At 37.0% G+C, this 144,179-nt stretch overlaps 2 protein-coding genes across 8 annotated transcripts in view; both read left to right on the top strand.

The window, feature by feature from the left end:
* The window catches only part of NDNF (neuron derived neurotrophic factor), an 18,756-nt gene extending 12,861 nt beyond the window's left edge, over window positions 1-5,895 (top strand). For all 6 annotated transcript variants that reach the window (XM_072335218.1, XM_072335216.1, XM_072335215.1 and 3 more), the window contains 3 exons: window positions 1,827-2,015; window positions 2,925-3,049; window positions 3,833-5,895. In XM_072335218.1, the coding sequence (XP_072191319.1) occupies window positions 1,828-2,015; window positions 2,925-3,049; window positions 3,833-5,226 (1,707 nt within the window). In that variant the 5' untranslated portion in view covers window position 1,827 and the 3' untranslated portion in view covers window positions 5,227-5,895. The remainder of the gene's footprint in view (window positions 1-1,826; window positions 2,016-2,924; window positions 3,050-3,832) is intronic.
* A 20,777-nt stretch (window positions 5,896-26,672) lies between these two features.
* On the top strand, window positions 26,673-105,696 carry PRDM5 (PR/SET domain 5). 2 transcript variants are annotated; one of them, XM_072335635.1, is made up of 16 exons: window positions 26,673-26,831; window positions 32,101-32,184; window positions 42,232-42,354; window positions 51,111-51,294; window positions 53,929-54,103; window positions 55,243-55,335; window positions 55,592-55,713; window positions 59,390-59,469; window positions 64,523-64,607; window positions 71,041-71,132; window positions 72,582-72,675; window positions 75,936-76,096; window positions 76,406-76,499; window positions 87,891-87,976; window positions 99,051-99,155; window positions 104,275-105,696. In XM_072335635.1, the coding sequence occupies exons 1-16, from the start codon at window positions 26,739-26,741 to the stop codon at window positions 104,437-104,439; spliced, it is 1,836 nt and encodes a 611-aa protein (XP_072191736.1). In that variant the 5' UTR covers window positions 26,673-26,738; the 3' UTR covers window positions 104,440-105,696. The 2 variants fall into 2 exon arrangements, with proteins under 2 accessions (XP_072191736.1, XP_072191735.1); XM_072335634.1 differs by lacking the exon at window positions 71,041-71,132 and adding an exon at window positions 65,877-66,034.
* The last annotated feature ends 38,483 nt before the right edge of the window (window positions 105,697-144,179 follow it).

Raw genomic sequence — 144,179 nt, 5'->3', positions numbered from 1 at the left:
ATTAGCTGTGATGATAAGCATCAACACTTTGGTCTGGATTCAAGAAAACGTGTCTGCTGTTGTCAAAACTTAGGTAAGGATCTGGTCGGGATGAACTTTGACAAGCCCTGGGAGAACCAGTTCACAACTGGACCGCACGTTGCAGCTCCATATCCTAGGTAAAGGCAGGTACACTGAAGTAAGCTCTCAAATAGTAACAAAACAGCAATTTAAAACCTGAGAGCGATGGAGATGAAGCATTACACACCCTGCAAATGGGGAGTTGCTTTCACAGAGCTTCCCTGCCCTGGGGCCCTACATTGCTGTTGTGAGGTTATCACTGAATAAATAAGGGGGCTGCTGCTCTTTTTGGGTTTTCAGAAGGTAACTGTGGGAGGGGGAAGGAGGCGGACACTGATGCTTCCCTTGGGGACATGTGCTTGTATTTTTGTTAAGAGCTTGAAAGGGAAGAGTGATTTTATTATGGCTTAAACTACTTCATGCCACTTCTCAGCGAGGCCTGTATTTACTGTTTTTATGTAAAAGCCTGGAGAAAGGTCATGGCGAGGGAAAGAAAAATCAACAGCCTGACAGATTTAATGTTGAACGTAAAAAGACAGAGTTTGATACGAAAGAGCAATCAGCTTATCCTGCAGTGTAAGGACCAGAGCATGCCCTCACATTCGGACAAGTAACAAGAAGGAAAGTACAATTAAACTGTTCCCTCCACTTTAGTGTTTTCATTGTGCTTTTCCCCAAAGCTGGTGGTTAACACAGCTTAGGTAATGGCCTAACACTCTTTTTCCTAATTTTAGGAATGTAATCATCTAGTGGTTTAAACTCACTGTACTCATGCCAGAAATGGGCTGCATTTCCCCCCACCCCATACCAGAGCCATTATATGTGAGATCATCTGCTGTACTGAGAGGAGATTTGCAGTCCATCCCGCTGTATATGTTAGCATAGTCATTACTGACCTAGTTGTAGACATAATAATGAAAGGCTGAGATTATGAATTATTATGCCTAATTTGTAAGGGATTCACTGCTTTTGTGTTTTGCAATTCCCATCAGGCTTGAGGATTAAGCCCTGCTGAATTGCATGTTAATACCAATGTGCTTCAAATATATGTGGGTTTATATCACATATTTTCCTAATTCACTATTTTTATAAACAGTAATTTCACTGGAAATATTTACTTTTCAGAGACTTGTTGGAAGTCCAATCAAACTCTGCTGAGCAAAGTTAACTTGCTGTACCCCCCATCCGCTCTGAGCCCACATCCAGCAAACTCTCCCATGGCAAAACACCAAACTGTAGCTCTACCAAAGGATGTGCAAGGCTTTTGCTCTTTGTTAAAGGGAGGAAGATATACCAATTTCAAACCACTGTGTGGGTTTGCTTTCAATTACAGCTCGAGATGAAAACATCTTATTTACATTCTTCATCCAAATGCTCTGACAGTGCAAGCTTGGTCCTAACAGCACGTATACCCAGTACTCGCATGGTGATACTGTGAAGGTTCCTTTAAAATGTAAAGGGCTTGCAACATCACTGTGTGTATATGTGAGCTTCAGTGGCAGAATAAGCCTTTCAAAATCATATCTCTTTTCTGCCCTGTGCTCTACATCTTTGAAATGCATCTAAGTGTTTGCAGAAGGCTGTACTAAGCTCCTTGGCAGCCCTAAATCAATGTGTAGGATCTACATGAGTTGGCAGCTTGCTGAGTTTGTGAACAAATAGTTCACTATTAGACCCCTTCTGTGCCTTGCTGCAGTCTCTTGAGCAGCTCCTGTTGTGTGCATGGCTCAGCCCTTGCCAATCTGGAATCCCTGTTATTGCTGCAGAATGCTCCTGCTCCACTGCCCGCTGCTCTTGCTGTTGCTGCCGCTCAGCTCCAGGATGCAGAAGCTTCCTACCAGAGATGAGGAGCTCTTCCAGATGCAGATCCGGGACAAAGCATTTTTTCATGATTCATCAGTCATCCCAGATGGAGCCGAAATTAGCAGCTACCTCTTCCGAGACACACCTAAAAGGTATTTCTGCCCAGATTAAGTGAGGACATTGCTCTTAGAAAACAGCAGCTTTATTTGTTGTGTGTTTTGAATCAAAGCTGGATCTGAGTAAAAGAAATGCAAATGCCAGCACTCTGTCTGGTGAAGTAAGTATGAGAGCTCCATCCCAGTCTGGCCTCCAAGCTGAAGGTCTGTGCAGTTTTGTGTGATTTCTGCTACAATCCCAGAGCCCTTGCAGACCACAGAAGTTCCCCAAAGCAGGGCTACTAACCATGTCTGCAGGAAAAGGGAGGGGAAGGAAAATCTACGGGCTGACACCACCATATTTGTTTTTCTTTCTTATTTTATAATGTGCTTTAAAGAAGCAGCTCAAGCCAGTCCGACCTGATCACCCACTTCCCAGCCTCAATCCTAGGGTCAGAAAATACTGAGGTTAGGCAGGAGAAGGATCTGAGTCAAAGATTTTAGGGAAGAGCAGCACTGCCACCATTCTCCATGAGTATGTGTATGTATGTGCTCCTAGGGCCTTCGTCTGGACATTTGTTGAAAAGCATGTCCTGCTTTGAAGAGCATAAACCTAAATTCCAGGAAAGGCCCCGTTTCCCTCATTTGTACCTCTGTGACCATTTTGTGACCATTTATACTGTCTGTGGTTAGTGTAGGGGCAAAAGGTGAAGCTGATGGAGGGGAGGCAGGTGGCCAAAAACTCCTGTGCCGTGATGTCTTGGCAGCACTGTGCAGCTGGGGCCTTAGCACCTCACCTCTTTAGTTCATGCCAACTAGCCCTCCATCATTTCCTCTTATTGCCTGTAAGTTACATTTTTGTCTCTGTTGCCCCAACACAGTCAACCTTAATAACGTAAAATCAGTCCCTGATGGTTGGTACCAATAGAATTTATTAATGCTGAGGGTCTGTTAACCTTCCCCTAGGTACTTTTTTGTGGTGGAAGAGGACAACACACCCCTAGCAGTAACAGTGACACCCTGTGATGCTCCCCTGGAGTGGAAACTGAGTGTGCAAGAGCTCCCAGAGGAAGCCAGTGGAGAAGGTTCAGGTAACAACCCATCCAGGGCTCTCCTTATCCCTTCAGATTTTGCTTTTCTCCTGGATTCAGAGCTCCTCAAGCCAATGTCAGCACAGTGCTGAGTCTCGCAGCAGGCCCATTACTATGACCTTTGAATCTTCAGCCCTCAGTGCACAAAAGTGGCAGTAGGTAGCAACATGAGAAGGAAAAGAGCTGTAAAAAGTGAAAACAAAACCTGAAGTGAATAGGAGAGGTATGATTTGCCTTCCTGTAGAGCTCTGTTGGCCCCTTTGTGAGCCCATCTATTGACAAGGAGCTTATTTGGAGACAGCAATATAATTCCTGCTCAGGAAGAGGAACAGTCTCTGACTTCCAGAGATTCTCACAAGTGCCAGATGTCATCTACGCTGGTTTGCATGGGGGATGGTCACCTTTGACCCTCATTGTATTTAGGCAGGCAGCTTTAGAGTGACTCATAGGGCCAAGTGTGAGGACCCAAAAACAGGGAGCAGAGTCAGCTTCTCTGGGAGCGGTATTCACATCCAATCTATGTGTTTGGCGTAGTCTGGTGGAGAGTATAGCTGCCATCTACAACACTGTGGTAACACTGGTCAGGTGTGGTTCCTATTGCCTTGGTTAACCTGAATACCAAACCCTGCTTTATTTGACAGAACTTCTGGTAATACCTTCCTAAGAAGGTAAAACCTTTCTTTTGTCATCTCACATTTGCATTTTATGTAGAAGTGCCCCGTGTAGTTTTCTCATATTCTTGGATCGCATGTTTACAGATGTTTTTCTTTGCTTATAATTTAGGTGAACCTGAACCTCTTGAGCAGCAGAAACAACAGATTACTAATGAAGAAGGCACTGAGCTGTTCTCTTACAAAGGCAACGATGTTGAGTACTTTGTGTCCTCTAGTTCTCCTTCTGGTTTGTACCAACTAGATTTGTTGTCGACAGAGAAGGATACACATTTTAAAGTGTATGCAACTACTACTCCAGAATCTGACCAACCTTACCCCGAATTACCTTATGATCCAAGAATTGATGTTACTTCTCTGGGACGTACAACAGTAACGCTGGCATGGAAGCCGAGTCCCACAGCCTCATTGCTGAAACAGCCAATTCAGTATTGCATAGTCATCAATAAAGAGCACAATTTCAAAAGCCTCTGTGCTGTTGAAGCCAAGCTTAGTTCTGATGATGCCTTCATGATGGCTCCAAAACCAGGTCTGGATTTCAGTCCATTTGACTTTGCCCATTTTGGCTTCCCCTCAGAGAACAATGCTGGCAAAGAACGTGGTTTCCTAAAATCACCATCAAAATTTGGGCGCCAAATATCCTCAAAGCCAAGAGTTGACCTGCATAAAGTTTGTATTGGGAACAAGAACATCTTCACGGTGTCTGACCTGAAGCCCGACACACAGTACTACTTTGACATGTTTGCAGTAAACACTAACACGAACCTGAGCACCGCGTATGTTGGCACCTTTGCCAGAACGAAGGAGGAGGCCAAGCAGAAAACAGTCGAGCTGAAGGATGGCAAAGTTACAGACGTGTTCATCAAGAGGAAGGGAGCCAAATTTCTGCGGTTTGCTCCTGTGTCATCTCACCAGAAGGTCACCTTTTCTGTTCATTCGTGCCTAGATGCTGTTCAGATCCAAGTTAGAAGAGATGGCAAACTACTCTTGTCTCAAAATGTGGAAGGAGTACGGCAGTTCCAGCTGCGAGGGAAAGCAAAAGCTAAGTATTTAATCAGGCTTAAAGGGAACAAAAAAGGTGCTTCTATGCTGAAGATCCTGGCAACGACGAGGCCTAACAAGCAGTTATTTCCTTCTCTTCCTGAAGATACAAGAATCAAAGCCTTTGACAAACTTCGCACGTGTTCTTCAGTCACAGTGGCATGGCTTGGCACGCAGGAGAGAAACAAATTCTGCATCTACAAAAAGGAGGTGGATGACAACTACAATGAGGAGCAGAAGAAAAGAGAACAGAACCAGTGCTTGGGTCCAGATACAAGGAAGAAATCAGAAAAGGTTCTCTGTAAATACTTTCACAGCCAGAACATACAGAAAGCAGTTACCACAGAGACAATTCGGGGCCTGCAGTCTGGCAAGTCCTACTTGCTGGATGTGTACGTCATTGGGCATGGAGGGCACTCTGTCAAATACCAGAGCAAATTGGTGAAAACGAGGAAGTTCTGTTAGTGCACCTGTAAATAGAGTTATATGGAACTCCACTCTGAGCGTTATCCTACTTCCCAGTATACAGATTGACTACTTGCACAGCTGAGAAGTTGTGGCCTGTATTTGTACTGTGTAGAAAAGATATCAACTTGTATATTTATGTTTACATAAGTGATTGTTTGGAGGAACTGAGGCTAATGCCCTCTGGCAGCATCTGACAGCTGTACTATCATGTGTCTGGTGACCCACATTCGATGCTCAGTAGATGTCTGAGGTAGCAGGAGACCTTGCAGGAACTGACACTCCTTTGCTTCCACATTGCATGAACTGCTTCTAAATTATTTTATACTTAAAAGGCTGAGATAAATCATTCATCCACCTTGTTACTCACACACAAAACAAACAGGAATACACCCTTTCTCTGAGTGTAGATGGTAGAGTTTCTGTAAATTATTTTATAGAGTCTTGTTTTAAATGTTTATGTTTCTATGATTGTAAACTATTAAAATCTTTCCCCATTAAAATACAGATCTAAACTAAATATTAACTGAGCTGCACATGAATCAGTTTCATTGCTAATGTAAATTCTTACCTAGCTGATTTTCGCATTTAAATACTGTATGTATTTCATGTACAAAGTTGCCATAACATTATATTCCTGTACAGAAAATTAAAAAAATATTAGATTATATATTGTTTCCTTTTTCTTGACGTTTTAAGGGAGAAAACAGAGTTAGACACAGAAGAGGCAGGCCATAACTTAAATTGAATTCAGTTAGCACACACTTATTTTTTATTGTTTTTCATCTTTTGGAGCAAGGTGGCCAAAGTCCAGGAGAAGGAATTATTACTGATGTTACAGAGAGAGAAGTTAAAGTCTGTGAGGGAGCCATTGGAAGAGGGGCATTTGTGACATGCTCTGTGTCTGCTCTGATAGGATCACTAGAGGAACAGGACAGCATGGAAGAACTTTGTCCCAGATAAAAAAGGGTCCCGCTTTGTCATGGTTGCAAGTACTTGTGATGTATAGCATTCCTTAGAGGTTCACAGCCTGAGTTGGAGCAAGCATGCCATTCAAACAAACAACTCACCAGAGAGCCAGACATTATTTTTGTTAGATTATCATTGAAAACATTTGCTTTCTGAATGCTGCTGATCTTGACCACAGCAATAATAAATGGAGAAGATTTTTTTCCATTGACAAGAAAGGTAGTGCTAAGAAAAGAAATAAAAAGAGTAATTTAAAATGCAGTTTTTTCATTGTGTAGATGTCTTTAACTGTCTGGATCTCATCTTTTCTACATTTTCTTATTTGTTTTTTCACGTGTCGCCTTCACTGAGTCAGATACTTGTATAGAGCTGCTTAATGGGAAACACACTTCTCAGAAGCAGCTAGAGCAACCCTGCTTCAAGTGGCTAAGAGCAGGATATACACTACATCACTCCTGATACTATAGTGTGGTTCAGGGCATCAGGACAGGTAACAGAGACTCTTTTTCTTGACTCATGGTACACATCAGCTCAAACTGCAGGGTGCAGTACTTAGGCAGTGAATGTTGGCTCTCTTCCTTAGGTGTCTTGTCAGACTTTCCTGACTATGAAGTCCCCTTGGGAATCTGATAATACACTTAAAGAAACTAGAGGATGGGAAGGGGGAATTAAAGTGAGAGACCAGAACCTGCAGAAAGCAGATCTCAGGCTTCTCACAGGAGAGACAAAAGCTCGATCCCTGTGGAGGTGCTCTCCCTTTTCCTTGGCTTCTTAGTGCTGAACTCTTCAAGGTTTCCCTTCTGCAGCCCCCAGAAATTTCAGTCTGCACACTGAGAGGCAGCAGCAAGGTTTCATGGCTGCACAAGCTCCTGCCTCATTCCATATGCAGAGTTTGTTGTTGCAATTCTTGAAGGTGCAAATGCTCTATTATAAAGTCTGACAAGAAAAAAAGCTGTTGTGTTTGATTATGCAATAAATGTAATAATTGAAATTTAGATTTCCCTAGAGACAATCCCTCCTCCTCATTCAAAAACATCTGTGATCTCTTAAGATGGATTATGGTAACAGGATGCAGGTGAGCAATCACTATAGGTAAGAATCCCTCAAGGACCAGTCTGATACCAGTACTGACTCAGTAGTTGCAAAGGATATACTTTGCCCACCTTTCACTATCCAAAAAGCCACTGAGTCCATCACATAAAGGCAACACTTGTGCTTCTGTAAGCTTGACATTAGTGCCATTATTTCTTTATTTGTTTATATATTTATTTATGTCAGGGAATGGTACTCCTTACATTGATATATCACAGTATTCACTTCAAAATGTGCGTTTTGCAGCCATTCTAGCTCCATTTGTTCCATTTTCCCATCTTTCTCTGTTGCTTATTCCCCCAGTTCACTTGGCTTTTCTGCCTTTCTTGTCACTTCTGTTCACAGAATGAACAAAATGAAAAATTTCCCCCAAATGCATTCGTTTTCTATATCTGAGTGTTACATTTTCAAAGAAAAATGTCACCATATTTAGCTTTTCTCCCTCTGGAATTCTTCTTTTTCCCAAACTAGCTTTATTTTTTTCTGGGTGAAACTGAGATCGTACTATTATCACATTCACTGATCATCCTGTTGTTATTCAGGTCTTAATGGAGTCAATTGGATCTGAAAGAGTCCTGAGGGATGAGGTTCTCCTTTTAAAGGATGGAATGGAAGGGCACCAGAATCTGTATGGAAAAAACAACCACCACCCTTAAGTGGGAGGTGTGCAAGGTGAATTTTAAAGTTAAACAGGTTCCTGATGGGTAAGTTTTAGGATGAGTATTTGTGTTTTCTTTTTTAAGCACCAGGTTTGAGTGGTGATAAAATTGAAACATGAGCTTGGAAACAGGGGGTTAAGTGGAGTTTGGTGTGTACATCTCACTGAGAATAAATGCTGTACTGGGGTCTGTAGCTGAGGAATATGCAGGACTATGGGGAAGCAATACATGGTGGCCCACACTGATGGCAGCTCCTCATAAAGGCGTATCGGATTACTGTGACTTCAGAGTTAAGAACTAAAGACACATTTCAATAAAGCAAATTGCTTTCACTTGCTTGTGTTGAGTAGAACACTTGAGGCTTAAAGCTGGCCTACACTATAAAAAACTTGTACCATAGGTTAAAGGATCCGCACTGTCAAATATTACACCCTTATTAGCACACCATTGATCTTTGACAGAGTCTTAGGCACAGTCACTTCCCACCTGCCATCGCCTGCCCCATGTGGCAGTGTTACAGACACCACCTTCTCTGTTTTCCACAAGTGGTACTCATTTTTATCTTATCTTGTAAAAAAAATACTGCTACTAATAAAATCAGCAGCAGACCTTGTACTTGTGAGTGCAGCATTTAGTTCCAAATTCAGACTGTCACAGAGTGATGCTAATCTGGCCAACAGTCCTGCTCAGGTTTTAAAGCCACTTTCAACAACCATTTCAGGTTACAGAGTTACTTCAGGGGGAGCTGCCTTTTACATCTCAGATAACAGAATTCAAACCCCCAGTTTAGATGCAGGTGCGTATATCATCATCCTGCTTGTCCAGCACCAGTAACATAATGGTTGAAAAGTCAGAAGCGCAAGCTCATTTCCCAGAGAAATAAACAAACTCACTCTTGGCACAGTGAATGAAATTAGTAAACATAGAAACTTTGCTGAGCTGCTGGGTTTTGGTCCAGAGGACTATTCTCAGAGCAGTATGGTAGTTTCCCCTGGTGTTTGCATTGACTTTATTAGTAGCTACCTGGTGCAATTTGTGTCAGCTGGGTCTCTTTCTATAACACAGTGCTCTGTGTCTGTAGTGGGACCTGCTATGGCTAGAAGTTAGCAGAGGGTTCTTCTAAGCAGATCCCATATCAAGACTTGGGCTTTAAAATATGAGGGTCTCTAGAGAGTACAAGGACATTGTGGACTGACAGCATTTGATAGATAATGTGTGTAGTAAATGGAAGTTATTTCTTTGGCCAAGAATTTATTTTAATATTTGAGAAAGGGAGGGTGTTTGGCTTTTTTCTTCCCAGTTGTAATCTGCGTTCTTCTTAACCACAAACTAATTGCTTGCAATGGAGTAAAGCAAACCATGTAACTCTATTTCCACTAATTTCCCTTTTCCAATTTCAACATACAAGCATTCTTGTGGGTCCAAGCTAAAATGTACAGATAAAGTCTCAGCATATGCAAAGAAAATATTTGGTAAGATTCTGGTTGCCAATGTGCGCATAAGTTCTTTCCCTGGTGCAGAAAGTTAGGAAGGATGGGAGTATTTCAGAGATACTAACATTTTCTTTTATGTCCTCTTCCATCTCATAATGTTTGGTATCAATAAAAAGGCCTCCTGGCATTCCAGTGATTACAGGAGTTTAGAGGAATGTGAAAGATTTTTTCTTGTGTATTATTATATGCCTTTTATTTTATTTTTTTTTACCCTTAACTTCTTGCCTCTTGTTTTCACTCAAACAGTCCTGCTTAATGCAACAGAATAAAATGTACAGTTTTGGCCAATGAACCAACTGAGAACAATTTAACTTCCTTTTCTGGGAAGCAAGTCCTGATATTACTAAAATACACAGGACTATGACACGTCAACAGTCACTGACTGAGGCTATGGAAACCTGAGGAATACCCATAAGAACTCCTTTCTCTGCCAGTCTTCCCTCTTACACAGGTGTTTTATTGTGGTGTGGGTACATAATAAAACTACACTGAAGAAGATGGTTTGTTCCCATCTGCTTCTACTTCACTGAATTTCACTGATTTGTGCACCTGCATCCAGGACAAGCCCGTAGGGAAAAGTCAACCTCTTCCTCAGTGTGTGTAGCTCCACCTCAGCTCCAGGAGCAGGTAGCTGGGCTCCATTACCAACCCACTGTTACAGCCAAGTGACCCAGCTTCCTTTAAGAAGCCTTCTAACATGAGCTGTAAAGGAGCCTTGGAGGTAAGGTAAGAGTAAGTTTGTAGAGGTACTCTTCATTGGTTGTGTCTGACATGAAAGTTTTTCAGTTTATGAAAATTAAACTTTCATGTCTGCTTAATACTTGTCAGGGGGAGAAAGGAAGTCTTCCTCTGCTCTCTGAGGAAGCAGTGAATAAACCATTAATAGAAGCATGCCTTGATAATGTGATAGCAAAGCTGTTAAATAAAAATGCACTTCATTACTGGCTTTTGGGGTATTAATGCAGCGTTGGTACATGTGTTGATCTTATTACCTGCTTTGTTCATTTCTGCTATGCCTGTATTTTAAGACTGGTTTCATGTGGCAGTTCATACTATTCTTATGCGGTAGTGTGGATTGACTGTAGGCTGCTTCAAGCTATTGGTATTCAGAGGCTTGAATGTTCTGATCTTAATAGACACTGTATAACCTGTGTGCTAGTATTCATGTTACTAGCTTAATTACAACGCTAGCTATATACTCAGTGCTTGAGATGTGATAGAAAAACCCAAAGTAAATTTTCATAAATGTAAAATTAGTTTTAGCTTTTGCTGTATCATCAGAGAAGACATTTACACCTGTATGTGGTAGAGCCTGCAAGCATCCCTGGGAAACAATCCCAAACAGCTGAAGTGAAATCTTACTCCTTCTGAAGTTGACAGATTTCTGTTTTGACTGTCAGTACTTGTATAAATGGGTTAAATGCAGGCAATTTAAGAAAAGGCTACATTCTAAATTTTGCTGGTGCTAATTTGTCTTTCAATTACAATGAATGAAGCTTGGTATATGTAGATAAGCTTCAGGTGACCATTTTCCAGAAGGCAAGTAATTCTCATCAAACTTTCTCCTTCTAATTTAAGGGACAGGAGTTTCTGGCTATCCCTGAACACTCTTGAAAAACCTGTCCTAGGAACTATGGTTGCCAGGCAAGTGATGCAGGCACAGAATTTGGCAGAGTGATTCTCATGTTGCATGAGAAGCTCTTAGCTTTTAGTGTAACACCAACTGGAAATAACTAGAAGTGCTTAGTTGTCTTACTTTACCAAGAGAAGTGTATGTAGCAACGGGCAGATGAAATAACTGTACCTTTCTGTTCCAAGGGCTTACTTTTAATAAACTATTTTCTATTAATCTTATAATGCATACCTTTCCAACAGACCTGAATTCTCATTTTAATTGTCGAAACTTCTCAGTCTTGTAAGTCTGTCAATGAAGAGTCTGATAGACTGTAAGGTAAGAGTAGGACTGCCTGACATTTAATCACAAATCAGAAATACTGTATTACCTTACTTTGCTTCTAGACTGAGAAACAAGAAATGTTCTTCTTTTCCTTTAAGAAAAATTATGGGCATTTTGGATGAGGAGGTCAGGGTCCAGGGTTGAAAGTGATTTGATGTTTAGTTATCAGTGCTTTAACTTAGTTGCTGACCTGTTTATGTCTATTTAATACCTGTACTGTTCTAAACCTGGGATTATCCTCTTTTTATTTTTTTTTAATTTTTTTTAATTTTTGTTTGTTTTTTTTGTTTTTTTGTTTTTCCTTTCCCCATACTTTGTTGATGCTTACAGTACTCTAATCTCTACTTGATTTCCCTATCTCCCTGCTTTCAAGATGCTCTCTGACAAAATTTGCATTCTCTTGTTGAGCTACTGCAGCTGTTTCTGGCTATATAGGTTCTACCTATACCTATATGTGTAGAGGAGAAGCTAGACTTTTCGTGTCACTTTCATACTACAGTTTTTCCCCAGTAGTGTTTTTGAAGAGAGCCTTTTGTTTGTTGTCTTTGAGTATGATATGGGTTTTGGATACTGAGCCTGTTTAGAGTTTCAGTGAAGCTGTGTAAATTTAAGATAGCAACTGGTACGATTCGGAGTTGGTCTAGTCTCCTAAACAAGTGTCTAGACTGGTTTATAAGCATGTGTTATTAACTGGGTTGGAGATGCAGATTCTTCATTTCAGCTGTTCAGTGGTTCCAAATCCTTCGTTTTAGAAGAATTCTTTTAAGGCTTGTCGGAGGTCTGTGTAATTGGTTAGCTTGCATGAGCTGACATCATGGTGTGCAGGACCCCTATCTCAGTACAGTACGTCTTTAAAACCATTTGTTTTAAAGGAAAAATGTTTTTAAGTGCAGGTTCAAGTGAACAGACAACTGGCTGTATTTGAAAACCTATTTGTGATATTTTTTTCCAGTACAACTTGCTCTTTAATGATAAATCTCTGCCGATTTAACAAGAAAAAAGACAACAATTTATCTCATATTACAACTGTGATTGAATAACGAATATACAGCTGGCATTCTGTTCAATCAATGTGTATCTTGAAAGTCTACTGAATTATTATATATTTCTGCCTGCTGAAAATTGTAGAGCTAAGATACTTTTTGAGGTAGATAAATGTTTATCATGCACTTCAAAAAGGGACCCTCTCCTCCTCTGAAAGCTTCTTACTGAGCACATATACAATGAAAAACTGAACAAGAACAGGTGTGAATCTTGTGTGAAATTGTCACTTTTTATAGGCAAGCAGTATTGCTATTAAAGAAGGAGATTTTGTCTGAAAGCCAAACTGAAACTTACTGTCAGGGTGAGGTGATGTTGGTGGGTGTTTGAGTAGTTGAGTGTGGACCTTGCTTTTGTTCTTTCTTGGAATTAGGTCCTGTTCCCCAGGATAGAGAAGATGAGTTGGTTAATGTTCTGAGGACTCAAGGAAGAAAACTTTGCCGAGTGTAAGCAGGACTTGCAAATAGGCTGTGGGCACTCTGGCAACTTTTTCCTCTCACGCATCCACGCATATGCCAGCTGCAGTCTGTCCCCTTTATTATTACTGTGTTCATTCTCCTCAATTGCCTATTGAACATCAGGGGAGCTGAATGGGAAATAAATACGAAAACATTACTTTAAGGTGTTTTTTTTTTTTTTGTTTTTGTTTTTTTTTTGGTTTTTTTTGGTTTTTTTTTTTTTTGCATAGCATTGTAATTAGAAGCCGGAGGCATACATTTCTCTCCATAGTTTAGCAGTGAGGCATTGTTCCTCATTTTCTATTTTCGCGAGTCTTATATCTTTCTGTAACAGAACAAAAGATTGCTTTAATGTGTGACATATTTAAAACTAATGGGTAGGTACACTGAGCTAGCATATATATTGTGCTGTTCTAAAGAGCTAGTATAGCCTGCCTTGAGAGCAGGAGAGGCTGCAGGCTGCCTGCAGATGTTGACCGGACAGACAAGTTGCTCATGAGTGATTCCATTATGTTTCCTCAGATCCCTTTCTGAGTAATGTTGGGCAACTGCTCTTAACCTCTAATGGCTTCCTTATGTTCTTTCACCCTCCTTTGTTCAAATGGTGTAGCTGGCTGCTGAGGAGGACAACACATGACAATGGGCAGTGCAATACAGTTAGCAGGCAGATGATGCGTGACAGTGTATAGACAATGCACTGGTTCTGTTTCTCTGTAATTGGTGACTGAGTGCTGGGTAATTTGGCTCATGCCCTCATCAGAGAGGGTGGAACAGGCCCAAATGACATGAAGAAATTACAATGCCTGCTGCTTTGGTTTGAGCAGTAGATTGAAGTGAGTTACAAGTTTCCGGATTCCATTCAGTTGCAGGTTACTTGTTATTATCGACTGTCAAAGCTCCTTCTCTCATTGTGCTTGGGGTGTTAGATCATTTTCCTCCAGCCTTGTGTACTCAGTGTTATAGCTGATTGTGTAATTACACAGTCTAGCAGTCACGTGTTTTGTAGGGCACTGTGCCTGGAGGTTTTGATCAGCCGCTCCTACTTTGGGTGAAGGATGAGAGAAGTAGGAAAGACTGGAAAGTTATGACATGCTTTTTACCAGATCCTCAGACTGATTTTATATCGAAGTGTGAGGGAAGTGCTTCTGAGATCATTGCTGTTTCTGGTATAAGTACGTGTATGTAGCACGAGAAATTGTCACTCGATCTCCCTTCTCCAAGAAGTACAGCATGACAAATGAACTACTAATATGCTGCATGTAGTAGATGATTATTGTCATGATTAAGTGAAACACTAAAATACCTTAATTTGTGGAAAAAATAGTAAGTCCTGACCGGGGCTCTGAGGTAAGTCTGTCAGGACATCTTCCCTCAGTTGATATGCCCTGGCAGCCAAAATGGCTGACAGTACCCTGGGATGCATCAGGCAAATCTGGGTGCCACTGTGTAAGAAGGACCTGAAGCTATTAGAGAGCGTCCAAAGGAGGGCTATGAATATGGGGAACGGTCTGGAGGGCAAAGTGGTTGAGGTCCCTTGGTTTATTCAGCCCAAAGCAGGGGAGGCTGAGAAGAGGTATCATATTAGCCTACAGCTACTCACAAGGAACAGAAGGGCAGTGCTGAGCTCTGCACTCTCATGACAGTGACAGGACCCAAGGGAATGGCATGGAGCTGTGTCGAGGAAAAGAGGTTGGGTGTTAGGCAAAGGTTCTTCCCCAGAAGGCAGTGGGCACAGCTCTGAGCCGCCAGAGTTCAAGCAGTGATTGGGTAGTGCTCTCAAACATTGGATTTGAGTTTTGGGTGGTCCTGTGTAGGTAGGAGTTGATGATCCTTGTAGACCATATCCACTTCGGATATTCTGTGATTCTCTGAAACCTCAGGATTTCATCAGACAAACCTTTTACAGCAGAGACAAGAAAGAAAAGACAAACAAGACATGGGGAAGGGCTTTTAAACCAGTCTCCTGCTGCTACTTTTGTCTTTGCTTCAAGCTTTGGTTTCAGTCAGCTCTGTGGCTTTTGCAATTGAAGCAGACTGTTTCCTTCAGTCCCTATCATATTTTTTCCTTTGCTACTGGGGCTTGTTTCTAAATTCTCACACAGCTCTCAGCCATCTTGAGAGCCTGCATTGCAACCTCCTGTCTCTTTGCTGTTTGCTTCTGAGGCATACCCAGTAGTTTTCAAATGTAGGTGCCATGCTCCTTCATCTGCAAAGAGACCCACTTGACTTAGCTGACTTCTTTAAAGGAAAATAGTATACATTTAAAAAGTAAGTTGGATGACATCTATCTCAGCCCCTAACTGACTTATTTTGTTTTCCTGAAAAAAAAATAAGAAAAATATGCTTTGACAAATATGAAAACATGCAGTATGAATAATTAGCTACTGTTATCTTGTCTTTTGAGGTAGAAAAGAGTATTAGAATATCATGAGGGGAAGACAACATCCTCCCATCCCCACTCTCTGGAAGCTCTCTTGTTTCCAGTCTCTTCAATGACTGCCTTATTTTTTGTTGTTGTTTTTGTCCAAGCTGCAGGTCTTTCCTATTTAGAAGGCATGTACATGATAAAGAGTGAACGTTCAATACCTTTTGCATGTTGCAAAATTCTGTTCAAATTTGGTGCTGTTGTAGTAGACCTCCTATGCAAATACAGCCCTGCTCAATGTCAGTGCTTAGATCTGGTGGTTAGTCATATGATGAGAGTCTGCTAAGAACTATAACATCTTTCTCTGCTGAAGTAATGTAGTTCCTACAACACTGAACATGGTTTTCATCTTATTTCTGTCCAAATCTTCCTAATGATTTCAGAGACGTTTTTACGGTGAAATGGATGCGTCTGTAAATTAACCACTAGTGTAACAAGAAGTTGTACAAATCTATAAAACCAAACTTTCTTGTCAGCCAGATGAACCAGTTACTTCTCAATGTGATGATAGACAATAGTGCAGAGGAGGAACATACGTGAAAGAACCAGCCAAACAACAGTAAAAAGAATAGAGATGTGTTTTCTTTAAATGAAAACATCTTAAACAATGACCTTTCTGATGAACCACAGAAACACCAAACATGCAGCCTTTTTAATAATTCCATGCTGAATTTTTCCACACTCCCCCTGGAAGATTAATACAGTACAAATGTCTGCTCCTTGGACAAGGCCAGTGAGTATACGCTGAACAAGCAAGTAAACACTTGCAGGTTACTCAGGCTAGTCACAATATCTGGAGATGATTTATATTCCTTCTCTCCATTTGAATGTGAGTCTTACTTGCTTGATATTTTCTATATCCCTGTCTTTATTTTTGTGGGAAGAAGTGGGGAAGAAATATTTTTAGTATGTGATCTGTGTCATAGAAGGTATACTTAGAGTTGGCTGAGAATGTGTTGCCTTTGAATTTTGTTTGAGCTACCTCTAGTCCTACTGACCCTGGGCTGCTGTAGCACTCATTATCATATTGTGTTTGAAAAACAGAAATGCCATGATCTATGATGCTTAGAATTCTGTTTATTTTGTGCGGTTAGTGTGACCTGAGGGAATAGTGTGACCTGGTGGGGGGCAATATTGTGAGGTGATACCACAAATGCCATAATCAGTAGCTTCTGGTTCTTACATTTCTCAAAGTAGTACATTTCTTATGCAGAAAGAACTTCAGGTTTACTTTTATTAGTTTATTGAAACCTTTTTAATTATCACTTCTTCCTAATAGCTTTCATCAGAGGGATATATTGGATCAAATAGCCATCTGGTTATTGCATGAGGGAGTTGTTATGTGACTTTAATCTGATATAACAATAACTATTAATAACAAATTTTCAAAAGCCAACCCAAGAGTATTAGTTAGATTAATTGCATTCAACCAAGCGTAGGCTATTAAGAGTTGAAATCCTTGCAATGAACAAATGTATCATCTACGTCTGCTTAATGTTTTGCTCCCGGTCTTTTAGATTTTCCATTTTTTTTTCTTATAGCTTGTATCATTGTTCAAGGTTAGTTATTATACACATCTATGCAGTAACTTTTGTAAACTATCTGGAAGCAAAGCTCTGTGAAATACTGTCTCACAAATGATAGAACAGAATGACTCCACATTGAGAAATTATAGTTTCTAAAAAAGCATGAGAAGGGATATGGAGACTGTGCTTGTGCTATTGTTTGCTGAGAGCTCCGTGAATAAATATGTGCCTATGCCTATGTGAGGAGTGGGATGGATGGGTTCCAAAAGCCACTGGTTAGACGGGCAGGACCTCAGGAGCTGCATACTGAGTGCTCTGCATAGAGTGCCTACTCTCTCCTGCTCCTTGTTTAGAGTATCTTCATGCTGTAAGTATAGTCTTAGAGAGACACAGGTCAGGTCAGACCATGTTAGTCACTCTGTAGCCTGTGACTGCAGGTTGTTTTGTCCGAATGAAGTGTATTTAGCATGCAGGTTGACCACAGTCATATTGTATGACAACAGCTAACTGGCGACAGCATTTCATTCAACTTTTCTGTGATAAATAATTATAGCTTGAACAGACTTCAATATAATATTGGAAAGGGCATGTTAATGTCTTGTACCTCTTGAAAGACACGCTTTTTAAATAAGATGCAGCTGCATAGTATTTTCAGTCTGTTCTCTTGCTGCTTTATGACAAAAGATGACTAACTCATTTACGGCAATACTGAGCAGTAATAACCTTGAATTTATAGGGCATCCAATGTCTAGATGCCTTAGGGTGCCTGACAGGCTATAACTTAAAGCATAGCTTCTAAAAAAGCAGTATGATTTAACACAATAGAACTGATGGAGAAACAGAAACCCTATTGTGTGATAAACAGAATGGTGTCCCACAAACAATATCAAATCCAAACTCTCTGCAGTCTGACCCAGGGGGGTGCCATTGTTTCCTCTGAAATGTCAGAGGAATGCACACTTGAGCTTAGAGAAAGCATTTTCATAGCTTCACACATGGCAAAACAGAACCAGCTACGGCTTTAGCCTGAGCTGTAGGATTTGTTGGTCTTGTTAACCCAAGATGAATATTTGGATAAGGAAGCAACATTGTGGCTGACATACTTTCAAAGTAAGCTTGTCTTATGTCTGTATGTCTGTACATGTACAAATTATTCTAACAAGTTTTCAATTTGTTTCTCTTTACCAATTTAATGTAGTTACTTCTTTAAAAATCAGTAAGCAGTTCTTAATCCACTCTTGAAATTGACAAATGTCCCAATGTGTGGGTTTGCAGGGCTGCATCAAGCTTTGCCAGGTTCTTGGTGAAGAGCAAAAGTAGTTCCTGAAAGTGTGTTGCATGAAATTATTTTCCCCAGTTATTCCAGACATCTCTGCATTGTGAAGCCAAGTAGACTCATGAAGTTTAGACAGAAGGCTTTGTTTAAGTGTTGTTTGGCTCATTTTACCATTGCTTGTGGGGAACACAGAAGGATTTATTTATTTCCCAGTTTTGGGAGTAAAAAATGATATTATTATCTTAAATCCTTCCAGTCTTTTCAAGATTGAGTAACTTCACTAAGCAACGTTGAGCCACATACAATATTTGTAACTGTATAACTTAATCTTTGAGAAAACCATGGGTTTTCTTCATTTTTCTTATTTGCTTATTTTCTATTGTACATTAGTTATTCTACAGTTGATCCTTATAGACCTTGGAAACAATATCTTAAAATTGTGTGCTTGATTATTAAATCTTGTTACATCTTTTGTAGTTGAAAAGGATTGAACACAATGTCTAGCCTTCCATCTTGTGTAATGAAGTCTTGGAAATAAGACTCCTAAGGTTAAACAATTTATCCTATAAGTATGGTGAAAGACCATTTTGTGTACCTTTTCTTTCTGATATAAATAGGATGGCTGTGTTCATAGTTCTCTTATTTAATATTGTGACTGTATTGAAAAGGGAAGAAATGGGCAGTTAAGGGAGTCTCTTGAGACGGGCATACAGTTTCCAAAACAGCACATTTCCAACTTGTATCTGTCATTTCATCCTAGTTAAATAATACAAGAAAACAGTGTCCCTGGAAGCATGATAGCCAGGAATTTACACATCAGAGCATCTAAAAATGTGTTTGTCTAAAGTGCTGTGAATTTTTTTAGATTGTGGCTATTTAAAAATGAGCATTTCTCACAAAGTTCAGTAGAAGATATGAGAAAGCACAACTTAATTTTATGGAAATTGATGCTATTCAGTAGGTGTTCATAAATCAGAATAATAGTTATTGAAATGCAATGCTGAGAATGTTGTTGACAATGCAATCTAGTTTTTAAAATGCACAAAGAGAAATTGAAACATTGTTAATTCCAGTGAGCACTGGGATGGTGCAAAGCCTCTAGATTTTGTTCTGTTTGTTTGTTTTTTAAACTTACTTATTTCAACAGATACCTTGCAGCTCTTTTTTTCTCTGCTTGTATGTTTTTAACAGACTTTGATTTCTGAACATTCGAGAGAGAATTATTAAGTACCTGTGGTGTCAGATGGAAAATAATGGAGGATTACAGTTTTCAAATGGAAACACTCAAATGAAAAACTATTTACAAACATTCATCCTGTCTAATATGATGAAAAACTAATTCCTGACATTTGCTGATGTGTGTGGTAGCTTAAGTCTGAATATCCTGCACCACATGGCAGACCTCAAAGGTAGAGGTTTGTAATGAAAGTTGTCATCCATCTGCTATAAAAATATTAACAAGTCACTACAAGTTCATAGTACAGTATGGTCAGCTGTCTTCTGGCTACAGGAAAACCCAGCACAGTGTTCCATGGGAATGATGAAAAAATACCTTCCAACATCTGAGATTTAGGTAAGAATTTATGACAGGTTTGAACTGCCACATACGATATGTTAAATGATAAGGCATAATGAAGGTATGAAAAGAGAGCCCCAACTTCCGGTAGGGTTTATTTGTTTGTTTGTTTTTCAACAAATAAACATAATTGTACAGAGTAGGAATTGGCTTGGCGACAAAATCTGTATTATTTTGAGATCCCTCAATATTAGTTTGCAAGTAGGAGATGAAGTATGCAAATTTAAGACTTAATGCTTCCAGAAAGAGCATACGATCAGGTCAGTGCAAGGCCTAATGGAAAATAGGGTCTGAGAAAGTCTGGCCTCTAAGCTGTAGGGCATGTGTGTGAATGGTTAGCACTGAAAGAAGTAGCTTACTAGAGAGAAGCTGGGTCTGGAATGTGATTTACCATTTATGAAGAGGGAAAAGCAGATCAGATCCTGAAGGGTCTGAAGGGGAAATAACAGGGTGGGTGAGATCAGTTTAGGTAGTCACACTTAAACTGAAAAAGTATGCTAATTAGCCGAGGAAGACACTTTTAAGATGCTTAAGATTGTGGCCCAGAAGTTCATTTACTACTAGAAAAAAAGATTCCAACAGTTCTTATTACTAAAGAAAATGGTGACTTACACTAAATGTGTTGTTGTTGTTGTTTTCCCAACTGGAAGAAGGATTTGACAGGGAAGTAATTTCGAGATTGAAATGTTTACTGAATTCAAAAAATATTGAATCCTAAAAGCTCTAGAAGAATTAGTGTAGAAAACATAAGCCAAAAAGTAAAGCAGTCCCTAAAATTGTCTCTGAAAGGAATCTTCCTCAGCAAATCAAAATATGTTAGGGAAAGAATAACTTGGGTTTTTCAGAGACAGACAGACAAAACACAGTCAGAACTGGAGAGAAAAACTGAGATGCTGAGTAATGGGGCTTGTCCTACTCTCAAGAACCAAGTTTAATTTCTTAGGAAAGTAGATTCTTCAATCTAAGAGACTGAGGTTTTAAGTGGTAGTATAATATATGCCTTAAGCTGACCCTGTGTCAACACAATTTGTTCTAGGTATTTTCAGTGGCTGCACCTGATGATTACTCACAGAAAGGCTGCCATCACCCCCAGAGCAGTGGGAGCTGTAAAGGCATACACAACTCTTGCTAAGCTTGGCTGCTTAATTCTAAAGATTTAACTTGATGGTACTACACTTCTCATGCCTGTATACGCTGGTATGTTGTGTGGACTAAAGCAATATGGCTTCACATTTAACTTCTTAGTATTGCACACCAAAATCACTCGTTTTGGTTTTAAATTGCCTTATGTATTTGGTTTCTTTGGGAAAGGGACCAGTGGAGGAAAAAATAGCAAGTTTTTTTGTCTGTTTGTTTTTTTTACCCTGAACTCTGTAGAACTCAGAAAAAAGAATAAGAAGCCTGAGTAGTCTGTATGCTATTCCTCTTGCCATTTTCTCAAGTAATGTGATGTATGGGAAATTGGTAATCACAGCCTGAGCCTCTGATTAATCAGCTGAGGCAAGTTTTGAGTCAGCTGTGGGAGCACAGGTGAGGGTAATTCAGCTGTGCTCCCGGAAGGGGTGGAGCTTGACTCCACCTCCTCTAGACCTCATTTAAGGGCTGACCACCACTGAAGCAGCATCTCTTGGAGATTGCTCCTTGGTGGAGACTGCTTCAGAGTTTTCCAGTAGACTGAAGGCCTCTATTGGGTGAGTCTTTCCTTTAAATCACCTTTTGGATATTTATCACCACCTCTCTTGTACTGTCTTTGCATTATTGTCACTATACATCACTGTACGTGTGATTACACAGGCTGACAGCTTCCTGAGAATTCCAATGCAAAATATGAATAGGCAAAGATCTTTTCTAACCTGGTTTGGATACTGCAGTGTAGAAAGGTTGGGAAATCATTTGCAATGAACCCATGCAAGCTTAATGACATCATACCTAGTCAGAGAAACTCACTTGGCAAATTCTGGGAATATTTAACTAAAATTCTTGGTTTCTGGTTAAGGCTAAACACTACTTGCATGCTGGAAACGTGCAGACATACGCGGACAAAGATGAGAGAGGCTGACAATGTTGCAAGCATCCTGCAAATGGACTACTATCTACACTAGTCAAAGACTGCTCTTAAAATACTGACTCTGTTCTAACCATGTTGGAGGAAAATAGGTGAGGAGGCAAGTTTTCAAAACAGTTGCTGCTAACTAGATTAAACTTCACTGAAGAAAATTTTTGTGGAATAGTGAGTGTACAAACTGGGAATGAAGAATCATTATCATGAGCAGCAAGCCTTCTAGCATCTCTATCAGTTACCAGAACCAAATTCTGATATTGCTATGGGTGCTGCAACAAGCTAATGTTCTAATACTTAGGGTGCTCAGGACTACTAAAAGGAGAAAATAGCATTTGCCTTTCTGATTTCAGTTGGCTGTGAGAGGGGCAGGAGAAGGAGGAAAGAAATGTCCAGTAAACTTTTAAGGATAATAGCATCCCATCTAAACCATGCGTGTCCAACCTGATAGTTTTATGATTTTATTGTCCTCATTTTTGTTTTAATAAAAAAGTATTTAAATTAAAAAAAAAAAAAAAAGTTTTGTTACTTAAAGGCATTAACTATAGTATGTATTTTATTTATGACCCAAGACAATACCTCTTCACACAATATGGCCCAGCCTGGCCAAAATAGTGGATGCCCATAATTCTAAACAAAGGATTACTAATTAAAAACCATTATTTCTTCTGGAGAACAGATTTTTGTTTTTTTTCCTCTAAGCTGTGGCATGCTTCAGGGGCTGGCATGCATACTTCAGGAATCTTGAAGATCATTTTGTCCTTAAATCTTTCCATTTTTTTCTTAGAATATGACATGTTAACTTATTAAGTCTGACCCTTAATTAACTGTTCCTTGGGTGGACAGAGCATCTTAACATGCTTCTGGTGCGATGTTGCAACAAGTATTAGAACTCCAGACAAGTAGCTTGTAATTGTTTTGTTTGTCACAACACATGGATTTCTTCCATGGAATTCCATTTGGGGCGCACCAGCCTCCATGACTGTGTTAAAGTTTTCTCCTGAAAATACCTCATGCCTTTCATAAGGACATTATGTAAGCAGTTCCTGACACTGTCAGACTTCATATCTGAGGGCTGTTAGATCCCTAGTGTTTTCCCGTAATGCTTCATGCAATTCTAGACATGTAACTACAGTCTAATGTAGAAACATATTATTTTCTCTCTGTGCTAGATTGCCTATGAGTAATCACCCACTATTTGCATTTTGGGGTTGGGGTAAGAGTGAAGTAGTGAAGTGTGTTTTTGTTTTGTTTTTGTTTTCTTTTTTTTTTTTTTTTTTTTAATTGCTCAGCATTGCATAGACTATGGGTATGGCATAGGAAGCACATTAGGAAGAAAGCACCTAACTATATCTACCTTGATGTATGCACAAGCAATTCAGAAAGTAAAAAAACAGAATACAAAATACTTGAAAGGCATCCCCTGTTCAGTTAGTCTCTAGTAGTTTGACTATAGAAGAACATCTGTTTAGCTATTATATAAAAAGTGCAGGTACCTTTATGTAAAAGTAAGACAATGAAAGATATAATTAAGAATAGAAAACTTAAAAGAATTAGCATTTGTGTTATGAAAGTCCAAATTTGAATGTTATGTCTTTTATATATCTTAATAGCTTACCTGTCCTTTGTTATTCACTGTGGTATGTGGTGCAGGTTGAAACTAAGAATGTGGTTTTGGTTTATTTTATTTTTAATATATTACTTCAGAATGAATTGTTATACTTTGAGATATATTCCTCAGACGTTTTTGGTCCCCAACAATTCATTTAAGTTACTTGGTAGAAATTAACACCAAAAGTTTCAAAGCATTCTTAAAAGTATTAGGCCAATAAAAATGGAACACAGCTGTCCCTTTGTATTTCTTTCCATATTTTTTTGCAAGTACATTTTGTTAATAGCAACTGAAGTATTCATAGCTATGTAAAACAAAATTGATGAAGTTATGCTATTAATACTAGAAAACAAAACATAAAGTAATGGTAGGTTTGTTAATTAAAACTGTAATGAACCAGATAAAGCAGAAACATTGCAAATTATAATAGCAACCGAGAAAGAACAATGGAACTTATCTCAGAGTCCTTTCCACAAATCCTATCCCAGTGTGACGCAAATGTGTGTGTGGGGAGGGGGGAATAAAGCATAACCCTCAGTGCTCAAAGCTCGTTTATGTGGTGGCGCTTTGATATGTCCATTTTCTATTTTTTACCCCTATCTTTAAACTTCCTAGTTGGGTTAATTTAAATGTGGTTTATGTATCTAAAATAAAAATTACGCTCACGTATATGCTAGTGTAGTCTTATGGTTGCAATCAATTATATACCATGCAGTGGAACAGAAAATAAGAAACTTGTTTACATTTCCTTATAAACTCAGTGCTCCTTCAGGAAAAGGAAGGGACTGACTGAGTTTTCCTACACCTGGATGGTTGTAGGATTTCACATTGAAAGAAAGTAAAGTTTTTAATTATTTGTATGTAGTTATATACTGCCATTTCAACAGCACTAATGTTTTTCTTCAATGCTCTGGATTAACTCAAGTTCTCAACTTTAGGTAAAACCAATGTGTTTCATGGGCAGACTTCACTCTACTCTTTAACCTCTCTATAGTCCTTTTTCTAGGACTTTGCTTAAAGAGAACTGTTATTTGAAATCTCTGGGGATCCTATTGATACTCCTTTTCTTAATTATATGAGCAAATAATTTCATCTTGTGTACAAAGCTTAACTGCTTTCTTTCTATTCTTGGAACATCATCCACTGTTGTTTAGCCCAGCTGTGGCAGATCAACCTTCTTGAGTAATAACAGTATTGTCATTAATCTGGGCTAAGAACTTTCATACAAGTCTCTTATATTTTCTCTGGATGACTGTGGTTTCTGCATGTGATCTTTGTCCAAGTTGTGCACACAAATCAGTTTCTCAGGCATTGTTTTAGAACACGAGTGCCACTCACCAGTGCAGCTAAGCCACCTAGGCAATGCTGAATAGTTCTTGGCAATGGAGTCAGTTGTTTCTGTGAATGCAAACATTCCTGGACTGGTTGTCACCCTGCCCTCAATTGCACCTGTCTTAGTGCAAGTGCCAAGAAAAACTATCTGAATACAAAGCAAAGAGAGAAACACCTTGGCAGGTGTTTCTGAGGGAGTGGAGAACTTGAAGATAGCAAGTCATTATGTGTGGTGATTTAACTATGTAAAGTACAGATAACACTTTGAAATATCAAGTACAGGGAATGTTTGGCAATGACTTTCTGAGAAGAAATCAGTAGATCAGTGCAGATCACAGTACATAGGCTTTTGGTAAGAGGCTTTGGGAAATGAACACAAAGGCATACCTCCCAGTCTCAGAAAATGGCCTTTACAGTAGGCTGACACAAATGTTTCCATGCTTGTTTGTTCAAGCCTTTACTGAGAAAGATATCCATCTGTTCTGTACTTTCTCTTATTTGATAGTTGTTTGTATACGTGGAGAGAGCCTCAGAGGCAACCTTGCCTAGCTACTACAGACTGATGGTTCATTAGACAGCAAAGTCACTTCTGTCAGTGTAGCTATATAATGTGGTATGAGTTCTTCAATATGCCTTCAAACTGCTGCCAGCTATGCCAGCAAAACCTGCTGTACACATACCTTTTGCAGAACTGTGCTTTTATTTTTTCATTGGGTCATTTCAGAGATGACTTTGGTGTGCCAGAAAGAAAATTCCTTTTTCTGGTGTATCTTTCATTCTCAGATAATAATGTTCATGACAGAGGACAACAGCGAGCTATATGCTCCAAATACAAAACAGTAATTCAGAAGCATTATTCTCCACTCTTGCTATTGATTAACGATGAACATACACACATAATGATACGAGCCTTTCAACATTTCTGTCTAATCTGGGTCATCTGGAGTTTTGAGATCTCACCCTCCATGCAGTTGCATATAGGACAAAATAGAGGAGCTGTATCTCTGCATGAACAACAGTGTCACCTTTATGTTCAACAAGGCTGACTTTATCCTTTGCAGTGTCCTTTGTATGAATCAGAAAGGGTAATACCAATAGCACATGAAGCTTATATGTATGGATGACTAATTAAACTCAGAAAAAAACAATCTGTAAGGGTGCCAGGGCAGTTGTGGATATCCAGTTCGCATGATAACATCCATAGTGCCACAAAAGGAGAGGTTGTTTTGGTATCTCTTCTGCCCAGTGCTAAAGCTTCTTTCCTATTTTTCTTAAGCTGAAGGAGGTGCAACTAGCTGCATTTCATGTTGGGATAATAATGGATGGAGTTTATAAATGAAAACAACTACTCATGCCTACTTTGGGAACATAAAAGCAAAAGGCATAAGTACATAGCAAGTTACACTGCAGTATTTCCATAAAGTCATATTAAGGTGAAATATGCAGTACCACTAAGTTCTCTCTATTTTGGTTTGGGTGGGGTGTGGAGGGGAGAAATGCTGAGGGCTTCATAAAGTGAAAATTACTTCTAAAATATTCACAGTCCTTGGAAAATGGCAGAGAATTGTGCTAATATTTTTAATTTTATATGAACTAAGACAGATTGGCCTCAGTTCAAGAAAGTATCCTAGTGTGGAAAAATATTAAGTTCAGCTGTGCATATGGAAGCTTTGGCACTGGATCTTCATTAAAAGATTAGTTAAGTTTTGCTGTTATTCATAAAACTGGAACTACAGGCCTGGACAAATTGTTTCCTCTCTGTTCAATGTAACAGTGTATCTGGAAATGGATCCAGCCCTTCAGCGAAGCAAAACGCTCAACTGATTCTCGACGGTCGCTGCCCCGCCGGGCTCGCGCGCCCCCTGCCGGCGCCCCGCCGCCTCTGCCCGGCCGCGGCGGGCAGGCTCCTCCCTCCTCCTCCTTAGGAGCGGGACGAGCCCCGCACCCAGCCCCTCTTCCTGCCCCCTCCCCCGGTGCAATGGAAGTCCCCGGGAATCCTCCTCCCCGCTAGCAGGCGGCGGCCCGGCCCGGTACAAAATGCTGGGCATGTACGTGCCGGACAGGTTTGCCCTGAAGTCGTCCAAAGTGCAGGACGGGATGGGGCTCTACACGGCCCGCAGAGTGAAGAAGGTGGGTGACGGCCTGGGAGCGGCGGCGCGGCCCGGCGGGGAGCCGCTGCCACGTATCCCGGCAGAGCTGGACGGCTCAGCCCCGTTCTCTCGGCGCTCGCCCCACTTCCGCCCGGCCGAGCTCCTTCTGCCCGGGGCCGGCCGGTGCCCGGCGGGGCGGCGTGCCTGGGTGAGCACGGGGAGCGGGACGGCCGGGCCGGCTACCTGCGGCGCTGTGCTCAGCGGGCTGCTGCTTTCCCAGCTTGTCCCGACTTCATTTCGTGCTTCTGGGTTCGTTTAGTCCTCCCGGGGGCGGAGGTGCCCGTCTGTCGTGCGCAGGCTCCTGCCTCTTCCCAGCCGCTGCAGCCCGGCAGGCGAAGGGTTAATTCCTCGCTTTCGGAGCCGCATCCCCGGGACTGGGGAGGTTGTGATCCGCAGCTGCCCCCATATCCCATCTATCCCAAACAGTCCGTGGCCCTTGGTGCTCGATGGCTGAAGGGAAAACCTTTTAATTGTTTGGAGTCCCTGTTAAAACTGCTCGGTTAACACTTTTAAACAACTTGTTTTAACCGCTAGAGGCATACCTGAAGTTGCGAACCCTGCATTTCTCTGCGCTTCTACTTACATTAAATGATTTGCTTTACATCTTTGGCCAGGTTTGGGCTCTGACTTGGTTGGGAGGGCTGCCAGGTCTTTGCAGTTGTCCACCAGGCTTAAACACTGTAGAGAAAGTGTGCCTCATGGTGGTTCAGTCACTGTCCCTGGATGTGATTAAGATCTGTTTGGATGTGGTGCTCAGAGATATAGTTTAGCAGAGGGTTGTTAGAGTTAGGGTACTATGGTTAGGCTGTGGTTGGACTTGATGACCTTTGAGGTCTTTTCCAACCTGAGTAATTCTATGATTCTCATATCTAAGGCCTCCTTTAGGGATAGGAGGAGGCAATCAAGGTTTTTATCAGTTGGCTTAATGTTTTCTTTTCCGCTGAGGGTCTGAACTCTGATATTAAACCTTTGGGAATTCACACACGAAGGAGAATTGTAGACTGCTATCACACATGCATCCCTGGACTCTGAAACAGAATGAACTTGAGAGTGAAAGTGATCGAAATTGATGTCTGCGTGTCAATATCAGTTGGAGGTCTGAATCCCCTTCCTTCATACTGTTTGAAATTGAACCCTTAGATGTGCATGCTGGGAAGAATAGCTCTTTATTCTTGCTAGAAGTGCTCTGTATCGCTTTTGAAGTTCCTGTTATGGACTTGGTTTTTGTTTGGCATTGAATCTGCTGTGCTTTTTTATTTTTACCAACAGCTATGGTATGCAAAGCCCTTCAGAAGCACGTGCCTGACTTTGCTCCCCAGTAGGATGAGGAGTCAGCTTCTGAGTTGCCCTATGGAAACTGGACATTGCTTAGTACAAGCATTCCTAAAAGTGGTTAAAGACTTAAGCACAATGTGTTACCTCAGCTGCTCAGAGAACAGTAGATGTGTAAAAAGCACAAATAATACACTGGATATCCCCATGGAAAAAAAATCACATCTGAGACACTTTCAACTTTCTTCCTGCCTGGTAGTGAGTGAGGCAGCAATACTATGCTTCATGGCTTTGATATGGAATAGTTAACAGCTGTCAAATAATTAATTAATTGTTAATTAATTCCTTGGAACTCTGAGAGTAGTTGCTGAATATGACACTTTAAAATAAAATTTGTGTTCTTGAGTAGATAATACTGCACCTCAGCCTGGAGAAAAGAAAGCTGCAGTGTGACCTCATTGCAGCCTTTCAGTACCTGAGGGGAGCCTATAAGAAAGAAGGGAGTCAGCTCTTTACAAGGGTAGATAATGGCATGACAAGGGGAAATGGTTTTAAGTTGAAGGAGGGAAGATTTAGGTTGGATGTCAGGGGGAAGTTCTTCACTATGAGATTGATGAGGTGCTGGAACAGGCTGCCCAGAGAGGCTGTGGATGCCCCATCCCTGGAGCTGTTCAAGTCCAGGTTGGATGGGACACTGGGCAGCCTGGTCTAATATTAAGTGTGAAGGTTGATGGCCCTGCTTGTGGCGGAGGGATTGGAGATTCATGATCCTTGAGGTCTCTTCTAACCTGGGCCATTCTGTGATTCTTTTATTTCCTATTGTATTTGCACAGCTGTAATTGGAAGTCAAGCACACTTCAGATGATCTTATATCAAAAATTGCAGTAACAACTGTCCAGGTGTCAAATACTCATGAAGTAGGCCTCAGAAAATTATAGTATTTGCAACATTTTGGACATGGTGTGTTTTGAGCTGCTGTTACCTGCCATCTGCCTTTGTGCCTTCAGGCATTATGCCACATTTCCAGTTTTTAATATTTTTTTTAGTCTGAAGGTGTAAGAAGTGAAATCTTTTTGGTTTGTTTTGTGACCTTTACAAAAGCTGTCATTCTCTTGTAATTTTTTTTTTTTATTTTATTTTTTTCTCCAGCGTCTGGGCTTTGGCTGCAGCACCAGTATGATAAGACCCCTGGTATAATCATGAGAGAGAGCTACTGCACTTCTCAGTGTTCTGCTCAGATCAGAACAAGATTAGCCGTGTTCTGAAAAGCAGCTTTTTTGAATGATGTGCCTTTCATAACCTCAATTTTTTGACTGTCTTAAGACTGCTTCATTGATCTGGGAGGAAGTCTTACTATGTTTTTGACTTATATATTCACTATGACAGTGTACTTATTGGCTAGGACTAATAGAACTATTGGGAAAGGAAATAATGTTTAAGGCTGAATAGATAATGGTGCTTATCCCCTGGTTTTGTGTCTCTAATTTCTGCTTTCTGTCCAAGTTTGAGGAGCCTTAAAAAGTGCTTAGAAGTTTGAATGATCTCCAGTTCATGTTATGTTCTCTTTACATTAGAGGTGGGCATCTTGCCTTTTGCTTTCTCTATTGTTTTGAGCTTCCAGAAGGGCTTAAACATATTGCAGTAGAGGTTTATTAGCCTGGAGTAGTTGAGCTAGGAATGACATATGGTGTTTCATGTTTTCAGTTGGTATGCACTACTAAGCTGTTGCTGTGTTTCATCCCAGAGGCGATGTGAGGTTCAGTGATGGGTAAAATTAATCCTGTAGGTGCTTTATCTGGTAGCTAGGCATCTTTTGGCTTGTGAGGATGAAAGTATTACTGAGGTGAGTGTTGTTAGAAACCTCTAAAGTAGTAAAGGAATTAATTCATCACTTTCTGTTCACTGGAGTGTTATTCTGCTGCTGAAGTGAGTGTGTGAGACTAGCTATCAAAGGTTCCATATTCATTACGTCCTTACATTATTTCTGTATTAAATTTATGAAGAATTTATCTTCTTCTTTGCATAGAACAGAACTAATCCAGGTTATAGTCAAACAAGCTTCTTTTCATCTTGATAATTGTTACAAGTAACTGGAGATTCTGCAGATACATTTATGCTTTTATCCAGAGCTCAGCAGTTGTAGTGAGCTATTTTCCTTTCTGCACTAAAACTACTTGGTGCTTTGTAAGGAAATGGGAAAAGCAAGTTCAGCTTGTCATGAGGTATCTCCTCCAGAAGGGGCCTACCTTATCTTTACTGAGCCTAGAAAGGGCCATATGCCTCTAGAACAGAATTACTTTGCTCTCATGTTGACTTCTTCCTTAACCTAGCGAACAGCACAGCAAGTTGTCTCCCTTGTAACATCTGCGTGGCCCCTATTAGACAGTGCTGTGCTGCTAGAGTGGCACTCAGGTGAAGCTGAGGACATTAGTGGCTTTGCACAGGTAATTGTACTGATCAAATTTCACCTTCATTGCAGATGGAGGGAAAGAAGAAGGGAATATCAGTTTGAGTGTTAAATCCTAGGATTTGTAAGCTGGCAAGAGATGACCAGTGACCTCATATCATTAGCTGGAATGGAAAATAGAGGGAAGTGAAGGAGGGGAAGCCCCATATTGCCAATATTTGCTGTCCCTGCCAATATTTGCTATCCCTGCCCATATTTGCATCCCCATATGTGATTTGGGCTCCTATTGTTCTCTAGTGTTCTTGTCTTTTTAGCTCCTTTTTTTTACTGGTCTTTCTAATGATATCTATGTTGAGCATAGTTTCTAAACTATTGCTTCTCAATTCTGTGTTGTTATTATGCAATTCCTATTTTGTTTTTCTTTGTTACCCCCTCAGATTTAATTATATATATATATATGTATGTATGTATTTCTTTTACACACACATTTTAAATTAGGAGGAGTCATCATGTAGGTATTCTGTGCCATTTCTTCATTGACACTATACATGCAGGCATGGAAGGAAAAGGGGGAAATATGTAGCAGACTGTTCCTAGGATTGTGGAATGTGCCTGTGGGGGGGTATTTTCAGAGAAGATCGATCCTTTTATTAACTAAAACATTGTAAAGTTGAAACAAAGTTGTTTCTTATTGTGTAGTTTTAACCTGTAATGCCTTAAAGTATATTAAAGCCTTTCTATTTCAATACTGCCTAAAGGAAAGTAGCATTCTGCATTCCATTTCGTATGGTTTGTCATTGCAAATAAGGAGAGGTGGGACCTATATAAGCCCTGGTTATAGAATTTTCCCTGGTTGTAGAATTCACCCTGTTGCTGGCATGACATCTGGAAAAGAAAAAAGAAAGAAAAACACTGAGCACCAAACCCCAAGATGTTTGGAAGGACATATCAATGGATGCTTTCACAGTATGTGTTAGGGCGAGCAGGTGTTAGAACGTTTTAATTCTGTTTTTGAAGGCTTAAATTAATTCAGAGGCACGTGCATACTCCTACTTTTTAAAATAAATCCCTCTGTATGTTCGAAACCTCGAAACTACTCAGTGATTTGATTTGGAGCACTTCAAAAAGTAGTGTTGCAAATAATCCCGCAAATAAATCTAATGAAAACTTTGTGCTTGCCAGATGTCAGATACTTTACATTTAGTAGGATGTCTACTGCAAAGTGACTCCTGAGAATCCTAGAAGAAATGCGACTTGTGAATATAACCGTTATTTAAAATCTGGAAAAAATGGTATTTGCTAAATTGGAAATTAAGTGTGAAGAGGAAATATCATTATTTAGAGATTCTCCAAGCCATAAAAAGAGTGGGAATGAGATTGAACTCACAATGTTGTGAATGTTTCTGCCAGATAGTGGATTTCTGAAGGAAAACTGCCCTTTACCATTTGAAGCTAAAATTGAGATCTCTGCTGGACACTGGAAATTCACTGGCTTTTTTCTTTTTCTCTTCCTTTTCTTTTTTTTCCTTGAATCCTCACTGATTCGTTTTCATTTATAATCATTTCTTAGGGTGAAAAATTTGGCCCCTTTGCAGGGGAGAAGCGAATGCCTCAGGAACTGGATGAGAACACAGACTGCAGGCTCATGTGGGAAGTGAGTAGTCCACAGCAACATGATCACACCTAGTGAAAACAGCTCCCAGAATTAAGTTTTACTGTAGCCCTTTGCCCATTCCCGCTCCCTTTCCCATTCCCATTCCATTGCATTCAGGCTTAAAGATACCATGAGTAGTCTTTGTACTTACTGACAATGTTTAAGGACATTTTTGTTTTTGAGATAGAGAAATTGCTTCTTTTAAAGGATAAAGGAATAGCAAATGATAATTTCTTATCAATGAAATGTGAAGATATGAAAGCATAACAGCACAGTGAAAAATTGTTGAATAATGTGAAAATAAATGAAAGTCATTAACGTCATTTGAAAATACGAAGGTGGTTGTCAGTTACAAGATACTGATTTATGGTTACCAACAGGTGTAAGCTCATATAGAGCATTCTCTACTGTGATGCTTGTAGCATTGGTAATTCTATGATAATTGTATAATAAATAGTATGATGAAAGTTTCTGTATTTACCAGAATTTGTAATTCTTTGTATAGATACAAGAACTTTAGTAAGAAAAAACCTGGTGCTATAGGCAAATGAAGGTAAAAAAGGTACATGAAGGGGGTTTTCAGGGCTCTTCTAAACTTGTTTGAAACACCTGCTTTTGTGCTTCTGTTCCATCCTTGTAGTCTTTTCTGCTACTGGAAAAGATACTCATTTTCGAGCTTCTTGGTTTTCAGTGGTTAGGCATGGAAGGGTGCTGGTTATTTTGATGTTGTATGGCACAGTGCAGAAACTTAGGCTTGACATCTGCCTTAAAGGATTATCCATGCATTTATTCGGGGAGGGGGGAGCCAACCCATAATACAGCAAACCAAACTTATTTAAAACAAACAAACAAAAAAACAACGAACACTTCTGGCATAAATGTCACTGAGATCGTTATAAAGATAGCACAGTGTTATTGTGGTCTTAGTGGAGCTGTAAATAGATTCAATAGAATGATGTGTGAAGGAATACTAAAAGCTGAACGCTTGTCTTTTTAAACCTAGTCTCAGTTTAAATCCAGAGATGAAGTGGTAAAAATACTCCTAGCTGAGTGTTAACTCAAGTCTATGAATTCCTGTACCTTTGTTTATCCCTTTCTCCTCAAATCTGTTGTTCTGTCTTGTTTTTTACATTAGGGACTTACCCAAAGTGTCTGTTCCTACAGAGGTGTAGACAATTCCTTCCCCCAGTTCCCTTGGTTATGTATCAAGAGCAACTGTTCTCATCTTGTTTGTTCTCAGCTGAAGAAACAACAATACAATGTGCTTTTGTTACAGATGTTTGCTGAATGTGTTAATAGGCCCTGGCTTAATTTCCTTTTCATAAAGTTTCTGCAGTTTATTTTAAATTAATAAAATATTTGAGCTAGAACAAGGTTTTTAGAAGGGATGGTTGGTGGATTATAGGAGCTTTCTAGCTCCTATAGGTTTTTAAATTGGTTGGAAAACCATATGAGTTTCCAGATGTCTCATTGCTGATGATTAAATGAGATTTATCTGTTTCTGTAAGTCAGAAAATAAAAGGGAAATACATGTATTTATTGATGACACTAATATGACCCCATTGACAGCAAACCAGAAAATGAGATTTTTATGAGCTGTTCTAAAACCTTTTCATAATATCTTGTTGTAACCTAGTTTTGAAAGCCTTGAAAAGATTCCTGCATACCAAATTTTATGACTTCCTGAATGTTTGAGCCTAAGTTGTTCATGTTTACTGAAGTTGATCTGAACACGAACTTTATATTATAATTTGAATCATGCTGGGAGTAGTCTTAAGTTGAAAATTGAGACCAGGAATGCAGAAAGTAAGAAGTAAAACAGTCCAAATGGTTATTCCAGAGATTGTGGGAGGCAGTCATAGCAACCAGCCAAGTTTGTGTGTAGTCAGCTGTACCAAATATATTAAAAATAATTAAGTTGATGACTATTGGATGAAGGAACTTTAAGGCAACTCGCAGTCCAACTGCCTTAAAAAAAAAAACAAAAAAAAAACCAAACAAAAACAATACACTTTCAGAGAGGGCACCTTATGAAAGAAAGTTAAATAGTAGAAGCTTTTCAAAGGTCAAGTAAAAATGAATCTTAAAGGAGCATTTTTTTTCTTGGTAAGTGATTTTTGAGTTCTTAACTTTAACTTTGTGGAATGGTTTTCTGTAAGGAAGTTTACTACATGTGTTTCTAGTGGTATAGAATAATGGTCTCTGATGTGGCCTGTCTTGAGCAAGCTATTCTTCTTTCTCTTAGACCAGCATTGTGAGTTGGCATCTTTAAGACATCATGCTGAGATGGAATTCATGAGTCATAGAATCTTTTGAGTTGGAAGGGACCTTTAAAGGTCATCTTGTCCAACCCCTCTGCAATGAAACTGTAGGGACACCTACAGCTACATCAGGTTGCTCAGAGCCCCATCCAGCCTGAAACGTGCGTTATGTTTTTCTTTGGGAAAACATGGAACCTAAAGGAATTTATTGGGTTGAATGAATTAAAAACAGTTCTAAGTACATTAAGATTTGTGTTTCAATAAAATGTAGCACAGTGCTACTTGTCTGTCCCCAAAACTGTTCATTCAAAAGGCTCCAGAAGGTTGTGGTGGGATTGGGAGAAGGGAAGGAGGAAGGTTGGGGGGGGGGGGGGGGGGGGGGAGGGTATATATTGTGGGGATTTATATTATGTTACCGTTACCTTTGTAAATAGTTACTGGCTGAAATATTTTATTTACAAGTTGATGGACAAATGAAAAACCAGTTGATGCTGTAGTAACTATTTAGTTAGAAATAATAAAAAAAGATGAGAAAACGTCTGGATGCCTTTGTGCTTTTTCTTTCTCGCTGTTGATAAGCCACCTTCCAACTGTACTTCATCTGCTATGCCACTATGTCTGACCAAATTGCATGTTTTACTAGTTAGCAGTACAGCTAGTTAATGCTGATGATTTGTGAGTTTTGTTCCTATTCTTAGCATCCCACTAGTGCCTTGATTAACTACTGCTTTGTTGGTCTGTGTTAGTGTAACTGACAGAGCGATTTTAAATTACGTGTATTTGCTTGAAGAGAAAGTGCTCTGGGGCAAGAACAGAATAATCTTTAGGTATTAAATTTCATGGAGGTTTTTACCTCTGGAGGATCAAATGTCCTTTTTAATATTTATTGTTCCCTTCAGGATGGAAAGGGAGGATATCTATTCAGTTTATTTTGTTTACTATTCCTAACTGAGAAAGTGGTATTCTTTTCAATACTGTTGGGTTGTGGCAAACATATACTTTTTGGTTTGGCAAACGTTAAAACTGGAAAGACTGGAAAGACTCAGTCCTTCTTCAGATACTCTGACTTACGGAGGAGGAATGTTTAGGATAGGGGTGGCACTTAATACATTGTGTAACACTGAGTGATACACATCTCAGGTTTGGTTTCTGTGTGTCTGCCAAGATTGCTTTCTTCATTGTTACATTAAATCCAAGAGCAGAAACGTGCTAGCCAAGAGACTTTCTAGGGAAGCTAATACTCATGTTTGTTTGTATTAAAAAGTGAAATATATGTTTCTGCTACTGCCAATGCTTCTGCAGCGATGGCTCTTTTCAGTTAAAAATACCCCAAAACCGCCAGACTACTATGAAGGTAGCATAAAACCTACTATTAACTGAGACTAGCTTTTCTCAGAGCTTTAATATTTGCTGTTTGAGGTATGAGAAATCAAGTGATTTAAGCTAATGACATTGCTTTTTTTTCTTCCATATCTTGGTAGTAGAACATGATTCTGGTGAAGGAAGGTTTTTACATATTGAGAATTAAGTTGAACAGTGCTCTAAATTTCAAGGCAAAGTAAACCTATTTAAACCTTAATTTAGTCATCTTTATCCTTGTTAAGTTTGTGATTTTGGAGTCTTTATAGTGACTTTTGAAACAAGCGCATTTCAGGGCCTTAATGGTCAAAGTAGGACCTTAATGATCTGTAGTTTTTGTGATGAGGAAAAACTACCTCTGAATCTGTCTGAGAATGTTAGGATCGCTGCTTCAGTTGGTGGTCAGCTTCTTAGAAAGTCCATTTTGATAGTTTGAGATGCTATTACTCAGACTTGAATTCTTAATAGAAAGACAAAAATTGCTTAAGGAGACTTGAGTATCTTTATAGTAAGTGTGAAGCTCAACCCTTCTTGTGAAGGTCTAAAAATGAAAACTTGTGAACCGTTCTGTCTTCAACAAAGTCAAATAATGTAATGAACCAGCAGGAGATTCATTAGTATGAAAAAATGTTGCTCTGTGTTTTGGTTGGAGGAAAATGTGTATCACCTATGAGCCAGTATTTCTTCATCAGTAATCAAACCAGCAGCAGCTGTGTCAAGTTTCTCTTTCAAGTATTACTTTAATACTTTCTATAGTGACATTAAAATGTGAATTTCTATTCTGTGAAGTAGGCCTGAAACTTGGGATGCAGAAGCATTATAACTAGCTGTTTTATGCCATTGACAGTAAAAATGTTTTCAGCTAATTAAACAACAACAAAAAAGATAAAACAGAACTTGAGTGAACATAGTTGGTTTATTATTATTATTATTATTATTATTATTAACATATAGAAAATGGTTTCCCAGAAAGTAGGTGACATGTTAACTGCCTTCAGCAAGGATGACCATCTGCTTATTTTCACTGAAGTTTTTCCTCCTTTTCTTGCTAGATGTGCATAGTATGGTGCAATTACACTCATGAACATTTCTAAGTAGCACATGCAACACCTTGAAAGCATTTTGAAAATTTGTAGATAATTTCAGTGCAGCATAAAAGGCTGGCAGATGAAGTAGTGATGGTGTGGATGGGCATTACGAGCATCTTAGGCATTACTGAGTTGTCTGTAGGGCTTTTTCCCCCGATACTTGAGCAGTGATACAATAACTAATAATATTGCAGTGTAGTTCAGTGATATCCTGGTTGATCTTGAAGTAAAACCATTTGTATGGTGGCAGTGAATGTCAGATATTTCATCTTACTGTACAGATATTTGACTAATCTGACATCTTATGTATTAATTGTTAAGGGGATGTTTATTAAGTACATTCTATTTAGGTGTTTTGTTGGGTGCTTTGGTAATGTGAATGCAGTTTAGATGCTGAATTGTAGTGGGTGATGTAGTAAAATGGATATCTTGCCATGAATTACGAGGAATGAAATTTGAGCCTTGTTCTAGATTCATGCCACTTTGTCAATACTTAATTTTGCAGAGAATTGCTACTTAATTATTTGGCCTGTGAAACTGAAGATGGATGCATGTCTGTTAACATTACTCTCTGGTAGTAAATGGAAACTCCAACTTATCTCCATTGGTTACAGAAACTGCAGTAACATCGTGACCACAGCTGTCAAAAGAGCCTTAGAGCTAAATGGATCCTAGAACAGGGTGGTCTACTGAAATACAGCAGACAACCTCAACTTTTTTGGATTTACCTGTTCATTTAGAGGGAGGATAAGGCCCTGTTTTTATACAAAAGCATAACAACCAAGAAACAAACAAAAAAACACAGTGTGCCATCATCTATTTGTGCCTAGGCTTTTCAGTTCTAGCTCTTATGTTGTCTGTCGGCATATCGTGTCCTATGTCTTTGTTGATCTATGAAGATGACTGAACTTTCTATTATTTAGAAGTTGTCTTATGGACAGGTGACAGGTTCAAATATAACAATTTTAAAATAGGAATATGTTCACAAGTGTTATAAAACTATAATCCTGCTTAAGAAAAATTTCAGGGAACCTCAGTCTTGTAAAAATCTTCTGCCTATTATATAAATGTTTGGTAGCTATCAAGAAAAAAGCACCATAGCCATTCAGATTTCTGGGGCGAATGCAGCTGTTTGCCTACAGATTATTTAAGAACAGCCTCCTTAAGACATTTTATGCTTTAGTTTATGATATACAAAAGTGTTTTTCACTTCCTCTCTCAGTAAGTTATCCTTTGTTTTCCATCAACTTCCTACAAGAAGTAGTTGTGTTAGGCAAGTAATCCTGAAGAATCTTGGAGCGGTTTGGTGAAGGGAAAGGAGCAGATTGGGAACAGACTAGAATGCTGTGGCAGAATGAATTCTGCTTAGTTCTTCAGGTCTCATGCGCAGTAAGTGGTAAGGATGTGTGTCTGAATACTTGTAAGACAGGGTTAATGAATATAAGCAAGGCCAAGAAACCTTAGCTTATTTATTATTGAGAGCTGGCTTGTTGTGTTCTGGGAAATTAATTACTGAGTCTTTGTTCTGTGGGGGTAGAGTGGGAAATAGCAGTATCTTTAAGTTTCTTGAGTAGCACATAAACAGCTTGACACAGCCTTCCTATTTTCCTCTTCTCTTGATGTTATAGCTTGTGTAACTGCCAGGATTGTGGTGATATAGTGAAGCTATTATCATACCTGCTTTTCATTGTTGCTGATGGGAAATGCAGGAGGAAATTTCCAGTCACTGTGGCTAGCAGAATTTTGTAGAGCAGTGACTGTCTTAGTGACAGTCATTTTTGATCCTGTTTCTTTATAAGAATGAACAAGTATGAATGACGTGAAAGCATCTTCATCTTTACTGTTAACTAGTATTACTCAGGCAAACTGAAGTTTTGCTGCGTGGGTATTTTGAACAGGGTGATTATTACAATATAAATGATACAATAGTTCTGTGAGGAAGGGGGTGGGGACTTTTCAAAAGGTAAATACACCATTTACATGTATTTCTGTGTAAAGCTGGGACTTGCTTTTATGGTTTGCAGTTATTTTGCCGAAATTACTGGTGAAGCCAACAGTTCCAGCAAGGAGCAGGTATTATTTCCTAGTGAAATAGTCAGCAAATTGCAGAATAGCTAAGCTTGGAAAGGGCCTCTGAAGGTTATCTGGTCCAACTCCCTTTTTCTGGCAGATCTACTTATATTCAGTTTTCTAGACTGTTCTAGACAGCTCTTCCAAGAATGAAGACACTGTAGCCTCTCTAGAGAAGGTGTTCTTACACTTAGTCTTAGATGATATTGTTTTCCAGGTGTGTTTAAGTCTGTAGATTTGGCAGTTTTGGTTAATCTGTGTGTTTGAAAGTTGAACAACTTTTAAAATTTAAAATATTGGCACCTTTTCCTGACATGTGCCTCTTAAGATACATCTTACCTTAGAAGATCTGTAATATGTTTCAAAGACATATTTGTTTGCAGAGCTACAGTAGATTTCTTGTATTAATCTGAGAATGATATGCTGTCATCAGCTATTATGATAATTAAATTCAGTTTTTTGTTCTAACAATATCTTAAAAGTGTAGGTAACTTAAGCAGCCATACTGAAGACATACTGCATCTGTAAAATACAAATATAGCAAGAATGTGAACAATTTAAATTCAAAGCCATGATGACAATCTAATTTTGATCTTGCATAACTGAAATCCCTAGCTCTTAGGAAATACTTAATCTGGAAACTTCTTGTTGATGGATGAAAATATGTTCCTCATATAAAGAAAATGTATCAAGTCTTTGTAGTTCTGTGACCTTTTTTCATGGCTTTCTGTCTTTCGTTTCAGAGAGATTCTAGTGATACACTATTTGAAAGAAAACAAAGAAGCTATTTTTAATATGTCAAAAGGGCAGCTATATTATTTCAACAGTATTTCTTTGTTTAAAGAGCAAAGAATCACTTGATTAAAATTAGGCTTCTCTTTCTATTATTCTCATTTTGACAAAGTAAGTTAGAATTTTGTCACAGTCATAGGAATTCTGTGGATCTGCAGTGATGACCAAAAGCTCCTGATATGGAGATTATGTGTCTTAAGTAATTATTTCCTTAAAACATTCACTAACAGAAATATCAGATAACTTGTTACATTTGGTGTTACAACTATTAGTAAATATTATTTGAAGAGACTGTTTCTACTACTACTGATGCTCTGGAGTGGGAACAGTGCAGTGGCTCATTCATCTGTTAAAGCTGTCATGTTTATATGTGCCTTCAGTTCTACAGCACCACTTTTAAAAGTTGATTATTCACTTAGTGATCAAAATCTGAGTGTGTTTGTTTGACATACTAAATAATTTATGCGCCTATGTAGTATGTCAGTTTGTTGTTACTGAAATCATTATTTCAGGCCAGCATAGAATCATAGAATGCTTTGGTTTAGAAGGAGCCTTAAAGATCATCTAGTTGCAATCCCCATGCCATGGGTTGCCACCCATTAGACTAGGCTACCCATGGTCCCAACCAACCTGGCTTTAAACAGCTCCAAACATCCACAGATTCTCTTGGCCTCTCCACACTCACCATAAAGGATTTCTTTCTAATATCTGATCTAAATCAACCATCTTTTAGTGTAAAGCTGTTAACCTTTGTACTGTTACTGCACTCTGCAAGAAGAGTTTCTCTCCAGCTTTTTGTAGGCCTCCCCATGGGTACCAAAAGGATGCTACAAGGTGTTTTTGGAGCTCTCTCTTCTCTGACTGAATAAATTAAGACTAACTTATAATCGCTGGGAGTGTATATTTTTATTTCCCTTGAATAGGTGCATAAGAAAGATGTTCTAGTGAACCATAAAATAGGGTATGTGGAATGGATAAGTGTATTTGTATTGTTCTGGATATAGTTCTTATGATGTGTGAAAGGTAAAAAAAAAAACAAAACAAAACCGAAAAACACTATAGGAGACTTAAGGAGGAAGTGAAAAATACAGTTTTGAGTTTCTGGGATGTTTGGTATTGATGTGGTACAATTATGTTAGCAGTGGCGTTGACAATACTGAAATGGTATTTTCTGGATTTGGAATTTCACAGAATCATTGGGGTTGGAAATGACCTCAGTGGATCATTGAGTTCAACCCCCCTGCTAAAGAAGGTACTGTACAATAGGTAACATAGATAAGTGTCCAGGTGTGTCTTGAATATCTTCTTAGAAGGAGATTCTACCACCTTTTTAGGCAACCAGTGCTTCATCACTCTTATTGTGAAGTTCTTCCACATGTTAGTAAAGAACTTCCTATATTCAAGTTTTAGGCTGTTGTTCCTTGTTGTATTGCTATGCAGCTCTGAGAAGAGCTTGGCCTCATCCATTTGCCTCCCGCCTCTCTTTAGATAATTATAAATGTTTCTCAGCTCCTCTCTCAGTCTTCTTTTCCCCTAGCATAACAGACACAGGTTACTTAGCTGTTCCTCATAGCAAGACACTCCAGGCTCTTTATCATCCTTTTGGTAGCATAAACTTCCATAGTGTCAGCCACTCCTCCCAGCTTTGTATCATCAGCAAACTTGCTGAGGGTGGACTCCATCAATGACCTGAATGAAGGGATAAAGATGTTGAACAAGACCAGACCCAGCACTGACCCCTGGGGAACACCACTAGTTACAGGCCTCCAGCCAGACTCTATGCTGCTGCTAACAACCCTCTGAGCTCTGCCAGTCAACTAGTTCTCAGTCCACCTCACTGTCCAGTCATCTGTCCCATACTTTCTAAGTTTCACAAGGATGTTGTGGGAGATGGTGTCAAATGTCTTGCTGAAGTCAAGGTACACAACATTCTCTGCTCTCCCCCCATCTACCCATCCAGTGATGCCATCATAGAAGGCTACCAGGTTGGTCATGTATGATTTTCCCCTTGGTGAATCTATGTTGACTCCTCCTGATAACCTTCTTTTCTTTCAATTGCTTGGAGGTGGCACCCAGAACATGTTATTCTGTCACCTTTCCAGGGATGGAGATGAGACTAACAGGCCTGTAGTCTCCCAGCGTTTCCTTCTTGTTTATTTTGAAGATTAGAGTGATGTTGGCTATCTTCCAGTCTTCAGGCACCAATCCTGTTTGCCAAGATCTTTCACAGATGATAGAGGGTGGTTCAGCAATCACCTCTGCCAGTACATGTACATGTGGGTGCATCCCATCGAGGTCCATGAGTTTCTTGTATGAGGAATGTTTGTATTTGTTATAAAGAAGCATGAAGAAGAATACTTGTTGTATGCGAGATTCATTTGCTGAATACCAGCATGCCTTAATGTTTTATATGTTAGTGTGTTTGGTAGATATGCTAGATGCTAAGTTTTAATTTTCCTTATTTTGAAATGTTTCAGGTTCGTGGCAGCAAAGGTGAAGTCCTTTATATCCTGGATGCAAGCAATCCACGCCATTCTAATTGGCTGCGTTTTGTCCATGAAGCTCCATCTCAGGAACAAAAGAATTTGGCTGCAATCCAGGTAGATTTGGCGCATTCCTACCATTTGCTTCCTTTTACTAACTTGATCTCCTGTTTGATCTTTATTGCATGTAGAAAAAAGATCTGAGAACATAACTTTCCTTTTCTTATCTTTCTTTTTAAAAGTGAACACTTGTGCTATATGGTACCATAAATAAAATATATAGAAACTGAAGGGGTTGATAGTTAAAATCTGATATTCTTTGAAAGATTTATATTAATCCACTGAGATGAAATTGCACTAAGTAACTTACATGAGCTATTTCTCATTTATAGTAAAGTGAATAGTTTACATTTAGAAAAAAAGTTATTTCCAGTGTAGTTCATACACTTCTGTAATGGCAGCCTAATTTTCTCACTACAGCTTTTCTCAGTCCAATTAAGCTTTTGCCTGAATACAGTTGTTTCTTCTCATGGTGGAAATTAGAAACATAACCATGTAGCTTTATACTTGACTAAAGCAAGATTAGTGATTCAGAGATCCACTTGTGTTTTGTGCTGAACTCAGATATGGACTTCGGTGTGAGAAAAGCGAAATCTTACCTTTGCTTTATAGCTAGTTTAAAATGTTATACAGCATTTTGGCAAGTTTGATAGCAAGCACAGTGCTTAAATTATTCCAGCTGAAAACAAGGATCTAATTATCTGATAGGATGATCATGCAGTGCTTGAGGATAAGTTAATAAAAGAAGATCATTTTCATTTTCTATTCTTGGCAGCAGATCTGAATTTATCCAGCTTATTTTTTATTTTTATATTCGTCATTTGCAACACTGTGTGGTAGTGAGTTCCATTGTTTTTATTACACACTATGTGAAACATGCTTATGGTTTTCTTTTAGCAACTTTTTAATTTCACTTGATTTCTCTTCATCCAAGTGTGATGGTGAATAGCCACTTTATTCATTGTGCCATCCCTGATTTTATAAAACACTACTATATTCTTTCCATTTTATTTGACAGCTCTTTTCTCAAGCTGCAGAATCTTAGTCTCTTTAATCTCTAAATTTTTGGAAGCATTCCTTGACTTTGCAGAATGATAACAAAGGCAGCCGTATTTTTCTAGTCAAAGCTATTGTACTTTTAGAGATTATGAAGTAAAAATCTCTTGGAGCATTTTTTAATTATTATTATTTTTTAATTTTAAACACAGCTCAGTAAAATTTTCAATCCCACATAAGCAAAACTTACTATGCTGTGTTCTATTTTTTTTTTTTTTTTTTTTTTTTTACTCAAAACATATACTTGCCAAAAAGCTGTTCCAAGTTAAAGCACCTATACTCTAATGTCTTCAAAAACTGCATAAGTATATATATAAAACAAAGGACACTCAAAGACCATCCAGTTCCAATGTTCTTACTGTGGACAGGGTTCCCACTACCTAGTTGAGGCCCTCCGGGGCCCCATCCAACTTGGTCTCAAATACCTCCAGAAATGGGTCATCCAGAGCTTGGCAACTATGTCTTAATGTCTTCCTAATGTTTTCCCACCCTCTAAGTAAAGAATATCCCCTAGCATCAAATCTAAATCTTCCTTCTTCCAGTTTAAAAAGATTCTACCTTGTTCTATCACCGTATGCCTATGTAAAAATCAGCAAAAAGGAGAAACATAAGGACTGTTGAAAAACGGTTGCCTCCTTGAATCTCACATTCTCTAGAGGGGCTGTTTGCTCATTTGGTTTTTAAACAAGAACTGTCCAGTGAGATTTCTGCTGCCAGTTCTCCTTATAGACTTCAGATGTCCTCCCTCTTTGAGTTTCAGCAGTGAGCCTTTCTATGATTTCCATTCTGATGTTCTGCTGCATCTCTTCTGCCTAGTGTTTATTCCTTTATCGCAATAGTTGAATGCTACTATTAGAAGTGGTACCATGTTGGGAAATTTCATTTGTTATCTGCCTGCCTCCACTTGATTTGCACCTCACACTTTCCAAAGCTCTAGTTTCACTGAATGTCAGTCTGAGGTTTACATCTGCAGCTTTTTTTTCAAGGTGATCTTGTGCAAAGAAAAATTCAAGGATGATCTCTCTAGAAACTGAAGGTATATCTACTGCTGTCTTCCACATCAATTTGTTTCTCTCCAAGTAAAAATCTTCACCTATGTCTGACATTCCATTGCTAGCTGAAGATGTCTGCAATTTTGCTTTTGATATTGTTTCTTTGTACCTCGTTACTGTTCCTGTTTTACTTCACCAGGGACAGCTTTATCACGAGTTTATCCTTTGTATCTGTACTCTTACAATCTTTAGATCAGACAACTTTAGGGCTTTACGTCCAGGTTGCAGTTTCATTTTGAGTAATGTTAAGGGTGTTCACTATTCACCCGTTCAGCAAAACATCATGTCAGTATTGATTGATTGACTGCTTTGTTATGATCTTCCATGATGTTCGTGGCAAGTCAGTGGTTAATTTGATATGATCACTGGTTGTGAAATTATTTGTGTATGTTTGTCCTTCTGTCTTGTTCTTTCTGTTATACGAAGGCTTCAAACATGAAGATTTCTGGCAAGATTTGTTGTCCTGCTTACAGCACTAAATATGAAAGGCCCTCATACATGGTCATCAGTCCTAGGCATTAGTCAGATATGTGTCATAATCACTGGATAGTCAGTGTGATACTAATTACAGTCAGTGTTGGCAAATGTGGGGTAAGCTTCACAAGAGGGAGCAGTGTGAACAATTAATGCTTGTTATTACATTTTAAATAAAATGCTCTGTAAAATGACCTGAATTTCTGAACAAAAGTCTTAATAGAATGTCACATCCAGTGTTTTTATTAATGAAAATGGTTATTTAAAGAAAGGAAAAGTATCATGAACACAAATTAATGAACACAAAATTTTTCTGAGTAAACACTTTTCTTTTGAAGTACCATTGATTAAACAACTGACAAAACCTGTGTATTCTTTTAAGTGACCTTGAAAGTTTGTGTTTGTATGTATTCATATGTATTTTATTACAGGTAGCGTGAATAGGTACTACTTGTGTTAAGTGAGGCTAAAGATGCATATATTTCCTTTCAGGAAGGGTTTTGTTTCACTTTAGCAGATGGAGGTGCAAATCCCAAAGCACTGCTATTCCTCTTGGGAAGAAAAAAGCCCACATATCCAGTAGTATTTTAATTCCATAATCTTTGTATCTTTGTATTTAATGCTAGGCAGTAGTGCTTTGCTTTATGAAATCAGTGGACAACATGGTAGGCAGTGGAAAATTTCTAGTTTTCTTTACTCTGAATTGTGATCTGCCTGCTTGCCACAAGGACAGCAGAATGATGTTTAACAAAGAGGGGATATATATAAACTTTGTTAATAAGCTTCTTTATAACTGTGGTGAGAAGTTTCATTTTAAAACAAAAACCTAGATAATTAAAAGATTAAAAGAATCCAAAATACAGATTACTACATCAAACAAAATAAAAGCTTAATCTTAAGGAATGATTATACTTTATTATATAAAGCAGAATATGTCTGCATAATTAGAGAAAACCAACTCTCTGATTGAGAAAAGAAAACAGAATAGTAAGAGATGGTTAAAGAATTTGTGTTCTCAGCGGCACGTTATGATTACCCTTGAGAAATGTAAAACTCTTCAAGATGCATTTATTAGTGAAGAATTTGTATGAATTTGGTTGGAATTTTTAAACGAGTATTTGACTTTTCTCTCTTAGTTCTGTTTACTTTTTAAGGTGAATCTTTACTAGTGAATCTCACAAATCGACAATGATTACTTAAAAATATTTGACCGTTTATGATACTAGCCTATAAAATGAGAAAATAAAGCTTGTAAGCTTTATTTTTTCCCTTTTAAAGTTTCCTAGGAGACTTTGCATGAACTAACAAATATATGAATGGAAGCTAAACGAGTCCTTTTGTATTCCCTTTGTTGCTAATTTTCACTAATTGTCTTTCCCACTAGTTTTCTTTAGTAGTCTCTAAACACTCCAATGGGAGCTTTTTGGTCTGCTGTGAAAAAGTATAACCTTATATCCAAAATGAAGTTATCAGTTCACTGTTTGCTGCTTAGTGCTTCGTATTCTGTTTAAATGAAGAAAAAAAAAAAAAAAGTATAAGCATATGTCTCTGTATACAAATAAGGTAAACCACACCCTGAAGTTGACTGGAAAATATTGTTAGCTCATCGAGTTTAATAGTATACAGTGATTAAATTTGGTTGTTGTACAAAATGCTTACTCTATGGTAAAAAGTCATGGGAATTACTTTATATAAGGGTGGGGTCTTTCTTTCTTTCTTTCTTTCTTTCTTTCTTTCTTTCTTTCTTTCTTTCTTTCTTTCTTTCTTTCTTTCTTTCTTTCTTTCTTTCTTTCTTTCTTTCTTTCTTTCTTTCTTTCTTTCTTTCTTTCTTTCTTTCTTTCTTTCTTTCTTTCTTTCTTTCTTTCTTTCTTTCTTTCTTTCTTTCTAATACTTAGAAAAACATGTAGTAAAATATTCTGGAGAGAGCTTCTGGTGATGCTGTGGGGTGTGTGTTTGTCTCTGACTTTTGGCACAGTTCAGTGGTGGAACAGTGATGTTCAAGTATTCTTTGACTAGAAACATCCAGCACGTATCATTAACAGCTCTTTTGACGGTGGTGCCAATATGTTGCTGCTAAAAAATAATGAGAGGTTGGAGGGCAGCAGCATTGTTTTTCTGGGCATTTTGCAGCTGAATTGCTGCAGGGCTCTCTTAACTGATTTCAAGTATTTATTGAATGAATTAATCCCTTATTATATTTAAAGTAGCTTCAGGATTACAACTTCTGAATTAATAGAAGCTGTGTTATTTGTAATCATTTTTGCCTTGGGTTATTCCTATCTATTTACTTATAAATATGACTTCTGATTAAAAAAAGAAAAAAAAAACAACAACAACAAAAAAAAACCCAAACAACATTGTAATTTTAAAATTATAATAATCTAAGGAAAATGGCTCCTATGAAAAATCCCCATTTCTTAGAGTGATTTGAAGTATTACATTTTTCATATTCTTTTATACAGAATGTATAAACATCTGTTTTTCAGTTGTATTTTTATTAAACAGTCTCTGCTGGAGATTACTTTGCAAAAAAGATTCTGTTTGTTAACATGAAAACTGTTTTACAAACAGCATCACAGCCAGACAGAATTTTAAATTCAAGTATTATTTCATTAATAAGCAGACACTGAGTTGGTCTAATATAGCTCAGAAAATCATGAGCTAGAATAAGAATTAGCAAAACCTGCTGTGAAGGAGGATGTCTACTGTGAATGGGTAGAGTGGTTCATAGTTGTATTTTATGAGTCTAACAGAGGACTATTGGTATGTGAGAGAGAACTCTATGGTAGGAGTAGTAAAACTGGATGATCAGAAAGGTAAGAGTGAGAGAAGAAACAGGGAAAGCAAAACCAAATTGTGTTACACTGCTTAGTAAGTGTATATATTGTTGAACAATTTGTGAATGCCTGAAGTTTACTGACAGTAAAAGAAAAGTGATTGTGGTCGCTGCGTTTTCAGCTTTGAGGAAGTGATCATTTATACAGACTTGAGAAGTAGGTCCATGAGAACCTAATGAGACTCATCAAGGCCAAGTGCAAGGTTGCAGCAATTGCAGGTATGTGTACAGACTGGGAGCGTAAGTCACTGAAAGAAGCTCTTTGGACTTGGGGTCCTGATGGAAAAAAGCTGAACATGAGCCAGGAGTGTGTGCTTGCAGCCCCAAAGGCCTGCTGTATCCTGGGCTGCATCAACAAAGGGTGGTGGCAGCAGTGAAAGGTAGATGGTTGTCCCCCTCTACTCTGAACTCTACTCTTCTGGAGTAATGTGTTCAGATCTGGGGCCTCCAGCTGAAGAAAAATGTTGAGTTGTTGGAGTAGGTACAGAGGAGGGCCATGAAAATTATCAGAGGGTTGGACCACCTCTGTTATGAAACAAAGGGAGCTGAGTTTGGTTAGCTTGGAAAAGAAAAGGCTTAAAGGAGACCTCATTGCAGCCTTCTGGTACTTGAGGATAAGCAGGTGGGAGACTGACCTGTTACACAAGCAGGTAGTGGTAGAACAACATGGAATTCCTTTAAACTAAGTGGGGAGATTCTTTACTCAGAGAGTGGTGGTACACTGGGATATGTTACCCAGAAGAGAAGCTGTGGATGCCCTGTCTTTGGAGGTGTTCAAAGCTGGGTTGGATGGGGCCCTGACCTATTGCTTGATCTAGTAGTTGGCAACTCTGCCCATAGTATGAGAGGTAAAATCAAATGATTTTTAAGGTCCCTTGCAGCTTAAGCCAGTCTATGATTCTGTGACACAACTGTCTTATGCCTTTTGCATGAACCAGTATGGTGTACTGTCAGTGCCTGTTGGCCTGTGTTTCCTGCCAGCTGCTTCTGCTACAAAGCACACATGTTGTTAGTAAATTGGAGGGCTATTAAAGTTTTTTTGGAAGATTTTTTTTTTACTCCTTTCACCATGTCTGTTTGCACATAGATAACTATACTTTATGCTGATGCTGCTTGTGTGGAGGAAGAGATTTAAATTCCTTTGTGGTTTCTGGAGAACTCTCACTGCAGCCTGAGGAGCTACTGCAGTAGGGATATGTCTATTAATTAGCACTCCAAATACATGGCAATTAGCATAGATTGAAAAGCCAAGCAAATTAGCCCTGAAGGAAGAATGAGCTTGAGCTGTGTTTTAGGTTGGGTTAGTATCAAAGCTGATTTCTTTCAGTGAGAAAGCAACCCAAATCACTCAAGCATTGAGGGTCCTTAATACTTCTTCATTGTATTTTTTTAATTGACGAAAAGTACACAAATAGGACAGAACCAGTGTATGGGAAACTGTTGATCACAGCCTGAACCTCTGATTAACCATCTGAGGCAAGCGATAAGTCAGTTGGGGGAGCACAGGTGAAGGTAGTTCAGCTGCGCTACTGGAAGGAGTGAGCTTGGCTCCACCTCTCCTAGATCTCATTTAAGAGCTGACCATCACTAAGGCAGGATCTCTTTCTAGAGATTGCTCGTGTGTGGAGTTTACAGCGAGTCTTACTGTCAGTGAGCATTTATCGCTTATTCTCTTTCTATTCCATAACCTCTGTTTATCCATTGATTTTATAACTGTACAATTGTAACTGTACAACCAAGATGTCTTATGATATGCTGTAAAACATGTCTCAGGTGTATGCAGGGGAGGTAGAGAGGTGATGAGGATGCAGCAATAGTGATAAGAGCTTGATTGCTGGGATTCGTGCCCTTGGCATAGATTAACAAAAAATCTTTAGTTCTGGTTGCTGTACTCCTAGTTTTATTTTGTGGTGTCTTGATTTCTAATAAGATTGGTAGGAACAGGGATGGCTTATCCCTGGCGTTTTATCCTAAATGGAGGCTAAGTGTAGAAAGACCTTTTACCTTTCCTCACGTCAGAGTTGCAGGAGATTATTTGAATTTAGACTGTGTTAAGTTTAAGTATTCTGAAACTTTTGACAGAGTCATGAAAGACAGCCACTTTTAGATGTACAAATAAATTAGTAATGTATTGTTAGATATATGGACTGTGAAATGTATCTTGAAAAAACACACAATTGGTTTTGATTTCAAATGCTGTTGGTAAGATGAGAAAAGAAGTGGTGAATCCTGGGAGGCAGCAGCAGCTATGAGTCCATTGAATTAAATAGACTTCACTGTTGTGTGACAATAACATCTGTAATATTTAACGAACCTTCTAAATAAGAGCAATCCTACATTACTGTTGGCAGTTTATCTTAATATATTATGAGAATTAAAAATCATTATCTTGTCCTTGTGCTGTGAGGCTTGTTACAAAATCAACAGCTAAATGTACATTAAATAAATGGCAATTAACTTTCCTGGATGTAAATCAAATAGGCTTTAAGATTTATGATACTATTTGGAAATCTTCATTGCATAAACATGAGTCTACTTTTGGAGCTTTGGATAACACCCAATGCAGTTGGTTCATACACACACACACATACAAAAGCAGGTCTATATATAAGCTTAGGTATACAGCTGCTTTTGCTACTGATTCCATTCGAGTCTGCTTTGGTAACTTTAACTAAACACTGTAAAAGAATAAAGAAGTTAGGTTATGTATCTACTTGAAAGTTTGTTTGTTCATTTTGGTGAAGTTTTTACACCTTATTATAATGAAGTTTGTTCTTTCATGCTGGGGTGGATCTTTGACTGCTGTAATTTAAACCAGCAGAAGGTTTTGATGAAGTAGTTTAAAGTACATTAATTTAAAAGATGCTCTTGCTAAACTGATAGTGAGGATAACTGACAAGGGTTGAAGATCTCTTCACAAAGTGAGCTGGGAATCTTGGAAAAAACCTAAAAACAGTAGGTAAGAAAGCTGGATTCTGACTCGTGTAGCCAATAGAGGACAAAGCTAAAGCTTATTCGTTATTCAAATTGAATTATTTGTCTAATATTTGGGCCTTTCATTTTCGAACTGAAGTTCTTGTTAGGAAGAGCGTGGCAAGAGAGGGTGATTTCAGCATCAGCTTTACCTTGGTTTAGACTACAGAGTAACTTGAAAAAGCTTCATATGTGAGACAGAACATATTTGTGGAACACTAAGGCACCTTATCCATGCAGCCATGGGAAAGAATTCCTAGAAAGGTATTCCAGATTTGTGCCCTCTGGGAAAACAGAGCCAGTGCGAGGCTTGTCATGGTTTTGTACAAGGCTATTATTAGTTCAGGGTTCCAGACTTGACTTTAAATTTTATTTCTTCTGAAGTAATTATTTATTTTTTTTCCACTTACAATTTGCAACAGGAAGGGGAAAATATTTTCTATCTTGCTGTGGATGATATTGAAACAGACACAGAACTTCTGATTGGTTACTTGGACAGTGACATGGAAGAAGAGGAGGAGGATGAGGAGGAAGTAACTGTTATTCAGGAAGATGAAGACAGTGGCAACAATAAAGAAGTGCAACCAGCTGGTGAAAAAATTGCAGGTGAGCTTGGATGCTTAAAAATAGAATCACAGGATCACAGTATGGTTTGGGTTGGATAATCTTTAAAGATCGGCTAATACCACTCACTCTCTCCCCTCCTCCACCATGGACAAGGACAGCCTTTCACAAGATCAGGTTGTCTGGAGCCCTGTTCAGCCTAGCCTTGGATGCTTCTAAAGATGGAGCATCCGCAGCTTCTTTGGGCAACCTGTGCCAGCGCCTCACCATCCTCACAGTGAAGAATTTCTCCCTTGTATCTAATCTAAATCTATTGTCTTTCAGTTTAAAACCATTACCTCTCATCCTGTCAGTTATATGCCCTTCTAAAAGTCTTTTTATGTCTCTCAGAAGTCTTTTTATGTTCTCTCTTCTCCAGGCCCTAGCTCTTTCAACCTTTTTAGCATCTCTCGTAGGAGAGATGCTTCAGCTCCCTGATTATTTTTGTTGCCCTCCTCTAAGCCTGCTCAAACAGATTCATGTCTTCCTTTTGCAGAGCTCCTCAGCAGTATTCCAGGTGGGGTCTCCAGAGAGTAGAGTAGAGCCCTGCTTGTGCCATGCTCATTTTGATGCAACCCAAAGCAGAGCTGGCTTTCTAGACTTCATGTATGTACTGCCAGCTCACAGTACACAGCAGTACTCCACCAGTTCTCTCTTTGCTTCTCTGCTTAGCTGCTCTCAATCCATTCACCCCCTGGAAGTAACAATGAAGGTAGTATTAACAAGGAAGAAAGAGAACATTAACTTTGTATTGGGTAATTGTATGGTTCCCTGGGTTAAGTCTGAGTTCTTGTATAATTTTCATCTTATTTTCAGTTGGACTGGAGTTCTTTGCTTCCCCTAATATGGGGAAACTAGTCCACTGAATTATCAAGTAGATCTACCAACTTAGACTATGTGACAAGTTACCATTAATTTTTTTTTTAACTAAAGGAGTTTATCTCACCCAAATATAGCCTCATGAAAGGTTTATGATCTGATTAAGAGAAGTAAATTCCCTACATTAGAAACTGAACTAAATAAACCTTTTCATAAAGCAGTTCAGCCTATCCTAAGATAAGATGTCTAATAAAGGGTAGGTGACCTGAGCTGCTATGTGAATTTATGCATAGTTAGGGATTGTAGAGCCAGAGTGACTAGCTTAGACTTCCAGCATAGGTTATGCCTAACTTAATACTTGATATCCATTTTCAGTAATGTTGATTGTAACCTACTCAAGTTAGACTGTTTGGATGGAGAAATAGTGGCGTGTCTGCCACCACTTCTGAGATGGCAGTGAAATTCAGTCTCACGTACGCAGGGATGGAGAAATCTAAAAAGTCTGTGCCCAAGTTGTGAGGCAGTGGAAGTAAAATGTTGCAGGTTGGCTAAAAATGTTAAAAATCTAAGAAGTCCTTGACAATAAATATTGAGTACAATAACACAATTAATATTAGTATGCAAGAAAGGAGGCAAGGTGGTTTCAGAAATATGCAAGGCTGTAACTCTTGCAAGCAAGATTAGCTCAAAAATTAAAGACAGTGTAAATAAGCTGAGATTTTATGTAGCTGATTTGCTATAATCTGCATTCAGTTAACTAAGCGTTTTCCTTTTGGAAGAAGAAAATCTTGCTAGGTAATGTAGATCTGTATAAATTTTGAGAGAAAATAAGTGACATCTGTGGCAGAAGGAGTTGTATGCAGTTTCATTCATGATGCTGAGAAGTTGATGGGATATGATGACCCTGACTTTGCTTGTTAGAGGAAGGACAGGTTGGTCTGTTGCGCACTGAATCACATGAATGTCATTCTGAAAGGAGATTGGGCAAATGTTGTCCTTTACTGATTGTTTTTGCAACTAAAAAATAGCTAAGAGGCATTACATTCTGTAAGTTCTCCTCTTAACACAGAACAAATACAGTGCAATTATTTCTTATGTCTGTTTGTAATGGTGACTTTGTAAGATGTCTTGAGCAATTTGTAAAACTTATCTCAATAATATTATGATAAATGCATGCTTGTCTTTTTAATATTTTGAGTCAGTCTCACTTGGAACTTTGATGCAGTTTTAGTATGCCAAGCTTAGAAGTGATAATGTTCATTGCAAGCTTTATAAGTTTGTATTCTGTATTGCTCACAAAAATTATGGGAGAGGATGTGAGACAATTCCCTGGAAGGATAAGGTTGTTAATGTGAAGCCTTTCTGTTTTCTTTAAACAGATTTGCTTATAATAGTTTTGTCTTGCATCACAGTTCAAAGTGAATCTAGAATCACTAACTCAGAAAAGTATGTTTGCATTGTATCTAAGCAGTCTACAGAGATGGTAGTCTCTGCCTCTCCCAGCTTTTGAAACCTGCATAACAGAAGGAAAACCAACTGTTATAAGGCTTTTTGTAATATGAGTCTTTAAATAAATGCTGAAGTAAATAAAGTTGCAGAGGTAAACCTGTGGAACCTGTGGTCAAAATCATAGTATTAGCATTAAATGCCAATCCTTTTTTTTTTTTTTTTTTTTTTTTTTTTTTAATCAATTGAAAGACAAAATCTCTTGTGAATTTAATGATGCTGTTGTGCATAATCAGCTAATATGAAAGAATATCTCTTAATGTAACCAAAATATTCTTGAAAGTATTACTGTTTTCTCATCCAATCGTTCAGATCTCCTTACTTGTAAAGAGGACCATGCATGCCCAAACTGTGAGTCCAGTTTTGCAAGCCAGGAGATTCTAGCTGAACATCTTCAGACATTGCACCAAAAACCCAGTGAGGAAAAGGAATTTAAGTGCCGAAACTGTGGAAAGAAATTCCCTGTTAAACAAGCTCTACAAAGACAGTGAGTAGAAACAAGAATGTTTTTCAGAGTTCCTTTTCATTCAGTCATTTATTTCTCTTGGCTTAATCACAAGCGAGGCTTTAATTTTTATGCCTCTGTATTTGTATTCTTACTCTTCTAATAAATTCCTAGTATGTTAGTTTCCTGTATTTTTTTGGACACTTCAGTTTGAATAAAAAAAATGTTGCTAATTTTTAATATTTTCAAATCATACTCTGTAAGCCTGATTAAAGCTACTGACTGGTGCAGAACCCTTGATCTCCATCTCAAGTGGGTTATTTAATAGTTTAGGAGATCTGTTTTAACTGGAATTGCCATTGCTGAATTAGAGTGAGATTTAGAAAAAATAGCTGATATTCTAAAAAGAAACATAGAAAATAGCAGATTTAAGAGTGAATCTTGTTATTCTATTCTTGGTACTCTAAAAATGCAATTTTGTCACTAAAGTCGTGTGTCTTATTGTTATGCTTTTATATAAAAATATGATTTTTTTTCTTTCTTGTTTATGTATATATATTTGCTTGGAATTAAAAAGTTATATTACATTTTATTATATGTTTAATTATAGGGAGTACAATGGATGTCCAAATATTTTGTTACAAGTAGCACATTTTATCTAACTTCCATGTCGGAAAGAGACTTGTATCACAATTACAAGACTCTTGTAATAAATTGTAATAAATAAATGTACTACATTTTTCTTATGCCTGAATAGCAATAATGTTTTTTGAGCCTGCAGTTCATTATGAGCTCTATGTTCTTTCATGGAAATAGATAAGAAAGCATAGTTGAGAAATATTTGGTGGAGATAATTAATGTGTATATATATATATATATATATATATATATATATAATTATTGAACATGGACATGTTTTTTTTTTAGTCCAAAGTGGGAATTGGATTTGTGTTGTATATCTTTTAAAGTAAATTATGCAGAGTAAAATTAATCAGGATACAGCAGTAGGACCATAACTCTTGGTGTTCATGCACTTGATTAGTGCCACTAAATTCCAGGACACCTCACATGTTGCACTGGTTGTTCACATACTGAAATGTTAGTATTTTCATCTATTGTTACTTCAATTCTGTCTAAGTTGCAAAATGGTCACCTTATTTTTATTTTTTATTTTTCTTTAGTGTACTTCAGTGCACAGAGAATATCAACCCAGGAGACTCTTCAAGAAGTTTTCAGTGTTCTGTTTGCAATACTTCCTTCAGCTCAGAATCGAGGTTTTGTGTCCGAGTTACTGGACTGCTGTCATACCATTGCTGGCCTTCCTTTGCATGTTAGCTTTCAAGCTTGTTAGTGTATGTGAATCCTAACAATGAAAGAAGTCAAATGCTTTCATTCTTATTTGCTGTAAGTAATGCATGAGGTGGCCTTGGAACTCTGCAGTGCAGCATGTCTAAAGCTCAGAGTACTTATCGCTGATTTCTTCATATACTGCTTCATGTGTTGTTTTTATTTGCTGATTACCCCGTATAGTTATGAACAGCACAAGGAGGCATGCAGAGGGGATGCCAGATTCATATGCAAGGCAGATAACTGCGGGAAGAGGTTCAAGAGTAAGGATGCCCTGAAAAAACATAAAGAAAATGTTCATAGTGGTAAGAAAGCATTTAATGTTTCTTTGGGAGAAAAAATAAAAACCAAGAGAGTTTTAACAAGTTGCTAGCCTTAAATGTGCAAATCCAAATCAGCATTGTCTTTGGTTTCTTTTTTAATGGATTTATTTGTATCAAAAATAAAATTAAGTAGTAACTAATTGTAAGGATGAGTATTCCACCTCTCCCAGGGAGAAATTGCGGTCTACCAGATGAATCATTAGTTTTGCTGCTGGAAATGCAGTGGGAATCTGGTTAAGTCTGAACTAGGCAAGTGACAGATAAAGCAAAACACTTCAGTAGTGAGGAAAATCAAAATCACTGGTACAAATGGCTACAGGAAGTTGTGACTTCTTGATCTTTTGGTATTTTCAGGACACAATGGGATGTCTTTTTGGAAGACATGCTTCACAAATGTTTAGACTTGTTAAGGATATTGCAGGAAACTCTATAGCCTCTATTGTACCGGAAGCCAAATCAGATGGTCTGCTAGTCCCTCTAGGCCCTAGCTGTTTTATCACTGTGCACTGTGAATCAATAGTTTTCAATCAAACTTCAACCTGTTTTCGTGAAAGGGCAGAATGCTCCTCTCAGGTCCACAGTGCAGATCTCAGCTGTCATTCTGCTCTCTCTGCATGTACCCTCTCAGTGTCACTGGCAGAAATGTGTGGGGATAGCAGTATACCACAGTGCAAAGAAAACAATCTTTACTTGATGAGAACACTGATCTGCTTTGTAAGATATTTATTACATGAAATCTCTTCCTTTTGCCAGACACTTATAGTGTACAGAAGCCCTTCCATTTTTATTTTTATTTTTTTTCAGCTGGGAATGTTATGTTTAGGCTCAGCTCTGGTTAGTTATGTACAGGTATACAAATCCCACAGTTATTCTCTTGTATGATTGTTCCAGGCATGGCTGAGGTTAGGCACCTACTTTTGTTCCACCTTTATGGTGAGCAGAGCTTTTATTTTACCATCTGGGAGTCATAGAAATTGCAACTGGTATCAGTACAGGAGGGAAAATAGCCTACTATTGTTGAGGAACATTTCTAGTATTCCTTCATGCCTTGCAAAACCTGGAGGCAAAGGAAAGTAGAAAGCACTGCTACATATGTAGTTCATTATGCAAAGCTATGAACAGAGACACAGATATTCATTATCACCTTCCTTGTCTGAATAGTCTTGTAAGTTAAGGTATTAAGTTCCTGTGTCAGGAGTGTCAGCATATGTCAATACTTAAATTTTACAATAGCAAATTTAGGTAAGAGATTGAAGTACTTATGTATTACTATGAATTGAAGTGTTGATATGGTATATTGTAGTGAGAAACATACCTTGTCTTATGTTTTCACAGTCTGCTCACTACACGTGGGCAGCTTTATTCATGATTATTTCTCTTTCTGATCCATTGTGGTAGTATGACCTGAGCTGAGCATTCTGAGCTTACATTCGAAGTCTTTGAAATCCTATATGTTCTTAAAACTTGCTATTAGATTCTTTCATTCCTTTGTACAAATATTTGTTGGAAATGAAGTTCTTTATTTGGAAACAAAACTGTAGGCCGCAAAATAGTCCAGCAATGAATAACATTCTATCCAAATTCCTCCATTAACAGCAGGCTATGATATATCAAGATGAAATATGTAACCTTTATTTTCCAGTTTAGCTGCTTTAGTTTTAATCTTATCAATCATCAACAGAACGGAAACAATGAAGACTGAGGCATGTTTTGCTAGTCTCTGAGGGCTAAGAAATGCTCGTGTTTCTAGTTACAGCCCCCATGGACCATTTGAGATTAGAAGTCATTTCAACATGTTTTAGCAAAATGTGATGTATATATTTGCACTGAATTTTTAAAACGTAGTTTTATTTTAAGAACATAATAAGTCTTGTTATCAGTGTCATCTGAAAGTCTGCACTTTTGCATGAGAAATTACTTTTCCTGAAGTGGTATGAACCGTTCTTTTTAGACTTGCAGTATTTACATTCATGCATGCTGTTGGCATCAATAGATGGAAAAAATACAGTTAGGAAGATAACGTTATATTTTCAGTTAGACAAAAGACCTTGTTTTCACCTCTCATGTTAGTAAACCAAAGTAATTTATCTGTTTGTATTATGTGCTAACTAAGAGTATGTAGTTAACTACAACATCACTGTTCTTCAGTGAGCCCAGGAAGAACATTTCCCTTATTCAGGGGCGATTCCTAATGTCCTGGGTGGGTTATCCTTTGTTCATTTCAGGAAGAATAAATGATTTCCTTTTGATTGCATTTGTAAGTGGAAATTTGGTGTATGGACTGCTCTAAAGCGACAGATTGTTGGTGTTCTTGCCTTATTCTTTTACTTAATACACAAAAGTTTTCAGTGCTTCTTGAAGCATCTTGAGGTGAGGGCTCTCATGATCCACTTTAATAACCATCTTTAATTGACTGTTTTTGGCATATAGGCTCTAATATGTAGTTTAGAGCAATACATGTGTCATGGTTTTGTGCTGTTGCTGTCAATATTCTACATCATGACATCATGTGCAGTATGAATCATAATCTGTTTTTTAGTACTAAAATATGTGGGGAGAGAGATTATCATTAAAATTATTTATTAAAACTTACTATTTTTGGAAGGGTAAACAAAAGTTTTTGTTCTGAAAGTTCCTCCCAAGAAATAAAATGGAAAAAAAAAATAGAATCAATATCATATTAATTCTTTAGGACAGCAAGATTAGGAATGATATGCAATGCTAAGAGTCTGAAAAGTAGAGCTGGAATCCATCAATGATTCTGATTAGGATTCAGTCCCTCTGTGCTTGAATAAACAATGCTCGCCTTTCTTTGGTTCTGAGTCCGTTCTTTTTAGTGTGTAATGCAGTGTGAACATTTTTTTTTTCATACAAGCTATGAAATATCTTGCATGGACATATAATTATAAATAACTAATTAGGTTTGTGGTGTCTTTGCCTTGTAATAAAGTAACTTTGTAGGTTACTATTATTAAAATTAAATAATGGAGAAACCCAATTAAATGCTCTGTCAGTTTTTAAAGCAACTGTGAAAAAGGAAGGAAAGTATATTTGGTAGCTGACCACTTGTAGTTTGAACTGTGATTTATATTACAAACTGCACATGAATCTGGTACTAATACAGATTTCTTATCTTGTTCAGTTGAACACCATTAATGTATGCTATTATATTCAATAGTAATCTTAGTGCTTTTTGAATAAAGAAAATTGGGAAATGGTTGTTGTCTTTTTTGTTGTTGTTGTTTTTCTTTGAGGGTGGGGTCATTGTTGCACTTATTCCTTTCAGGAATGCTTCTATTAAAATTATAGTATAGAGCTGTATTGGCTTCTGGAAGGATACAGCTGTTTAGTTGTAAAGTGAATTGTTCTTAGTTGAGAATTGTGCTCTTCCATCTTGGTTGGTAATGTTGGTAATATCTTTATGAGTGCTTTTTTTCTTTATTATTCTAGTTTAGTTGATTTACATTCCATTAGTAACTGGCTAGTTGGACACCCACAGAGAACTCCAGATACTGAATACTTTCAAGATGGGGTATAAGCGTGAAGATCTTATGTCAGTGAAATGACCCATGAAAAGTCACAGGCTCAGTAGAAATATTTGGGTTCTTTCTTAGCACTTCCTTTTTAAGATGTTGGTGGTATTTTGTTTCTGTTTCAGGAAATTCTAGGAAAAAGCTGACGTGTTCAGTGTGCAATAAGAAATGTTCCTCAGCAACAAATCTCCAAGAGCATCGAAAGGTCAGTAAGATGAAGGCTAACGCACAGCATGCTTTGACTTCCCTGAGATGTAATACTGTGGTGCTTAGGTCACTTGAAAGATGCTGTAATGCAAACCTTTGGCTAATATCAGTCATGGTTACAAAATAGATGTGTTTTGTGGTGGATATTGTTGGTTACGTCAAAAGTCTTCCTAGTGTAGTAGTGCATCTTTTACCAAATACAAACATGTTTGTGCTTGTATCTTCTGTGGTTTTCAACATAAATTCAAATGTGCACGCTGTTCTTTAACACTAAGCTAAATGTAAGTGTATGTTATATAACTATGTGATACACACAGGCCTTAACATAGGTTCATGAGCTTTCACTTTCTGTACAAAATGCATTCAGTCTTTCTTAATACCTTCTGATTAAATGGTAAGGTTATTATTTGTAATTTAGTTATGAGGTAGTTAAAGAAAAAGCGCTTCTTCAAAGAAAAATTGCAATGTTTTTTTGTTTTGCATATTGCTAGATCAGGAAGAGTTAACTGTTTTAAAAGCATCATTTGGAAATAAAGGGCTTCATACAGAAATGCAGATGGTCTAAGAACATGAGATTCTGAATCCATTGTACCCAACGGAAGTCCCTGCGAGATTAATTTGATAAAACCCAAGAGATCCTGTTTTTACAAAAAACTACATTTTTCTGTTTATCAGATTAACTGTAAGTCTTTAATAATGCCCAGGGTATAACCTGAGTCCATTGAGGATATAGGTTATATCAATTAAAATATATTGTTGCAAAGGAAATGATGGGGCCTCTCCCTTTTTTCTTTAATTTGTCTATTTACTTCCCTTTTTTTCTGCCTCCTTAATTGTGTTAACGTGCCTTACGTTTCTTGGCTTCAGTCTGTTCCTCCCCATATCAAACTGTGCTATGTCACACCACTCATTATTACAGATTTAAAATGTCATTGTGCCTTTTGATAGCCCCTGAGAATGTAAAATAGCATAGGTGTTCATTTTATGAAAAGGTTTACTTTGGTTCTGCTTAGTGCAGGCACTAGGACACAAGCTTCTCTTTTAAGACATCCAGAAAATAGATATTACAGATTCACACATCTATATCACATAGTGAAGGTAAATGCATCTAGGACTCATGCCTTCTGTTGTTTGAACTACTTTGCTTTTGTATGAAGTATGTGTTATCAAAGATAGTTAGGTAAGAAAACAATAAGTGAAATGGTGAGGAAACACTTTTTCACCCAATTTCCTGTAAATGTAAAGAAATAAAAATAGGAAGTAGGTATAATGTAACAGAAAATAAGTCTGAACAACTGACGGTTTTGACAGTCACAGAGAAAGGAGATAAAAAGGATAACCAGAGGGGAGGTGGAGGTCAGTTCACTCTATGAGGACTTCTGTAGCTTTCATGTCATTGTTGATTTAAACCTATTTTAACTTTGTGTGATTTGCCATTTGTTTCTGCCTTGAGTGTCTAAAGATAAGCCCTTGCTTAGCCATTCACAATCAAACTTTGGTGTCATCATCTTCAGTCCCTTAGTCTTACGATTTTGTTCATAAGTATTCTCATCTCCTGCCCAAAGGACATGTGATGCTTAGTTGAGTTCTTATAATCCCCAGGTAGAGAGAAATTATTATCTTTAACAGTTATTATAAGCAGTTATTATTATCAGCCCTCCAATAATATTGCTTGTTGAGGTGATCCATATCTTTTTATTTTCCTTTCTGTCTATATCTACTTTTTCTCTTTTGTGTTGTCCTCCAATTGAAAAGTGGCGTCCTTCTCCCTGATGTTTATTTTAGCCTGTGATTTGGACTACTAAATTATATGGTTGTATAAAAAAAGCAAATTATTAATCCCAGCAACTGTGACTCAGCAAATGCACTACAGGAGCTTACAGTACACTGAGTAATGGAACTGTTGTAAAATAAATGCCTATGTGAGATGCAGAATTTACTTGACTGCAAAGACTTACTTCTGCTGTTTCATTTTTGTATTTCTTACTAGAGATGTGCTGTGATTTCATGGAGATAAAGTGATAGAACATATGAGTGGCTCATACCTGGTTCTAAGAAATTATATGGGGGAAAAAAAGGCCAACAAAACCTTGATTCCTTCTTAACTTATTGCTCTTTCTTTCTTACAGAGAGAGATTTCCTGCAAAACTGTGCTAGGGAAATTTGCACCTAAACATTCTCTGTGGTTTTGTTTTTCATGCTTTTTTTTTTTTTTTTTCCTGTCTTTCTTCACCTGGCAGTTCTGTGTGTCTTCCCATTATTTTTACTATCCACCAGCCAATGCACTGTTTTTTACCGTGCAGTCTTTGTCATGATCACTATAAAGTCACAGAAATGTAGTGAAAATCAAATATCAAATACTACTTTAAAAATCAGTTTCAGTTGAATGCAATATGCTGCTATCTTTGCTCTTTTAAAACCATTAAAACCATTAAAACTGGTCTTATCCAGTTCTTAGGTTGGTAGACTGAAATTCAAACTAGTTTTGGAAATACTTATTGTGGGTGAGTTGAACCTTAAAAGTTTTACTTCAGTCGCTTCCCCAAAAGTCCTTTGGATGACCTTTTGCTTTTCAGTTAACCTTGTAGAAAGTTTGAGATTGTTGGCTTGCATATATTTTTCTGAGTAAACGTTAATTTTGTTCACATGCTTGCTAGTTACTGTAGCACCCAGCAAACTGCTGTCTGAAGAGGCAGTTCTTCAAAGCTCTATGAAACAATTTGTAAGGATGTTCTGACCGTAATGAAACTGATGTTTATGGTGATAGCTGTTACAGTCCCCTAATGGGAGTAATTTTGTGTACTAATAAATCTGTGCACAATCACTTCTCTGTGGTACTACAGGATAGCTGAATTTGCATAGTGTACTCAAATACTTTACTTCACAAGTTACTGAAAATTTGGTTGAATATTTTTATTTGTAACAATATTTGCTGTATTTATATTTACATTATCTATTATTGTTTTACTATGTATTTGAGTAGTTTTCTAAATAATTGAATGAAGAGTGACAGCTATGGATATATGCTTGATAGCTACAGCTGTTTAATACATGTGCACACCAGTCTGTGTCTGATTCTTTTCTGAAGAATTGATGAGTACCAGCTATCGAACATGTATTTGATAGCCCTAGCTTTTTAATGTGTGCACACAAGCCTCTGTCTGAACACAGATACATTCAGTGAGACTATTTAAAAAAACAATGGTCATAAATTGAAATCAGATGGCTGGATAGGACAGCACAACCTTAGGTTCTGATGTGTTTATGAATAGATTTAAGAGTGCCTTACGAGTAGTTTCAAATAACACGGAAACACTGTTGTGCTATTAACATTTGCTCATCTGAAACCAGGAGACTCTGGCAGGATTCTCATAGTAATTGGTTGCAGAATTGGTGTAAGCTTCAGTCAACAATTTGAGTCAAAATCAAGGTAATTTTGGAAAAGGTAGAATTGTAGACTGTATATCAGGGAAATTAACCTGTAATGCAGGTGGGTAGACAGGGTATTTCAAATGAGTGATTGTTACTTGAACTTACCACTTTGTTGTGGATCAGTATTTGGTTGAACATCACTGTCCAAGGTATGCAAGTTTGTAGAGATTGTAGGAAACAAGGTAACTACTTCTTAGAGCAAATTTTTTTTTCATAAACTAATATTAATTGAGGAGTAACAGCATAGAAACACAAGAGGTTCTTATGGATAATTTGTTTTGTTTGTTTCCTCTGTTTGTTTTAAGTGGGAGCCATTATTGTGCTGCCTGCAAATGTTTTACCTTGTGTTGAAGCTTTAACATTTGTTATTTTTAGCTGATAGATTCTTCAGAAAGTTTAGAGATCTCCAGAAGTGCTTCATGAAATGCGATCTCTGCCAGAAAGTTGTGCTAAGGCTGCAGTTCTGAAAGGCTGAAATGCATGTTCTGTTGCACTGTGACTAGGTTAAGGTGAGGCTGCTGAAAGGAAAGCGTAATGCAGAGGGGAGAGTGAATACTCATCTGAGCAGGTGGAGAGCTGGTGTATATCTTGTGATTTTGGTAAACAAAAGCATAGGTTTAATTATTATTTAGTTGATTATCAGAGATTGCAGCTCTCAACTGCAGCTTCTAAGTTTTTTTTTCCCAGCATTTAGTCCTTGACATTACATGCTGTGATGCTGAAAATCCTGCTCGGGCTTGCTTTTACAGTTTAAGAAAGACTGCTGCCCCTCCACTATCTTGCCTCCAAAGCTCTCAAGTCTAACAACATCACCTTTAGCCTCAACCCAGAAAGAGTTTGTTGTTGTAAAGAGTGCTGCATGAGTTGCGTTAGTTGTTAAATAACAAAAAAAGTGGAATCCTTTATTTTGCCGCTGTGATTACTTCAGTTTTTTGTTTTTGTTTTTTTTTTTTCCTTAAAGAACTTGATTTTTGCCATGTTCCTGAGCTGACAACACATATTACCAACAAAAGGGTAGATGATTGCTAGCTGTGTGTGTGTATATCCTTTGTGCATGCTTTATGTGTACATGTTATGGAACTGGAAATGCACTGTGCTGAATGAAGACCTGCTAAATTCTCAAGAGAAATGTCCCTAAGTAATTTGATGAAGCACAATCATTCTGAAAACACACCCTTGTTTAATCAGATTTCTATGAGTATAGATAAGTCCTAATAGAGTTTGATTGTATTAGTATTTTAAAATTATTACAGTAGTTACAAAGTAGTTGTGTTATTTTTACTGATGTCTAGTTTATTAGAAGGAAATGTTCTGAAAAGGTATCGATCTATTGTTTTATTCTTTCATATTAATGATATTTTAAATGGATCTGATGTTGTGATTTTGCATAATCTTGTTTCTGAATATTTTTAGTTATTTTTTTGTTCCTGGTTCTGTATATTAGTTTTGAGAGATTTTGTTCCTTAGGGGACTTACAAAGGGAAAATCATAGAATATCCCCACATATTAATTTAACTAATGAATTAGAAACAGTCACAGTCTGTTGGAGAACTTAAATGTAAGATATGTGTTCTTGTTTGAGACAGGTATTTAATTATCATTAAACACTCATTTTGCAGGTTCATGAGATCTTTGAGTGTCAGGAATGTGACAAGAGATTTATTTCAGCTAACCAGCTAAAACGCCATATGATAACTCATTCAGGTAACATATTAAAATGATGCAGACCTATGTATGTGTGGGTGATGTATTTAGCATATACTCAGTTTTATGTTAATCACTTAGAACATTTGGTGAATTCTGTGTTGTCCTGGGCCGTTGAAGGAAATCTCATGTTCCAAGGAAAAGATCTTATTGCTTCTAAGCCTTTCAAAATTCCAAGTGTAATGCTATATACTTTCTTCTATTGCTGCTTTGTCAAGCTTTTGTTTCATGCTATCTGGGGTAGGTGATGGCAGTTACCTGGGATGGGGAAAAAGCTTGTTCCTTGGCTTACAGAGTGAAGAACTGCTGAGTGGGATTTTGTGTTGAAATGAAGAGGATAGGAGCTGAGTTATGCTGTCAGCCAGAGATCTGTGACAAAAGGGCAGATGTGTGTGTATATATATAATGTGGGCTCGTGCACAGAATTCTCATTCGGAGGAACGTGGTTCATTCCCCATACCATTTCATAGGTGACACAAGTGCTTTGCTATGCCTGTCCTCCTCTGCCAGAACAGATCACTGTGAGCAGGGTGTTCCCTGTCCATAGTCTTGGCAGCAGGACACAAACTGGCTCTGCCAGCATTTCTGATCACTGCAAGCTAGTGTTTCTATTTCTTTCACCAGTGATTAGAAACATCAGCTGACACAATGGAAACATGGGTTTTGTTCTCTCATACATTAACATTTAAAAATGGAAGTTTTTGCAACCGCACAGACTTGTAGTTGAATTATTTTTTTGGTATTAGTCCACACCAAAAGTTCATTTTTTGTAGCATAATCTGTATTTCAGGGTTCTTAGCTTGATTTTGACACATTTGGATGAGCGTTGATGTAGTTAAATTGCAGTCACCAGTTGAAGCACAAAGGCTTTTTGCATAGCAAGTTTTAGTTTTGGAAGCTAATATGTATATTGTTAATTAAGTTTTAAAACATTTTAAAGCTGTCATGCCCTCCTTCACATTTGTAATCTGGAAACAGTGTTTTCCTCTTTGAAGTCATTCTCTTTTGATTTAAGCTAATTAATCAGAATTTAGCTTTAGCAATGACTATTGAAAAGAATGTGCCAATTTCTTGAGATACACCATGGCTCATCTTTTGTGAAGTGACTTAACTGTCTAACATAAAGGGCATTAGATGTCTTTCTAATTGGTTTAATCTTAATTGGGTTGACTTAATTGCAGAAATCTCTGAGGAGATGACTGTCTCTGCCTTTCATCTTCTCCCCCTGTATAAACAGGAGATTAAATGTCCCCCACTCATTTTCTGCAGAAAAACGCCCCTACACCTGCGAGGTTTGCAATAAGTCCTTCAAACGACTTGATCAAGTGACTGCACACAAAATAATACACAGTGAAGATAAACCTTATAAATGCAAGCTTTGTGGAAAGGGATTTGCCCACAGAAATGTTTACAAGAATCACAAGAAGGTAAAGCACTCTGCTGTTGTTGTTTACAGATCTGCCAGCCTCAGATTTGCAGGTTTTTTTTTTTCTTTTAAATTGTTGATCATTAAGCTCTGGCATACTTATAAACATGGGAGTGAAGTATTGGAAAATGTATATATATATTAGTGAATGTTGTTATAACCAAAATCTCAATAAGACATGAGTTCCAAATAAAGCAAAACAAACAAAAAAAGGGAAATTGGAAGCAAATCACAGTTGCTTGGTTAGAAGCATCAAATGCTTTTTCATTTTGACTTTCCCAGTGTTTTTTTTGTTTGTTTGTTTTTACATTAAGATATAAAATTAAATTTTTATCTGGTCTAAAACGTTTTCAATTTTAACTTAAAAAACAAACAAAAAGCATAGTGTGTGAACAAAACAAATTTTAGTCCTGTTGTAGTGATTCCTCACTTGTCTTTACACCAAATGCTTTCCAAGCAGTAGTGAATCTGTACTCAGTAGTAGTGTTCATACTTTAAAACAACATCAGAAGAGGCATTACCTGAGAAGTAGACTCTTGAAGAGATATTTTGCTTCTGTTCATTTAAGCACAAATCTACTTGACTAAATTTTCATAATGCCTGTCATTATTTTCAACTCAAACTTACATTTTTTTAATGACAAGTCTGTATCCATGACTGTTGTTTCAGAATTAATAGATGGAAAAAGACCTCTAGTTTTGTGCCCAGTATTTGGCACTATTTTTATTTTTATTTTAATTTTTTTTTCTTTATACTCCCACTTTATTTACCCCTTTTGCTGAAACTGATATACCCTTACTTAGAAGTCTTTTTCAGTTTGGCTCATGTTGTATGCCATCTGGGATTTTGGCACAGGATCTTTACACCATCTTTTGCACTTTCAGCCATAAATAATGTAAGAATAATAATAATGCCTCTCATAGGGTGAAATGGTGATGATGGTCTGAAAGAGAAAGCATGGAAAAATCTGCTGAAAGACCAGATTATCTCCCATATATGCCACGGTATATGCTATCTTGTTTTAGAGTTATTAATAAAATGTGCCAAAAACTCACAAATTGGATATATTCTAGGGAAATACATAGAATATGATCTAGAAAAATAGACATATTTCCTTAGGTTAATTTGCAGTTGATGACTGATAGGGAATTTTGGCTGAGAACAGACTTCAGGCTTAAGTATGAATAATGAGCAAACGTCTTGACCCAGTTCAGTGTTTAAAGCATCTTCACGTAAGCAAGGACTGCATAAGAGAATGTTGCAGAGTTGATTCTTTTGTCAGACAAGTATTAGAGGCTTCACTTAATGGAAGAAATAGTAAAATTTATACAAATTTAGCAAGTACCCAATTTTGAGAGAATTCTTCAAAGCATGTTGGAATATTTATTTCCTGAACCTATCTGCCCATAGTACCGGCTGTAAATCAACCCTGTCCAGTCATGAAAGCAACAAAGACCTGCGTTTATATACTCAAACAGCTGTGTATATTTGCCCATCCACAATTAGATCTTTGATTGCACTTGCTAAACAAAGAGATGAGCCTGAGAGATGGGAGATGGATGTAGATGTCCTGAGTTGCTTTCCTGAAATGCCTATCTCTATGCTGAGTATCAAGATTTTAAAGATACTGACTAGCATAACGAGGCACATAGATTTGGGCTTATCTGACCCTCAAGTTTTCAGTCCATTAATGTACTTTTAATTGAGGTAATCAAGGACAGGTAGTAGATAATGGAGGACATTGCATGTGTCTGTGTATATACACACAAATAAAGCATAAGGGTTGAGTCAAGTATGTGGTAGTTTGAGATGCAAAAATAGTTTTATGTGCCCCGAGGGAGGGTTATGCTACTGCCAGAGGTAGAGAACAAGAGTTCTGGTGCTTGGTCACAGATAAATTGAATGAGTAAGAGCGGAAATTTAATCCTTTATTGACTATCTTTCTTCCCTGTATTTCTTCTGCTCAGGTTTTTGATGAATCTTTAGATGTGTATTCCTTTAAGACCACACTCTGTTTTGTTTTCTTTTGGAGGAAGAAAAGATCTCTGAGTAATTAGACTACTTTCAGAATACAGTGACTGTGCTAGTTACAGGGAACTTTGCAGTAGGAATGGTGGGTATTGTAGTTAAAAACAGTTAAATCAGTAGTGTTTGACAGAAGACACAATTTCAAGTTTGATAGTATCACACTTGAAAGATCTCTTGAGATTTTACATCTTTTTTTTTTTTTTTCACACATAATTAAAAACAGGATATATATTTTGTACCTTTGAGTTCTTGTTTGAGATGGAAATGTTGCTGTTGTTTGTTACTCCATTATTCAAGCTATGTTTATTCAAGATATATGACATATATATATTTACTTTTGAAGCTATCAATCAAAATGAAATTTGGCTCTTGCAACCTATGTTTTTAAATTTCTCTCAGAGGTGCAGAGGAGATTAGCTCTTTGCATGTCACAGGATTTTGTTGGAAGATAGGCAGAAGGTTAGCTATGAGTGCATCTACTCTGTTCTGCAGAGCACTGAATTGTAAACCCTAACTTGGTACTCATTACTGCCTTGCAGGTACAGATCTGAGAGGCAGGAACTGTTAGTCCCTTTGTGGTAGTGCTCTGGTGTACTGCTGCTGCACACAAGTACTACATTGCTCTGTGTAGGTGCTTGTGCAAGTTTGCTTTGTCACTTGCTTGAATATGTCAGCACTGAGAAATGTTACTTGGTGTGGATCTGGCTCAGATGTATTTTGAAAAACTCAGACTAAGAGTCTGAGTGAAGAAAATGGAATTTTTTTTTATTTTATTTTTTTCCTGGAATTGTAAAAATAACGTTATAAAATAATAGCTGAAATTAGGAGATGGGCATTGTGTTACAGATAGTTATTTTTCATCCAGGTCAGGCTGAATGAAGGTACATCTTCTGTGCCATATAATCCAGGTTACTTCTGTATAGGACAATGCAAAGTTCTTACTCCATCTGCTCCTTTGCTATGTATAGTGGATGAATTCAGAGAATAAAATATGAGGATATGACAGTGAGCAGAAGTAGGTCACCAGACACAGGATTTTAAAGGGTTTACTGTTAATCCAGGGTTATTTGGTCTTGGGGAGCATAATGAATTGAAACAATTGTACTCCCTCATCTACTCTACTGGGAATGGGTAGCCTTGGGCTGAGTTTAAACTTCCACAGATGCTATTATAGAAAAGGCTGCCATGAGATATTCTGTGAGAGCCCATCCTTAGTTACTTTGATCATACAACTGTCCAAAAAGTGCACATGACCACTTAGTTTTGTACAGTTTCTCATGATAGATGTCAATGCCCGTGCCATTTCCAAGTGAGCCTAATTCAGCAACTTCATTTTCTATACCTATCAAAATACTGTAATCACTGGTGTCTAAGGGAAAACAAGGAAATGAAAATAGAGTAACGATTTCTGTTTTAAAGTATTTAAGTGAAATTCATAAATTATGTTTTCTTTCTCCATAATGATATTTAAGTAGAGAGAAGTGTGTAAATTAATGTTGGTTCTTTTTGGTTTTGTAATGTTGTTCATGGTCCTGCTGGTATTTTAACAGTGGAAAGATTTATTCAACATTTTGGACCTGCTTTAGAGGAGGCACAAAGCAAAAATCGATGTTTTTGCTGTGCTTTCTTTTCCTTTCCCCAGCTTGATGGAAAGGTCTGATAGTAGCACAATATAACAGTATTTTCATGGTGTGGATATAATCTTACTCATCACACCATAATTATAAAGAGTTGCAGTACTGCATCCAAACACTTAATTCGTTTCAAGACTCAGATTTATGGTAAAAGCTTTAGACAGTTTTGAAAACTGTCTGAAGTTCGTATTTGGTTGTAGAACATCAAGTTACTGAAAATATGTGCAGTCTTGGCAATATGTACTGCTTATATTCCACTTTGAATCAGGTCATAAAATGAGAGTTCAACTCGCATTGTTTAGTATGACCACCTTCCTTTTTGAATTCTGATGCTGCAGACTTTAGTACCTGATACTTCATCTTATTTGGGTGGAAGACTGCTCTAGAATACTTCTTGCATGTGAGCAGTCGATTTTGCGATATTCAAATCCAGATCAATCTACTGCATTTTACAAGCTGCCGGTGGGGCCCTTTTCTGAAAATAATATCACAGATATAGTTGTTTAAGTGTAGTGTAATCTATTGCTTTGTATTGCTATGTGCATATTAAATATATAGCTTAAACCCAAGCTAATCTGTGTGCACTGTGTACCTGCTTCCCAGATATATAAATATCCTGTTATATATATATATTTAGTATATGATGTCTATTTGAGCAGCTTATAGTGAATTTGTTAGCTGTATTTTGAGACCTAATGTAAGCCTGACAAATGTACTGAGCCCACCTTGGAATTTCTGTAGTTGATCACAAACGTGCATAACTGAAAGACAAGTGGAGAGGTTTGGCAGCTGTGGTGTAGTGCATCTCAAAATGTTTGCCTTGAACATAGGATGATAGAATATCCTGAGTTGGAAGGGACACATACAGGGGTCACTGAGACTAATTCCTGGCTCTTGAATTTTTCCCACCATACTCCTAATGGAAGCCATCCCTTTTCTGGAACATGTTAGTAGAACAAAGGTGGACAGTTTTAGAATTAATATGCTTGTTTGAAGATACACCTTTCATGGCTTTTTGTGATACACCTAGCTTGTTTCTGGACTAGTCACAAGGAGAGTAAATGAGTTGGGATATCTTTTTACACTTGCCTGTGGGTATGACTAGTTAAATATTTGCAGTGAAGTTTAGAAATATGGATGAATTCTTGTATTTTGATCAAGACTAGAACTGGCAAGAGAATGCTAAGAAGGAATTATATACAAATGACTATGCTCTTCAGAACTATCACTCAAGTGTTGAGTGTTCTAAAATAGGGCATTTTTTAAGTAAATGACATGAACTTTGCGCTCGTGAAAGGTGCCAGATTGACAGCCCTAGAGACTGAACCCTTCTATTTATCCACAGAACAGGTACATCACAGACATCAGCACTGCGAGCTTCCCCACAGTGTCTCGTCAATATGTCTCAACCCTGTTCTGGAGGAACCACCTGTTGAGGTGAGAAGGTAGTTCAGTCTCTTCATGTCCTGTCAATCCTTGGTCTGACCGCTGAGGCTGCCAATCAGGGTGTCAGCTAATGTAGATTGTGATGTAAACGTCCAAGAGCGGGACTGAAACATTCAACATATTTTATATAATGTATAATATATTCCACACATTTGACCGTGCTTCACTTTCTTTTTTAAGTGACATTGGCTGGACTAAATTCATTCATTCTGAGTCCAAAACCTCTGTATAATATTGCAAGTACTCTAATGTTTTGCTACTGCTGTTTATGTGAGAGAACATTTGTGTTTAAATCAGTCTGAGTTTGAGGCCAGGAGTCTACATCTAAATTATCGTGCTGGCTCCTCATAGTTGTTTTTTTCACCTTATTATGGGGGATATCTCTGTGTGTCTTATGGTATTACGAATGTTTCTGCCATAAGCAGTAGTACGTATTTACTAGACTAGTATTTACCCTTAGCCTACAAAACTAATCTGTTTAATTTCATGCATATTATAAAAGACCGTCCATCTCCTTTTCCTTGGCACTATAGTTGCCCCTTAAGGTCCTTTTTAGCTAAAACAATGTTCAGATACTGATGGTTTAAAAACACTATTCCCTTAATGAAAATTGTAGGAAATTGTGTAGATACAGCTTGTGCAGATGAATTTGCTATTAGAATTTACTATGGGGATAGCACCAGGGAAATGAGGAGTGAAAAAGGAAAATTTGCAACGGTAGGTTGAAGTTGGATGTTTCCCAAGATCCAGAAAAGAAATGTGCTTCAGCAACCCTGCTGTTTGTGAAACTCATCCAAACTTAGCCTTTTATTTTATGTCTTTGAAGACTATTTCTACTTATCTCTTTTTGAAGTTTATTGATGCTTTTTCTCAGCTATGGTATGTTTTTACTACAGCAAACAAAAATCTCAAATCTGATGCTTCTGTATGCTTTTTATTTTTATTTTTTTTAAATGTGAAGCTTAAATGAAGGTATGCAAGAGTAGTCACATGATTTAAAAATTTTTCTTTGCTAAATTTTAGACTACTGTCTTGAGATAGATCAATTCTACTGCTAAGTGAAAAAAAATGCAGGGTTTTGTGTACGTGTATTTTTGTATGTTTTTTGATGATACTAAGTACTTAAGGGTCAGCATTAGTTCTGATAAAGAAATGAAACTGAACTTGACGTTTTCCTTCTGGTTATTCTTTATTTTTATTTTTAATTACATACAACACTTCTGAGGATCAGAGTGGTACGTTAATTTAGAGGCAGCTTTGTTGGCTTTTAGGATTCAGGATAATGGCACAATGATTGTTTTAATTCTCTGCCCCCTGATATTTCAAATTGTTAATGTATCCCCTCCTGAATTCAGTTTGAAAAATTAAGTATAATTACTGTAATGACAGCTAATTGATTTTCCTGAGCCTTTCCTCTGACATGTTGTCTTTCATCTGCAGACCCATTCTGAAGAGAGACCATTCCAGTGTGAGGAATGCAAAGCTTTGTTCCGAACCCCGTTTTCTCTACAAAGACATCTACTAATTCATAACAGTAAGTGATAAGTCACAGAGGAAAAAGAGCATCTTCAGTTCTCTTGTCTGACTGAGAAATAGACCTCTAGCACCTTGCTTCAATGTACAACTTGCTATATTAAATGAGACCTAAAATTCAAATCTAATCACTAGGAATTAGAAAATTCAGAGCAAATTCAAACCTTGCCTTTTAATGCACTTAAATGTCAGTACAAATACACTGTAGAAAATTGACCATGGTTTGAGATCTGATTGTAAGATTTTTCTGCTTTAAATGTGGTAGTATTACCTTCATTTTAAGAAATGGAAATTAGGGACCAAGATAAAGAGGTGGCTTAATTAGCTTTTGTAAGTAATCCATTTCAGAGCTTAAAACTGAAATTGTCTCTCCTGTGCCAGTCTTGACTTCACTGAATGTTGTTTCCTGCCAGAAGTGTAGGAAAAAAAGCCCAGAAAAATTCTGTGGCCATTTTCTATTATGACTTATGTGTTCATGGCATTCTTTTGCATTCATGGCATTCATGGATTCTTTTTTTATTTTTTTTTCCTTACTGTGTGCAGATATATTTTTTTTGTGGAACTTTCTCAGTATTTGCACATCTCTGAATGACCATTCAACCATGTTAGTGTTAGCAATTGAAATTAAAATAAATATTACTAATCTAAAATCCTGGTAGCATAGAAGACAGTTCTTTGATTTGAGGAGTATATTTACATTGGCTGAATTTTAAAAAATAAACTTTTGATCAGGTAGAATGTTATTTCTGGTAGAAGAATTAATAGACTGGAGTTTTTGGTTTGTTCTTTTACGATCATCTTTCAAATCTTCTGCAACATTGCAAAGCACTGGATTTTGAAAAATTGTTATCCAATGTAAAATGTTAAAAATACTGGGGGAAAAAGGTTTGTTTATTTAAAAAAAAACAAAAACAAACATGCAATGAAAATCAGTCATATATATTCAAATGTTCTATGCATTGATAGATAAATCCATCTCATGTTTGTGAAATATCCAAAAGCAACATTTCACAGTATCTAGAATTGTAGATATTGATGAAAGTTTCTCTAAAAACATAAAAACATGCTGTTTTTTTTTCATCTTTTTTCTCAAGAGGATGAGCACTCAGAAAATTTGAGGGCTTTTTGAGTCAGACATGATTTCTGTCAAGTTTAGCTGTTCCTGAACCACCACTTTTTAAGCAAATGTAAATACTTAAGCTTATGAACTAGTTGGTCTTCCTTGGCACAAAGCAGCCTTGTTGGTGGACAAGTAAAAGTAAAATTTCAAGACAGCAAATTCTTCTGCCATCTTAGACAAAGCTTAATAGTATTTTGTATTTTGATTAAGCACAGGATTCCTTTTCTTCTTATTTTGAGAAAGAAAACAAGTGAGTAAAACTGGACCATCATAACAAATAGTTCTTAATGTAGCATAATATAAAGTGAAACTTCTACGGTCACACTGCATCTCTCGTGTGCAGTCCTTTTATAAAAAAGTGTTGGCAGACCAATCGCAAAGTGGAATTCATTGCAAGGATGAATTGAAGAATAAACTTCTTTACCCATAAAAGAGGGTACCTGTCCAAGCTACAGGCTGCCAGCTTCTTCAAAATATACCTATTGCAAAGGAGAAAAAAATCCCAATAACAGTCTCTAGGTGTTTTCTTTGGACCTGCTCCATCACCTCAATGTTCTTTCTGTACTGGAGTACCCAAAACTGATCACAGTACTCAAGGTGGTGCCTCACCAGTGTCAAGTACAGGGGTAGGATGACTTCCTTAGTCCTGCTCACCACACCATTCTTGATACGAGAGAGAACTATCTCCTTCAATAATTGGAGCAAGAAACCAATGCTGATTACAGGGGCAGGATTCCTGCTCACCACACCATTCCTGATATGAGCCAGGATGCCATTGGGCACACTGCTGGTGCACAGTCAGCTGACTGTCCATCAGTACACCAAGGTCTCTTTCCATCAGGCAGCTGTCTAGCCACTCCTGCCCAAGCCTGTAGGGTTGCCTGCAGTTGTTGTGACCAAACAGGACACTTGGCCCTATTGAATCCATATTGATCCATTGGTCCATGGATCCAGTTGACCTAGGTGCCTCCGTAATGCCTTTCTACCCTTTGACAGATAAGACATAGTTTCCTTTTATAGAAATTACTTGGATATTTTCTTTTGTCAAAACAGTAAAAAATGTCATATTATTTAGTAAAAATAGTAATGACTTCACTTTGTTTGCAAAGTAGTCTTATGTTTCCAAGACAAGAGCTGAAGAGATTCACTAGAAGCTTAGAAGTGTTAGTCCTCCACATAGCAGCATCTTTAAATTGTATCCCTGTTGACCTTAAAAAATATTCTGAATTGCTAGATTGCAAGTATCTTAGGGCGAGACAACTTATTATAGTATCTTTTAGCATATTCTTGTGTCATTGAAGACAAAAAAGCTTTTGTTACCAAGGTGAAAAGGAATAAGTGTTTTGATTGCTGGGGAGAAGAGGGCAATTTTGGCTGATTTATAGTGGAGAGAAACAGTTTATCTAGACTTTCGAATGTCTGTGGGTATTTGGTGCACTGCTGTGTTGGTAAGTCTTACTTATAGGTATTACATCTGTAAATTGAAATAAATAATGTTTTTGAATGCCTCAACATGCAGAATCAAATAGTCTGTGCCTTACTTGGATGAGGAGGCTGCAACTCAGAGCTCTGTCTTGAAAAGTAAGAAGTGAGCCGTTGTCCTGATATTGTGGTGGTCTTTTTTTTTTTTTTTTTTTTTTTTTTTTTTTTTTTTTGTATAAGAGTTGCTGTCTGGAAAGTTTTTTGGGATATAGAAACTCAATTTCCAGTTCAGACTGTGACTCTGGTTATAACCCTAAGCACTACTGATTTCTGAAGGTGTGCCACATTGTAAATCATTTAATCTTAATCGGTTAACTGATACAGTAGTTTCATTGTGATGATTCCTCTGCTGGATCGTAGATCTTGTTTGTTTTCTGAAAAGCTGTACACAGATTTTCACATTGTAGTGCTTCTTCCTTTCTCTGAGATACTTAATTTAATTCAAAGAGTAGTATTAACTGTATCTGTCATAATCTTTATAGTTTGAACTGTAACGTGGCTATAACACTTAATATTTTTCATCTTTTTTGTGTGAGTTGAGATTATCTTTCTGTTCTCAGGATCTAGCTCTTCAATTCTGTTAATTTTATGAAATGATAAGCATTAATGTACTTACACACAAAACTAATATGTCTAAACCTGATTTTCTTCTTCTTAAGGTGAGAGGACGTTCAAGTGTGATCACTGCGATGCTACTTTCAAAAGAAAGGACACCTTAAATGTTCATATTCAAGTTGTACATGATGGACATAAGAAATATAAGTGTGATCTCTGTGACAAAGCTTTTGTGACACCCTCAGTCCTGAAAAGTCATAAAAAAGTAAGTAAAATCAATTATTTTGTATTTATTCTTTGTATGTCCTTAAGTGTAATGGAGTAACTGGTACAGTATTTTCAGTGCATGATTAAAGCAACATTAAGAAGAAAATTCTTCTATTCTTCTATTAAGAAGAAAATTGAAAGAACGCTTTGATTCCTTAAAACCTCTGTCTGATGTGATGGAATGACACGAATAATGGTTCTTGAAGAGAATAATGGTCAACGTGAAATATAGTTAAACTGTTCCGTATTCTTATATTTGAAGGCAATGATATAACTTTCATTCTCATCTTTTTTTCTCTTCATGTAGACTCACACAGGTGAAAAAGAAAAAATTTGCCCCTATTGTGGACAGAAATTTGCAAGCAATGGAACACTGAGAGTTCATATTAGAAGCCATACAGGTAAAGTGATACTTATTGTTAAGGAACTGAAAAAAAAAAAATCTGAGTGAGTACTAAGGTATCTGTAAGTTTGTCTAGAAATACTTAGTTTATTTAGAAACATAAATTTACAAGTAAGCCTATTTTTCAGATGTTTTACCTCCATAATGTGTAAAACTAGGTTCTATTTTGAATTGTGATTATATATGAATATATATACATGTACATATATCTATTTATATGAATTTTCAGTGTGAATTCATTCATTTCTATGACTTCTGAGGTGTTTTGAAACTCTGAACTCATGTTATTTTACCTTCTCACTTTATTACAACCTGCATGTTAACCAAATTAGAATGATCTACTTTTAGAACACCTTAGTTCCAAATTTATTTTCAGTTGCAACATCTGAATCTGTCTGCTGTTTTATTAGTATTTCTAAGCCGTCTGAGGTATGTAACTTGTTTTATATTGTCACCCAGATTGTGCTGTTGTTTCCTTATATGCTTCTGTAAACACACTGAAAATAAATCAGTCATGTCATTTAGATAGCTTTCACTTTCTGTGCCTAGGTTTTCATATTTCATATAATTGTCAGGCAAATGAAAGGGGTTGCTTTGTGATAATTTGTTTCCAACATAAAACTGTGTGGATTTGCTTTTGAGAGCCAAAGCATCAATTAACAAGTAGTCTTTCTTTGACATTACATTTACTTCACATAAGCATATTTGGTTTGCAGGAAGATGACAGAATTGGTGTTTCTAATAACTCAGCTTCATGTGATTTTTGGCATAAGTATTAATCACTTCAGTGTATCAGGACCACCTGTTGGGATTACACGTCTTTACTAGTTTGATGTATTTTATGATTTTGGACTTCCACTAACAAATTTTGTGACCCTGTAGTCAATTTAAAAGACTTATGTTTAATTGTTAGCTCTTCATCTTTGCTAAATTTCATGTTTGGAACATTTTTCACTCATGACAACTTTATAAAACATACTTACGAGCCTATATATAAGCGTTCTGCTCAGGTGGTTAATATATATTGTAATCATAGGCGTGAAAGACCCTGCAAGTCAAAGCTATTAAGACAGAACCACTACGCAACAGTTCTCTCTTCTGTCCATTCCTCTTCCTCCTGCTTGTTCTTTCTTCTACAACTCCACCTCCACAACCTCTTTTAAAGTCCTCCCTGCATGCTGTGTCTTTCTCTTCTATCCTATAAGCTGTAGTTTGATCTTATTTTTTGTCACTTCCTCAAGATGCACAAAAGAGGAGGGGGGAAAATAAAACCATGAAAACACAGAATGCCATTCATGGAGCATATGATATGGGAACTGAGAGGTTTCTTGGGTACTGTTCAATCAGAAGGACCAGCCACTTACTCACTTCGGCTGTACGTTAAAGAACCATGTTTTCAGGAGTGAAAGGAAGAAATGTGTTAGCACTGGTAGTCACTTAGCCCATTGGTCTGGATTTCTAGGACCATGACTGCCTCAATTTCAATTGTCTGCTATTTTTTAATTATTATTATTATTATTATAGGATTATTTTGTTACTTTATTTATGGATATTTCTTGGCACCTTGTGAGGAAACTATTAGCCTTTAATTTTCTTGTATTTACATACTAGACCTCCATGGAAATTAGAATTTATATATTTATTTTGTTTTATTTTCTTTCTTACTTCATATGTCCTATTCTGAAACCTTAGGTATGGTTTCTGTGTACTGTGCATGTTACACATCAGTTTGCACAGAAGAGAGGCTCTAATTTTTCAAGCTGATAGTGCAGATAGATCTTGGGAAAAGGTTTTATAGATGTTCAAGTGAAAATGCTTTTCACACATGTTCTCCTACCAGTTGCATTTAATGTTTCAGTGCTCTCAAGCAGATTTGTCCAAAATTAGGAATTATGCTAAAGTGAGTTTCATGAAACCACACACCAGAGAACATTAATCTTGGGGCTAGAGGCTTGCAACATTTTTAACTGCTTTTATACCAGAAGCTGTAAACAATGACATTTTAAACTTACTTGAAGTAGAAAGGCACTGAGTTTTTTTATTATCTTTGTGGATTAGATATGGTGGGAGACAGCTCACTGCAGAAAAAATTGAAGATAACTTTCAAGTCCCCTATTCAAAATACTTATAGTATTTAGTCAGGGAAGAAGTGGTCCGTGAGTACCTAGGCAACACCAGTGTTCATAAATCCATGGGTCCCAATGGGGTGCATCCACGGGTGCTGGGGGAGCTGGCAGAGGTGATTGCTGAATCACTCTCTATCATCTTTGAAAGGTCTTAGAGAATGAGGGAGGTGCCTGAAGACTGGAGGATTGTGAATGTCACTCCGGTCTTTAAAAAGGGCAAGAAGGAATATCCAGGTAGTTACAGGCCAGTCAGCCTCACCTCTGTCCCTGGAAAGGTGATAGAACAGCTAGTGCTGGATGCCATCTCCAGACAATTGGAATAAAAGGAGGTTATCAGGAGTACTCAGCATGAGTTCATCAAAGAGAGGTCATGCTTGACCAACCTGGTAGCCTTCTATGATGTAGTTGGTGGATGGGGGGAGAGCAGTGGAGGTAGTCTACCTTGATTTCAGCAAGGCATTTGATACTGTCTTCCATGACATCCTTATAACAAAGCTGAGGAAGTGTGGGATAGATGAGTGGACAGTGAGGTGGGTTGAGAACTGGCTGACCCGCAGAGCTCAGAGGGTCGTCATTGGTGGTGCAGAGTCTGGTTGGAGACCTGTGACTAGTGGTGTTCCTCAGGGGTTGGTTCCGGGTCCGGTCTTGTTCAACGTCTTCCTCAGTGACCTTGATGAGGGGATAGTGGCCACCCTCAGCAGGTTTGCTGATGATACGAAGTTGGGAAGATTGGCTGACTCACCTGACAGCTGCGCTGCCATTCAGCGAGACCTTGACAGGCTGGAGAGCTGGGCAGTAAGAAACCAGATGAGATTCAACAAAAGCAAGTGTAGAGTCTTGCACCTAGGGAGGAATAATTGCATGTACCAGTACAGGTTGGGGGATGACCTGCTGGAGAGGAGCTCTGTGGGGAGGGACCTGGGTGTCCTGGTGGATGACAGGTTGGCCATGAGCCAGCAGTGTGTCCTAATGACCAAAAAGGCCAATGGCATTCTGGGGTGCATTAAAAAGAATATGGCTAGCAGGTCAAGGGAGAGGTGATCCTCCCCTTCTACTCTGCCCTGGTAAGGCCTCATCTGGAATACTGTGTTCAGTTCTCGGCTCCCCAGTACAAAAAAGACAAGGATCTCGTGGAAAGAGTCCAGGGGAGGGCCACAAAGATGGTGAAGGGCCTGGAGCATCTCCCCTATGAAGAAAGGCTAAGCGAGCTGGGTCTGCTTAGCCTTGAGAAAAGAAGACTGAGGAACCTGATCCAGGTCTATAAATATCTGAGGTGTGGGGCGCAAAATGGCGAGGCCAGGCTCTTTTCAGCAGTGTGTGGGGACAGGACAAGGGGAAACAACCAGAAACTGGAGCACAGGAAGTTCTGCGTGAATGCGCGCAATAGCTTCTTTACGGTGAGCGTGACGGAGCACTGGAACAGGCTGCCCAGGGGGGGTTGTGGAGTTTCCTTCTCTGGAGATATTCAAAACTCGCCTGGATGCCTACCTGTGCAACCTGGTGAGGGGAACCTGCTTTGGCAGGGGGGTTGGACTCGATCCCTGGAGGTCCCTCCCAATCCCTATGATTCTGTGATTCTGTGATAGTTGGTAAAGGAAATTAATATTATCTGGAAACAGTACAAGGAAAGTACTCACTTGGAGGCTTTTAGTAATAAAGTACACAGTATAATGAAAATTCTTGACAACTTGTCAGGCTTTTTCTGAGAAGTCTTCATTTCACCGGAGAAGAGTTACAAGCTTGTTACATTCAGTGGTGTATTTGGTTTTGAAATGTCGCTGTGTTGAGTACTTCATGCTCTTGGTATCTGCTAAATTTTTTGGTTTTAAATTAATCAATTTGAAACTGTGAACTCTTTTTTTTTTAGTCAGACTTCAAAGTATCACATTTTGTTCTGAATTAGGAGTGAAACAGTCAGCCACTGTCCATTTGTAAGAGATTATTTGTCTTTGTGAATAAGCCTTCAGCTGGGGATAAGTTCTCAGTGCATCTGAGCAGTACATCATAAATGTAAAGACTGCAAAGAGCTTCATGTCTTGGAGATTAGTTTTGAGGTCCTAGTGCAGATATTTGTATTATCGCATTTGCTGTGCATGTGGTCAGCTAGTCTTTATTAGCTACTTTATATAAGAGGCTTTGTTCTGTGTTTACCAAATAATCCTAGGCAGAAGTCTTTTTAAAAGAGCTGTGTATCATATTTTATATTATTTTTATAGGGCTGCTCAAGCCAAGATTCTTGGGAATCCTGCTCATTCTGCTTTGGACTTGTACTTTTGTCATATTTAATAATCTATGTACAAAAAGACAAGCTTTTTATTCAATACACAGCACACGTTCTTAAATACTGTTACTCATAGATGGATGCATGCTTCTTCAATAAGCGATTTTCTTCCCTCTTTTATCTTGGAATAAGACTCTGTAAATGAGCCCTAACAGTACTTGGCCTTTTGCAGAAACTGAGATGGTTTGGGGTGAGTGAACATGTCTGCATGTGCATGTGTAGAGGGAAGTGGTTGATGTTTGCATCTGAACCTAGCATTTTGCTCTGTAATTCATCATCTGGGTTTCTAGCTTTGGAATGACAGAGACAGCTCTCTGTAGGTCAGCTGAAACACTATAGCACATTCTCCCTCTGCTGTATCCTGTTGGTTTATGGCTTCTTAGGGTCAGAGGGAGATGGGGTTAATTCAGCAAAAGAATCCTCTAACTGTGATGTAAATTCCTTGTCTTGTTCATAAGTTGGAGAAAAAATTAAATGGACTCCATCTCCATAATAAAAACTGTTTTAGAAGCTCATTGAAACATCCTATCATAATTGTCACTTAGAACTTCAGGTGCTAATTTGTTCTTGGGATATCTCTTGCTTTGCATTGACAGCATGGTACAATAGTCCTAACTTTACCATTGTAGTCATGATTCTTCAATTTGATTAACTAGGCATGTGAGTACATTTCAAATCATGTTTAATGATACAAATGCATAAACCTCTAGGTTCAAATTTTTCACTCGTGTCAAAATTCCTGAGTAACCAAACCTAATGTAAATTATAGAATTAAAATAAAAACTTTTGCTTATTAACAGTAATCCAGCCGTCTCTAAAAACAAAAGACTTAAAAATACTTGAGGAAAATAGAGTCCAAGCACACTGTGACTACTGCTTGTTATTGCATAAAGTGTGTCTCCAAAATTTTAATAGCTAAGCAGGCAAGTAATTTACACATAAGATGTACAGCTAAGATCATCATTACAGCAAACTGTCAGGCAAATTGCCATTAAGTTATATATGATTTCTCACATTAAATAATAAAAATATAGAAGAGGATTGAAGGAACTTTTTCTCATATCTGAGTCAAGTGTTTGAAAAAACTGCATCTGTATCTAGTCAGCAGACAGCTTGCAAATGTCTGCAGATAGGTTGTTACTATTCAGTAACTTATAGATGATCTCTCTTTTATCTAGTGGATTTAATAAGAAGCTTGCAGAAGGCCTCAAAGGTGAGGATTCTGCATTTCTAAGCCTTTCAGTTTATACATCATTGTCCTATTTATCTCCTGACAACAGTTAAATCTTTAAAAGTACCTGTAAAGTTTCATGCAGATGTCAGCTTCTTCTTGTCTTCATGAATGAAGAAATGTTCTAATAAAAGATAGATTATTTGAATGGTAGTGACATCTTTAGATCAAATGAATTATACCACCTGATACACTTGAAAAGATATTGTTGACCTGAAGTCATAGATGTTAATGCTCCATTCACAGTGAAACGAAATTGCTTACATCTGCTGACAGATGCAAATAATCAGACTGCTTTATTATTTAAAGTAATGGCATAGGGTTTTTGTTTGTGATTAACAATCCTTGTACCACTAAGAGTGGTAAGAGTGTAAGTAATTAATATTGGTAGTTCATGTCTCATTGTCTCTCTGCAGGTAACATAGGAATATTGAGGAGCAAGGATAATAACCTTATATTTGATAAATCTTAATGATTTATTTAGTTACGAACAGTTAATACTGCAATTATATACTAATTGTGATAAGCTAGATAGGACAAATATTTAGCTATAGTTAGACCTATAGTCAAATTTGAATTTTCTGAGTAAATCCTGAACTTCGTACCAAACAAGCTTTCTCAACAGTGAAAGCACTGCTGCTGTGCATCAAAGAAAAAAAGTACTTCTAAGAGTATGAAAAAACAAATACGTTAAAGCAATCTGTTTTTATTTTAGAAGGGCATTAAATTAGTGTATGGTTGTTTCTTTTTTTCTTATTAAATGTGGCATTGCTAGTGACTGGAAAATGTATTTGATTGAATCACATAAAAGAAATTCTAATTTTCCCTCGTGCCTACAAAATACACAAGTGCTGAAACTTGGTTAGAAAGCATTCAGAAGTACATAGATTTAGTATTATTAATCATTAGAGAAGAAAAACTATTACAGAAATATTTGACTTCTTGTCTCTAGAGTCTGCAAAGTTTGCATGTTTGTTAAATGTGAAGAAATTTCTCTTATCATCCCATACCCAAGTACTGTTTTTCTGCTTCTCTCAAGCAATAATAGCAGCCTGCAAAGAACTATTCAGAGAAAAGAATCCTGTCCCTTTCTTTATCTGACTGAGTGTAGAATTACAGGTGTTTTGGTGTTTCTGGGTCTTGTCTCAGCTGATGTCTGCAAGTATTTTATCTTTCAGATCATGAAGTTATTTAGTTCTTGGCATGTGAAAGCTGCTCCTGTGTGGGTACTTTTGTACTTCTCTAGTGCTTATTTTGAATGTTAAGTTTAATGGCTGAAAATCAAGCAGCCCAGAGCTTTGTATTAGCCAGATCACTGTGTGCATTGACTAGTCCAGGTTAGCTGTGAGGCTTGTAAATAGTAGCTAGCTGCTGCAGTTGGCTCTGCTGCTTGGTTACTTGGTTATTTTCCATTCCTACAGCCTGTGGTTAGAACTGTAAAAATTCCTTAAGAGAGCTTAAGCATTAAAAGACCGACCGTAATGTTTAAGACTATTCAACACTTTCAGAAATACTTTTCTGTATCTAGAAAACAGCCACCCCTACACAAAGAGGAGTTTTATTATTTAGAGGAAGTGTTTCTCTTCTCAAAAGCCATTTGACATGCCATACAGCACAAAGGTGATTTAATTTACTGAATATTTTCTTAAAGTGTAAGTATTTAATCTTCACACAGTAATAATTTTTCTGGCATTTTCTATTTTAACTTTTGTCAAAGTCACTTTGTTTTTTGAGTTCATCTTTAGCTTAATCTTAGTTCTTAATGACATTAATTTCATTTGGAAGAAATTAAGTTCTGTGCATTTTAGGTTTATAACTCCATGTGTATAAAGTGCAATAACTGAACCTTTGTATGGTTAAGGACACAACCTTCCCTCTTTATTTGATGGAAACTTCATATACAGAGAAACAGCAGCTAAGGGTAGCTATGTGAAGTTGTCAAGTGCTCTGTATGAACAGATAATTTTCTTAAGCATATGTCACAGATTATAATTTTGTTGTATCTGTTAACCTTTTGCCCATCCTTACTTGCTGTTGAATGCTGTCATCACCACAGATTATCTCTGACTAAAAAAGCCCTTTTGCAGTTCTCTGTCTGGACTGCCCTGTTGGTCACCTGGTATGAAGTGTTGCATGTGTGATCCAGATGGCCCCTTTGCCTCCAAATTCTTCCCCAGGTGAAATGTTTTTTTCTACAAAAGTTGGGTGATGGTGGATTCTCCCTTTTCCCCCTCTCACCTACCCTAGTCTTAAGTTAGGTGTTTAATTGGGGTTATATTTTAGCCTGAAATATTGACATTTTAAAATAATAAATGCAGATTTTTATTTTTATAAATCTTTTAGCCCTTGCAATTCAACATCTGAAAAGGAACAAGGTTTAGAAGATAAAAAAATAACAACTTGATACATAATTGTTATCCCTGAGTACACTGGTTGCAGTGAAGGCATAAAGACAGAAATTTGTCTACAAAGGGTAATGTGTTCAATTGAGAATTTCATAGTGGTGACCAAGCCATGTGGGAATGGGGACAGTAAATATAACTCAGAATTAAACAGAATGAATGAGCATACACAGCTTGATAGATTGATTCCAAAACACAATGTAATAGCTCATGGAAGGTGTACTTTTGCATGCTGTTGACCATCATTTTTATGCCTCACTCTCATTTTTTTTTGTCTTCAGGCTTTTTGTATAGTTTTATAGTTTAGGACTGTTTCTCTGTTAAATGTTGGGCAGTTTTTTTTTGTTTTTTTTTTTTTTTCTTAGATCAGGTTTCTACCTGATTTTATAATTTCCAGTTTACTTGCTGAGGTATCTGAGTCTGGAAAATCTGAGTTTTCAACTGATTCAAATTATTGCCTCATAGCACCTTTGATTGCAAACATCTCAGAGAAAACTGTCTCAAGGTGAACTGGAATGGAAGATCCTGGTCTTTTAACTTTTTATGCCGTATTGAAGTCCAGTAGATATTATGATTCCAAGCTAAATATGCAAAATTAAAAATAGCAATTCTATCATGGCATCTTTTCAAATCAAAATCCCATATGGTTTTCCATTGTGGAATTGTTTTTCATAATCCATGTATTAGGGTTAAATTTATTTTTATTATGTTAAAAGCTTTGTTTTTATTCATACAAAATCTGGAAGTAGAATGTCTAGACTTTGAATTATGTTAAATCCACAGCAGTGTATCTAAGGATTATTTATTTGGGGTTATTTGTACAGAAGTGCCCTTAATGTGTTGAGCCATTTGTTCTTGGGTAGCAGGAACGTGACAGTCAGCTGTAACTTGACTGTAGTCAAAGCATTTATTACTTCCATCTTACTTGAATGCTTTGCTATTTTGATATAAGTTGTTTGCAGTTATTGTTACATTTACAACATTACTTCCAGGCATGTTGACTGAACAAGCTGTATTTAATATGCTTAGTGGATTTTGATACTGTAATATAAAAGAAAGCCCGTTTAAATGCAGATCATATTCTCAGTTGCAGTTTAATGGCAGAGTTGTGAACCACAGTGTAGAAGGCAGACCTTCTTCACATATTTTCCAATTGTGAACTTTCAAGATTAGTTCATGGTATTATACTCAAATGTTGAAGATTTTTTTCTGCATGTTATCAATATATTTAATAAGTAAAATTTAAAACCCAAACCAAATTCTCACTTGGTGAAATGACACTGCTTTTGAAAACCTGCGTTTGTATCCAGAAGAGGATTCAAAAATGATTCAAAGGCACTGGAACAGGTTGCCCAGAGGAAAATTTGACTGTTGCATGCACTGTTTTATCTTAAGTGACCCAGGTTTCTTCTTGTAAAATCCCCAAAACTTGAGATAAAACATAAGTTATACATATAAAAGGTGTAAGTACACAATGAAACAGTTGATTATCTAAGTACAGAAGCGCGCACACACACACACGCACACACACACACACATATATATATATATATATATATTGGGCATTGAACTTACAGGCTACAAACTGTAATTTAAATGAAGTAAAATAAGAGCAACAGTAAATTTGTTTGGGATCATCCTTTAAGTTGTTCTAACAATTATTAATGACACAAATGTGTGAGAGGTTATTTGTGTAATTTAGAAAAATAGGGTGTCACCAAATGTCAACTCAGAGCTCATAGTCTTTGTTATGTGGTAAATTTAATTTCTGGAACAATAGAGGTTTTTGAAAACTTACAGTACGTAATAGCTGCTTGAAGTTGGTCTTTTTCAGGTGTAACAAGTTAATATGAAGTCATGCTGGTGCCCTCTACTGGTATCTCCTGAAGGCTCTTAAGGCCTTACTAAATCAGATACGATCTCCATGGTTAGTTTCTGGAGGACGCTGTTTATTGAGTTAGAGACAAGCTCAAAACCATCTCTTGAATGTAAAATGATTTCTATTTAAAGCAGGCTGGGGACAGACAGAGTGAGGGAGGAGAGGTACAACTCCTACCTGTGACTACTCATGTACTTACAAATCACTGAAAGCTTTAACTTTCTACATCCAAAAGCTCTGAAACATAAAAATGTCTGCTGAATTAAATATTGGAACACTGACAACTGTTGGACAGTTTGAAAGACAGAGGCATGGATTAAAGTCAAGGGTCATGAGAAAGAGTCGTATTTCAAACTACTCGATGTAAATTTGCTTACGGACAGAGTACAAAGAGAAAAAATATTTCTATTTCACAGTTGTCTTACTACAAAGATTTGCTGCTGTCATTGAAAGTTGTCTGAACAGTAAGAAAAGAGAAAATAACAGAAAATTCTACAGAAGAAATTTCATATCCCCTTACTTAAATAATCGTCTAGTCTCAACTGTCCTCAAATCTCCTCAAATCATCAGACATTTGAACTATGTTAACTTTCTCTATGTATATGGAAGTTACTTCTTGAGCAGGACTCTTTGCATTGGCTTAGTAGAACGAGCTTTACTTCACCCGTATCTTCATATAAAGGTTTATTGCATCTTCAGCATGGTGACTGTGTAGAGCAGATTCAAATGTGTTAGTAGAACAAGTTATTGTATCTTGATATGCTGAGCTGCGTTTTTAGGAACATCCTTATAGGAAAAATGAGTCAATAGAGTGAGATTCCATTACATAGGCTAAAGAATTCAAAATTAAAATGTCTTTTCGAAATTACATGTTTCTTACATATTATTGAGTTGTCTTAGAATATTTTAATGTTGTGATTCTGAATAGCTTTGTATCCACATTACACTGGGTTTGCAATAATCAGCAAAATCATTCCTAGATGACACTGATTTAACAGAGCATTAAACTAAATACCTTTAAGATAAGAGAACTGCAAGGGAGATGCAAAGAACATTCTGCTTCTGTTTCAGTTACTTATATCAGCAGGAATAATTGCATAAACTTTCATGGAAAAATAGTAACTAGTTTATGGAATAGTTTAGGTGTAGCATTAAAAAAGAGTGTATTTCATATTTAGATTAGATTCTACCACCCAGAAAGTGACCACTTGCAGTATATGGTTTGGCTGAAGGCAATAGAGTTTTTTGATGTTTTATTGATTTGTTTGTTGGAATCTTGTTAAGACAGAAATAAGTAATGAAGAGTAATATTTTGAACCAGTCCTGCATCTTGCCCAGGTGGACCTTAATTTATAATTTTGCAGATACTTATCTTCCTTTTTGTTCGAGTTGTGAAAACAAGGTCAGAAAAAGAAATGCCTCAGTTTGTCAAATAACCATGGTACAAGACCTTGCTTTCCTTATTTTCAGGTGAGCGTCCTTACCAGTGTCCTTACTGTGACAAAGCTTTCAGCAAGAATGATGGACTGAAGATGCATATTCGCACCCACACAAGGGTAAGTGTAGCTTATTTGCTTTGGTGGCTATTTGAGAATTATTTATAATCACATGTGGGGAAAAGTAAACATCTCCTGTTTACACAGAAGTAAGGCTATACTGACCAAAGTATTTCATGCTTACCCAAATGAGAAGCTTTAAATCATTAACTGTTAAATTCTGTCTCCCTTAGAGGCCTTCTGTTTTTCCCGAGTTCATTGTCTTCTGTTTAAATAATAACAGTATGATTTTCTTCTTGCAATTTGTGGTTATTTCTAAGCTAATATTTGTGATTGTTTCCTTAGGAAGCAATTCTAGAAAGGCTTCACCGTCCTTTAAACTTCAGTATTCAGTACTTTGATTCTTATTGTTTTTGAAAAAACCAGACACTGTGAGCTTTTGTAGAGGCTGTAGTTTATTAATGGGTGATAAACATTAAGCTAGATTTGTTTGACTTGGAAGGAACCATTAGAGGTCTTCTGGTCCAGTTCCCTTGCAGCAAACATGCACATCTACATCTAATCACGTTGCTCAGAGCTGAGGTGAAACTCAGCAATACCTTCCTTTCCTTTCTAGCAAAGAGTTGCAGAGCTGTCCTCAAACAGCCTGATACTGAATTCCCATAGCAAAGGGTGATCTCAGGCAAAGTTAAGCATGTCTAACAGCCACTGTGTTAACTGCCTCTAGCCATCCCTTCCGCTATAAGAAGAAAAAATAATAAAAAAAAATCTTCCTTTTACTGGTAATTCTTGGGAGCTGTTGCTGCTTATGAAAATCAAGGCTGCCAGGAGGTCAAACCAATCAGCTTCATTATTGCTTAGCATATGAGTGGAGGGGAGTAGAAGTGAATTTTGTAGTTTCCATATGCAAATCTGCCCTCAGAATAGCTTTTTCTCTACGCGAATATAATATCAAAGCTGCATATTTTATTTTCTAGCATTTTACCCAGGTCTTTGGGGCATTAACTGGAGGACTTGCGTGAAGTTGTAGCTAATGGCATAGCTTCCTGGTGTTTTGCTGAGAACAGACTAGTTCCATGTTGTTCATTATTTCTCACTCTTTTCAACTGTTGAATCACTTTAAGAATTGTAATGAAACCTATTCTATTTTTACTGTCTCATATTATTATTTCTTCATAAGGAGAAATTTTATTACCACATCATGTGAGTATGGATGGGAGAAGCAGTAAATACAATCATCTATGTCATAATAAAAGCTTTTTTTTTTTTTTTTTTTTTTTTTTTTTCTGATTTCTTAAATAGTTTGAGTAAAGAGATAAAACTAACACCCCAAATAACAACCCCAAACCATCAAACAAAAAACCAAACCACCTCAAAATCACCAGCATCCTATGCGGAAAAATAAAAGACTAAGAATAGGCCTTTAAAGCTTGTAATGGTGCATCTCTGTTGAATGCAGTATTTTGCAACAGATGATATTTTCTTTCTTCAAAATCATGCGAGTGAGGCTAGAGAGCTTTACAAACATTATCTTCATTGCTTCAAACTTTTAAATAAACTGAAGAGTGTTTACTTTTTGTGGAACTGCAAATCCTACTGTCTTAGAAAATGAAGTGTTTCAATGGAGGAAAGTTGTGTAGTTTCGTCCTGATAATTCTATATTTTTCTGATTGTTGTATGTGCATCAAAGTATTTCAAAAGTTATTTCAAGTGGTGTTGAATGGAGCACTGAATAGAGTTACTCTTCAGCTGAGTGTACTTTTGTAGGGTGTTCTTGCCCTTAGCTATACTTTGAAAAGTAATTATACACATTAGTAGGGAATTTGCTCTTTTATTGCTGGTTTTAGTTAGTTACTACTATCTCTTTTTACATAATTTACTGCTTACGTGTATTCCCATATGTTGTCACATTTTGCAGAAAAAAATTAAAAACAAAAGTCTTTGAAATTTACCACCTGGTTCCCAAAATGCTTCCATCAAATAGAACTGAAAGGAAAACTGAGAACTTAAATTGATGTGAGAACAGGAGGGAAAAGAAAATAAGCTACTCATCAATGATGGAAGAAAAATTTGACCAATGCTTATTATTTAGGTAATAGGAAAGGGAAGAGTTAGAAAACAACTTTTAAAGATTGGAAATTTTTCCCTAATGTGTGTAGATGTTATAATCAGAGAAACAGAAGTTTTAATACACTGAGGGTAATAAAATCAGATTTTAAATGTATTGAACAATATTCTATTAAAATATCCTTACAGAAGGAAAGAATGAGAGATTCTGTACAGCTCAGTTCATGCCAAATGTGATTTGAGTGTTTCCATATACTAAGGCTGTAGTGATCACATATATATACAGTTTATATTTCAGTTTTTTTTTCTTTCTTATGTGCAAGTGTGCTAAGCAGATGACTGGAAATCGTTACCATTTCACTAAATGATTAAAAGTATGCAGGCAAAACCACAAAATGAATCCCAAAGAATCATGTTATGCTTCTTTTTGCTGTCATGTTGTTTATGTGTTACTCCTTTTATGAAGCTTCACAGAGAAGCTCATATACATATAAATAGCATTTTATATTAATTTATCCAAATCAGATATACATTAACTGCTATAGAAGAGATGGTAATTCTCTAGCATTCTTGCCCATTATCCCTTCACTCTAGTTTTGTGGGTGTGATCAAGACTTAGAAAGATTAAGATAGTTTCCTTTACAGGGCTGGTATGTTTACAAATTTGTATTTAATAAATATGTCAGATAGCTAGTTTTGAGCATTTCAGATCTTTAACCAAACAGACTGAAGTGAAAATTCTGAGCTACTCATGCAAGTCCTTTTTGAAGCCAGTACACTCAATCACATTGTAGCCTCTCTCAGGTGCTAGGAGTGTTTGTGGAGGTGTTTTTCATTATGGAACTCAGAGGCTGTGTCTATGGTAGCAAGTAGTAGTCTGCAGTAGCAGTTATGTGAAGTGAAACAATTAGACCTGAGGACCTCATTTATATTCATTTATTTTGTATATGTTTCAAGGACTTTGCTGAGGATTATGTGTAATCTTGTCCTTCTGTGCAGCAACAAACCCTGGTATGCATCTTCTGGTTTAATTATTTTCCAAAAGGAATCAAAGTTGCATGATTTCATGTGTGCACACCTAAGGACAGTGAAAGGTGACATTTGGAATGTGTGCCTAAAAAGCAAACACCTGATCTGAATGTAAAGATTAAAGTAGTTACTGTGTAAGAGTTCCCAGTGAAGAAAGATTATACTTGTGCAGAAATAACTGTGCAGAATCTTCTCATTATGATATTAATTCCCTATGATTCATTCTGTGATCCTAAGCCATTTAAATAAAGGCTGAATTAAAGATTAGGTAGTAAGAAATGTAATGTATTTGCTAGTGTTTATTTCTATCAGTTCTAAGAACAAGAAAAGTCAGGAAGTCATTCTTGAGATATCTTTCTAGAGATTTTTTTATCTGTTGGCTTTTGAAGACAAAGGATTGTAAAGATAACAGCTTATTCTATTTTTTGTTCTCTGCGTTCATTTTACTTTGAAATATATGCTTGCATGCCTTCTTAAAGATAATTATTTCAAGAAAAAAATGACAAGTTGTGTAAATTCTGTAGTATTTTTGTATCAGCTATACCTAGCAAAACAGAATAAGCACAACTATAGCACCCTTTCTCAAGAGCTTTTCTTCTAGATATCTTGGGGGGGAAAAAAAAGTCTTGTCTTTTGGCCAGAAAAATTGTGAAGTAGGTCAAATGTAATATTATGACCTTTAACAATTTAAATTTAGATATGTTTTACCAGTGGGATAAAATGCCAAACCTGATCCTGTGGATCAGGGAAGGCTGCTGGAAAAATTATTTTAGAAAGTTAAGGTCTGACAGCTGCTAAACTTGGTACAACCTGGGTGGCCACAGGTGTAAGCTCAAACTCCAGAGTAAGCAGGGAAGGTAAGCCAAATTTCCTACTGATGAAATAAGAAAATACTAACCATCTAATGTTGAAATTTCACCGGAGTGCTGATTTGCTTCTTTAAAAGCAGACATGCCTGATTTGTTTGTTTTCTTCTTAAGAAGTATAACAGCCTAAGAAAATGTAAATGAGGAACTCAGTGAATTTCTTAATAAAGCAAATTCATAAAATATATCCTGTATTGAAAAGATATGCATCCATTCTTTGCTGTACAGTAAAGTTGGGCTTTTCCCTAATGCTCTATTCAGTACAAGGCACAATCTTAGGTAGTCTAAATTTAAACAGGGAGAAAAAACTGTTAATGTTGGGAAATTTAATAGTTGATAGGTGCCCAGAATTACTGTTATGTCAAATAGATATTTTCAGTACTTTTAAAAATGTAGATTTATTACATTGTTTCAGTTAAATACATGACAGTGATGGAAAACAGGTAGTGTAGAAGTCATTCCCAAATGCTTTTTATCGTTTGGCTAGAATATTTCACATTTATACTTTTATGTGTAACAGATAGATCTGACATCTGTAGCTTGCCTAATAACCTGGTTTCTGATGGTTGAAAGTCTGCTGGCTTTAATCCTCGTTGTATGTTTCTGAGCTAATAGTTGAAAAATAGAGAAATTACAGTGTATTCTTAGCTACGTTTCCTTTTTTTTTTATTCATAGACTCCTACTATTTTAAAAAAAGTATAAATATACTACTATATATAAATATATAAATATACTATTAAAAATATATAAATGTTGAGCTATGTTTTTAAAAGTTCAGGGATATAATAAAAGAACAAATAGGCGATAAGCATATTTTTTGTAATTTTGCCACTAACTTTTCCACGTGTGAAATATGTGGCCAGCTTTTTCACACATACACAGACATTAAATGGAACTGGACTGTAGACAGCAATTGATGTTGTGTATTTCTGGATGTGCAAACTCATAGCATATCCCAAGCTGAAAGTAACCTACAAAGGTTGATCATCAGATCCAATTCCTGGCTCAGTAATTCCATGTATTTCTATGATTTTAAAGTCAGCCCTTGATTTCCTAAATTCCATGATTAATATTCAGTGGTGGCTGAGAAAATTAGTCTCACAGAAGCTTGAATTAATATATCTGTGTAGGCTGCAGTCATATGAGTGTGTTCAGTGTAAAGATACACTTTAGAAGTTAATCACTCACTGGATTGTCCTTCTACCCTACTTAAAAATGGGACTTCACCTGATCACAATGACTTTTCAGATATCATCGAGAGTGCCTTGGTGACTATGTCAGCCAGTTCCCTGAGGACTCTGGAGTGCATGTCATCAGGACCCATAGACATATAGATGTTCAGGTTCCCCAGGTGATCGTGAGCCTGATATTTGCCTACAGCAGGAGGGTATATTTCTCTATATTTTCCCACTGGTGTCACATGAGTGAGTTCCAAACATCTGTGCCTGAGGGTGATGACATTGCTGGCGCTGCACTTTTCTTTGCATACGATATCTCTATTTGTATACAGAATACAGGAGGATTGAATCCCAGTGCAACCATATTTTCACACTTGCCAAAAGAAAAAAAGAAAAAAGAAAAAAAAAAAAAAACAACAAAAAAACAACATTGACTAAATATGTTTTTGCTGGTATAAGGAGAACATATTCTTGGTACTGATATTGTTTTTCTTCCAGGAGCAGATCAGCATCTGTTTGGTTCTTATCATGGCTGGTCAAAGAATCCCCTCTTTCTCTAAATCTTAGGGCAGAAATGGCTTCAGCAGTTTAAAAAACTGAAATAAAAAAAGAAAGAAAAAAAAGGAGTAAAACTTCGCAATTAATGGTAGATAGCAAATGGGTAGAACTACTGTAGAAAGAAAGATGGTAATGGTAAAGTCCAGCTAAGTGCAAATAGTACAGTTTTTGGAGAAATACAGCTTTTAACTTCTGACAGGCTTTTAAATGTAGATGTGTGCTTTTATGTTCACTTCAGCTGTCTTTAGAAGATTGCATATTTTTTTCAAAAACCCAAAAAGTGAAGTAATAGAGAACTTTCCTAACAAAAATTTTTGTTTTAATTTGCCAGGAGCATTTCACTATTGTTTCAACAGGAAGATTTCTGTGCCTGCTGTAGCCATTGGAAATATTTTTAGAAGAATTCTACTTTTCAGTGGAGGAAGTGTGTATTTCTAAAGTGATTTATTAACTGTCTAACTTTCTCTTGTTTATTGAGCTTTAATCATTATAAGATTCAAAGCCCTACTACTTCTAGAGGGTTATAAATTCTCATCAGCCTTTGTCTTTCTGTGTCAACATTTTTCCAGTAATTTAATGCAAGTCTGATAGTTTAAGTGGACCTTTGTCTGTGGGAGATCTGCTTGCTATGACTTCCAAACTCCCTCCAATTACAAAGAGAGCATCTTGTTAGTTCTTTCACATTTTTCACACTTACATACAAAACTGGACTCCATTAACTTGCACCATCTGTGATCTGAAGTGACTTAGCCTCTCTTCTCAACAGGGGTTGTGTTGCTAGTGGTGATGACCTAGAAGAAAGTGTCACTGATGGTTTTTTTCCTGACATTAATCAGCTTAATGGTTTGTTTTAAGGGCTGAAGTGTAACTACATAAGCCACCCTTGTTTCAGTAGACACTTTGCTGTCTTTCATACTGCACTATTTCTCAATTTCCTACCCTTCAGTGAAGATGAAAGGTGATCTTTTTAAAAGAATTGAGTGTTACATTACATGTCACCACTTCATTGACATTGAAACTACCCATCACTCTCTATATAGAAAAAGCTGTATATTGACACTGGAATTTGCTGAGGCTTAACAGTCTGTTAACACAGCTGCTGTCTAACAGGTCTTCTTATAGAGAGCAACCCACATGGCCTGGCTCCCTCAGCATAGTCTGGCACTATCTGCTGGGGGGTTTCAAGAACAAGCAGAAGGATCCTTCAGGTTCCCTGTGTCTTCTTATTCATTGCTGTTCTGTTTTACTTTTGGTAGACATTTTCTGTTACCCACAGCTCGCCTTGCGGTTTTAGTTGTTTACAGGTATGCATTTTGAACCCTGTGTAGGCTACCTCAGGTTGAACTCCTTCTGGGCTCTTGTAGTTCTGTCTCTTCAGCTCCCTTTCAGATGGATCTGTTGACCAAAATGGTACCTGTTCTGGTCACCATTTTTAGTAGATGTCACCTCCAATTGTCCAAAGAGCTTCTTAGTGTACTTTGAGGCTCACATCAACAGTAATAATCAGTAATGAATATAATAGGCTGTTACTGGTGCTAGCAAAAGATTTAAAGCATACAAATAAATGGCACATGTGAAGTATAAAACATTTATGTCTTAAGCTTCCCTGAATGCTTAAGATGACCTCTAGATAACGCTCCCAGTACTCAGAGTCTGTCTCTGTCCTAAATTCTACAGCAGGTTTCACCACTGCTTTTCCTATGTTGTTGGTAGCTGCAAGTCTGGCCGATACAGTTTAATGACTTCTGAGTGATCGTGTTTGTTCTAGTCCATTCTTGCTATTTTTTTTCAACAACACTTTTTTATCTCTTGTGTTTCCTTTAGTAAGAGTAAATCACACCCCTGAAAGTTCTGTGTCAGGTATATTAAGGAACTTGGGTTGAGGTCTTTTCAAAATCATTCTGGCTTTACCAAGAAGCTTTGTGTATGTGTGCTGCAATCACGGGTAGCAGCCTTATTATTTTCCCTAAATATGTCATGTTTGCCTCTAGACTTGTCTGTTATAGAGATGTGAATTTTGTATGTTTCCGGGGCGAAAAGAAATCTTTTATTATTAAGTAATATAAAATGTAATATGTTTTTCTCGGCTTTCCTGATTGTTCAGTTGTCAGCACAAAGAAAATTCACATCTAGTTCATTGATTGTCATGTAACACTTAAGATGGTCAGTGTGTTTCACCCTGACATTTTCATCTCTTTTCCAGTGCAAGGCACAATTTGTGTTGAGTCCAAGGTAATATTTATGATTCAGCTATCCAAAGGCAGAGAAAGTGTGCACTGGAGAGAAGATAATGTTTTTATTTATCACAGTTGTTGTTAAAATTCTGCTCTTTCCTTTTTATTTATTTATTTTTATTTTTAATTTTTTAAATTTCATAAGCTAAAAATTACCAGAGATGTGAGCTTCTACATTAGAGTACCATTTTCACAGAGAAACACCTTCCAGAATGGCAAGTCTCATTTAGGCTCTCCTGGGTCTTTCTTGACTTTCATTGTTTAAAGGCAGAAACATTAGTAATCTCCATCTATGTATTTCTATTTAGACCTGGTATACTTAAGAGAGTAATACTAAATCACTTCAGTATCAGCCAAATTCTATCTCTGATCTCTGTCTCTCAGCTCCCTTCCTCACTTGCATCATCAATAAAAGGAAACACATGTAAGCCTTTGGCTTTGCTGCCACCATAACCATAGGCTGGCAGATGCCTTAAGATTTTAGATTTATACTGCTAGCATTTGCTAACTCCTCTGAAGTCAAACTTATCTGATCCTTTTGCTGACTTCCTGTTTTGTTGACAGTTAGCTTGTTATTCCCTTTTCCAACTTTATTCAAATCGCATCATTGACCATGTTGTCCTTTTGTGGTGGCATTTCAATTCCTTCAGATTATTGCTGTGTTTTTAAATACATACATACATACATATATACATATGCATATGTGTATATATAACTGTATAACACAGCTTTTTTGTTATAATTTATCTTATGTTTTTTTAATGAGCAGAAATGTGAGTGAAGGGCAGCTTAATGGAGAGAGCAGGCTGATGTGAATCAAAACTGTGTCTGCTGAAGTCAGTGGAATATACAGATGTAAGGGATCTAAAATAAGATCAAAGGAAGCTTTGGATATGTTTCATGTGCTACCTACGTGAATTTGAATGTAAATGCCAGGAGAATCAATAGATATGTTTTGTTTTGTTTTTTTTTTCTACTTTTTTTCCTCCCACAGTATGGAATTGTACAGATCATACAAATGCATGTAACCTCAGTGGCAGTATTACTACCGAGGCTTGTGACTAACGTCCTGGTGTTCATATTGGTGTTCTCTCTAAAATGGAACCTAGGCACTTCTGAAGGCCATTTGACTCTGAAATGATGAAGCTAATCATAATCAAGTTAACCCTTCAGTTTCCTTTAGAACAAGATGATAAAAAGAAAGCAAGTGTAACTGATACTGTTTGCAATAATTGATTTTTTTCAGAGGTGTTTTAAATATACACATCATATACTTTACATTTTCCCTTGTTGTGGAACAACTTGCACAAAGAAAGGTTGTTTTCTGAGAACTCACAGAAAATGTGGTTTATGTTAACCACAATGCAAAACCTATTAAAGGTGTTGCAGTAACCTGCTTTTCGTATGACTTATCCATATATTGCCTTAAAAAAATAATGCTTCATGAAGTCTTCAGGCAATCCAGAAAATTTAATTACAAAGTTTTTAGTGTAGATGGTAATTTAAGATCAGTAGAGGTATTTTAAAAGTAATTTATGTTTTACTCTACACTAAAGTGTTGTGGAAATTACAAAATTAAGTTAATGTTGGAAAAAAAACAAACAAACAAAAAAAAAACCACAAGATAAAAGTGTAAGGAGAATCTTACAAAGAAAACTTTGTTAAGGGCTTCTATTAGGCTCTACTTAATGATGTGCAGCTGGACACCATCTAGTCAGGCTGTGTCAGCAGACAGTTTTGTCTTGAATTAAACTATAATGTACTTTTTAAAATTTCATAATACACTCAAATGTAAAATTGATACTGCTAAAGAACCACTTTTCCCTGTTGATGGAGCTTCCTGTCACTGCAAGCTGAGACATTTCTTTGACAGAACCTCTTCTAGGAAACTTCATGTCTCTGTCTCTGGATACTGCAAAGAGCTGCCCTAGAGTTTGGGTTTTACCCAGAACAGCACTGATTGATTTTCTGCTTTTTAATTTATGCAGTTTATGATGAGCACCTGGCAAAATTAAGCAATACATAGAGATGTTTTTTCCCCTACATACTCGGAACTGGAAGTCAATAACAGTTTTTAGCTTTAAAACCTTACCTGACTTGTTCATTCTCCCTTAGCATTGGATCTCACAGTACCTCCCAAAAGACCATATATATGGTTAATTACTATTATTTGTTAATTCATGGAGTTAACATTTTTATTGCCCATTGATTATCAATTTTTATTTTCAGTTTTACCTAGTGAAAATTCCTTAGTGGTAATTTGAGCATATATCTGTCATTTGAATTCAAGCAATATGTAATTGGGGAACACAGGAAAAAGAAAGTAGAATGAAAATGGAAAAGTATGATTGTCTGAAAATAAACATGCCTCTAGAGCTTCAGAATCATCGGTGAAACAATTTATAGTGCCATAATGCTTATGTTCATATTTAATTACTTCATTTAGATATTGTTTTCCATGCAGTTCTTTCATAAGTTTAGTGGGATAAAGGATGAATTACCTATATATAGGTTTATATATTAAGGAAGAACTTTGAAGAAGGAAATCTCTATATAAGTGGTTTTCCATACTTACCTCTAATATTTAAGCATTTGAGGTCAGTGAACGTGCTACTTTTATAATGTTGTGTGTTACAGTAGCTGCTAACCAATAGTACTAATAAAAATACAGATGGCTAGATTGCCATCTGTACTTCTTCTGAGATTCTGCAATGAATTTGTGATTAACCTTCTGTCATCACTTTTTTCAAAATAAGCTTTTTTTCTCTACTGCAAGCTTTTCTTGTACCCCCGGTTCTTCCCCTCATTTTCCCTTCCTTGGAAACCTGGTAAAGAATGTGAGGTTTTATAGACATCTTACTAGTCTTTATGCTGTAAGTTTTTGTGGTGGATGCAGGAAAACACATTGAAATTTTATGTTTTTGTACCTTTCATATTACAAAAAACAGACTTCCAAAATGACTGGGTTTGAAAGACTGAAACAGATAATTAATTCGTAAGTGGGTGTTGAAGTGGAAACTGTCAGGCCACAGCTTTCCCAGCTTTCACTTAATCATCTGAAAGTCGTTTTCTGTTGTTTTCACTGACTGTAATCCCTTAGAGAGAATATAAAACTTGCACCATCCAGCATGGAATTCCACTCCTTTAATGACTTGGGCTCTGTGTTGACTCACTTTCACTCACTGTTGTCATTTCATACAGGAAAAGCCATACCAATGTTCTGAGTGTAACAAGGCTTTCAGTCAAAAACGAGGCCTAGATGAGCACATGAGAACCCACACCGGAGAGAAGCCGTTTCAGTGTGATGTGAGTTGATCTATCTGTTTGTCTTCTTGACTTCGGTGCAGGATCAAGGCTTATCTTCAGTGAGAATGTAGCCTTGCATCCATTGACTGTGGCATAAAGTTACACCTAATAGGTCTTCGATTGCCTAGGTCATGAAAGACCATTTTGGTGAATTTTATGTAACCTCTGCGGTTGCCAAGAGCACTGCACGCACTTTTTTAATGGTTTTGTCTCCCATAAGTGCTATTTTCACCATTCTTAATGCAATTTGGGTGTTGCAAGTTACAAATTTATACTAGTTGGATTTCCCTTTGATTGTTTGACAGGTTAATAGTGGGAGAGAGGAGCTTATACGGAAAAGTTATTGAAGGCATTACAAAGAATCTGAATGCTTTTTGATGTTCAGTAACACAAGTACGAATTCAGAATGTCTTATTTTTGTTTAAGTAAATCTGTGTGTTATTTTCAATATCTATGTGTTTTCTTTGAATGATGAAGAAATCACAGATGCAGTGTATGTTTGCAATTCTGAAATGCAGAATATTGTATTACAGTTCATAGATCACTGTCAATTAAAGCATGTCCCATCCTCTATACAATGCATCTCATCACTTCCAGGATGTATGGAAAGGTTGAATATGTAGAAACAATTGGCAAGGAGTGACATTCAGAATTATCAAATACTGGATTTAAAATCTTTGTTTGAGGATTTAGTGAGGCCATCAGCCCAGGGAATAAAATGAGTGCGGATTCTTTGTTTTGTGATTCTAGCGCTGATTGAATTAGTCTAAAGCAAACTATCTGTTTTCAGCTATATCCTAGTTGGTTCAGTCAGAAGAGTTGTAGAATTGTTCAGAAATTTCTAAAATTGGATGCAAGTCTAGAATAACGACTTTGCATGAAAGTCAGAAGGCTCTACTAATTGATCTGGCTTTTAATGTCATAGTCTAACATTTTGTTAAGACTAAAATTCACTGAATGAAAAATTTCAGAATCAATAGTAGCAAATTTTACTGATATCTATAAGTCAGAAGATTTGCTGCATTCTTTTGGGATAATCTTATTTTGGCTATAGAGGGCACCTTGAGAATTTGAGGTCATTGTCAGTAATATTTTCAGTTCTCAGATTGCTGTACAGTTTAGCAGCTGATGGCTTGCAGTCTAAGAGCAAACTTTCCCACACTTTGGATCCAAGAACTACTGGTCTTGGATACACTGTATGCTTTTTGAGACCAGTATGGGGAGGGTTGCTTTATTTTACACTTTTTTCTTTAATTTGTTATAGGAACTGCATGGAAATGTGCTTTCCTGCTTCAAATAATTCTTCAGTCTTCCTACTAACAAGATAGCAATTTGTTTTCTGAAATCATAGTATTCCTTGAAACAGCTGTGATCTGTACCTAGCCCTCATCCTTTCCCAAGAATTCTTACGTACCTTCACTTATTGCAGTTTTTTTAATGCTTTAGATTACTGTCATGTTTCACTCAAATCATTCTTCAGCACTCTTATTTGGCCAGCAACACACTACCAAGATTGCTGAGTTTTCCTGCTTTTAACATGCATAGCTGTTGTCACTACCGCTCATTCATGCAATATTCACTTGCCGAAGTGTTTACAGTGCTCTCCTGCTTCATGTAATACAATGTAAAACTAATTCATATAGCCCATTTGAAGGTGCTGCACTTTCTTTACATGGTCATTTCTGTGTATTATCAGTCATCGAAAGCAATTTTAGAGCTTGCTTTTAATGAAGCAAAGACTTCACTTTCCACTGATAATAGTGGAAATTGAATATTCCAATTTTAAATTTCTATTATGAATCATGAGGAAAAATAAAAACTGAAATACAGAAACATGAAATACGTTTATCCTAGTATACTGCATCTTTCTCCGAATGCATGCCTGCTTTTAACTGGAAGGGCAGTTGAACTTCAGTTTCCTCGGAGACAAGATATTATTCTTTTGGGGCTGAAAGGTCAAGTGCTACTTATCCTGGTTTATTTCCAGTGCAGTATTTCCCACTGCTCTGCCTTTAGTTGACCCTACACTTTTTTTTTAAACATCAGTCAAAACTTTTATCATTTTGGAGAGAATGATTAGAATTCCAGTGCAAGTAAGAAAGTCAGTTGTAAATCCATAAAATGTCAGCCTTGCTTGTAAAATTGAGATATAAAACAAACTCTTGAAATAAGATATTTGTATGTTTGAGCACAGCACAAGATACATCATAACTTCAGGTAACGATCCTGCATTTGTTATTTTCTTTTTGAAGAAGTCAGGTAGTAAAATATCATAGAGCAATGGCAAGACGTGATTCTAGATCCAGTTGTTAAATGAGCATTATAAATGAAAAAAATTACCATGAGACTGTGCTATAAGCAGTTCACCTTAAAAATCAAGAGATTTTTCTTTTATTAAATAAATATAATAAGAAATAAATATTATTATATTTATATGAATATTTTATTTTTATTACCAATAACTTCTGAGGAAATCTCTAAAGCTGATTGGCTTACTGCGTCACAAAGAGGTTTATGTTATGTTTACCTTAGCTTTTTTTGCTATTGAAAACTTTTGGAGGAAGGTTAATACTGGTCTGAATGGCTCTTAGGCTGGTTCTTTTTGTTCTGTGGTTTTATGTTCTGACATCCCATTCAAAGTGGATACTATAGATTCTACTTCTACCTTGGAACGTTTTTGAAAACTGTCTTCTCTTTTTGTGAATATAATATGCAGTCATTACAGAACTTTTTGGAAGTTACCTCAATGGAAGCTGAATTTGCTCCTTGAACTCTATCTGTTACTATATTCTCATTGTTTTGTTTTGTTTTGTTTTTTGAAATTGTGAGGTGTATGTAAGATGCACAGAATACATACGATTTATGTGTGTATATCCATGATTGGCTTCCTAATGTTCAGGAAATGTGTGTTAACAAAGACAAGACACTTCTAACACGTTGAAACATGAGAGCAAGTGTAGGTACATGAGTTCACTTTGTGGAGGAGAAATAGAAAATGGTACTTGACAAAAGCAGTATTAAAACCCAGCCAGTGAATGCTGTAAGTAACATTCATCATCACTTAACAAAGGGTGACTGTTGCTTGGGGCTGAAAGAGGTAATTATATGTTTAGGGAAAAAAGTTGGAAAGTTACAGTTGCTGTATAATAGTTCTCTCTGTTACATCATGTCATAAATTCAGAAGTGTTCCATTGCAGTAGCACATACAATGTTCTTGTCTGGGGAAAAATATTTTTGGTACAAAACTTGCCTCAGGCTGTTGCCTTTTTTATGGTCATTGTATGGTTTTGCCTTAGCTGGCATTCATAGAATCATTGAATCATGGAATTGTTCAGGTTGGAAAAGTCCTTTAAGATTATTGAGTCCAACAACAAAAAACCATACTACCCTAACTCTAATAGCCCTCTGCTAAATCATGTTCCTGAGCACCGCATCCAAACTGTTTTTAAACACATCGAGGGATGGTGACTAAACCACCTCCATGGGGAGCCTATTCCAGTGCTTAACAACAGTTTCTGTAAAGAAGTTTTTCCTAATATCCAACCTAAACTTGGCACAACTTGAGGCCAGTTCCCCTCATCCTGTCACCAGTGAGAAGAGACCAACACTGCTCTCACTGTAAGCACCTTTCATGTATTTGAAGAGAGCAATAAGGTCTCCCCTCGGCCTTCTTTTCCCTAGACTAAACAGTCACAGTTCCTTCAGTCTCTCCTTGTAGGGCATATTCTCCAAGCCTTTCACAACCCTTGTTGCCCTTCTTTGGACCTGCTCCATCACCTCAATGTTCTTTCTGTACTGAGGTACCCAAAACTGAACACAGTACTCGAGGTGAGGCCTCATCAGTGCCGAGTACAGGGGCAGGATGACTTCCTAGTCCTGCTCCCCAGACCATTCCTGATACAAGCCAGGATGCCATTGGCCTTCTTGGCCACCTGGGCACACTGCTGGCTCATATTCAGCTGCCTGTCTGTCAGTATACCAATGTATATGTATACTACAGGTTGCAATTATCTGTTTGTATAGTTAATTCTGTTTGTGTACATTGCTTTTAAAAAGAGTCATCCAGCATTTTCATTACCAGTTTGATATCAATATGAATTTAAAATTCTGTTTTCCATCATATTCTATTGGGTTCTCTTGAAGTTCCTTTGCACAGGACTTGTTTTTGTCTGGAATTCTAAGACTGTAAGCCTGTACATGTTCATTTTTATCTACTGATGTGACCACTAGAGCATACATTCTAAATATATATATATATATATATATATATATATATATATATATATATATTATTTTTCTGGGAAATTCATGCCTACAGTATATACCTGGATGGAAGTTGAACATGACATCATCAACTATGTGATATCAAGTAACTCGATGTCTTACCTACAGATTCTTAACTTCTCTTTCTTTTCTAACTTCTCCTTGCTGAACTTACTGTTAACCTTTCATTTTGACTGCAATACAGAAATTTGTGTAAAAAATGATCGTTTTAGCATAGCAGAGTCCCTTATCCATCTGCCTGTTCAAACAGCAGAGCTGACTGAAAAGCATGGAGTGCAGAGTAGGAAGGGGGGAAACAACAGGTAAAAGAGCAGAGAAATTGCTTTAATTTGCAAATATCATCTTTTTCCTTGGCCTGGCAAAAGAACACTGCAGCAGTTGGGCTTCCTCCATTACAGTTATTAACTTTGTTGTAGTCTTAAGAACCCCTTCTTTCTCATTTCTGTCTCCTAATAACAGCAGTTTGAACTGATTTTTAGGATCCCACAGATCCCATTCTTCTGATCAGAAAGAAAGTGTTTCCCTTGAGGTTAAACTGACAGATGCTTGCAAGATTTTTGTCATAATTTTTGTTGTGTCCAGAAAGAAAAATAGGTGTTCTAAAAGTAACGTTAGTGGAATACCTCAATGTGTTGTTAAGGTACAACACTGAAGGACAGAGTAATAATCCTAGGAGTGGTCTCTGAAGAAGTTATTCTTTTGAAGACAAACTCATTTATTAAGTTTTGCAGCTATGCATAGCTATGGCTTCAGTGATGTAAAATTAGGAACATTATACATATTTCAAGTTTTAAGATCTCTGTTGTCGTCTTTGTTATTGTCTTCTCTGGCCTAGGTTTGTGATTTGTCCTTCAGCCTGAAGAAAATGCTGATTCGGCATAAGCTGACTCACAACCCCAATCGCCCAATGGCAGAATGCCAGCTTTGCCACAAGAAGTTTACAAGAAATGACTACCTCAAAGTGCACATGGAAAATGTCCACGGTGAAACTGACAGCTAATTATGATGTGTGAGAAGAATGGATCTCATGTTCCAAAGTGTTCCACTTGCATGTGTACATACTCCAGACTTCTCACCTGACTAGTAGATGTAGTCAGGAGAAACAACTGTATACGAATGTTATTTTTCTCACTTTTTTTATATGCTAGCAGGACAGAAACAAAGACATTCACTTGAAGTAAAATATAGCTTGAAAAGTTGAAGGGACAATTTAGTCAGATTTTATCATAATTTAAAATGAACAAACAAAAAAATCCAGCCAGCTTTAAATAAATTCTACTTTTCCAATTAGAGTCTTAGAAATCTAGATATTAGTGATACTGACTGGAAATCTTGGACATCTGAAGATGAACCCCTGGCTGTCTTCAACTTTTTCTATATCAAAGCTTCACATTCCATTGCAAATCTTAAAGTTCAAACCAGGAAGAATATGTCTATGTGACTGATTGCTGATTCTATCCAGACGTATTTTATTCAACTCTTAAAATGCTGCATTTTATTGTGTCCTGATTTTGTCTTATTTTATTTACAGCTTTTTCATTACTAGATGGAACTGATTAACTTGAATTGGTTCTTGAAATTCCAGGATGTAAATGAGCCATGGGAGTAATACACCTAAGTAACAATGAAATTCTCCCAAATATCAGATTGAGTTGTTTACTGGAGTAAAACTGAGGAGAAGAGCTACCACAGGACTTCTTTGTATCACATATACATAACTAAGAAACTGTTACCTACAAGAATAGAAAAAAATGTAACTTCAGACAGTGTTTGGATGTGAAAATCCTGATATATCAGCAGTTAATATTAAGACTCTGTCACTGGCAAATTTTTCGTATTTGTTTTAGACAATGTTTTATAAAATGAAGAAGTGTTGGAACATCTTGGTTCTAGTTTTTATGGGAAGGGAGTTCAGCTTTTCTGAACTGCAGTAGAAACAACTGAATGAACAGCATGATTTTTTTTTAATCTCACTTTCTTCTCATATCTGTCGTGATAGATTTTTCAATTAGCACCACAGCAACAGAAATAACAATAGATCTTCCCTGAGTTACATATGATCAGTTAGGCTTTAATGTGTTACCTGCAAGGTTTCTGCAGGCAAAGGTATGATCTTTAGCCAAATCTGCAAATTTGATATTAGAACAGTGTCCCCTGGTTTGATATTAAAAATGAATAAGACATAGTAAGGCAACAGGCATAGTCTGCTGGACCATATTGTAACTGTTTAAAATAAGCCATTGCATTTACATACAGAAATAAATCCATATGAAGGGTGTTCTGAATGAGAATTGCATGTGAAGAATACAGTTAATACAATGTTGTTCTTTAACATACCAGTTCAGTGTAGAACAAGTGACTTAGATGTCACGCTGGTGTGTGAGAGAAAATTGCATTACTACATGTATGTGTTATGTAATCTTGTGTTATGTTATAATCTCTGCCATATAAAGTTATAAAGTCTATGTTCTTTTAAATTTCAATTAAACATAGAACCTTTTTTTCATGTGTTTTTGTAGTTTTTCAGAGTATTAGTTCTGAAGACAAACTGCATGGCTGATACTTCACAAATTACAATTATTCAGTAACACTTGACTATTTCATTCCATTTGATTTGTGTATTCAAAATGCAAATATTTAATTGATTCTGATTGTTTAGGATTCCTGCAGACTATAAAGATAATAAAGATTTCCTACTTTGCATCTGCGATCTGTGTGTGAAAATATACAAAGTCCTTTTTCTGCTCTTTTTGGTACTTGTGAGTTATATAAAAATTGGTGTCTTTGATAGTTCCAAAAAAATAAGTTTTTCCATATAAATCAAATGTTGTACACGTATAAGATGAATATAGTAGAAATAGGTATTACCAGGCTGATGGAAGAATTCTTGTCTACTTATTTGGAAATGTTATTTTTCATCAGACTTGTAAGTCCAGAGAAATTTAATTTATTCTTGAAGTTACTGTAACAAATCATGTAGTTAAAGTGTTCAGGTAGCAGAATCAGTATCAAATGCTGAGATGTCTGATGATGTAGTTGGGGATTTAATTTAACTGTGTTCTTAATAACCTGCAAAGATAACTAATGTGTCTGGGATAGGAGGACATCACAAAAGTGACTTTTTTCGGTTTTGCCTTTTTGGCAAAATAAATAAATAAATAAATTTAAAAAAATTTTTAAAAATCAAGAATTAAGTCACATAAAAATAAATTTATAGATTTTTAAAAATGTTTTTCTTCCTTTACATTTTTTTTCCCTGTCGTCAATGCAAACTAAGGCACAGGGAATAGCAGAAGAGAGTAAGAGAAAAGAAAAACAAAAAAGAAGATTTCAAAGTTTGTCTAAACAGTTTTTGAGTGACTACAATGTAGAAACACTAAGAAGAAAATCATCTTGCAATAAGAAAAAGAAAATAAAAAAGAGGGATCATTTTATAAGTGGTGTTGTTTCATATTTTGTTGCCAGAGGTCTACAATGTTAAATATTTAGGATTAATAATTGTATTTAAAAATCATAGCTAATTGCTGAAGGTTGGTGGATGAAAATGATAAATTCCTTATTTTGCTGCTGGAAAAATTACATTGTTCATATCAATAATAATTATATATTTATTCAATAGCAGCATCTAACTAACTGGAGCAGTGATCTTAATGCTTTCAGTAGAACAAGGGGTAGCCTACATCTATGAAAGACCTTTACTGAAAACACAGGTAGGCGCAGGAGCCCAGCTCTACCTCATACAACTGTAGATATGTAAGGAAGGAGAACAGGATCTTCCCTCATAGACTAAAGTGGTTACAGATCTGCCTGAGCCGCTACAGAACCAGCAGCTGGATCAGCTTAGGAACTGCCCTGTTCTTTCCATGAGGGGCTGGAGTTTCATGCAGAAGGTAAGATGATCTTGGTGCATTCATGGTGGTGAACTGCATAATGGAGTTTATATGCAATGCAGGCTTACCTTTATATATTTCTACTTGGTCATATCTTTGTTAAGCAAACAAAGATGAACGAAACATAAGAAACCCCAAACTTTTTTGTTTGAGTAAAAATTTTCCATTGGCAAACGTTTCCTTTAGGTGATTTTGAGAAGTGAGAAACTGAAACATTGGTTTAAAGATCATTGTTGATTTTTTTTATATATGTATTTGTATGTTTGTTTTGCTTTGTTAACTATTATTGTTAACATGGAAAAAAAAAAAACCAAACATTAGTTAAAACAGTGATTCTTCTGTGGTGAGTTGTATAATACAGGCTGATATGAAGAGTTAGGAATCCTCCTGAAATAACAAGTACCACTGCTATTTTGGAAGGCTGTGATTTCTTTTTATTGCATGTTTTTCTCCAGATCATGACATTGAATTTGTTCTCTTTATTTCTCCATTACAGTTAACATTGAGTTCCATCTCTAATGTTAGGAACAGCAGCAAACTCCTTCCTTTTGCTTTCCAGTCTGATCAGATGTACAGCCAAAAGCTGATAGAAATGATTAACATGATGATAACAGCAAACACAAAGGATATTTGTAATTCTTTTTGTCCTTAAGATTTTCAAGGATTTGATGGATTCTTTAATTTATACTAGCAAGTTCTAATTAAAAATCAGAAGGAGTAAGAAATACGGTAAGTTAATAAATGTGTTCTGGTGTTTTTTGTTGTTGTGTTTAAATGTACTGAGATAGCATATTTAAAACATTTTTTGTTGCAGCTAAGCTTGTGATTCTGTTACAAGAATATACATGTCTGGTCTGTGTTTTAAATTGCAACCTTCAATATCCTGCATTTGCATCAATATGTACCAAAGCCATTATTCTTCAAAGACCCCTTGCTGTAGTTTATTTTAACTTAGAGCTATTTGCTGTGCATAACAATGACATTTTATGAAGTGGATGTCATAGCATGCAATTAGGTAAATTATTCTCGGGTTCTGAAGCAATTGCATCAGGTGACTGTTGTGCCACCTGTTGTTTATGAGTGTTGGATTCGCCAACAAAAAAACATAACCAGCTCTACCTTATTAGCTCTGCATTCTTTCCTTCCTCTCACCAGTGCTTTCAGTGAGTGTGCATGCTGTAGGGAAGAATTCCAACCTAGGAAAAACAGTCTGATCTCCTGAGATGTTTTTCCTTTCTGAGGGCTGGGAAAAGTAAAGGAATTCTGAATCCAAACCTGAAATTTATTTATTTGCTTTTATTGTTTTACATTAAAAGAGGGGAGAATATTCTTTTGCTGTCTACCTTGTGGCAGCTTATGAAGAAAGTCACTGTGTTGAATGATTTCTTCCCTAAGTAGTTGCAATCCAGTAGTCCAGCCCGGAGTTCAAATGCTGAAGTATAAACCATGGCTTCTCTGCAAAATGTAATCTGAGATCCACTGTGCTCTTGTATGTGGCTTAGATGCCATTCACAACTGGATCTGTCTGTTGTTTGGCAGCCACTTGTAACAAATTCAATATAGATCAGGTCTATAAAAGACAGTCTAGTATGAAAATATGAGAACATGATGTTGTAGTGATCTAAAGGCTGATTCTGTGTATGCTCCTTGAAATTAGTGAAGTTTAAGTAAGTCTTAGAATTTACATTCTTTATGATTTTCTTAACAGAAAACAGAGTTCCACAGTAAGGAAGTCAGTTCTGTAAAAGCCAAGCATAAGTGAAAAACAGTTGCTCTTTGATTTAACAGAGACACGTGAGTAAAAGTGAGAAACACATTGAAATCCTTGTTTTTAAAAATTGAACATTACAGAGAATATTTTCATTTTTATTTGTCTTTGAGAAGGACATTCTCCATAAAAGCACCATTAATGAAAATCTGGTGCTTTATTGCTTTGTTGTTTTTTTATCCTTCTACAATGAGAAGACTCTAAGCTCTTAAATCCACAAGTTCATTTTTGATTTGACAGCTGTTCAAACAAAACTGGGAGTAAATGCTACAACAGGTGATGGTGCTGCTGGATTTGACACCTTCACTGCAATTGAAGGTGACTCTTTCATACTAATATTGAAGTTATTTTCTATCTGTGTCATGACGCACCCTTCAAAATGTTCTTCAACAAATTTTTAACAAATTACACCTGCTAAATTCAAGGTAGGTCACAAATCCATTTTACCAAGAAAGTATTTCTAGACATATTAAGGCTTAGAAAATCATTTGCATTTTAAAAATATATATACCGATTTTTCTAACAAGTTATTTGTGCTGTGGTAAAACTCAGAAAGATTGTTCTCTACATCATCTACATCTGTATGTAATTTGTTTGGTTTCATAGTAGGTAGATTGGTGACCCAAGAATCATAGGATGACTTGTGTTGGAAGGGACCTCAAAGATCATCTAGTTTCAACCCCCCTGCCATGGACAGGATTGCCAACAACTAAACCAGGACAAGATTGGGGTGCTCAGGACCCCATCCAACCTGGGCTGTCTGTTCACTCCCTTAAAGTGAAATTAGGCTGGCTTGCAGACTCCTTTTCTCATCTCAGATAGGTTCCTTTGTAAATAAAAAAAAGCCCAGCCAGTAGTCAACTTTGTAATTGCAAGATTCCAATGGTTATTTGAGCTGCTTCTTATATTAGAGTCCAGTGAGTTCTGCTCAGTTTATGGTCTCCTATAATGTCCACAAGAATATGGTTCACTTTAGCAATAGTTCTTCATCATTAAAGGATAAATACTTACATGCTTTGCTTCAAAATATATTTTCAGAAAGGTAAAAACAACTTTTGAAGTTGTTCACTTCTGAATTCTTCTAGAGTTTAGAGCTGCACTGGAAATGGCTGTAGCATTTGCCTTTGCTTTTTCTGTAAGCAAATCCTGACTGGATAATGTCTGCTTTTACCATCTCTTTTTCCACTCAGTAGTCATCATTACATATTTTGATAAGATCCAGACATAAAGAAAAACATTTTCTAGAAAGCCAGCAAAATAACTGATGGCTGAAATGGGTCTCTATTCCTTTTCAGACTTAACCATAGGTGAATCCGCAGCTGCTGTAGATTTTGGCACTGTGTTCACAGAGGCATGGAGGAGCCTGAGAAATCTGAATGTGTTATCTTGTTCTTATCTCATGCTTTCTCAATTTTACTTTGGGAGCATGATTTATACTGGTGCAAGAAAATGAAAGGCTATAGCCAATACAGATGCAAGTAAATTTTATTGAGGTTTTTATTTAAGTTTAAAAGTTTGCATATGTATGCATGCATGCAGAAATAAGTGAATTTTATAAATATGACTTAAGTTTTACGTAATGATAAAACAAGAAAATTTGTGTCCACTTTTATGTGTGAAAGGATGAAAACCTGGTTTGCACGCCAGTAGGGGGACTTATCAACCTTCATTGATAAGGTTCATTGAAAAGCCTGCTGATGAGCCACAGGATATTACTTCCATGTCCAACAACTAGCAGAAGCATCCCTGTGTATGAGTAGATTTCTCCGAGGTGTGAGAATCCCTTATGCTTAAAAGTACATCACTGCTGAGCTTGCACAGATGTTGCTCATGTCCCTGTATATCAGTACAAGACCATGTACTTGATCAGTGGCAGAAATTTAAAGGCACTTGTGCATGCAAACATTGCAGAAGTAGTTGGTAAGTCAGATAGCAATTCAGCATATGTTCATTTGCAAACCTTTCACAACCTGAACAGTTATGCATCTAATTTGTATTGACCTTATGGCAAAAATTCCCAAAGTTGCTACATTTTGGTACCTTTGCTACTAGAGAATAGTGAGAACTGAAAACAGGATGCTCATCTAGCATTACCTGCATATGCAGGTAATGATAATATTAGTGGAGAGGTTGTGATGGGCAACATTGTTTCATGTATAATTTCATTCTTGCTTGGGTACTGTGGAGGAGAGAATTTAGAGTAGACAATGTCTAATCAAGTAGGTGGTTACCTGTTTTAAAATGAAGGACCACATCATTCTTCTGACTTTATACTGATTAAGTGAGCCAACTTCCCTCCTGTACTTTGTCATCTTATACTTTCCATATGTTTTACAAGATGGATCTTGGTATCTAATTTGGCACTGTAAGCTCCGCTGAGTAAAAGTATATCTAGGAATACATCTGTTTACAGCTGTAGTCTCAAATACTCAAAAGTCTTTTGAAGTTGTAGGATCCCAAGTTAGTTAGAACAACTTTGTCCTGTTGGGGGACAGTATGAGGACAATATGAGTATGTGAGAATCAGATCTCTCCAGTTGCAGCTTTGAGTTGAGCTATCTGATGTACAAACTGATTGTAACACTGCCAAGATGAGGATACTGGCTTCCTCTGTGTGATTTTGAAGTCATTATATCATTGGCAGAGATGAATGGTGTCCCAGCTGAAATCAGTGAACAAATATGAATGACTGAATTGTGCTAATTTTGATTATGTGGAACCAAACCAAAGCATGCCAGTTTCAGAACAAATGAAGAATTGTCTGAAACTAGTTAATAGGTTTCATATTCTCACCATATGGCAAGTCTATATATTTAAATGCAATCAGAAATCTGAAGGTAATTATGATTTCCTTTAGTAAATGGTCAAATTCTCCTTAAAACTAAATAAATAGATAAATAAAACACAAACAAACAAACACCAACTACATCAACATAAACCAAACACCCGCCCAAGCAACAAGAATAAGAATGTGCACAAAACCCACCTGTATTTTAGAGTACTAAAATCTTGAGCAAGATATGGTATGGTCTAGCTTCTCTTTATCTGGTGTCTATGAGTATGTTTTTACATTCAGTAGTTTACCTATGCTTCTGCCCTCTTGTGGATTTCTGATGTATTAAATACTATCAACCTATATTTTAAGGTTTTAGGACTTTAGGTCTTTGTAAAGATCTTATGACTGATGTAAATTTTCTAGGAAAAAACAACAACAACAACAAAAAAACAAAACAAAAAACAACAAAACAAACAAACAAACAAAAAACAAACAAACAAAAAAAAATGGAGCGTAGGCTTTAGAATTCTGCTCTATTTCTTCTTAGTGCATTGTCTGACTTGAAGAGTTGTTCTGCCTGCCCTTTGTTTTAGGAGTTTTTATTTTGATTCTGAACTACATTTGTCAAGGCATAGTTGCCAGATCTATATGCTGTTCTCATTTCTTATTCCTGTACTGTCACACAACTGTTCTTCAAATATGGCTGCTTAAGGAAACTGTGAAATGAAACATAATGACAATATGTATGAAATATCACTGATTTAACCAAAATTTTGGGGATGTCTTCTAAAATCAGAAGGTGAAGATCACAAGTTGAATAGATCAGAACCTTCTAAACATTTTGCTAAAGCAAATATAACATCTATTTAAAACATTGCTTGTGTGCAGAAATAGTAAATTGCTTCAAAACTAAAGACCAGGGACCCACTCCTTATGCAAGTACATCCAGGAGGATTAGTGTACATAAACTTATAGTATAGGTTTATACAATATATATTGCATAAATATGGATCACTTGATATTTGCTGAGTGTACAAGTGGCATTTCCTCCAAGTCATTCAATTTTTTTCTGTCAATTTCTGTTTCTTTAGATTTTTAAACTTTTGATTTTATTTTATTTTTATTTTTTTTAAGCCAACGTAGTTTTGAATTTCAATTTCACTATGCAAGTAAGAGAAAGATATGTGGTAGTGTGTAGCTGTACACAGAAAAACACAGCTAATGAAAAATGACCTATTAGTATCTTTGTGGCCATGTAACAATCAACACAAAATTTTAGATAGCCTCCTCTTGTATCTTTTGAAATACAACAGTAATAGGACAAGAAAGTAGAAATAAATAGCATGGGGTCAAAGTAGGGAATTAAAAATTAGTGTGAAAAGTGAATTCTCAGATAGGAATGTGAAATAGATTACTAGTTTCCTTTGGGGACACAGCGGTCTGAAGGGAGATCATTCTGAAGGGGCAGTCTTAGAAACTTAGAAATGATGGTAAAGATAAAAGACTCATCTAGTCCTACTTTTCTTCTCTTAGATTTTTGTGTTTGTTTGTTTGTTTTAGCACTTGCTATCAGCTGTCACTGACAACAGCTTGCATCAATAGCACTAGTTTTTTGAATCCTATTCTCTTTCAGGATGTGCTGATTGATGACCTACTGGAGAATTTCAACGTGTCTCTCAGAAGCCGTGAAAATTTTGCCAAGGGCCGTGTTAGAAATATCCTTAGGCCATTGTAGGTTGTAAGAAGGTGACCGTGGGGGTGGCTTTCTCTGCTGTTCTCACTGGGGTTGCAGCACGTGCCACTCGCTCCGTCCGGACTCACCCTGTCCAAGGTGCTGATGGCACCTCGGAAGCATCGGAGAGCCTCTGTACCAGTCGGTTAGATACCTCCCTTCTGCAATCAGTAAGCCTTCAGATAATGGACAGATCTGTCAGATGCAGCCTTTTTTTTCTGTTCTGTACAGCAATGCGGGAATGGAACTGTCATAGCCTGTCTTGCCATTTTACCCATAATGGCAGTACTGTGATAATCTCTATTCAGATATGGCATAGACCCTGACAAAAGTAAGCCTAACTGCATTTTGGCCTGGATGTTCATAGTTGTTGTTGTTTTTTTACCCTTATTCCTCTGTGCTTCCATCTGCATCATTAGTGTGAAGTTATACAACATTTTTTTTATATCTTCGAGAAATTAACAAAAATATTCAGAGCCTCTGGATATTTATTTATTTATTTATTTGTGTTGGTAACTAAACTTTTAATATGCAGTGTTGTTACCTGATTTTAACACTGGTTGCCTGGTCTGGTTACCTAGTTTATCTGAATCAAAAATGATATTGTTGTTTTTCCTTACTTTTTTTGTTTTATTTGTTTTTATAGTTTGTGGTCCTTTCTATGAAGACAGATAAAAGCAGAGACATAAGTTTAAGAAATTATACTAAGACATAGTTTCTTTATAGTGGAAGAGTGAAATATGTGGATTTTTGGGCTCTTGGGACTGTTACCAGCTTCTTTTTCTGACTGTATCATGGACAAGTGCTGTCAATGCAGAATTACTAGCATATGGTCCAGTATTTATGAGACACTTCTAATTACTCTCTGTACTGTTTTCATTATTCTGATCTTGGAAGCTAAAGCAACAAAAAAGCAAGGCTATCACAGTGTAAATATTTGCTGAGTGCTTCAGATGATCAGACAGCCAGGAAATGTGAAAGGGCAGGCATCATTCCCATGTAAAAGCAATAGTGTTCCTCATGGTATCTCCTGATTTGGATCTTGGGGGGGTGGAGGTTTTGGGGGGTGGATTATAAAACAGTCTTCTGGATGCTGAAAATGATTTCATATATTGCAACTTTTCTCCAGATAATAGAGGAAAGAGTGTTTTGAGGAAGATGCTAAAAAAGGCACAATTTCTGAGTAGATGATCTCAGAAAGATAATGGGTATCACAAGATATATTAAATTTCCTGATGACTGTCAAGACTAAGCTAGAAATAATGTTTAGTTACTTTTTTTTTCTTTTTTTTTCTTTTTTTCTTTTTCTTTTTTTTTTTTTTTAATGCATTGGTTTCTGCACAGAAACAAAACAAAACAAAAGCCTACATAGGACTTAAATATGCTTTGATAATTCAGACTTTGTTATAGTCATAAGTTGATGGTTTAGCATAATTTTTCCTGCTGTACTGCTCTTTATTACATGTATGGGACCGTTTTTACCCACTATCTATCATGTACATGTGTGTTTCTTCATTATAAGACTCCAAGAGAAGCATGGTCTGACTTTTGTGAGAGTCCATAGAACTCGGGTGCTTTTAGAAAAGTAAATAAGTGCTCCAACACCATCCTAAATACTATGTGAAGAACTGAAAATTAAGGCTTTTTTGACATTGACATTTTGTTCTTGCTAAGTAACAATTTACTTTGTACATGTCTTGGGGATTTTAGAAAGTGCTACTTTCTCTGAAGTAGTGAGAAAAACTTTTGCACATATTTTAGTCCTGACAACAAATTCCTTTATTCTGCCAACATAACAGAACATAACAGTCTCATTTTGCTGAAGAAGGCTTGAAGTCTGTTGCTCTTTTTTTTCTTTTCTTTTTTTCTTTTTTTTTTTTTTTTTTTTTTTCATCTCCACTTGAAATCTACTACTAAATCTTTCAGCCATTTCTCTTTACATCTTTATTTTCAGCACATTTAGGTGATCTGTAGGGTTTAAAGTTGTTTTAGCTTAGGTCCATTGTGAGACATTAATATATTTTTGACAAGGTACATGGTGTGGAACATTTTGGGCTGTAACACCAATAAAAACAGATGGGGAAACAAAGTTGTATGTGACGTAAGGCACGCAAAAATGTGGATCTCACCAATTAATCATGTCATACTGCTGACAAATAAGTGACAGTAATTGATGCAGCCCTTTGAGAGACAATCTGGAACTACTGCAGCCTGGAAAAGCTCATTCATTTCTTTTCCTTTGTTAAGTTAGTGGTGAATAACAGTCCTATTTAATTGCTGCCCAGTGTTGCTTTAGAAGGTAACAGTGTCACTGACAAGGCAGGAAGTAAGACTCTAGCAGTTAGCACTATTTAGTAGCTAATTCTTTATGTGTTCTGTTTCTGCAAACTATTGGTGTTTTCTGTTCACTATATTAGCCACCAAAGGGCTGTGAATTTAAAGTGCGCTTGAATATCTGAGCGTGTTCCATTAGGTTTTCTTGTACAGGTTTCAACTTGTCAATCTAATTAACTGATAGTTTTAATTACTTATATTCATGCTATGCTGTTAGGCCCTAGTGTCAGGATTTTTAAGATGCCCAGCAGATTCCAGGATTGAAATAAATGCAATCTGACTAGATCTACCTTGCACCCTGTGCTTTGTTTTATGTAAACTTGTCTGACTCAAAGTAAAAGCAGAAGGTCTTACGGCTGCAAGAAAATGTCTAGTTGTTTTAATAGGCATTATGGCAGCCCAAAGCAACATATACACTAACCACTGTCTGCTGCTAAAATCTCCTTTGCAGAGTATTCCCCCCTCAGTCTAGAATATTAGAACTGAATATATCTAGAGTATTTTCTCTCTAGTGGGCAGTGGCTGCTTCTATCACATTGAACAAAATTTTCTTCCAGAATCAATAACCTGCCTTAGTTATCACTGAAATGAGGCCAGAGAATTTCACTTCCATGTGATAATAATTTGCAGTAAAATAGCTGCTGAATGGAGTTTGCTAGGGCTATCACATTTGCTGGTAGAGCCACTGCTACCAATCGTGATTTAGATCTGCTGCTATTTGCTTATAATTATCAGGCAGGGGAAGATAGTATTCAAATCTCTATCACTGTTGCCGTATGCTTTCTGATACTTCTCTTTTTGACATTTTTACTTATTTTCGTTGCAGCAGAACACGTGTCCTCAGCTCAATAAAAAGGAGGGGTAACCAGACAGGTGGCATAGTCATATGGGAAGAACAGCGAAGAGTGTTGAGGACATCCAGCTCATTGCTCTGGCTGTTTCGTCAATTGGGAGTGCAGCTAGTCAGCTGATAACAGGGGATAAAGCAACCAACAAAATGACAGAGCACTGTAGTCTATGGAAAATAGGAATAATCTATCCCAGCAGTTTACTTCTAATATTTTGCTGACACGGTAAGAAAAAAGAATAATTCCTCCCACTGTATGGATATGAGACTTGAAGCATAAGGTAGTTAATTGCCCTGTGTGCTGACAGGCCAAATACTTCTACCCTCCACTGACTAGAATAGGAGCTGCAGATACTTATGATCTCCAAGAACCAAGATGATTGCATCTGATCTGCCCAGCCTTTGTGGTGATTCAGCAGTAGAACAGAATGGATATGTGGGCATAGACTTAAGGAGAAAACAGATAAATCTGCTAATTAATTATGTGCTTCCTTATGCTAAACTCCATGGCAGTAGCAATTTGAATCATGCTAGGTCTACACATCAGTTTCTCTGTGGCTACAAATGACTGATGTGAAAGCTGCAGAGAACTGGAAATGCTTCACAGAGCTGAGAAATGTGGATGTGCTCATCTTCACAATAGAAGTGGCATGGGAAGAGAGATAGCTCCCATGTTGCCAGAGGGGCTCCACCTACTTCTAGTCTAATTATCTATAGCCCCACAATGTATCATAGGTAATGCACACTTCGTACTATTGTAAATGAATGTGTACTAAAAGGCTGCCTGTAGCATTCTGATCATTTTCATTCCTGTCAACAGGTTTGTAGCCAAACCTCAGAGATTCTCAGCATGGCAGTGTTGGTGGACACTTGAAAAATTGGAAACACCCGTAAAAATGTTCTATAGATTTAACTGCTCCTACAAGTTCTTTTCAGGTGATGTATTGATCAGCTTTTGTGGAAAAAAGACTTCAGAAATAAATGTCCATTCCTTAAAGTATTTCATGATTTTGTGATGGCGCTGCTGTCAAACAGTAAGAACTACCATCTGTGTCCAGTCTGAAGAGCTTTGAAGTACAGATGTGCCAAGAAAGAAATAGTCACAGGGCTTTTGTTCAGCCTTGGAAATCTTAAATCTTTCTGCTGAGTAGTGGGGCTTACAGTATTGGCATACCCACAAGTAAACTTGTAGCGAAAGCAGAGATGGGCAGAAATACGCACTTGGGAGTGCCTGTGGAGATAGCTTGTTCAATGTATCTTTGCAGAGATAGATCAGTAGTAATTCCCATCTTGTTGCTGTATGAAACGTAAATGTCTTTTTGGACATGCTACAAGCTTTTCTGGATTTGGCTTCAGATTGGCCGAGAGTATTTAGTCCATTTATCATAGCACAAAACTGAGCAAACTGTGCTTCATTTTTTCCATGCATCTCATTGTCCTGCCTGTTCTCTTGGAAACACTTTAAATGGTGCTTTTCTTCCTTTTGTGAAATCTCTAACTTATTTCTTATCCAGACTGTAGTGTGTTGTGGGTTTTTTTTCTTTCACCTTTTTTATTTTGAATCTTTTTTTTTTTTTTTTTTTTTTTTTTTTTTCCCCTCTTCTAAGTGCTCTAAGCATTGCTGACTGAAAAGCAACCTTATTTATTTATTTTAATTCAATTTGGCCATATATGTTTTTATGTATCTCAAATGTATATCATTAGTGGCTGAAACTTTTCCTCACATCACGGTTATTGCTTTGATACTGCAGTGCTGTTGCTAGAATAGCTAGCTAGAATATGCTAGCAGCAGACTCCTAGAGCATGTTAATTTTCTCTAGCAGAAGTAGACAAAATGTGGGGTTTTGCAGGTTATTTACTTCAGGAGAGGAAACTAAAGAAAATCATCTATGAGATCTTGCTTGTTTACTAAGTAGGTACCAGATTTCTTTTCTGAGGGGGGAAAATGGTCATATTTGGATGCACTTCCAGGAATTTCTCTGTAATTGGAATTTTAAAAATCTAAAAAGCTGTCATCATGTCCTTCCTTGGAACCATTCTTTTCACGCACCCACAATGCTTGCTCTGACTTCCTGACTGGCTTTTCTGTTGTTGAGCCTGTTCCTATATGCACAGATGCGCTTCTGCCCTCCAGAATATGCAGTGAAATGCTTCTAGCTGCATAACTTTGGTATCTATGTATATATTTATATATACATATATATGTTTATATATTTATATATACATATATATGTTTATATATTTATATATACATATATATGTTTATATATTTATATATACATATATGTTTATATATTTATATATACATATATATGTTTATATATTTATATATACATATATATGTTTATATATTTATTGTTCCATAGATCTGACTCTCTAATGCAACTATAAAGGCTTTATATAGCTATCTTAATTGAAAGGCACATCCATCCTTTCTAACCCATCTTAATAAAGTTTAATGCAGTCTGCCACCTATTGACAAGAATTTTTGGACTCCACGTTTAATTTTGGAGTAAGTAGACATAAAGATGTGCAGTAAAAGAATGGCTTTTCCTCTCCTTACAGCTCAGGCTATTTGTGTCATTTGCCACTGCTGCTCTGTTATCTGCCCCAAATTGCTGAATTTATTAAAAATAGTGCTCTTGTGGTGGAGCCTGGAGGAAGAGCAGCAGTGATGCACAATTTCTGCAGGGCATTTTGGATTTGGTGTTCTTACTGTCTTAGTAAAAGTGTGTACATCTCTGTGTGAAAGACTCTAGGGCAAACCTAGGCTATGAACAGAAAGGCTATGGAAAAGCTGATTATGTGTAATTTCAGGTAGGGTTCCTTAGGATTTTATGTAAACCAGTGAGACATTATCTCAGAGACTGGGAATAAGAGAAATGAGACTCAGAAGGAACTCATTTCATGGAAGTTGGAGTGGTGTTGCATGTGAAATACAGGGAACTGGAATTTTGGCTGTTGCTAAAGTCCTAGCAAATGTCAGTACTTCCCTGTTATATTTTGCTGTTGTGTTCTCCATTTCTCCACACCTTTTCTCTTACTTCAATAGAATTCTTGGAGTGGATTAGGTGTGATGCAAAATCTGTTTCCCTAGAAGGGTTTTCTCTTCCTTGCCTCTTCCCTTCAAATTGTTATTGCTGTTACATGTCAACTTCTCAAGCTTTCCTTTCCTGGCTATCGTTCTTGGTGTTTAGATCTTTCTCCAAGAAATCTGGAAAGATGCTCTCATCTGTATTCCTTCCAAACAGAAGAACAAAAGTACAAAATGTGTGGAGTATTCCCTGCTGATTTCACAACTTGAAACAATATTTTTCACAGTATTTATGGAAGCTTTCCTCCAGAGATACCTGCCAGATCTTGATCCCTGCTCAAGATCTCACTGCTGTGGCTGTGCACTGTGGTGGATTACTGGGATAAGATATAACCTGGGAAAATGTGACTGGGAGTGGTATAAATCAGGAGATTTTTCTGTAGAGAAAAGTTAACACTTCCTTTGCATCTGAGTTTCTTCAAACACGAGTAATCACACTCAGTTCAAGGTTCTTAGAAAACCATTTTCTGTTATCTTTGACATACCTTATAAATATTTTAAACTTTGACACAGTGTGGCTGGCACTGTTTCCTGAATGCTGTAAGTATTTTACTGAGCAGCTAAGGTTCTGTTGGTTTTGCTTTGTTTGTTTGTTTGTTTGCTTAAACTGTTTTTTTTTTATGCTTTCAGGGCTGCGTGAATAGAGGCAGTCAGCATAGTTAAGTTCATTCAGAAAAGCACTTGAGTCTGGCTGCTTGTGACAGTGTCCAAGCAGTGGGACTTGTAATACGCATATTGAGACAAGGTTTTGAAAACCTTATTTTCATTGTGTAACAATGATTGGATGTTACATGAATGGTCAGCATTTTCCTGTCAGACCTTATGGAGAGTGGGATTTTTCATAATATGAGAGCAATTCATTACTACAGTAAAATAGTTTGATTTGGGAAAAGTCATTTCCTGATTGTTTTTAATACCATTTCCTAATCTGTGAATTTAGAACTCATTGACTTCCAATAGGAAATCTTACTCTAAGAACTGCAGTTTTATTTGAGGTTATTAGTGTGTTTACAGGGATCTTCTGCTTGTTCTCAGTCACAGGTGGGGCTTGTGTTTTTATTTTCACTGTTTTGCACCTACCCCAAGAGGCTATACCGAACTGGTGAGCTTACACTTAAGATCAATAGCTCAGATAAGGGATGAAAAGTATTCTTTCCAGTTTATGATGATAAATGAGGAATTAAATAATGAATTGTCTTAGCCACACTCTGAAGAAGGAGAGCTAGAATTTGGACCAGTATTCTGATTAGATCTGATTCCTTAGCTGAATGTTCAGCTGTACTAAACCTTTTCTTTTTATACTGAGTAGAATGGATGTCACCTAGCAAACCAGGTCCTCTTCTTGTTTTGACACGTACAATTGAGATTTCCTCTTTTGTTGGCAGACTTCGTTAACTATGTGGCTTTTTTAATCACTAAGCACACAACCAAAAATAGCCTACATGTTGTTCAAGCATACTTACTGGTAGGAAGCTTGACCTTCTCTCTAATACTGGGCCACCAAAAAAGAAGGTAGTAAATTCTAATGTGATTGTAATTTAGCCAGCATTTACATAAAGGAAAACAATGATCTTCTTGTTATGGAGATCATTAATGAAACATCAGCACTGGTCTGCAAATGCTGCCATGCTGTGATCCAGCTGAAAAAACAGCCTTGTGTAACTTGAGTACATTGCATAACACAGGAAGTGGAGAAACAAACTAAATTTTTACAGGCTATTTGCATTTTAACTACAGCTGAATAAAAAGTCTACACTGAATAACTTTTTTAATCTGATGTACATATCCGCTGAAGGTACAGATGTATGAAACTGCATATATTTTCTTGCCTCCTCGGCTGCATTTTTCAGTTACTCTAATATATAAAATTTCAAAGATCATTGAATTTCAGATATGTCACATGGCACTGTTTCTGTTTCCTATTGGATAAGGTATGATTGCTCTGCAACTAGGATTTGTAGGTAATTCAAAATTCATCTTCCTTGCTTAGTCAGGCATGTAACTTTGAAATTTGTTTACCAATTAGACTCTTGAACGATAAGTACAGCAAACGTGTTGTGATAGGCAAACTTATGTTCCAGTACATTCATGGGAGCAGAATAATTTGTAGAACTTTCTGGACATTATTTATCTACCTGTAGTTCGAAGTATTTTGATGTGTGTTTGTTCAAGACAAACTCATTTCTCTCAGATAGTATTCTCTGGTTATATCTCAGTGTAGAAATGCAAAGTGCAAAACTCAGCAAGATTTCAGGAGGCAGCAGTCAATGAATAAACTCATCAGCTATTTCTTATGAGGTCTGCCATTTTCAGTAGTGTTAAATTCCCCTGAGAATCAAGTGTGCAAACACTGATCTGAACCTACTTTTTGGCATTCAAGTCTGAAATGTTTTAACAGTGTTAAAAGTCCTCCCCTGATATTTTCAGGCTTCCGAGATCAGTGATTTCTTTAGGATGAGTTACTGTCTGTGAATGTTTATTTTGTTATAAAGTTTTTCAAGGAAATTGCATCCAGGCAAAAATGGTAAAAATACAATGTAAAGACTGAAGAATCAGAAAACTAAACTGCAAACTGAAACTCTCAGCTTTTGCTGTGGGTGCTGTGTAAACAAACACGTGCACAGAAGTTCAAGAGAATTATGTTGACTTTTAATTAGCTGAGGATCTGTTTCTGTGACCCAGCTGAAGGGACACAGACATTGCTGACTAAAAAAATTTGTTCAGCGTTACCAGCAGACTGAGATCGACCCACTTGCGAATTCATAGTGATAAGAACAACCACACTTTAAATTGTATTTTTTCTTCTTTTCATGGAAGAAGAGAGTCAGAGAGAGAGAGTGATGTACTGGCCTGTTTTAGAGAATTGCTTGAGCTGTGAACTTTAAATTTCTTTTATGCGCTGAACTCAAGAGAACTGTGAGGCACACTCTCATTATAGTTTCCTTTGTTATTATTCAAATTAATAGCCATCTGGTGAAGATCGGCTTCAGTGTAAAGAAGATGTTCTTTAGTTTGGTCGGCCTTCAGTGGAAAAGTGCAGGGCATGTAGGATCTGCATTTTCTCAGGAATTACTTTGGCATTTGATATTTTCTGCCACCAGGACCTACGAGTAGATGATGAGAAAGCATTTCACATGGTTTTAATTGCCTTATACCATGGGGCTGAAGCAACATTCTCAGCCTACATTATCTGCTCAAATAAACTCTGTAATACTAAGCAAGCATTAAGTTATTGTGGTTTATTTGATCAGCAAAACTCTCCCACCTCTTTCATCCCATCTTGTAGCAGTGGCTTTTCAATTGAGTGAGGACACACATAATTTATGGTTGCCTGGGGGTTATTCTTTGGATTTGAGGTTAACTTAAAATTGGGCTATGTTTTTGTAATTATTTTTTTCCTTAATTTTATTTTCCCCATGTGAAAATATATATATATCTTGATATTTAAACTATGTGATGATATGCAAACTGTATATTAAATTGTGTAGTGCTGGCCAATTTCCAAGTTGAGTTAGATTTATAGGATAACAGTATATAAAGTATTATTTTATGCCAAATTATTGAACTGACATGACACTTAATTTTAGCTGACACATGCACTACTACCTTTAATTCTCTACATAACGTTTTGTGAAATGCAGCAAGTAGGTGAAAGATGCATGCTTCTTTAAAGAGATGAAAGGGAAAATGTTTTATTTGGAGATTTGTTGAGATGAAACTATTTGCCTCCTACTTTCTTGTCTGTCCTCTATATTTCAGTAAAGCTTAGAGGACCTTCCCTATTGTGTACTGTACACACATAAATGTGGTCTTTATCCCATCTTGTAGGAAACCAGATAGGATAACTAAGAAACATTTGTGAAGATCTGACCTCAGTCAGGCCAAAGACTCATCTGCCATTTCTTTTGCTGCAGTGTAGCAGAGAAGATCTCTAATTTAAATTATTATCAAAGAAGTTTTTCAAGTGTGTTAAGAAATAAATGTCTTCATTTTTTTTCTTTCCCTTCTGCACTGATGTGCTGACATATCAGCACTTAAACTTGAAAAGAAAGATCCTTCCACAAGCAGCTATTTCTGAATTCATTGATATTTCCAGTGCAATCTGAGGTGAAATTCTTGTGGAATAATAGGGAATGAACGTTTTGTTAACAATGAAAAAAAATTATGCAAATTTCAACATTATTTCTTGCTCAAGTGTGGTTATATGAACCTGGACAAGTCATAATTGAATATGCTCGTGGCAGAAATTATTCACATCCTGGAGATTATTTGATTGCCTGTTTGCAGAATGCAAACCTGCATATGCCTAATGCACAAAACCTATTAAATAAGAAAGATTAGTAAAGGCAGAAAAATAGATATTTTTAATTGCACATATGCAAGTGGTTGTTCATTTGAATATAAAAAGGAACCATATTAGATTTACCGTGATGTTCTAGTGAATGTACTGAAGTCCTGTTGAATTGCTTCCTAAGCCTGAAAGGGTGCTAGTTGTTAGTAATACCATTCCAGAGAGAAGTAGAGTTTTGCAACTCTTTCACTGCAGAAGGCACTTTACTCTTGACAAGACTGATCTTTTGTCTCTTGCTCCCAACCTGTGAGGTGTATGTGTTTGGCTTGTAACTTCCTGCGTCTCGTCTCTTGCATGCTCGTTTCCTTGCAGTGTAACTAAGAAAAGCTCTCTGTTAATCACAGCAGTGGCTGCCACTTTCACTTAGAACAGGTACAAGAGGTTCACATGCGTTCCTTTGGTGCACTGATTCCATGAATGGAGCTCACACACTGAACTCGGGAAACTAAGATGGTGTTTTTTCCTCTGGTTGTTTTTTTGTTTGTTTTTTGTTTTTTGTTTGTTTGTTTGTTTTTTCATTCTTTACAGAGCAGCAGCCTACAGTGGAGGAGTTTGCTACAACCTGGAACGTGTCTGTCTGGGGTGGGAGGGAGGCAGATGCATCAGCATCCTCAAAAGATGTTTTTTGTGGATCCTATTTTGAGTGACCGTCTCTCTCCTTGGAAAAGCTGGGTATATAATTTAAGGCTCTGAAGCCCAGAATAGCAAAGAAATGAACCCTGAGCCTGTTTATGAACCATGACTTGTGACACTACAGCCCAGACAATGTCTTAACACCCAGACAGGAGAGAGACAATTTTCAGTTAAAAAACTTGCATTGTTTTTGCATTGCCCTTTTCTTTGTTTTTGTCTACTCCTCTGTTCATTCTTGTGTATCTCCATTTGCTAATCTGAATAAGAAAAGAAGAACCTAAATGTCTGCCACACTGGGACAGCTTAGAAATAGAAAAATTAAAAGTGGTTGCATGGTTTATTTTTTTATCCTAATTGGAAGATGATTTTTTCAAAAGTCCAAAAGAAAACAAAGGCATTTTCAGTGCAAAATATTATTTGAAAACCGTCAGCTACTGCATGTCTTATATCCTCAAGTTCAGTTGTGAATGCTTTGGAATCTTATATACTCTATAGATTTCTGGACAATTTACTGTAGCTACTTTATTCTGTGTTCTGTCAAATTCAGGCTTCAGTAATTGAAGTTGAAGTAGCTGAGCCACTGGACCTGAATGAGACAGTGGGGGTGAGTGTATTTCAACAGAGTCTAAGGGTTTGATCAAAGTTGTTTCTGTTATCAAAAGTAATTCCCTGTTGTAACAGGAGATTGCCTTCTGGGGCACGTGTTTTTAACAGATATTGAAATCTATTTTCTGTTATTTTTTTTAGGAGGATGAACTTCTGTTCAACAGTCCATCCCTTCGTAGAAGTAAGTTCAAAGAAATATGAAGCAAATGTCGCTAATCCTTTTGAATTAGTGCTGCAAGTTCATGAGGTCACTTGTGAAAGTGATGTAATATGCAGAAAACCTCAAAAAACTGAACATATGTTATATGAGAAGTGAGAAGCAAAGTAAACTGGAACACTGAAAGGAAACCGTGTGATGAGCGTTCTGTATCCACATCAAATGTCTGGACAAAACACGTTAGAGACAAGGACACAGAGCTGGTAATGTTTCTCTTTTTTCAGACTATCTATCTATATCATCATATAGAAATTACGTTGTGTTGCAACTGCTCTGACCTCATACCTCTTAGCATGAGGTTCGGACTTACAGAGGATTAACATCAATGAGACAGTTGCAAACAGCTGGGGGTATTTTGCTTGTTTGTTTATTTACCTTTAAGATCAAATACATTACATTTATGGATCTGGTGATACCATTTATTGTAAATATCAGTTAAAAAAAAAAAAGTGTGCTTTTATAAAACTTTTTTTTTTTTTTTTTAATATATTGTGGAACAAGAAATTAAAATGGTACTGGTCAAATATGCTAAGATCCTCGAGGAATTATAGCCAAACAACTAAGATGCTTTTTGGAACTAAGCTAATGATAGCTTCGGTCACAAATTATTTTGTAATTCTTTCAAATACAGTCCCATGACACAGTGGAACTCAATCTTACTTGTTGTCAATTCTATTTTATTGGAATAGCGTTGCAGTAATAGTAAATGAAGACCAAGTTCTAGAGATCACACTCCTTTTTAAGTCATTGCACTGTATTTAATATTGCACAAATGATTATAAAGATTGGTGCTATTTCTGTTAGGAAACTACCCATGTCTAGTGGGTTAAAGATCAATGAGAAGAGGACAGAAAAAAATGGGAATATCAACTACCAGGGCTTACTTGCTATTGGTCATATTTCCCAGGAGAAAAATCATCATTACCATTCTATTTCTGTTTTCTGACTGTTACTGACAGCAAGATCGCATGTAGGATATATCTCAAAATTGTGTTAACCTGAAGAGGAATATTTTCTGTCTACCTAAAAATTCATTTTTGATATAACAGTTTTTGTCTGTGATTTTTGATACTAAGGAGCACAGTTTTAAATTACGAGTAACACCTAAAAGGACTGTCCTTTGGGCTCTGTAAGCGTAGAATTCTCTTTTGCCTGGAGAACTAAGTTGAGCTTTTTGGCACTGGGCAAGACCTGACAAGTTTTCTGTTATGTCCATAAATATGCCCCCTGCCCACCCCTTGGAGAGCCCACTGAAATGCTTAGGCTAAGGAACCAGAATCATTGAGACACTGGGAAAGATGCAGACATTGGCATAGGATATTTTTTGTTCTGGAGCCTTCATGCAGAATGCACAGTATTCCCTCTCTAATCAGAAGCATATACTTGCATCCCAGCTGCTCCCTCTCTTGTTCATATTCTTTCATTAGGAGCATGGGCCAGGCAGTGAAAACTTCATTTCCCATACTATCTTCAAGGAAATCCATGGGATTATCGCCACCTGTTACCACTGTGCAGCACTCAGATGCTGTTCCACTTTGTGAGGTGAGATAATAAGTGAATGCAAATGTGAAAGACAATTGCAAGGATGGACGGCTGCAAGACAGACTCACAGGTAGGCTGTCCTGCCTCAGGATCTGTGTTTGGGTATCCTGGGACTCTACACTTCAATCCAGCTTCCATGTAATCTTTCTTTGATGGTTGCATTCCTTCTGTGTATTTTCCTACTTCATCTCCTTATGGCTTTTCTGGTCTCAGTGCCTCACTAGTGCTTTTCGCTCCCTTGCTTACAAATTGCTTCCATCCAGGAAAAAAGCAAAAAACAAACAAATAGGAAAATCAAAAAAAAAAAACAAAAAACAAAACCAAAGCAACTGAATGTAACAGATTCAAACACGCACACTAATGCTGGTGAGACAACCACTGCACACACTGTGGTGGGATGCAGTTGCCAAAGCTTAGCTGTATTGTGCTCTTGAGGATGCACTTGAGCAGCTAGAGGTCCTCTCTCTTTGGTCAGCCTCCTGGAGACATCCTCACATGTCACTGAACTCCTGCATTTACACAACTATATCTCACCCACAGTGAAATGCTGCAGTCTTTGTAAAGGTTGAGCGAAAGTATTCTGATGACTTTTTATTTGACAGAATTTTTTTATTTATTCTTCTGTGCCACATAAGACTTTTCTGTGGGCAGAAATTCCACTGAAGACTTGATTAATTTAGTTTTGCACATGCACCGTGTCAGAGGGGAAAGAAACATTTTCTGAACAGTGTCATACCAGCAACAGCTGACTTGTGTGATTCCTGTGCTCTGTTGTGAAATATTCAAACTTAGGAAGCATTGAATTACAAGGGATAATGTACTGCTTGAAGCATAATTAGCATTGTTTACAATCTTACTTTTTGCCAGGAAAAACAAACAAACTGTGACAGCAGAATAACAAGGAATAGAAGGACTGTCTGTCCTCCTATCATAGCCTTCCATAATTATCATGCCAGATCATCTGGATGCTTGTGTCTTTTTTCCATAGTGATCTTGGAGCTAGTAATGAAAAGGAAAAGAAAACTTGAATATTTTAAGACAGAAGAGAATATACTGTTTGAAGAACTGTTCTCTGCCTTGCCTTGTGCAGACTTTGCAGAGGGTGCAGAAGGATTTATCTAGAAATGCAACCCTCACTTCTGTGATCATCTCCATATGGGGGCAGAGGTCTGTCTGTCAATCATCTTTGCTCAGTTTGAGAGTGTTATTTTGAAAAGAGCTTGGGACAAAACAGCTTACAGGTTTTTGATATTTCTTAATATATCTATAGTGGTTTGCACTTCCCTCCTGCCTCCAGGGAGAGGATTTTCAAAAGTGCTTCATTGGCTGATGGATGTTCCAATTAAAGACAGTAGAAAGGCCCTTTTGGGTGTAGTAGAAGTTGAGATTGAATAATTGCAATCACTCATTTTGAAAATCTCATCATTCATAATTTCATAGTATAGAAACTGAGTATGGAATAAATGCTGAGAACTCAGGTGCTTGCAAGCAGATGACAGCTAGTCTTTGGCTTGTTCTTTGTCTGTAGACATTCTTACGTTCAACATTCCCTTGTCATTAGCCTAGTTGTTACCCTCTCCATCTCATTACAATTTATTTACACTTATACTTTACAATACGTGGTTGAAAAACATTAATGTAGCTTGTACAATACATGAATAAAGGATGCTGCTGGGGGGTCCACTGAAGTGAGTTGGAAAGGGTAAAGTATGGGAGACATCTGAAAATGTGTCTTGTGTCTCTTCTCAGTCACTTCATATTAGCTGTGACATTGATTGTAGCTATTCTGATTGCCTGAAGGGCACGCTTGCAGTATTTTTTCTGTAGCATAAAAGGTAATATGGATATATTAAACATGAGTAGTGTGTTTCTGCAAGGGGAGACTGAAAGGAAAGGCCATAAACATCCTTGAAGTGCTCAAGGTTTTTTGCTGACAAGATTTTTGTCTACCTGTCACATCAGTGCCCTCTGTATGGTATTGCAAGCATTTTGGATGATGTCACTCAACTACAAGATGTTGTGAGGGCCACTCAATGCTATAGCATACTTTTCTGGCAAACTTTGGTAAGAACAGTAGGAGAATATTCAGATAATTTGGCCTCAGGTGTTAAATATATTATTCCTCAAACGTAGCATTTGACACCTGTTTTGTGAAACCTGCTTGACCTTTTTCAATATTCTCAGAATTCTGTTAGTGCAATCTGACAGCCGTGAGTTTTTGCTACTTTTTGTAACTTATAACTAGGAAAGCTGTTTGCTGGAAACCACAGATTTTATTAGATTCATAGTTTATCTATTTTAAGATGTGTGTAGTTAGATAAATTATTGAATTGTCTTGGGCAGGGCCACTATTGAAGTATTTCTCCTACTAGTATCAGCATTATTTTGTGTTACAGTTTTATAAACATGACCAAAAACTCTAAACCCAAAAAATAGAAAGAAAAATGGCCCTCTAGTTAGTGATAGTTTCTCTTTAATGTGATACTGTATTCCTAGCTTCTCTCTTTGTTCTCTGTCCTTTCCACATGTATAACAACATGTATTTCAGCTGTTTCTTTCATATTATTTTGTTCATAATGATGTACTTATTGATCTATGTGAGTAGATTTCTTGGTACAAAAATGAAGAGGGGAGGAGTTTGGGGCTTACCGATGTTGCTCTTTCAGGACTTTATTTTTTTTCTACTTCCTTTAAGGGTAGGTAGAAGTGATGGTTGAATTTCAACCTTGCTGTGTCACGCTGATCCAACAAAAAGTTTCTGCACTGACTGAAGTGTGCTGTGACAAATGCGAATAAAAGAAGGGGGGATAATTGCTATTTCTCAGTAGTGAAAAATGCAATTGCAGAGTCAGTGCTACTGACTATGCTAAAGGAGAGCCAAAATAATTGTTATTGCTGCAGAGTTTGATTCTGGATGCCAAAATGAAATTTGATCTTTCCCATTGGTATTCTAGTGTAGTATTTAGTATTCTAATCCAGCCTAGTTTTGAGGAGAGCTTTTGAATTACTTTTGAAATACAATCTACATTTTCTGCATAAGCAGAGTTCCTGGGGAAGGTTGTGGAGTCCCTGTCAGAGGATGCTGTTCCCAAGCTGGTTTTCTGCTTACAAAAGTGGACACAACCTACTCTGGCACCCAAATCCTTTTTCACTAGGCTTTATAGAAGTAATCATGTTCTGCCTCTGTGAGGAAAAAAAGGGAATTCAAATCCACATTTGTTCACCCCTAGCAGACACCTACACCTCAACTGTAGGTCCTTCCTGAGGTTTAATAAGCTGTTAAATGCAAAAGCTGTCAAGATTATTTTTACCATAATACGGCTAAGACTGGAATTGGAGGATCCTGTGTTATCAATGATCTCCTGCTTGTGTTGCTCAGGGAGTCCCCAGCGTCTTCTCTGGGATTTAAATCTTCTTGTTGTGGTGTCAGCTCTGTCTGTTATCAGTGACTGCAGTCCCTGGGAATGGTTCCTCCATGTTCACTGGAGCTGTTTCTTCCCTAGGATTAATTATATTATAGTGAAGTAAGTACTACAGCAGAGTCCAGCAAGGAAACACACACCTCCTAAAAAAGCACAGAAAGTTCACTCATTATTTATACCAATCCACGGTGAGAATCCCTACTAATACTTAAATACTTACATAATTTGTATCTTAGATCTAAGCTACTCATGCTTTCTCACGAGTTAATGACATAAGAGCATCTTTGAGATGAGGCAGTTGTGACTAGTGACCAACAGTGGGGAAAGGAGATTTTTGTGTTCTTTGACCCTGAACAAATTTACATGCTTATGGAGACTATAGATCTAATGGTACTGACTAGGGAAACCATGTGGCCCTTTTCACAAAACTGATAGTTTCAGTATTTCACTATAAGCCTTTTGCTCAAGAACGAATAAAAATCAAAGAATCTTTACGTATCCAGTAAAAATGTTGTTAATTAACCATTTAACCGAGTATGCACACACCATGCAACTCTGAGAATGAACAACTTGTGCATAATTTATGTTTAAAGTTCCTTCCTTTTGTGTGTCTGTGTGTGTGTGTGAGAGAGAGAGAGAGAGATTTTGTTGAATATAAAGATCTAAAAAGAAACCAGGAGACAATGGAAACATTTCCAGATGGGTTCTGTGTTGCAAGTAGGAACATACACTGCAAGATATATGTGAGAGGGGTATATGCTGACATACAGGCATAAAGAGTACTCCTATGGCTTGAAAGTACATTGAGCATAGACACTTACAGTAAATCCCCCAAATATAGCTGAAGAAGTGGAATGCACTCTCAAAATTATGCTTAATCATCACTGCATCTCTTTGCTGCTAATGCCTCTCCCCCACCAGTAAAATTTTCAAGAAAACAGGAAATGTAGAATGATATTGCACTGAGGAACGCACTGCCACCTCTCAAGTCACATAGCATCTGCTGCAGAGTTGATCTGTTTTGCTTCTAATCTTATATATGTAGAGCTGGGCAATGCATACAAAGAGTATTACAGAATACAGCATCAAAAGAAAACCCTGATGCATTGGCTCTACCAGATTCCCCTTAGGGGATTTGACAGAATCCATAGCTTCATCTCTCATTGCACATGTCTAAATAAATATTAGAGGCAGGCATTTTGCATAAGATATGCTAGGGTACAACAGCAAGAATATTTATGCATTTGCTCCTGGCAAAAGCATTTCATGGCTGTAGTAATCGTCTCCAATTACTTGTTGGTGTTGTGACTTTTTGGGTATTGTTTATCTAAAAGCATTTAAACAGAAGCTCATTTACAGTAAAATTTTTTAGAGGTTGAAGTTGGTATGTGTTTAACATACATGCAAATTATTGGAAAATGAGGTCAAGACACACAGATCAAAACTTCCACTGAATTTGCAACGGGGACTTGGACTTACATAGGTTTAATTCTTCAGATTCCTCCCCAGTCCTTTTCTTTCTCATGTATCAATTCCCATCAAAAGTGCATCTTATTTCCACTTGCTGAGAAAGACCTAGCCATTCTGTATTCCCTGTCTTTGAGAACATCCAAATCCTCTTAGGCAAATACCCACAAATGTGTAAATATTGGGGGTGGAGAGAAGCTGCCAGGGTAATCCTGCATTCATAACCAATTCCAGAAAATACATAGGCAAATATGCAATATCCTTTGAGTGTAAAAACATATTAAGATTAATATTTGTGTGTGTACATATTTAGTACGTAAACATTTGCTCTGCACCTCATATATAAATCCTCCTAAGGGGTTAGTATTTTTATTTATTTATTTATTTATTTATTTATTTGGCAGCAAATACTGTGCAGTGGAGATGGTAAAGGGATAAATCTCACAGATTCATCCGAAAAAAAATATCTCGGATATTTTTCTGTATCTTCAAGAAGAAATTAAGTATTCTTCCATTGAACATCCTGTAAATGGGAAAGGCAACATTTCTAGGGTCTGTAAGTTCCCATTTGTTATGGAAAATGTTGGGTTCCTTGTTCTTTTCTGTAGCTATCTCCGTTCTGCCAGCAAATCCCAGCACTGCTCTTAAATGTTTTCAGAAATTAACCTCACGTCCTGTCCTCCTGCCTTTCCCTCCAGAGGTCAGATGGTAGGATGTGTCTTTAGGTAGGGAAGAAGGGATGCCAAATTCACAGCTGTGCAAATATCCTGTGCCCTTGTGTGAAGAATATTTCAAACAGGCAACTCAGGATGTGCCAGAGTTGGTTCAAGATGGAGCAAAAATAATTCACACCACTTCAGCGTGGACTGCCAGGCCTGGGCAAATAATTGATGTTATCCTCAGGCGGATGCAGCTGGTCATTGATCAAAACATGGCTCAATTTTCAAGGTCAGTTCATGTAATCTAAAAATGTAGGATGAACAGCAGCTAGGATTATTTTTTGTCCAATTATTCGCACTTCTACTTCCGATCTAAAAGCAAATAAAGGGCTGAAGTTTTGTGGGGAATCCTGCCATTAAAAGTTTTGGTAATGATCTGATACAAATTAATCTTTAAATATTGCTAACTGATTTATTAAGAAGGGAATGTTAGCAGAGAGAAAAGGTACGGAGAGCATTAAAATAGCAAGACTGACATTTATTATGTTATGTGAAGAGACGAATAATTAGGGTCTCCCTCTGCTGTACCTGTGCAGAATTTTAGGTTACTTTTAAAAGAAATTTATCTGTGACATGGAAGAGCCACAATGGCAAAGATTCTAAGAAGATCATCCAAAAAGTCATTGAAACCCCAGGGCAATAGTTGTTCTGTCTCTAACAAAGGCCAAGATATTGTGTTATAATATAGTCCCTGCCATAAATTTAGGGTTTCCTCTCTTTAAAACCACCAAATTAGGTCGTACCACCATTGTGTTCCTTTGAAAATCTTTACAACTTTCTGAAGGTGAAAAATAAAATTTCCTGCCTGAGAAATATGCAAATTGAAAATTTGTTTTGTTTCCTGTTTCTCTTCAAACAGTCCTGCTATTGTCTACCAAATTGCCAATTGCACTATAGATGGTAATATTTGCATTGCGAACTATTCATGAAAGTTCTGATTCTTCAGCCTCTGTTAGTAATTCTGGTAGAAGAAAAAAAAAAAAAAAGGCAGATTTATAAATCAAATTAAAGAGAAAAATTGCTTTGATGATTAGAAATGCATGTGCAATATTTATATAAGCAGTACAGCTATATTATAAATTCAGGCATATTCCCGAAGCCTTATTGTTCCCTGTGTAATGCTGCTCCTTGCTTGTTGTGAGAAGCATGAGAAGCAAGATTTAGGAGAACAAAACATTAATCTTATATATGTAAAGCATTGGCCAAACTAAAAGCATTTCAATGACTTTTTAATCAGTGGCAAACATTAAGAAATTCCATGTAATGAAATGGTTAAGATTCTGTTGGGTTGTTTTTAATTTATTTGAAGTTCTGTGGTCTGCATTTTTTGTATTGTATTCTGTTGGGCTTTCATGAGCAGCATGCTATAAAACAATTCCATTAAAATAATTAGAAGTCCCAATTAGCCATCTATGTGCAGAGTTTTAGGCAGAACAAAATTTGTGTGTTTAATCTGCTGAAAAAACCACCTCTGTACTAGAGTTTTACTATAGAAGGTTACAGTAATACTTAGATCTGACAAAAATAATCTTGTATTTTTAAAGGCGCACTTTTAATTTATATGCTATCAGAAATGATTTTGATTTTAGAATTAAAACAGGAATATGTGGTCAAAATACAGAAGTATTTTGGCTGTCACTTGGTTCTGGAATTCTAGTTCTTTTTTATGAACCTAATTTCTCCATAGTGTGAGACATATGTCACAAAGATGTTTTGCTTCCAGCAAGTTTTCAGTTTGAAATTAGACAGGAGAAGCTGAGGTACATCTGAGGATGAGTCAAAGAATGATTAAAGTACTGAATCTGATCTAGGCTTGGAATGTTTTTCCAAAGCTAAATTTTTGTTAGATTTTTCTAAACATATTCCTTTTAGTTGTGATTTTGAGAAGCAGAAGTACAAAGCAGGTAAATTAATATTTAAAACAATAGTAAGAACAAGTATGGAGGAAGAGTGTATTTCTGTCAGCAGTATTCCTGAAATACGGTAGGTGCAGTTGTTTTTATATGATCTAGTTATTAATGTTTCTGAAGTGGCCAAAGCAACTGACCTAGCTCTAATGTAATGTAGTATTTTGGAATTATGGTGTGTTTTTGTTTTGCTTTTTTTCCTAGTCTGATTTTACTCGGACAAACTGAAATAAACCTCCAATTCAAAGATATGACACATACTAGTCCCACCGTGAGTACTGTACCTTCATCACTTGACCTTGCTGTTTGATGATGTGGCTCAGTGCCACAGCATAATTCAGTGATCCACTCAATATCATGATTCTTTCATGTGGAAAACAATAAAAAGCATATGGTATCAATTATACTTCACTGTTTGCCTGAGAATTCAAGCACTAGGAATAAAATACACTGTCTGAAGACTTTGAATTTCCATTAACTGGCAACAGTTGGTATGAATTATTTTTACTGAAGCTCCTCTACCAGCCCTGGGTAATAAAAGAAAAATAGCATTGGCATTTGATTGACTTCATAGGTGTGGAATATGTCATGCTTTGAGAGAGCATAAAATTCCAAGTCAGACAGAAGGTTTGCTTTATTGAGGATCGTATTTATCATGTAGAAGCTTGGAAGAATGAGTTTTCTATTATCTCAATTTCTACAGCAATAGTACTTAGCAGGGTGATTTGCGGTGTAAAACAAATATACAGGGTAACATATGTACAAACATAAATGCAGCTATGGTAAAAGTAGGACATAAAGAGGGAGGATTCTAGAATAATAGGACTTTTTGTGTCATTGCAACTGTGTAAACCCTTGCACATATACATTAATATGTTGTAGGGAATTTAAATAACTTCCTTCCTTGCAATTTCTCAGCAGAGTTCTGTAATTAAGATATAGTTTCTGTGTACCATCTATGTGGAACTGTAGCTTTCTACAGAATCTTTGCACTCTTTCTCTGAGGGGGAGAGGTCCTTTCTTTAGAAGTATGTCTACTGTAAAGGCACAAGTTGGACTTAAGGTTTCAGCTCAAAAATGTATTTACACTCAACGTATTTCTAAAGCATGGCTTGAATCTGAGTTTTAGAAACTCTGGAGCTGTGCATATTTTCATGCCTTGCTATCTCTGTGAGAACTTTCTTTGTAATTGACCTTATAGAAGTCAGCTACTACGCAAAGAGGGGGCTTTTGTTCTGTTGTTCCTTGGTGTAAAACACAATTACTCTGCACAGTCTGGGCTAATTCTGATGTGGCAACATGTCTAGCAAACTGCAATCAAATTTATATTACACTGTACTTCTTAAATACCAAGATTCATCTGTTATGTAAATGATTTTTTTTCCCCTATGATTTCTCTAATAGGAAAAACTTTGTGAAAGCAGTAGCACTTCAGGTAAAAACTTAAGCTTAACAAATAGTAGCTCTCAGAAGCTTAAATGTAACTCGTCTGGAATTACCATGGTAAAGCAAAACAACAATAAATACCCATTAACCAGAGAAAAGAACAGGAAAGCGGGTAACTTCCGAACTTCTGAATTTTGTTCATGACAAATAGACATTTATCCATGTTAAATACGATTTAATCAACAGGCTTGCTTGTATACCACCTAGCACTGCAAGTTTATGTGCTATGGGTTTACAGGTTAGGTTTATTAGGCAATACTTATTACTTTCTATTTTTATTCTAGAACTAGAGTTGCAGGAAACAGAGAATGGAATTTAGCCTTCAAACTCTGTAAGTCTCATTGGGTGGCTTTGCAGAAGAGGTGAACAAATCAGCATGCAAGAGTGGGTGAAGTTCTGAAGCAAGAATGCAAAATTGTGAAGCCAGCAGTATGAAGTAAGGAATCACTGTTAGACTGAAATCTTTCATCTTTGTTATTTGACATCTGCAAAGGTATGAAATTTGCCACTGATTAATGAAAAATAAAAAAATTATGGTCAAAGTTCCTGAGAATTCCAGAGCCCACTCTGTAGGCTTTCATAAGCATCTGCGTACCAACAAGTCTTTATTTTCATGCCTTTAATATTACAGTTTGAATCACTGCTCTGTTAGAATACACTATATTCTATAAGTGTGAAAGTAACAGCAGCACTGGGACAGTAGATGAAAAAATGGTGTCCAAGGTATTTGAGGGGGAATATCACATTTTAAATGTTGTCTTGCAGAAGCTCTTTTAAGACCCATGCACACACAAGGAGGCCTTTTGGTACAGTGTCTCATAGCTGCATAATCCAGGAAGTATTAGTGGTAGGAACCTGGATCTCTTTCTCAAAGCACAAGGTCTATCAGCCCGTCCTGTTGTTGACCCTTAGCGCTGGTCTGTTATCTCCAGTGCAGACTGTTATCTTTACTTGGTGTCCAAATGAAGTGTTTTGCCTGATGTCGCTCCTTTAGCCTGTCTTTGGAATGGTGGCAAGGCACTCCTTCAAACCCCTGCTCTGTGCTATCTTTTATGTTGGTCTGTTAACTTCTATGCCTTTGTCTGGTTCACCAGGAAGGAGTATTGTCCTAAAGCACTTCCAGTTAACTGGACAGTCATGAAAGTCCAAAGTTGCTCTGTCCTCTGTCTACTGAGAGATGATGGGCACTGTTCTGTTGGGAAGCAATGAATTTTCTCTTTCTTGATGTCTATGATGACAGAGTTTTCCTAAAGTCTATTAACTGTACTTACTTTCTGTGATTAGTCTTATTTTCAGAATCACCAGCTCAGTATACAATTGTTTTAAATGTCATAGTCAAATTTAGTAATGTTAAGAAAATTGTATGTGTTCAGAAAACCTTAGGATTTATTGTTATGAAATAACAGCTCGTAGTTAAACTGCCATATTTTTTCCAGGCTTCTTTCATTAGAGAGACTGATGACTGTTACTGCAAATATCCCACAGAGTAGTCCATTGTGCCGGAAGGAGAATAAAATGACGTGCCAGAAGCTACGCAAGAGAGATGATGTGCATTATACTGATTTTATGAGGTTGTAGATCTTGGGGAAAAAAAGAGATTTATACCGCCACTCCCTACAATAATTAAGAAAGCGTGTGTGTGATTTATATGTATGTAGTGGGAAGATGAGGCAATTTGCTGAAAATATCACAGAAAATACAGTCTCTGAACAAAACCGATCTGTGCAATATGTGCCTTCTATGCCTCAGAAAACTCCACATATTCTACACTAGTTATGAGGTAAACATTCATTTTTCAGATTGAAAAATATCTTTCTTTGCTGCAGAAGTCAGCCATTATTTTCTTTCATATTCAGTGATTCGAAGCTGGCTTAAAAAATACGTGCCATGTTAAATGCTGCATAATCTCAAAAACACCACTGATCAGATGTCATCATAACGTTTTATAAATCTTGTCTTCAGAATGAAAGCAGGAATTAGGTAGGGATTTTACTTTTAACTAAGCAAAGGCCTGATTTGGCAGGTCACATAAGTGTAGGCTTACTGGTTTTGCATAAATGCCATTGAAATCACTTTCAGAGATTAAAAAAAAATAAAATCATATTGGTCTATAGCTGATTCAGGAAGTAAACAATGGCTTATATGCTTTGTTGACTTGAGGTCAGGGACAACAGCGTACATGCAGTTCTTGAAGTAGAGTTTGTTAAGGCAGTTTATTTTGAAAGAGTGTATGCGTGTATACATTTATGTGTCTATTTATATATTTATGTATATATTTAAAATTTTGATACTAGAATTTGTGAGATTTTTTTTTCCCTTCAGTTACAACTAAAAATTCAGCTATCGAAAGACTGGGGGAAGTGAAATAGCGCAACTCATTTGAAAGAAGTATGAGGGCTGATCTGAAAGTAATGCCTCCTATTTTACGCTGTTGGCCCATAATGTGAGAGATGGATGTTGGTAGTGTGGCAGTAGAGGCTGAACTTTCCCACCTATATTCCATTACATGTTGTTGCTTTGTGACAGATGGCAGCCGAGGGGAAGTCTAACAGAGTGACATCTGACATGGAAGTGCATATGGAGCAAGGTTGTGACATTGAATTCCTCCATGTGAAAAAAATTGCACCCATTAACATTCATAAACACTCACTGAGTTCTGATGGAGATCAAGCAGTGGATGTGAACACTGTGCTGTGGTAGGTGGTGCATTTTAGTAGTGGCGACAGAAACTGTGGGTCCACCTTCACAGGTGCAGATTCTTACAAGCACAGCATACAGGCTCTTGTTCATTGCTAGCAAAAATGCACAGTTAATGGTGGTGACTGTGCCGAAGAATATTGTTTTGTAGCTGAGAAAATGCTCTGTCCAATAGTGTACGGTGCTCTTTGTATCTCTTGTAGTTTCCATGGAAATAAATAGGAGGCATTACTTTCAGAACGATCAATTTATGAAAGTCACTTCCTGTGGTATTTTACTCTTTGCACATATTCCAAGAGCAAACAGGAAAAGCAAGCTCTCAACAAGAATATAATACAATTTCTAGGGAATATTATAGATCTATTTTTAAGAGAAAGTGTAGGGATAATAAATTAATGCATCATACTCTCATAACTATTAGCTAACAAGTCAGTTTATGTTGTGGGAATGAAGAGACTCTCATCTGGCAACTATATCAAGGGAAAATTAAGTCTTAATTTTTCTTCTTAAGTAAGTCATCTTTTTTTTCTGGAAACATCTGGCCTTTAATTTTGTTTCTAGTTGATTTAGGCTAGTGAAACCACTATTGCTGAATAATGGTCCTTTTTTTCTAATACAGTATTCCATTAGAAAAAAAAAAAAATTGGCACCGTTGTATTTCTTGTATGTGCCATCATTTGTATTCATGGTAAATATTAGAAACATAAGTGATTTTTGCTACTTTCTATAGAGCATTAATGGACTGCTTATTAATTTGGAGTCTAAATTAATGTGGAAACAAGATTCGTTGCTTGATTAGAAGTTCATTGATGTCAGTAGTGAAATACCTACCAAAGACAGCAACCTGTTCCCCCTGGTAACTATTGCTAATCTTGTGCTTAAAGTATCATAGTGGTTAGCAAGCCGGGTTCATGCAAAATTGTTCATTTAAACTGGATGAAGTCATGTGATGCTGTTACTGACATTTGTGGTTAGTGTTCTAAAACTTTTCACAGAGAGAAATATACTGTGTAAAACTTGTCTGAAACACATCTTGCAAATGTACTACTTTATCCATATATTATGTTCTTGTCTGACTACTGTCACAAGTACTGTTATGTAAATAATGTGTTTATCCAGTGGTCATAGGAAATTTATTTCTTTACTGTGAGTAGATTGGAGTTTATCTTTGAGTTTATCTTCTTTCATCCTAAATGTGCTCTTCTGCTGAGGAACAAAAAATTAAACAAAGCGTAGCCTAAAAGATAATACTTTAAGGATGATGTAGGTAGTGTTTTGCATTGTTCCTTGAATCTTTTCATCAACTGCTCTCATAAACTCAGTTCTTTACCTCAAATTTGTGCTCCCATAATGATACTGTTGGGCTGTCCTGCAGAGGACATGGGGCTCTCAGCCTCTTGCTTCGAGATTGCAGCTGAAGACTTTTAATCATCTTTCTTTTTCAAGAATTGCTGTAAATATGGTAGAAAATGTACAAAGTGATACTGCAAAACATTACTCAAAAGCAGTGTTTGTATAAAGCCATGTCAAATGCATGCATGCTCTGTGTTTGCAAGCAGTCTAGTCCTTCTCACAGTCACACTGAGTAAGAAAGGCCAGCAGTCAGAAAAAACTTTGCAGAACACAAACAAATAGTTATCATTTTTGTACCAGGATCCCAGGACAGCACAGGAGAAAAATAAGGCCTCCTGCACTTCTTGGAACAAGGATGTACATGCACACACATGCACACAGCTCTGGGTAAGAAGGAAGGACTCCAAGAACTGGTAAAGTACGTATTTGTCTGCTTCTATGAAATCACAAGATTTTTGCTGCTAAGTGGTATTTTTTTTCCTCTTTGTGAATAAGTTCCTTCTAATCATTGCAGGTGGCAAGACCCTTTTTTTCTAAGCTTGAATTCATGTGTGTCCTGAGACATCAGAGGGAAATATCTGAGGTGGGAGAAGGAACTGAGGAGAGACAGGAATGCTGTGCAGGTGTGAGGAGATTGTTATGTTCAACTACTCTGAGGCAGAGAAACTACTGAGAAGGGTGAGGCCTGGGGCTTTGTCAGTGCTATGTGAATGTGCAGTTGTGGGAAAGAAGGGTGTCTCAGTGAACAGTCACATCAAAACAAGTCTGTCTCATTTCTTTTTGTTTATTTACATACGAGTCAGAAGTATGTTTATTTGGACAGCTTGAAATAAATTCTGTTTTCTAGCAGGAAAAGTACAGCTAAATCCTTGAATACTGTGTATTGGCACCACTGCACTGAAATCAAGACAGCTTCATTGATGTATGTCAGTTGTTGCATATTCTTAACTAGTAAAAAGCATAGTGTAATGCCTGTTTTAGATGTCCAGATCCAATTTTTTTCAAGCAAATTCTTCAACTTGCATGCCTGTATGGCTGAGATATCCTGACAGATATATAAGAAAAAAAACTTAGTAAATTAAAATTAATATACAGTGCTGTTTCTACTCTGGTTATATGCTGTGGCATGGTAATCCTAAGTAATACTTTCTTTGTATATATGCACTAAACATTTTCTTATTTGGTGTATCTTCTTAAGGGACAATATTCTTTATGCTTAATCTTGCATAGAAAAAGCATGAACAAAAATTATTTAAGCTGGGGATACGTTGGCCATCTAACCATATTATAGAGGAGGCAAACTGCTTAGAAACTAGTTTCTCAATTTTATAGAGTTACTCGGTGCAACAAGTGCATTGTACCAAACAAACTGTCTGATGCAATGCCAAAGTTCACACAGAGGCAGATCTCAAATTGCCTGGCACAATGCTGTCTTGGCCAGAAGTTTGGAGCATTTGAAGGGAGCAACTGTGAGAGGCAGTGCCCCCCACACCTTGCCAGCTCAGAACTCAGAGGAAAGCAGAAGCTATTGGCCTTGAATACAATGGATGTGTAATTGGTCTCATGTTGGGAGGAACAGCTATTTTTGTTGGCATGTCTTCCCTTTAACTTGGCAAAACCTTGGATGATCATATGCCACTGAACAGTCTGTGGGCTGCTGCTCATCTTTCATACGATCTATCTTTGATATCACAACATTTTTTCTGAGCAAGACAACATGGCTTTACAGATAGGATCTTTCTCTGAGATTGAAATTGTTCCACATCCTCTCTCCAGGACAAGTTACCTCTCGAGCCAAGAATGCTTCAGTTCAGGTGCATGGAGCCAGGCACACACTGCTTTGAGCTGCATTTGCCAGGGTTTGGCACTTACATTTCTGTCTGATTTTTTTGCCTTCAGTTTTAGCTTTTCCTATTCTTACATTCTTACAAAAAAAAAAAAAAAAAGAAACTGGTTCTGGAGACCTTATAAAATGACAGTTAACTCTACTGTTAACTCTTCTGCAGTTCACAATTGAACTTCATTTTGAGTATCTACATTTAGCTACTGTACAGCACTCCTGAGGGAAAGAAAATCTACCCAAATAATACATTCCAAACAAATGCTGTTAGTGTGAAGCACTGTGCTTATTGAATAATTTAGCACAATGGCAGAGTAGATCTGTGCTAGCTGCAAAATTGTACAGCTCTGTAAATTATATGCTACACTAAGCACCAAGATGATGTGTTGCATCTCTATGCCATCATTCTATCTTGAATGTTACAATCATCATACAATCATATCTGTCAATTGTGGTACAGTTAGAAATGGGAAAAAAATAAAAAAATCAGGTATAATACAAGGTCTCAACCAACCTCAATAATCAGATGTATTTACAATTAAAAATCAGGCAAAAGTACTTCTCAAGTTTAAGATTTAGTAGGCTCTTAAAATATGCTAACAACAATAAATTCCAGTCCCTGGGTTCAAAATACACTTAATTTTATTCGGGAATCACATTGTGACTCATGCTCATCATTGAATCATAAACAGGATGGATGTGAACTCCTGAAAAGCCCACCATGGTGTGACAAAATACAAGTGCATCATTGTTGGATACTAGATAAGCTTTCTGAGACCTGCATATAAAAATTCAGTTTCTGATATTCTATGAGATTAGAATGTATATATATATTTTTTTGTAAAAATTGTAATGTGTATCTTTCTAATTTGAATCAAATCCAGATCCTATGCCAACACTGATATCTCTAATGCTCTCAGTTTTTTAATGCCTGCTTATATGATTTCAGACAGAAAAACATCACATGGTAATTCAGCATTAGCTGTAAATGGATGAAGGTAACCTGGAACAATTTATTGAAAGTTATATCCATGTTGGAATACATCCCTTTTATTTTGCATGGCATAGAATGGGAAGAGTAAACAAAATTACATTTATCATTTTGCACCCAAGTGACTTCTACAAATGAAAATGCACTTGCAGAATGACATTGCATGATTCTGCTCCTTGTGTCTAAGGAAGCAGTTACACGTTCCTCTTTTTGCACCTTCTCTCTGACTGTCAACTGCAGACCCAAAAATGCAGGCTCTAATTATTGTTATTTTGCAAAAGAGACTGTTGAGCACAGGAATGCAAATTTAAATAATGGAAATAATCTGCATCCATCTTTTGTCCTTTTCTATGTCATTTATTTCAGGTTCTCATCTTGATAGAGGGCTTAATATTAATTAACATTAATGTACTCTGTTATGCTGTAGTTGAGTGCATACATCTAAAGACCAATATCAGAGCCTGAAGGTTCAGGTCAATAGTGTGCTGCAAACAACTGTTACATTTTCCTGTCTATTTTTTTACTTACATTTAATTTGTGTTTGTTTCTGGAAGGTGAGATCTGGGTTTAATAACATCCGTGGACAACCCATGCAAAATAAGAAACAGCAGAAAGGAGCTTACTTTAAGGAGCAAAATATTTGGGTGAATTTCCTCTTGTATATTTGGAGAAGCTCAGGACCTGGAATTCTCTGAAACAAAAACTGGCTCTTCTTCCTCTCCCCAGAGAACTTGTGAGTAAGTGGTGTGCAAAAGTCGTAATTATATTCAGGTGTTTAATCCGCAGTATGTTGGGGCACATGGCACTTCCCTAGTGCTTATGTCTTGTTTTGGATAAGCTATGTGAGAAATTAACTTAAACTGTGGGAGTCCTTGAACATACCCTACAGCACTCTGAATAATATGTTTTCCAAAATGGCTGGGGGACAGCATGCTGTCCGTGACTGCCTGTGGATCACATAATCACCTTGGCCAGTGGGCCAAGCTCCTGGGCACTCAGGCCAGACAAGACTTCCCAAGCTGTGAAATAATTCCTTTGTAATCTCATCAAACCCTGCAGCATGAATCTGCTCTTTATGGGCAGTCTGCAGGCTGTTCTTATTGGAGCAT

Source organism: Excalfactoria chinensis, chromosome 4 (genome assembly GCF_039878825.1).
Source record: "Excalfactoria chinensis isolate bCotChi1 chromosome 4, bCotChi1.hap2, whole genome shotgun sequence".
NCBI lineage: Eukaryota > Metazoa > Chordata > Aves > Galliformes > Phasianidae > Excalfactoria > Excalfactoria chinensis.
This window is presented reverse-complemented; position numbering and strand designations above follow the sequence as displayed.

Excerpts from the sequence above, each read along its gene's own strand:
- PRDM5 (XM_072335634.1), top strand. The coding sequence starts at position 26,739 with ATGCTGGGCATGTACGTGCCGGACAGGTTTGCCCTGAAGTCGTCCAAA. Across the intron at positions 55,336-55,591 it reads TCCTTCAGCTCAGAATCGAG|TTATGAACAGCACAAGGAGG; the intron begins GTTTTGTGTCCG and ends TACCCCGTATAG. Across the intron at positions 76,500-87,890 it reads TCATATTAGAAGCCATACAG|GTGAGCGTCCTTACCAGTGT; the intron begins GTAAAGTGATAC and ends CCTTATTTTCAG.